General features: G+C 40.4%; 5 protein-coding genes across 10 annotated transcripts; 3 read left to right on the top strand and 2 right to left on the bottom strand.

Moving 5' to 3' along the window:
* Positions 1-2331: 2331 nt before the first annotated feature.
* On the top strand, positions 2332-12408 carry LOC119500333 (desmin-like). Of its 2 annotated transcripts, none has more exons than XM_037790018.1 (10): positions 2332-3032; positions 5129-5189; positions 5380-5475; positions 6448-6609; positions 7320-7445; positions 7591-7701; positions 9497-9606; positions 9705-9751; positions 10373-10467; positions 11194-11298. In XM_037790018.1, the coding sequence occupies exons 1-10, from the start codon at positions 2440-2442 to the stop codon at positions 11281-11283; spliced, it is 1491 nt and encodes a 496-aa protein (XP_037645946.1). In that variant the 5' UTR covers positions 2332-2439; the 3' UTR covers positions 11284-11298. The 2 variants fall into 2 exon arrangements, with proteins under 2 accessions (XP_037645946.1, XP_037645948.1); XM_037790020.1 differs by lacking the exon at positions 11194-11298 and adding an exon at positions 11648-12408 and having other exon boundaries at positions 2440-3032.
* A 1599-nt stretch (positions 12409-14007) lies between these two features.
* tmem198a (transmembrane protein 198a) lies at positions 14008-55147 on the bottom strand. Its single transcript, XM_037790398.1, has 7 exons — positions 54711-55147; positions 34809-35056; positions 27696-27934; positions 26654-26866; positions 25221-25344; positions 19168-19469; positions 14008-17257 (listed from the first exon to the last, which is right to left on the bottom strand). The coding sequence occupies exons 2-7, from the start codon at positions 34948-34950 to the stop codon at positions 17105-17107; spliced, it is 1173 nt and encodes a 390-aa protein (XP_037646326.1). The 5' UTR covers positions 34951-35056; positions 54711-55147; the 3' UTR covers positions 14008-17104.
* A 4593-nt stretch (positions 55148-59740) lies between these two features.
* On the top strand, positions 59741-79546 carry LOC119500574 (myc box-dependent-interacting protein 1). 5 transcript variants are annotated; one of them, XM_037790372.1, is made up of 20 exons: positions 59742-60106; positions 61509-61589; positions 61869-61923; positions 62059-62153; positions 62648-62743; positions 63255-63365; positions 63481-63573; positions 64578-64663; positions 64860-64935; positions 65422-65486; positions 66437-66481; positions 67411-67516; positions 68412-68543; positions 68813-68896; positions 71499-71519; positions 74656-75048; positions 75580-75633; positions 75804-75881; positions 76567-76668; positions 76757-79546. In XM_037790372.1, exons 1-20 carry the CDS (start codon positions 60020-60022, stop codon positions 76856-76858), a joined length of 1962 nt encoding a protein of 653 aa, XP_037646300.1. In that variant the 5' UTR covers positions 59742-60019; the 3' UTR covers positions 76859-79546. The 5 variants fall into 5 exon arrangements, with proteins under 5 accessions (XP_037646301.1, XP_037646300.1, XP_037646302.1 ...); XM_037790373.1 differs by lacking the exon at positions 66437-66481 and having other exon boundaries at positions 59741-60106; XM_037790374.1 differs by lacking the exon at positions 68813-68896 and having other exon boundaries at positions 59750-60106.
* Positions 79547-80749: 1203 nt separating this feature from the next.
* LOC119500918 (indian hedgehog B protein-like) lies at positions 80750-89587 on the bottom strand. Its single transcript, XM_037790950.1, has 4 exons — positions 88729-89587; positions 85375-85532; positions 84983-85086; positions 80750-83059 (listed from the first exon to the last, which is right to left on the bottom strand). The coding sequence occupies exons 1-4, from the start codon at positions 89032-89034 to the stop codon at positions 82338-82340; spliced, it is 1290 nt and encodes a 429-aa protein (XP_037646878.1). The 5' UTR covers positions 89035-89587; the 3' UTR covers positions 80750-82337.
* Positions 89588-115782: 26195 nt separating this feature from the next.
* Positions 115783-126382, top strand: LOC119500616 (sorting nexin-4-like). Its single transcript, XM_037790442.1, has 14 exons — positions 115783-115961; positions 117756-117880; positions 118712-118853; positions 119043-119192; positions 119983-120030; positions 120285-120340; positions 120652-120724; positions 121075-121136; positions 121686-121751; positions 121986-122075; positions 122759-122858; positions 123043-123188; positions 123895-124009; positions 124170-126382. Exons 1-14 carry the CDS (start codon positions 115857-115859, stop codon positions 124215-124217), a joined length of 1326 nt encoding a protein of 441 aa, XP_037646370.1. The 5' UTR covers positions 115783-115856; the 3' UTR covers positions 124218-126382.
* The last annotated feature ends 1788 nt before the right edge of the window (positions 126383-128170 follow it).

Genomic DNA, 128170 nt, shown 5'->3' on the forward strand with positions numbered 1-128170 from the left:
CAAGGAGTCCGCCATGTTGCTCCGCCATGTTTCTACAGTAGCCCAGAACGGACAAACCAAACACTGGCTCTAGAGAGAGCCTTTTATGTTTTTACGTTACTTGAAGGCCACCGTAGTTCACCGACGCGCTTGTGAAACTGCGGTAATGTGAGCCGCAGAGTGTAAAACCGTGGTATCGCCAGCCGCCTTCTGACTTTCGTTGCTCCTAAATTAGTGTTATTATGGTAAGGATGACCTCTGAGCGAGGTGAACGGCGTTACCACGGTTTTGCACTCACCGGCTCACATTACCGCTTGAACCCTTTGCCTAACCTTAATCTAACTAATGCTCAAAAATGTCCAAACATGATTAACATGGAATAAAATATATAATGTGAAAGGGTTGCATGTTGTGACAAACCATCAGAGAATTATCACCCAACTCTGCAACTCCATGGAGCTTTAAAGCCTATTTTAACCAATAGTGCATTGCTGATATGCACAGATTGGTCCACTTACATCGAGGGGTGTGTGAGTCTAGTGGAGAGCACTTATGACAAAATGGAGAGAGTGAGTGACCTTCCCAACAGCAGCTCTAGCAGTCAAACTGCACTGCTCCTTATGTAACCAAGGGTAAACACATAACTCCAGCTCTATTGCTACTGGCACGGTCCTAACTCACAAATTATATAAGATAGATCCTGTTGTGCAGCATTAAGACACTGCTAAAAGTATAACTTTTATGTGATTGAAGGGATTAAATCAATACAGTCATTAACGTGTCATGCATCGATAAAAATGAGGCTGTATATCTCAACAGGAAGAGGTGCTTTTGTGAGCCAGTATCTTTGGCACCGTTTGATCTTGCATACACTGAATTACGGTAAGTAGCTTTGGCTATTTCAAACGTGAAGCTATTTAAACCTGATTTAAAAGTGGATGTGATCTATTTTAGTCTATTGACATATAGACTGTAGCTCTTCTGGATGGGGTATACGGATAGTGATAGCAAGCCCCTACTCTATAACAACTGCAGAGACTGACTTACTCACGCACATACTTACTTAATCACTCAATCATGCATCCATCCAAGAACGCAAGCATACGCACACACACACACACACACACACAAACAGAAGGCCACCGCCCTTTCACAGTTGAAACCAGAACCCTTCGACAGCTGAATCGAGGGCTCGCAACAGGCACATGGGGAGAGAAATGAGAAGAGAAGAGGGGGAGGAGATATGGAGGAAAGGCCTGTAGAATAATGGATGACACATCAAGATACTGAAATGAAGTGATTTACAAAAATAGCAATATGACATTCTTCTTTAAAAGGTAGTCATTTATTATGAAATGTTATTGATACAATTGACCTCAAATTGGCAAAATAAATGACCAAAAAGAAGAAGTCACATCACTAAAAGCAAAAGATGCTCTATAACAAAGATGACGCATTTCAATGGTTTGAAATGGTATACACTTCCTGCCTCCTACGTGGGCGTGGTCTTGACGTGTCCGCCTCTTCCCCCCATCACTCCTCCTCGTGTTGTGAACGTCATGTGATGGATGAAAACAGATTGGGTTATATTTGCATAATGTATTTATATTTAATATTTTTTGCCAACATTAGATATTTACACAGCTAACAGCAATATTTAGCATTACAAAAATGTCTTAACTAGAGCGAAAGGTCTTGAACAAAGTTACTTTTCTCCTGATTTGTCCGTCGGGAAAATGTCATTTTAGTGTCAGAATATTCGGAATATATGTGGCTTGTGAAAAATGGGTCCAATATTTACTTTGGTGACTATGGGGTGAAAGAATCAGTCATGAACTGTGTTCACGTTCACTTCTCCCATTGGAGTTAATAGACTCGGGACCTGCCGCTAGTCTCCTAAAGCGGGGTAATGGTGAAACCCACGTGACACAGATACAGGAATGTCTCTGATAAAAGTCATCCAAGGATTGCAATTGTGATTGGGATGATGAGCACATAATTAAACTATATTTGCTCTTTGACTAAAGCAGCCATTTGATTCTATTTTTAACGGTTACCTCGTTTTTCGAAAGTGACCTCATAGTCTCTACAAAACGGCACCATTCATGTTAATTTACAGATTTAAGATGATTCGATAAAAGTAATCTGGTGTAGGAATGAAATAACTTTCTCTGCTAACATGTGATTGTTTTCCCACTTTTAACGCATGATCAATTAAAGGAAAATGGGAGGCGCAGTGGAGGGGTGGAGTAGGAGGTAGTGAGAGTAGAGATGGGGTGAATGGGGACAGGACGGACGGAGAGGAGGGGTTTGCTGTGGGAGTGGGTGTGGTAAATCTACAAATAGCTGCGCTCAGTGTCTGGCATTTCTTCACTCCGTCTCTCTCCCAGTTGCCCAGTGGGACATTTGGGTCTCAGCACTTCCATCCAAACCAGAAAACAACCAACCAGTCAACCAGCCATGAGCAAGTATTCCAACTCGGCCCAGTCGGCCTCTTCATACCGTCGCACCTTCGGCTCTGGCATCAGCTCAACCCCAATGTCCTCCCACTTCTCCTCTGGAGGAGTAGGAGGTGGACGCAGCTCCTCCGCAAGCCACATGTCCTCCAGAGTCTATGAGGTCAGGAACACCGCCGTCCCCTCCTACTCCGGCTACCGGGTGTCCTCCGGCGTTGGGGGAGCTGGGGGAGCTGGGTACGGCTCCTCTTCGGCCGTGCGCACCTACTCTGGCGAGAAACTTGACTTCAACCTGGCCGATGCCATGAACCAGGACTTCCTCAACACAAGGACCAACGAGAAGGCCGAGCTCCAGCACCTCAACGACCGCTTCGCCAGCTACATCGAGAAGGTGCGTTTCCTGGAGCAGCAGAATGCGGCGCTGACGGTGGAGATCGAGAAGCTGAAGGGCCGCGAGGGGCCCGGCCGCGTGGCTGAGATGTATGAGGATGAAATGAGGGAGCTGAGGAGGCAAATAGAGGCCCTGTCCAACCAGCGCGCCCGCGTGGAGGTGGAGAGAGACAACCTGGCTGATGACTTGCAGAAACTGAGGCTCAGGTAAGTCAGACGATGGCTCAATGCATGCACCTTTAAAAAGTGTCAATGAATGAGGACGCTGGCTTATTGTTTTAACAGTAAGTTCCCAGAAAACTGAGTGAGCAAGAAACCTACGTTAAGTCTTCCAGAAAAATAAACGCCAACTGGTTTTAGACAGGGTCTCAGTCACATCACACTTCTATTATTGGGTAGTACAAATGTCTTCTTCATCAGGGGTTCCTAAACTTGTTGGCTTGTTGTGACCCTTTAAAGCAAAGCAATTTGTACTCGCAAACCCTCGTCACAGGTTTAATATGCAGTTGTGAGCAGTTTAACCAATGAGTGATGTTCCCTTCTCATGAAACTCTCCAGTATTCAACAATAATACATCTAATATTAAAGAAAAGTCCTCAAACAAAACTGAAACCAAACTAAAAAACATTTTTTTCATGTTAATCATCTAATGACCCTAAATTTTTTTTCTTACGACCCCTATAGGGGGTCTTGACCCCCAGGTTGCCAACTGCTTGTCTCCATCAGAAAAACAGGGTGACTCATTGCTGGATGTTTGTAGGAAGAGAAAATGGGAATAAATGGAAAGCAGGAGAAGGGAGAAAGAGATAGTTAATGCAATGAAAGAAGTGAATGCCCATCAGCATGTGGCAGCGAAGACAACTGGCTCATTTCCAGAGGGTGTCTCTTCTCTTCTCTTCTGGAGAAAAGGGAAACAACAAAGTAGAATAGCTACACTTCAATGAGTGTTACGGTCCACCAGCTTTGTTTTCTAATTTGTTCACAAGAGACATAGCAGAGGAAAATGAAGAAAGAGAGACAGAGAGAGAGAGATTAGAGAAGTAGACAGATAAAGTTTCAGTCAGACAGAAAGAGAAGCAAACAGACAAAAATGAACAGATGAACACACAGTCGGTTATGTTTGTGAATTCATAGTGAGCGTAAAACTAAGAAAAAACAGAGCAAACATTTTAAAAAGCCAAAAAACAGCCCTCCTTATACACATTGCTTGTGTGTTTGTGTGCATGTGCATGTGTGACAGAGAGAGAGAGAGCTGTGATGTGGGTGTATCTCTCTGAGAGGTCTATTTGTAGCTACCAGGTCAGCTCTTTGACTTTTTGTATTTCTGTCACTGCAACAGCAAAGCAGCATCACTTAAATTGAAGTTTATATAGAAATACACGCACACACTAACACATGCAGAACTTCCAATTCACACCCACACAGCACAAACGCAACAAACATTCACTTATCACTTTCTTTCCATCAACCATTTTTAAATTGTTGCCTGCAGCATTGAGTGAAGCTCACCAGAGCACCTGCTGCTCTGACTGAGATCAAAATACACACACAGACCCCCTGCCTGCCAACAGTTACAATGCATGCATGCACACATGCACACACCCACTCACAAACACACACACACACACACACACACACACGCACACACACTAAACATGCTGAATTATATAGTGTAAAAACACATTTATCTAAAAAAATATTTCTCCAGCTGCACCTGCAAAAAGCAGGGAGTGAAAAAATAAACAAAATAAATAATAGGTATTTGCCGCACAGACAACAGCAACAAAAACAAGATACTGCATTGAATTAATATTTAACAAACCGGTGACTTTAGATGCATTTAGTGACACCTTTGCAGTTTGTAAATGCATACATTACATGCATGCATTTTCTACATGTTCCAGTTGTTCAGGGGGGCAGAGTGAAATGCTAATTCTGGAAACAGCACCAGTCAAGGGCAGACTGTTCCTTCTCATTGTTACCCTTCTGACTGTGACAGTGTGACAGCAGCTGCACCACAGCTTTAGGACTCAACGAGCGAGTGCATGTGTGTGTGTGTGTGTGTGTGTGTGTGTGTGCGCTTGTACAGCTATCTTTGTGAGGACCAATTTGAGTTTTAGACCTTCAGAGTGAGGACATTTTTGGAAAGTGAGGACCTTTTGAGCAGAGAGCTGCAGGAATGAGAGGTGGAACTAGTTTAGCTGTTTAGTAATTGTCCCAGGGGAAGAAGCTGTGCTTTCCGACACAGTTGTCGTATTTGTATTCACTTATCTTTCAACTTTCCTTGCTCTTGCTCTCCCCAGACTGCAGGAGGAGGTCCACCAGAAGGAAGAGGCTGAGAGCAACCTTTCTGCCTTCAGAGCCGTATGTATTTCCATAAAATCATACCTTTATATCTAATTTTATCCCCAAAAGCCTGAAGTAAAAAATGAAACACCCCATGCTATGACAACTTCACACTTTCTTTATCTCAGTTTCTTGTTCTACCTGCACCTTTTGACCCTTTCTGTTAGTTATATTATAATATTTCTTCTGTTTCTGCGTTCGTATCCAGGATGTTGACAATGCCACTCTGGCCAGGCTGGACCTGGAGAGACGCATTGAGAGCCTGCAAGAGGAGATCGCTTTCCTCAAGAAGATCCATGAAGAGGTCTGTTGATATGTCTATAAATTCTGGCCACCACACCTGCAGTATGTCTATGTACTATGTATGTCAGTAGGATGGTGTGTACTGTATCATATAACAGCTTAGTGCAAGGCTATATTGTAACATTAGACTCTTCAAAGAGATCAAATATTCCACACTTAAACACACCCACTGATGTGCACATTTACACAGTCCCACACACACACTCTTTTCCTGTACGAAAATGACAGTTTGGGCATACACGTCTTAAACAAAGCAAATGCAATAAGTGCCCGTTCGTGCACATTCACCCACAGACATCAAAGGATATGCCGAGCCACACACTCGGACACATGCCAGCCCAGTGGAGATCCCTTCCTGTCATTTTGCCTCAACTTTGACCTCTCAGAAATGCTGAACTGCCGATTGGTAGAAGAGCATGTCAGCTGTTGTGCGTGTCTGTGAGGGAGAGAGAATGTGTGCATGTGAACAGATGCAAAGCTTTTTATATCTTTTGGTTCGACCATAAGACAGCTGAGTGGGACCAAAGCTTACTAGTTTTATAATGTTAAACCAGTCTCGTGCTATTCTTGATTTCTAAAAATATCTTAATAACGTGCCACTGGGCTAATTTGTGGTTTGACATTTTACATTTCCACTATATTAATATGTAAATGTCATAGATGTTGGCCGCCCTACCCTGATTTTATTGATTTATTTATGTTTGAACCCTTCCCTTTCATGAGTTCCAATGTGAACTTAGTAAAAGTAAAAGTGTTTCAACATTAGTGATTAATGCAGACAAGGCTTAAATGAGAATTTGCATCTGATTCGACTGCTATCAGAGAAGTCAAATACGCATTACTGGTCGCTAGAATGATCATAGATGTGGTCAGTAGGGGCCTACTACGCCATAAAAGTGAAGAGAAACTTAAAAAATGATTTCTTCTCTATAACCTTTCTGTCTTTTTTTTTAATCATCCTGTCACCTTGTAGGAGATCCGTGAGCTGCAGAGCCAGATGCAGGACACTCAGGTACAGGTCCAGATGGACATGTCCAAACCCGACCTGACCGCCGCTCTGAGGGACATCCGCGTGCAGTACGAGGGCATCGCCGCCAAGAACATCTCAGAGGCTGAAGAGTGGTACAAGTCTAAGGTACAATTTATTTATTTCGGCATAGAGAGGAACGATACAAGGACACAAAATATTAAAGGTGCTGTTGAATACATTCACAAAATCATGGACCAGTGAGGTCTTAACAATAGAAAACACAGTAGACCTACTCAGTCCTCAGGGATATAAGTAGCAGCGTCCCCACCATATATGGAGCCTGCCAATGATAGCAGAGACAGCACAGTGCTTTGCAAGCCATTTAGTCCTCTTTTTGGATATCCCAAGTTGTTGAATCCCTCTAACGATCAGCCTGTGAGTGTGTCCTTGGCTTCCAAATGTGAAAACAAGTAGAGTGCACCTTTAACCCAGCTCTGAGATGGTATTTAGGAGCAGTCTTTAATGACCTTGGCACAGGAATGCTTGTACATTCTCACTGAAGGTGGAAAATAGTTTGATATGTCCTCTACTATGAAGTCAACTATTCTGTCATGATGTGCATCCCTTTGTAAGAACAACAGCCATTGAAGATGTGAGACATTGTCTCAGTGATTTGTTCTGTACTGTGATGCAAACAATGAGGAACCTGAGTGGTAGGAAACCAGATAGAAAGGTTTAGTTGAGTCTGGTGAAGAGGACTTGTAGTCTGGCTTTTACTGTGAATGTGACAATGTCCTGATTGAGCGCAGCGTGCTTGAGGAATGAATTGCACTGCTAAAACCTCCTCATCCACCTCTCTCTCTCTCTCTCCTTAGGTGACTGATCTGAATGTGGCTGTGAACAAGAACAACGATGCGCTGCGTCAGTCCAAGCAGGAGTCCATGGAGTACAGGCACCAGATCCAGTCCTACACCTGTGAGATCGACTCACTCAAGGGCACTGTGAGTGTTGTCTTCAGCATCTGTTTTATTCAAATCTTTAGTTTCTTAATAAGCATATACTTTCTGTCAAAGACACACAGCCTTTATCTCAATCATTCATGCTGTGTTAGACCACTTCTGACTTCCTGTCTCTGCTCCCCTTTAGAATGAGTCTCTGCTGCGTCAGATGAGAGACATGGAGGACCGCATGTCCCGCGAGGCCTCTGGTTACCAGGATAGTATCTCACGGCTGGAGGAAGAAATCGCTAAGATGAAGGTAATTAGCTTAATGATTATACACAGACTCTTCAGTCCAGGACGCCACCAGATTATAGAAAGTAGTATCAAACTGGTGCAGAATTCAGGATATTTTTTTCACTCTGGTGATAATCATTGACTAGAGATGAGTGGAGCAGGTGGACCCAAACACAGGAGATTACAGGCAACATGAACTTGGAGAAATAATTTTTATTCAAGGTTCGATAAACATCTCACAACAAAATCAAGGATCCAACAAAGACTGAACCAAAAACTTGAATACAAACTAACCTGACGAGAGGATGAAGTGCAGGTGAGAGGAATGAGGTGATTAGATAGGAGTGTGGCGGTACTGAGTTCCCCAGACTTTAGTTGTTCAGTCAGAAGACTGAAAAACAGTTCCCATCCACATAATAATATAAAATAAAATGCCTTCTTAATAATAATAATGAACAAATGCCTCTTCAATAATGAACAAATGCCTCTATATTAACAAACAATTAAGGAAACTGAAATATTGGTTTGTGTTTTTCCTTTTACCCTCCTTTAAAGTTTTCCCAAATAAAATACACTAAAAGAAATGGGTATAAAGGGTTTCATTGAAAATCAACAAATGAATAGAATACAAAAATACAGCCTGCAGGCGTTAGGCTATTGTAAGGCAAGCCAGATCGTTGCACAAATAGCACCTAAACGTCCCAGTGCAGGTAACCCAATTGGTTGGCACTTAACTTGTTTCCCCAACTAGGAGAGTCAACACTCTCAACAAACAAAACACAAAGATCACAGAATCCCAAAAGGGCCCAAAACAGACCAGAGTTTCTGATAAAGCTGATAACACATGTTGCATTGAGTGAAGGAGAGATCAGAATGACACTAGGTGTGCAGTTTCCCTCCTCTTTTAAGCCCTACAGAAAGGGCGTCGTTACACCCTGATTGGCCAAGAGGGGAATGCACCAAGCTGCTCTCAACTATCATTTAAGAGCCAGTCCCCACACCCTGCGCAACAGGTGAACTGAATAACCCTCTAATCACTCAGCAACTCAACCAAAAAAACACCAGGGAAAAGGGAAACAACAGCAAACACCAGAGAATTGGCAGCTGCCACAGGAGAATGGGCAGAAAGCTGATTGGCTGAGGGGAAAACACTGGGAGCAGGAAAGGACCTGATTGGTTGGGAGGAACTAAAGAGGCTGATTCAGAGCAGGTGTGTAGATACAGTACAGGAACGCAGAAAACCCAAAACACATAGTTTGTTCCAATACATAGTATGTCAAATGCAGTGTTACAGAAATACCAGGATGTCCAACTACATCCGGTCTCATTTTGCAGTATGCAAGCCAGCATGCTTTTCTGGCTATTCTGACCCACAATCCTCTGTGCAGCAGCTATATGAGCAAGAGGGTCAAAGTTCAAGGTGCAATGTTATGACAAAGTATGACCAAATTGTATGCATACTGTACGTACTTTGTAAGGGTAGCTGCAGTATGTACTAAAAGTGAAAACATAAAGTATGTGATTTGGAATGTAGCCACAGAAAACCATTCCAGTCTACAAAAAGTCTGAGAGCATCTGGACACAGTGCCAAACTGTGACAAGATCATAGATTTAGCCACTACATTACTGATTATAAAAATGAACTGACAGCAGAGTGCCACTGAAACCTCCAATGGGAACGCTGTGACTTTACAGCTATTACAGGTTTTCTTCACACAGTCTTTGGACCCTTTTATTGCAGTTTCCCCAGGTGAGTTTGTGCTTGGTGTGAAGTGTATTTGAGCAGACAATAAAACTTGTTATGTATTGGTTTAAAGGATGATATGGCTCGTCACCTGAGAGAGTACCAGGACCTCCTCAATGTGAAGATGGCCCTTGATATTGAAATCGCCACCTACCGCAAGCTGTTGGAGGGAGAGGAGAGCAGGTGTGTGTGTGTGCTGCTCATTGAGATATGTCATTTCTATATTGTATTTCCCTCCTATTACCCTCTTGTAATACTGAATATTGTGTCCCCTCCTCCAGGATCACTTTGCCTGTCCAGTCTGCTTATTCCTCTATTGGATTCAGAGGTAGGAGAAACAGCACACATTGTTCCTTAAATTACCCATAAAATCCATTTCACATTCCAGATGAGTCAGAAAGGGGATACAAAAGGGACTAATTATAGCTTGTGACTGTATATGGAAGGTGCTATTCTGAGGCTATTGCATGTTGCACACCTGCAGTGACACATTCTGACCACTGTGTGGCGATACATGACATGTCAAAAACCCTCATTGCGTTTTGATGCACAGAGGCAATCACCAACAAGCCACACATCAATAATCACACATCTTAGCCCACTTGATGTATTAACAGTCCAAATGTGCAATTAATCTTTGCCAATATACCCTTCCCTTGTGTCCACTTTGCGGCTGGTTAAATGAAAACAGTGTGCAGTGATTAAAGGTGATGTATTAGGTGCAGCCACGATTCATTAGCTCAGATTGAATATTACACTTTGACGTGGTAGTCGTACCTGCTGCGCAGATGGTTTCATGGTCGTCCCCTTCATGTGCAAGGCATGTCATCATGTTGTTCAAAGCCAATTCATTTAGTCTTCCAACTGAATGAACTTTGTGTAACTGTAGCAAAGCTTATTGTGTGAGTTTATGAGGCAGTGTAAGAGCTGTATGAATGTATTGTTACAGAGACCAGTCCTGAGTCCCAGCATCAGCAGCGCTCCTCAGAGGTTCACTCCAAGAAGACTGTTCTCATCAAGACCATCGAGACCCGCGATGGAGAGGTGTGACAACAAACACACACACACACACAAAAAACATACTGTATATTTATGTATATATACATACAATGCACTTTCAGCTCCAATACACCCATAGCCCTATTTCACTAACAAAGACCACGCCAATAACAATATGGGTTTGACATATGCGTAGAAGATGGTTGGAGCCATGATGATGTAGGAGGGATGGATTAAGGGTCCAGAAGGAGAATGAAGGGTAAGGGGATGAAGGGATGAGGATCGAGGGATGAAGGGATGAGGGGATGAAGGGTAAGGGATGAGGGCTGAGGGATGAGGGGATGAAGGGTTGTGGGTAGAGGGATGGAGGGATAAGGGGAAGAGGGATGAAGGAAGGAATCAGGGACTGGGCCGGATGGATGGAGGAAAGCGATGTCGGACCGGTGTCGTCTGGAGGCATGAGGGTACCGCGGGGAGTTGAGACTAAGTGGAGGAGCCGTCTCTTTGTGAGCTCTGATGTTTGCAAAGCCCCCAGTGGTTCCTGTATTCAAACAAAAGAAAGGGTTTGTGGAACAGGGATGTAAAAACTGAGTCATAGGGGAAGGGAACGGATCAGGTGTGCTTTAACTTTTGTGCGGGAATGGGATGTATTCGAGGCATGGTCTTTGTTCCCAAAAACTTCATATATGTGATATAATTTTTGCACCTATTTATTTTAGATAACAATAATTCTCAAACTGAATAATTTGTATGTGTTATATTCTTATCCAGATGAAGTTTTCTATGAGCCAGGGTGCTAGTGCCCAGTCTGTAAGTCTGGTCCCAATATCCCACCTACTGTTTTTATCATCTGTTCACTGAAGCAAACTACCAGATTTCAGATCTAAAATAGGCTGAAGTTGCATGTGGCTATGGCAGCATGGATCCTACAGAGAGTATAAAGCAATCTATCTATTGAAATCCTAGCTGCAAAAACATTTCTAACTGTTCCCTGAGATCTTGTAGTTTGCGTCGACCCTTTATTAAAGACACTTTAAGTGAACCTCACCTGCTTCCATGAAGCAGCTTCACTGTCAGGCGGCCTCTGTTCCTCACCTTCACTTCACTCCAAACAATACCTGCTTCACTGCTGATGTTAAAATACTCTCACATATTACCTGCAACACTCTGCAGTCCTTAACATTGATAATTAATATGTTTTTTTTTTTATGTTTCTCCTCCTCAGGTTGTCAGCGAGTCCACACAGCATCAGCAAGACATCATGTAAACCAGAAGAGGGCAACGTTAGAAACACCATATATAATAAATTAATAAAAAAAATAGCACAAAAATGGACATTTTCCTACCATGATTCATAAGCTGAGCCTATTTTTAGAGACGGAGTGCTGATCATTTCAGCTGATTTAAAAGGAAACATGAAATTATATAAGTGAATGCAACCACTGTATACATTATTTTCAGGAGATGTGCAGTATGGAGGCACAACGCACTGCCTTTAGCCTGGTTTTAAATAAAGGTCATTCCAGGAATAATGCTCTATTCGTGTTACTTTCCTTCTCTCAAAAACACACCTGAATTTGTCATAATCTTGTCTGCAGGAATATTTCAATGGCAAGAGTAGAGTTTTAAATGAACAACAAGGCTTTGTGAAGCTGTATTGGCCCAGTATCCACAGGGAGGTTTGCAATGGGCCTGAAACAACATGGTCAAAAAATTATATTTTAACGGTACTTTTCACTGCACATATTCCAAGTCTCTCTGTGCAAATGTACAAGTATGGCTTGATTAAGAAGGGCTTTATATAACTGATTTAAGGAATGTGGGATGTTGTGTCAGAAACACAAACATCTAATAAAGAAAAAGGAACTCAGTCATGTTTGAAGTTTGAGCTCTGTGCTGGCTGTTTGGTTGTATGAGTATGAGTGACCATGATATGCTGCTTCACTGCGGCCAAAAACTCAAATAAAGACATTTGTTATCACCTTGTGTCACTTGAGTGAGCCAATTTCTTAAAATTTTGGGTTTTAAGTCTGTATAGCACATGTATTGTGTAAGACAGTCTCTACTCATTAGCATTCCTCAGATAGCGCTCACGCCTTTGCATTGGTCCCTTTATGAACTACTTCTACCCACTGCATTCATCATCTGATGTGGCCTGTGTTAGCTTCTAAAATGATTCTAGCTCTCCCAGCCAAGCGTAACCGGCTTCTGTTAACATTTAATTCACTTTTTATGAAGAGAATAGAAGTTGCCGCCCTGTTGAAATTATCAGTAACAGGGCTGATCTCGGTGCAGGGGAAAGTGAACAATGGCTTGTTAATGAGCTGGCCTCGGTCGTTCTTTGTTTCCAGAGGAAAGCAGATTAGCACAGCATCAAGAGTTATATAGTGTGTGCGGTTTGTGTCTGAAGTCACTGGACTGAAAATGTCAGCAGAGATAAAAAAAAAAACAGAAAGAAAAGAAAGATGCAGTGAAGGCAGTGAATAAACGAGCGCGCCAAGAAAGAGAGCGAGACCGGGAGGGTGGTACGGGGGAGAAAACAAAGAGAGAGCGTACAAATATAATGAAAAGGTTATTCAGAGACACCGAGAAAAAGGGTTGAGGCAGAACAAAGATAGAAGAAGCACAGAGAGAAAGTAAGTGGGAGACTTTTGTGCAACATTGATCAGAACTTTCTATCTCCATCACTGTTTTTTTCCAATGCCAACAGCTTCCCAATCACTATAAATAGGGGCGGCACTTTGCTCTTTCATTTCCTTCAGATAAAGTCAGTTGACCTCTGTGACCTCTCCTCTATCATCTGGTGAAAGGGCATATTGAGGCATTCAGGCGTATAGAAAATGTCACATGTGGCTCCATTTTGTGCTGCTTAAAGCTTTTTGTGCCTGATTAGATTTGTATTTGACTGAGTCAGTGTACAATGGCTCATACCATGACATACATACCGCGTTCCATAACTGCTGCACTGTAGCTTGTTATGAAGCTGCAATAGCCTGAAACCTACTGTCGAACCAATTCAATGTATTAGTGGAAGAGAGACATCATAAAGATGGACTCAACCAGCCAATCAGATGCTTAGCTTTTGTTATGTTATGTAACTCCCTCATAGTTCTTTATCATGGCCTGCAGAGCAGTAAGAAGTATTGCATAAATAAGGATATACTGTATAGCTCGACCAATACTTATATTTGAAAGTTTAAAACAATCTGACAATGATATATCAGCCAATAGTATATTTGTGTATGTGTGGTGGGTCTGTATTAGTCATGTTCTGGGTACATAAATGTGTTTACACAGTCACATTGTGGGGACTCGCTTTACTTTTGGGGACAAAATGCACGTCCCCATAACGTAAATCATTACATTTTAGGGTGAAGACTTGGTATAAGTTTAGGGTATGGTTGAGTTTAGGTTACGGTTAGGATTAGGCAAGTAGCAGTCATGGTTAGGATAAGTCTCCAGGCAATGAACGTTAGTCAATGCAATGTCCTCTTAAGTGATGGAAACGTGAATATGTGTGTGTGAATGAATGCATTTCTATATACATAAATCACAATGTAGGAACAGTAAAGACAAACAAGACCATTAGATTGTAGAATCACAATGTTTATCATATTTTAGGTCCATATAAATTCATGCTATCAATAATAATAATAATAATAATAATAATAATACACAATTAAACAGGTGGTAGGGAAATTAATTGCCGTCTCTTCTCGTAATGTGGAGCAATTATTGAATTGCTGATGGCTGCTGATAATCAGAGTCAAGGCTCAGTTTGTTGGCTGATTTTCAACAGCAGGATGAGAACGATAGAAGTGCATCAACCACCCAGCCAAACCAAACCAACCGGACGGACAGTACAGTAGTAACGCAATATAAAACTCATCCAATCAGCTGGATGAATGACATAAGCAATCATGGAAATGAAAGAAAACACATTTGTACATTTAAAAAGTATTTACAGTTCAATATCTACAGTGTTTCCCCAACGTATTTTCAGCAGTGATGGGCACAGAAAATAATAGAAACAAAAAATACAACTGACAATTTAATTATAATGATTAATTTCGTACCCACATTACAAACGGGGCTTACCATTTTGTTAACTTTTGCCTTTCTAAAATGTAAAAGACAGTGATGACTACAGTAAAAACACAAAAGAAGACCCAAACTGGACTGAAGTGTAAGCAAAACAGCAAATAACACTTGAACAGCCACTACTGCAAAACATGATTGGCGTAACAATGATACAGCAGAATAAAAGGTGTCTTAGCATAATGCATGTCAAGAGTAGGGAAATTATTCAAATACCTTTTCAAAGCCCTTTAACATGGACAGCGTAGACTAGAGAGGAGAGATGAGAGGAGAGGAGAGAAGAAGAGAAGAGTTGAACCTATTGACTGTGGCAGAAAAGGCTACGATTGGTCCTTTCAAGATTCACTAAAAATCACTATAAATGAGTTTCTTAATTATGTAAACACTGACTGAGGTCACTGAAAACAATGAGATTAGGATGTTCCTTGTCTGTACACTGTTGATTTCAAAACACTTCAGACAGATGTAAATTTTGTTTTGTGCACGCCGGGACCAACAAACTCGAAATGGAAATCGGAGGTTTTCACATGACGACAGTGACACACTGAAACACTGACACATTTGGAAACAGTTACACACGGATTCTCATGCAGTAATGGGTTAGGGTGAGAATGATTGGTCCTACAGTGCCAAGCCCGCCACATCCCAGCAGGTATTTAGTATTTAAGTACAGTACTGTGGAATCGTTTTCTTCATCTAAACCTCATAAAGCAAAATCCTCCCAAAAAAAAATGACATAAAACACAATCCAAGTGGCCATAATGTGTTTACAGTAACATTTAGTCTCAGAGGGAATTGTAACATTGGAGGTGTTGGTGTTTATTGAGTGGAACTACAGCACCTCAGGAGGTTCAAATAAAACAAAAATAGTTCCTTTGTACTGAAAATACTTCCTGTATAAATCCCCCACCTCTCTGGATGAGCAGTACAACATCGATGTTTGGAGCACATTTGAATTCACACGCAAACGCATGTAACACACAGACGTTATGCACATATAAACAGCAAGTCTAGAAAAAGAAAGGTCCAATAGTAAACATTAGAGGGCGCCATTTGCAAATGACTTCATCTTTTCATCATCATTTACAGCATCATTTATCCTCCTCCTCCTTCTTCTTTTCATCATATAACACTTCATCCAAACCATAAGATTCACTTCATCTTTAACCGGAATATTGACAAAAAAAAAAAGAGGAAAAACAATAGAGCATGTTTTACATACATTACAATGAATCCCCCTCTCCTGGGCCAATATGTGGTGCAATCCATCACTTCCCACAGGGCGTCTGTGTCCACTCACACACACACACACACACACACACACACACACACACACACACACACACACACACACACACTATATTTAACATATCACTGCCATGTATTGTCCCCTCAAAACTCTCAAATCCCTGGACCAGTGACCAGTATCAGATAGCAGTTTCTTGTCTTTTTGTATGCATGTTTAGACTTTAGATTTTTTTAGGATAAGAAGAGGAAAAAGGACATAGCACTTGGAAACATGTCAACAAAGATAATTACATACAGTAGCTTACAAAAAAGTGTTTTAAATTCAGTGGATAGAGGAGAAGAAGAGGGGAGGTCCGTGGTTAAAACCGCTGGCGATCGAGGGCAAAAGGAGAGTGCAAACACATTCCCCTTGGAACATGGCATCAATGTAGGTGATGACACATGGGGAGTGTTCGTGGGTGAAATAACATGAAAATCGTCTTCGGTGTTAACTCTTTGATCCTAAAAGCAGTCCCTGTTCTGCATTGTGAAGCAGCAGAAGACATGTCGGGATTCACAGGCTGTCAGTGACGATTACAGGCTGACTTCATGTTCACCTCCCTTCCCACGGTGACCTTTCAGGGGAGAAAACGATGAAGACGAGCTGCCTTTCTGTTTCAGTGTGAGCTGTGTGTGGTTTTTTTTGTCGTTTTCCTCCGAGCGCTCTTAATGGAATCCTTGAAGCAAAGCGTTTCCTCCTTAATTTCCCCTGAACTAAAAGATGCTGAGGAAGGTTTATTGAAGGTTGTGCTACCTTGACTCCATGGAAGCCATGTGATGCATTTTTATCTGAAATGGTGCAGCCCTCCTGTGGAGAAACTAGTGTTTTGATTGTTTACCCCCACTGCGATCCCACTGGGAATGACTTCTTATGACTTAAATCAAATGTTCAACAGAGATATTTCCATCAACTCCCCATCAGACAGGTCCGTTATTTCCTTCAGACCAATACAGCAACATAAGAGGTTTGAAGTCAAATACATTATGTGATGACTCATGTTTGAGATTTGACCAATCAGTTCTTGCTCCATCCAAACAAAAAGGCTCTGCTTTTGTGTCTCGACATTCATAAAAAGAACAAAACAGGACCTAAACTGGCCAAATAAATACAACTTGTAACAGGTCTGAGAGGAGAAAACCAGTGTGGGACTAACCACCTTACTGGGACACATTGAGGTTCTGTTGGGTTGGCACATTAGGGTTAGGTTTTCTATCCCAAACTGTGACAAAGAGGTTTGAAGTAGCCTTGTGTGATTGTGTGTGTGGTTGGGTGTACACGTGTTCATGTCCCCCCGTCTCAGATGCGAGCTGGAGGTCCGCTGGGAGCCGTGAGGGGCACTCGGGAGCCGCAGTCGTAGTCGAGTTCGGCCATGCGGGAGCGGCTCATCATTCGACTTTGGGAGTACGCTCGTCTGTCTGTTTGTCTGTCCCTGAAACTCCTGATGTAGCTCTGTGGACAGACGGAGGATACAGGGTTGGGGTAGGAATTTGTAGTGCACAGGCTGTGATAGATAGAACATAATGACTACACAAAAACAAAAACTTATTTGGAGGAAACCATGAACATGACGCCTTCTTATTTTTAATACACAAATGCTGCTTCGATTTTAATAAAGCTAACTTAAATATACTATTATACGGTTTCCTGGTCTCTCCGCTCACAAGTTTTTCCCCAAATTAAATATTCTCAAAAGGACACAAAAAAAAATGCTGGTGTGCACGAAAAAAAATAAATGAACAAAATAAAGCCTGCAGTTGCTCTGCTAATGTTAGTCAAGCGAGAATGCTTGCACAATATAGCAACAAGCTTTTTCCTCATGGCAGGTAATCTGGCTTTTGGCAACTTCGCAGTGGAGAGCCCAGCAGCAGACAACCCTATTTCTCCTAACCACTGCTGATCTGTAAGAGGTGTGAGTTTGAGGTCTGCACTGGTCACAATTTCCACCCTTTTTATGCCTTCAGGAAGGGCGTTGTCACACCCTGATTGGCCAAAGGGAAAATGCAGCCAGCTGCTCCCAACTATCACTCAGGAGCCAGGCTCCACTCCCTGCACAGCAGGTGATCTGAATCATATGCTAATTGCCTCAGGAGTCAGCCAAAATGAATGTGGGAAAAAATATGTTTTCACAAAAGAAAATGAAGACACAATCCTCAGAAAATGGTTGACTACTACACATTGTTGAAGAAAGTGTTTGCCATTTTGGAAAGTACACTTAGAGGAGGGAAACAGCTAGCCTGGCTCTGTCCAAAGGGTAACAAAATCTGCCTGCCAGCACCCCTACAGCTCAATAAGTCCCATGTTATACCTCGTTTTAATGTGTGCAAAAAACGGTTTAGTGTAAAAACAAAAATGTGAGGTTTTTGTGGTTATTTGTGGGTCTATTTCTTGGCCAGGAGCACCTGAAGTCTCAACTATCTGCAGAGGAACCTCACTGAGACAACAAGACTTTGAGAAGTCACTGCTCCTCGTCCCACACAGAGTCCCCCGGTAAAACCCAGATGGCAAATTTTGTTACCATCGAATAGAGCCAGGCTAGCTGTCTCCAATCGTCATGTTTACTAAGCTAAGCTAATTAGCTGCTGGTTTCAGTTTCATATCGAACGTACTGACATGAGATTGGCATCAATCTTCTCATCAAACTCTTGGCAAAGAAAGTGCGCCAGTGTATTTCCCAAAATGTCAAGCTATTCCTTTAAAAGGTACAGTGTGTAGGATTTAGCAGCATCTAGTAGTGTGGTTGCAGATTGCAACCAACTGAGTACCCCTCCGCTCACTCCTCCCTTTCCGAGACTGCGGTAACGTGAGCCGCTGAGTGCAAAACCGTGGTGAAAGGCTCTCTCTAGAGTCAGTGTTTGGTTTGTCTACTACTACTGTAGAAACATGGCGGAGCAACATGGTGGAGAAAAGGACCCGCTCCCTATGTAGATATGAAGGGCTCATTCTAAGCTAACGAAAACACAACGATTCTTAGTTTCATGTGATTATTCACCAATGAAAACATAGTTATGAATATTAAATTCCATTTCTGCTAATAGATCCCCTGAAATGTTACACACTGTTCCTTTAAAGGTGAAATATGGAATAAGTAAAATATAGATTATGGCTAAAGAAATTGGTTAAAATAAGAAAAACAGACTCTGGTGTCTTTATATACACCCAATATTTCTGTGTAAAGCCCCATATTTTTGTATTTTGTATCTTTGTTTTAAGTAAATTAGCACATGAAATAATATTGAAAATTTTACTAAGGAGCTTATTTCTTATTTCTTGAAATATTTTCGAAAGCATGCCATTTTCCCTATACTGCCAGAATCTCAACTTCATTTCATTATAAGAATAATGAGGCTACGGCATCTTACCGGTGACAGCACGTCTCCATCAAAGCGCCTTTTAGGGTTGACCTTGCGGTGGTAGCCCGGTTCAGTCTGAGGAGGAGGGACTTTAGGAGGCTGGGAGCTCTGGGCTTGGTGATGAGGGTGGGACGCCGCCGGGTGATGGTACTGCTGGTGGTGGTGGTGATGGGTGTGGGCTTTCTGCTTGTGGTTGGTCTTAGTGTTCTCTCGTTTCTTCTTCTTTTTGTTCTCCTTCTCCTTTTTCAGCTTCTCTTCCCGCTGCCGGATGCGCATGAGCTGGACCCTCCGTTGCTGTCGACTCAAAACCACTAGAGACCAAAGAGGAGATAATGTGTGGAGAGATTGAGAGAGAGAGAGAGAGAAGGATAGATAATTATGAGGGAGAGAGAGAGGATGATAAAGACAGAACAATACAGCTTTTATAGAGAAACAAAAGGAAGTGATAAAGAGGAAAGGACACATTCATAATCACTCAGACTGACAAAAAAACAGGAGAAACCTTCAATCGGATGTTTTTGAATATTTAAATTATCTCTGAAATGCTGACGGTGAACCATCCCCTAGGGGGTTATTGTAAGTACAGGCTACAAAAAGAAAAACCCACTGATGTCCGTTTCCTTCAGTCTATTCAGTGCGTTGGCAGACAGATAATTCTCCTCGCTGCATGTACTCGTACCGAGCTGCTCAGTCGCATGACATATTGTGAGTGGGTGAGTGTGTTCGTGTTATTTTCACACCCTCCCCGGCAAAGGATGTCCACAATCCATCCTGTCTCGCTGTCCATTGATTACCCACTTGATTATTTCTGGGTTTGTAAGCATCTTGATTCAGCAGCAGTACTGTTTCATGTTCATTATGTGAGGTCAAAATGTTGCCGCAAGTACAGCGACCCTGCTGAACTTCATGAAGACAAGATGTGCTGCGTGCGTCACAGTTAACGTGTGTGGGCGGGTGTGGACCTGTTATGAGGTCTATTGTTGTTTCTTTGTGCGGGCGGACAGCTAACGAGGCACCATCTGCCAGGGAAACCGCTTAATGACACCCCCCTTTCCTTTTCCTCAGCTCACCCCACCTCAGGCCCCTCTGGCTACATGCTACTGTGTGTGTATGTGTGTGTTGTACATCTGTCTTTGTGATGACCAATATGAGCTTTAGACCTTGCGACACTTTGGCCAGTCCCCGCATCTTTAAAAAGGCTGTTTGAGACTTTATGTTCAAGTTAGGCTAAGTTAAGGTTAAGGAATTAGTTGTGATGATTCAGGAGAGGGGCTTGGGAATGATATGTTTATTTATTACACGGCTTTGATGAATATCCGATTCTGATTGGTCAATCACGGCATTCTACGGTCTGTTATTTCTTTATAGTAGACCGTTGCTATGTATAATAGTCCGTTGCTATGGGTGCAGTCCTGATGTCAGACAGGGTTGTTCGGCTCTGCTCTGATTGGCCACCTTGAGTGTAGCTTGACTCTCCATCATGCAGATCACAATCAACTGAGCGATGAATGTGTCGGTGTCTATATGTTACCTCCTCGGCTTTGTGATGGTGATTTTGATAATGAAGATCTGTGTTAGATGGAAACATTGCACTATTAAACATGCTGGGAGCAATGTAGAGGAAAAAGGAAAGGAAAAGCAAAAATGTGTGATCATGTGCAAGCTAATTCATTCATGCCTGTGTGTCCTGCACGCTATTCAATCAGCTGACAGACAGACGATTTTCCTTACTGCTCCACTTGGGTGCCCTGCTTATCCATTGTGCCCCAGTTTATTACCCTCCACTGCCCTTCCCCCAGTACACCTGCTCCCTCATTTCCCCCTCTCCTTTCCCCCATCCTCCTGATGTAGAGTGAGGAACCCACAGTTTGCTGTTCAGGGGATTGTTTAGGTCACTAATTTGACCTTTTATCTTTTATAATGTGTTTTAATTAGGGCTGTCAAAGTTAACGCGATAATAACATATTAGCGCAAATTTGTTTTAACGCCACTAAATTTTTTTAACACATTAACGCAACTTGTAATTTTTAGGTAGCAGCGGACTCAGTTTGAATGCTAATGTGAGGATACTGGCATCATGAAACTATATAATCATCATCTCATGTGAGCTGGTCGCGAAGGAGGCTAAATAATGCTCCAAAGTTACGCAAAATTTTGGTGAGGAAAAACTGGCGTGGCCATTTTCAAAGGGGTCTCTTGACCCGAGACTCCCCTTTACAGACATGCCCACTTTATGATAATCACATGCAGTTTGGGGCAAGTCATAGTCAAGTCAGCACACTGACACACTGACAGTTGTTGTTGCCGGTTGGGCTTGAGTTTGCCATGTTATGATTTGAGCATATTTTTAATGCTAAATGCAGTACCTGTGAGGGTTTCTGGACAATATTTGTCATTGTTTTGTGTTTTTAATTGATTTTCAATAATAAATATATACATACATTTGCATAAAACAAGCATATTTGTCATCTCCCATGTTGATAAGAGTATTAAATACTTAACAAATCTCTCTATAAAGTACATTTTGAACAGATAAAAAATGTGAAATTTGTGATTAATGGCGATTAACTATGGACAATCATGCGAATAATCGCGATTAAATATTTATCGATTGACAACCCCAAGTTTTAATGTTTTATGTAAAGCACTTTGAATTGCCTTGTTGCTGAAATGTGCTATATAAATAAACTAGCCTTGCCTCCTTCCTCTGTCAATCAAGTGCTTGTCAGCATAAAGGGACAGACAAGCTCTGACAGCTGCAAATAAGACATGCTGTATAGGTAGGTTTAAAGGGGTTTCTACAGTAAGTAACACAAGGATGACCCTTATTGACCTGTCTCTTATCACAAAGCAGCAGTAACTATAGTAACATTCAAATAGTTCTCTCGCTAGAGCCTCCCACTCATTCTTCTTCCCAATCCCAGGCTGTATATATGGCAACAAACACACAACACACATGCAGTGCTTTCTTATTTTCTATTCTTTGTTATGTCAGTATTATTGTTTTCACTTTCGTTCTTTCTTTTTATCCCTCCTTCTGTGGGGTCCTTTACCTGCCAAAATAATCTCACATATTTGATTGAGATCAGTGAGAAAGTGAGAAAGAGAAAGACCGGAGCCTTCTTAATCATATAGCCACCACATGATAAGAAATAAAGGCAATTTTTTGTACTTTAATAAAGCTGTGTTTTCATTTTTTGGAGAATAAATTCCCTCTCTTATAGACAGCCTATATGTCCTTCATGTCTCTACCTCTTTCTAGGTCTCTCCCCCCCACACACAGCTGCACATTTTCTTCAAAATAGCAGTAAAAAGCTTCTTCCATCTCTTGGCCCACACCCTCTGACTGGAAGCCACGGCAGCCTGCTGTTTAATCCCATTATTTGAGGCCATGTGTGACTTCTTCTAAGACACTGTTTAACTCTGCATGTCACACGCCAGCAAAGATCAAATGTAAGAGTTTATGTGTGTGTTTGTGTGTGTATGTGACTGTACGAATGAATGTGTTTCAATGTCTCTGCAGTTAGTGTATGAGTGAGTGAGAGACTATGCATGGACCAGTATATTTCTGTCTCTCTCTGTCTGAGGCTTTATGAGTTGTGTGCATTGTGTCTGTGTGCTGCAGTTACTGTACACTGTGTGTGTGTGTGTGAGTGAGAGAGAGAGAGAGAGAGAGAGAGAGAGAGAGAGAGAGAGAGATCTTGCCATCTGTGTTGTGGCGGCTTTCAGAACAGATTAAAGCTGCCTCCGTCACATTCTGCTGACAACACACGGACGCACACACGCATGCACGCACACGCGCACACACACATATAGCGGTTGGGATTTCTTAAACTGCCAATAAAGCTGCCTATTTAATAAAATTAGGATAGATTTGTCAGTCTTAATAAAATGGCACCAGCCTGTAGTGGCTTTTGTGAGATCGATACTGAAACAAACCTCATCATCATTCTGTGTACTTTGGCACACTTGATTGCACATTTATTGCATGAAACTGGATTGAATGCATGCTTAATTACACATCCCGTGCACAAACTTCAACATATGCACGTACACCGTTCCTACAATTTGGGCATAGCAGCAGCAGCAGTCCTCTTTTTCATTTTTATTTAACATTTATTTAACCAGGGAAGAGCCTCATTGAGATTAAAATCTCCTTTACATGAGTGCCCTGGACAAGACAGGTAGCAGCAGATTAAATAAAGTTTCAGACACACAAGAGATCCAGCTCCCCGAGACCAAAATCAATCTGTAACAAATTCAAGACGCAGGAGCAGCATAAAAGCCCTATTTCCCATTTCAAGACAGACGTTGGGGACAGACAATATCTCACAGAGCAGAAACGCTAGCTTCCAGCATTTTTCAGATGGATACATTTAAATAGATATGAACGAAGCAAATTAAGAAGCCTTATAAATGAAGACATGCCAGTGATTAAGTCTACGGATAGACAATGCAGGCAATGGTGAGTGAGGGCCTTAAGATTAGTAATGAGCCTCAATGCTCCATGATATATACAGTATCTAAAGAGTGAAGGCATTGAGCAGATGCATGCATCTATAAAACATAACCATATTCAATCAGAGACATTAAAGTAGCAGCAACAAGACTCCTTTTTGACTTATTTCTGAAATAAAAAACCCAGCCTCAGCTTCAAATTCTTCACAAGTTGCTGAACGTGAGGTTTAAAAGAGAGAGCATCATTAATTAAGAGCATTATTAATTAAGAATCCTCGGTATTTATATGAAGATACCGACTCAATCACATCGCCCTGAAATGTAAGAATAGATGGGAGGCTAAGTGGCTTTTTCTTTGAGTCCTTTATAGTCGCTGTCATGTGCGATATTGTGAAACATACTGTGAATAAGAATTTAAAGCTGCACTATATACAACATGTATTTCAAGAGGTCTGCAGCAGCCTTGCCTGAAGCTTGTGGCTGTGGCCTACATCGCCATAAAGCTAGAGCGGACACAGTGAAGTGAGCACCACCTCTCTTGAATCAGCCGTTCCTGAGCAGAAGCTGTGTCAGACTGTGGCTTTATTTCAGCAGTAAATCACAAGATGTGTGTGTTTGTGCATTTTCATGAATTCATTATAGCTTTTATGATGCTTTTAATTAAAATTCTTTACGGAAAAGATCAAAGTCTTGGCTACGGTTTTCTGACACGTCATGATGATGACACGTCCCCTCAGCCTCAGATGTTCTCATTTCCCCCGGGTCCCTGAAATTTTTATGGGATTTTCCAAAGCTGCCATTCCCTTTGTCCAGAAAATGTCCCTGGTGTATTCCCGCCTTTCCATATCACCTGACCTCCACACTGCAAGTCTGCTCCCAATTCCCTGAGCAGCTCCTCAGCAGCCCTTTATCCATCTCCCCCTGCATTTGTCTGTAAATGTGCCCGTGATCTGCTGCCTGTGTTTGGACCTGCTGCTATTGACCTCTGTTGGCTTTGTTTGCTTGTTTGGACTGACTTCACATTGCTGAGTAAGCCTGTTTTTGACAAGAAATCCCTTTCTTCAACCTGCTCTGCCTACAAGTGTCCTCAGCCCTGTTTATCAGTATTGTGACAATCATATTTTTTTTACATAATATCCAATTACCAATACAACAGAAGCTATCAAGAGTTGCAAAATAACAGTTTCTTTCTTGTTTAGTATGAAGTCAGTGTTGTTGTTGTTTTGCTACATTATTGTTATTCATAGGTTATAGTGTACTCTAAGAGAAACATCTCATCAGATGGTGCTTTTCCGGCTATAGAAACACTGTTGTACTCTTGCACATGACCCATAAACAGCTCAAATAAATCATGCAATATACCTTAAACAATTTTTTTTTTTTTTTTTCATACTCTCCACCTGTTCGAGCTTCTAAAAAGGTCTTGAAGTGTTGAACATACTGACATCATATGACACGGTTTCCTTCACATGTTCATAAAATCAAAACTATAGTACTCAATTCCACAAATATGGAGGTACAAACGCGACAATATCTGTGTCCTGATTTTGCTTTTGAACCTGGTTAAGGGAGTCTGGTTGTGTGTGTAAAGCAGCATGACTCACCCTCTGTGTGAGAAAATCCCTCCGCGGTGACTTTCCATTGGATCAGCACTCCAAGGAGCGCGAGGACAGGCCACACCCCCATGATGACCCACGTAAACCAGCACACCGGCCTCTTTGGCGCCACCTGTAAACATTACACTCATAATTTTAGATGAATAATTTCATTTGAATAAATCAAACAAAATCATTAATTTGTGCAAAAAGAACTACTTTCTAATTAAATTATGACACTTTTGTCCGTTTCTCAAAAACACTCGAAACTGCCACCAAGCACTGCGCTCAGAGTTCAAATTATTTTAACTTTGACCTCGGTTGTCTCTGACCTTAGTTATTGTTGCCTAGAAACAGTGAATGGTTCCTTGCACACTGTTTGATGACATATTATAGGCTACTTGTGCTGAGCGAACAGCACATTTCTTATCATGTGAAGGCAGCTTTAGAGTTCTCAGAGTTATTCGTGCACAAAAAACACAACATATGAAACACTGAAATATCAATAAGAGTGTTAAACATCAAATAGTTTGGTTGCAAAATATGACTCTTGAAGATGAGACCATCTCAAAATGATTGCTTTATATTTTAATCCTGAATGTTACATCTTACAGGTCTTAAAAAAGGAGCATAAACCACAGTTGCTTCAGCAGTCTGTGGGTTGAGTCAAATAAAACTTAGCAAGCAAATGTGAAAGAGCGCGTTTCTGAAGACGGCTCCTCATCCATTCTCTGTTGAGTAAATAACAAAAGGTCTGAGAGGTAGGGCCTATGTTGCAAATTAGATAATGGTTGAGAATTAGATTAACTTTGGGGCTACAAACCAAATACAGACAGAGACAAATTGAATGAAAGACCTAAATAAATGATTGGAGAAACTGAATAAAATTCAGATGCTTCCATACGGAGAACAAAGGGTCACTGAAATGTGTGAAAATGATGCAAATGATATACTGTGACCATTTTGTTGCGAGATCACAACCCAACTGGACACCTGTGGGAGGTTTTGGACGGATGTGCACTCTTCAGCAACATCAAAACATCAAATGAGGGAATAGATTTTTGGATTAAGCCAGTATGCAGGACTATTTTATGGCAATATTGGATTTACAGTGTTTTTGCATTAGTGTTGTCAGCTATTTAATTCACTGAGCTCAAAAACAGACATTTCCATTTGGATGTTTTATCTACAAATGGGTTTTCAATTGAATTTGTAGGAAGCAGACTGTATACAATGACAACATAAAATTACATACACTCATTGAAGATGTATTATCCATGCTTACATCCACAAACATAACAAATACACAGACCTCCCTGTCACACATGACCACCCTCAGACATACAGATTATTCACACACAGAAAGAAAAACATGCCTCGAGGTAGCATTTCTTTCTCCCCTGCCACTAACAGTTTGCACAGAAACACACAAACAAGCCTACCCTGAGTCTCTCGTAGACGTAGTGCACCAAGGCGAACAGCTCTATAAAGTAGTCCACGGTGACGGTGATGGTGGCCGAGCCAAATGTGGCGGTGGAGAGGGTGACGAAGCAGCGCTGCCACTGGAGAGTGAGGACGGCAAATAGCGTCCCAGAACCCAGGAGGATACCCAGAGGAACCCACACGGTTTTGGGGTGGTAGAACTCCTCCATGACCTTAGAGAAAGACGGGAGGGTTAAGGGTTTTTTATTGTTTTCATCAGCAGAATTAGGGCCTGGTCACAGTTAGTTATGACATTACTTTAGATGTGTTAAATACTGATGTGCTGATTTGTAGTTGGCGAGCTATTTTTTTTTGCGTGCACCTAAAATGACAAGCTAAATAGAAAGCCAGCTAGCTTTTGGTTTCTGCCTATGCAGTAATCTGCTGCTGGCCAATTTATGACTATGGCCCAGAAGAAGGTTTTCGTGCAATAATACAATACAATGCTTTCTTCGTAAAGCTCATTTGCATCAACATAAGGTGCCTATTTTTAAATCAAGTAATTCTTTAAATTGACAGATTAATACTTAAAATGTGCACTTGTCTTTGGTTTTATGTATTTATTGTGTATTTATACATTATTTCTTACTTATTGTACATAAAAAACTGTATTTTAATGGGAAATTACTGTAAATATACTGGGTTGTTTTATAAATTAACTAATAAATGCCGTGAATTTACAGAGACTAACCTGGAAGGTAGTTGTTTTTCATGTATTTTAACACAACATGTCTGTTTTCCCACGGTTTAATAAACATATATCAACCATAATATACTGTAATTCAATTAATTTTGACTATTAAACCTGCTCTATATTTTTACAGTTTACTACATGTAATTTTGTAGTATGGTTATTTACTGTAATTTGGCGGTATCCGTCTGTAAACTTGGCTCCCAATGCTTTTACCATTTTTTTTTTACAGTGTTATTTTCCTTGGCATTCTGTACATAAAATCAACATTAATCTAAATAGTGTAAAATATGTCAAACGCGTCTCCTCACCACCAGTGAAGCCACTCCGACCAGCAGGCCCAGCAGCAGGCCCACCATAAACAGTCCGACACTGCGGACCAACATGGTCACCAGGCCACACAGGGTCCCGATGCCCAGGCCGATGCCCACTGACGCCTCGACGCTCAGCTGAGTGTCCATCACCCTCTCCTTGTAGCACAGCATGAAGATGACCACGGAGCCAAACATGAGGCCTGTGAGGAACAACACGGCCTTGAAGCATCGATAGCCTGGAGGAGAGATGGGAAACAGACCACTGTGAGGTTGTCACAAGCATACAAACGCTGGTACACGCTGTACCCGGGTGTGTGTATATGACTCCGTTTCTGTTTAATCACACACACACGAGCAGTACTTTCTAATGATACATTGGGATCGACATAGCCTGAACAGATGCTTAATCGATCAACATACCGCAATCAGTGTACAGCAACAGTAATAAAGCCAACATATGAATCATCACATAGAGAATATGTATTAGGGAACCTAACTCATTGTTTCATTCATTTTAATAAAACATTTATGTCTTACAGATCTATAATAATCCAGCAAAAGCAACTATTTTGGCTGATGTTTATCATCCTCCATAATAACTTGTTTTTTCTTTCAATTTAGCTTATGAATGTATAATAAGAACTAGATACTGGATCACAAGACGCTTTTTCATTCCAATGAGAATTGCTCGCCCACTGAATATGTGCAGTAGTTTTTCTCCTGCTGACCCCGCCCGCGAGTTCCCGCTCGGCCCGTAGAATTTACATTGTGATGACTTTACAGATTTTTAAATCGCTTTTCTCAGCTCCAGGAAAGTTTTACAAATATAAAACTTCCATGGATCAAAAATTCATAATAGAAAGAGTCATAATCGACCTTGTTTGCAGTTCGAGGTGTCCTGTCAACAGCTGCAATACCGAGAGTGGCCACTGGAAACAATCGGAAGCAAGGCTGAGTGGCGGCGCTGTATCCAGGTCTTATTATAGAATCAGCATTAGAAATACTTTATTGATACTCGGGGGGAAATCCATGAACAATTTTCAGTTCATCTAGCAGGTCACACCAATCAACTCTTTGACCACTTTAACTCCTTCCTGGTCCAATTGTATGTTGGTAGCAACCCTAAAATTGTTCTTACAAATGGTTTATGACTGATATATACCAGATTAATAAAAGATATATTGACCGGTAATTCATCTATTAGTTGCAACAGAAAACCCTTTATAAAGCGGTACATGTATTTGATGTCTTTTTTTCATGCTTACATATTACAGACTTCTTGATAATAAAACGGTGTTATCCTATCTAAACAGAGAAGATCAAATGTGATGCATAATGAAAAGCAAAACATTAAACGTCCAGCCTCCTGTGGTGGGTATAAGGGAGGCATTTCTTCATTATGAGCAGATAAACGGTCTCTATAAACCTTCATGAAACTGCTTTAACATATGATAATCATCGTATTACAAAAGGTCATCCACATTCATTAGTCAACAGCCAGCTGAATAGAACAGCTGCTTTCCTTCTCCTTGTTTTTTTTTCTTTTCCCATCTTATGGTCCCTCCTGTCCTTGGCTTTCTCTCTTTTTATCTCCCACCAGTTTATCTCCATTTTAATGTGCTTTATTGCAACGACGCCAACGCATTAAAAGCTCAAATTATCATCGTTACAATCTCCTTGGCCCTTGCTTCGGCGTTTATTAATGTTTGTGTCTCTCTTTCTATTTGCTCTAAATCTCCTTCTTTCTCCGTCCGTCTCAAGGGGGAACCAACATCAGATTGTTATCTGTGTGTAATCAGGCATTGCACAGCTGAGCCAAACAATACTCTTCCCTTCATCCAACCCACCGTCCATGCTCCTCCCTCGTGGCCATACCTCATATTTGATGCACTTCTTCGAGCTTTCTTTACTTTCCCTCCACTCAATCCTGTTGTATCTTTCAGCCACCAGGCCCTTAAATAAGAAAGCCACTGTATTTTTACAGCTCTTTTCTGTCTTCTGTAACAGAATGTCTCAGTGAATACTCTGACATGGAGTAACTGGAGCATTTCCAAAAGCATCTACAGCCATCCGAACATCCGTTTGGTCAGCAGCCGTCACAAATTGTTCTTCTATATCAGAGAGCCTGCATCAATCGATGAATACATTTTGAAATATCATGACTGCTCCTAATCTTCTGGTCCACTTTCCTCTGACCCATCCTTTGCTCGGTCCTTTATCTCCCCCACCCCTCCTACTCCCTCTTTTGTTCCTCGTTGCTTCCCTTACTTTTCCTCCAGCCATCAAACCCTCCATCCCATCTGTTCACTCTGGCTTATTCAGCTCTCGTCCGTCTCTCTCTTCCTCTCTCTTTTCCTTCGCCTCATCCATCTTGTCCCTATAACATCACTCATCGTTTCTGCTGCAACTTTGTTGCTGTTGTTGTTTTTGGGATCAAATAAATGACAGCTAACCTTTTCTTCTCGAGACCTTGGAACTAAACCAGTTTCTACAGTTGCAAGAGGCATCCATCAGCAGGGAGATTCAATTTTCATACTGCAGAAATGCCATTTTAAATGTGACTGCGGTGCTTCTGAGGAACGTCAACAATATGCATTGGGACTCATTCGCAGAATGGAGACTTTGTTTAGAGCGATATCTGGCTCTGAGGGTGAAAATGCACCTCTTTATCTTCTATTTCTCACAGAGTATGCTGTCAAACAAAGAGAGAAACACATAGACAACAGATGGTGAAGGACTGAAGAGCTATTTGAAGTAAAATGATGCTATCGTATAATACAACACTTTGTTGTTAATGTTTTTGGAAGCATGTATGTGAAACAACCTTTTTAATTAGTGTGATTCTCTAAACTGAAGTTTTTGTCAACTAGAGACTTTCAGAACAGATACAGAAAACATTAACAAGATAAAGTATATTTAAAGAGGTATACAACATGGCCTTTTGTCTGGCACAACCCTGAGGGCACACTTGACATTTTCTGCCCTACTAGTGTGAGGATCTACAAATAGCATCGCTCCCTACATCTTTTATCCATCTGACAATTCCATGTAGGGGGCTGCAAGCCACTACTTTGTAAAATAAAGTTGTTGGGTAGCCTGTTTGTAATGCAGAGACTGACGCTGTTGATGCTTTACCAAGACATGTACAGCGAATGTTAATGTCCTGTGTCTCTCTCTTTTCCATTTGTATGCAACGCATCTGCTTAGAGCTTCAACATACATCAATATTCATCCAAAAACGGCACAGAGGTTGCTTTCCCAAAACTGTAATTCTATATATTTTCTACACAACACAATTCTGTATTTTCATTCTATGAAACATTAACTTTCTTGGATGTTTTTGTCTTGCAGTATTTTGTTACTGGCAGTATAGATTTTAAAATCCCTGTACGGGTCTGAAGGTGAATGATCTGAGCTGTGAAGGATGGGATTTTAGTGGTCAAGTAATGTAACAAAGGATGATTGATCACAAGACAATACATTAGGGCAATTAATCGTTATTAATAGCAAATTAAACGCACATTTATTATCTGTTCAAAATGTACCTTAAAGGGAGATTTGTCAAGTATTTAATACTCTTATCAAAATGGGAGTGGACAAATATGCTTGCTTTATGCAAATGTATGTATATATTTATTATTGGAAATCAATTAATGACACAAAACAATAACAAATATTGTCCAGAAACCCTCACAGGTACTGCATTTAGCATACAAATATGCTCAAATCATAACTTGGCAAACTGCAGCCCAACAGGCAACAACAGCTGTCAGTGTGTCAGTGTGCTGACTTGACTATGACTTGTCCCCCAAACTATATGTGATTATCATAAAGTGGCCATGTCTGTAAAGGGGAGACTCGTGGGTACCCATAGAACACAATTTAATTTACATATCTTGAGGTCAGAGGTCAAGGGACCCCTTTGAAAATGGCCATGAGAGTTTTTTCCTCGCCAACATTTAGCGCAAATTTGGAGCATTATTTAACCTCCTTTGCGACGAGCTAGTAGAACATGGTTGGTCCAATGGATTCCTTAGGTATTCCAGTTTCATATCATGCCAATATCTCTACTCTCGCTTTACAAATGAGCCCGCTACAACCTCCAAAAGATCAATTGAGTGAATGAGTTAAAGAAGAACCAGTGGCGTTAAAACAATTTTGGGTTAATGCATCATTATCTCGTTAACATTGACAGCCCTACAATAAATACAAGTTGAAAATGCAATGCATTGTGTGTAAGGTTTAATTAAACACATTTCCAGCTGCTTCTGGGGGATCATTTATAACTCTCATGGCTCCATGTTGTGTTCTTATTTGGAAATCAAAATGTCAAAAAAGTATAGTGTATATCGACTCTCTAATAGCATTTGTAGCACGTCCTGGTGGTCAAGTGGTTACTGATGCATACCGTGTCACTGGAAGAGAGTTCAAGTCTCTCTACACCGTTTACTGTCCAGTAAATGCAAAAATAACATTAAAAAACTATTTGCTTCTGATCTGTGCCTGCATTCCTACAGTCATTAATTGACACAGCCAAAGCAAAATGAAAATCTCTGCCGACTGCCTCTTTAACTAGAAAATAGCTGCAAGTGAATGATTACACAGGCCCGTAAGCCAACCCAAGGCAATATACTGAAATTAATTGTACCTTTGTACAAAAATGCACAAGTCATTCTGAATGTCATTATTTGAGCAGTTTTATGTGATTTAGCCAGTCCCTATTCAAGTGGAAATACAATTTTTAATCCAACATTTTTTTGTTGCAACAAAAACAACTCTTAATGTAAGACGCCTGTAGCCATTACAGCAGCTCTCTCTCTAATTATTTATTGATTACACATTCCTGTAATGACGTTACATCCAAACTCATTAGGATGAGCCCTTAATACTTATGAAGCAATCCAACGCAGTCACACACTGGGCACAAGAGTAAGCCTCAAGTAAGGACTTTGTAACTTCACATATGAATGGACCCATAAAGTATGAGTCCGGGTGTTTGATGGCACAGGGGAATATAAAATTAAACAACAACAACAGGGGTCCGCTGCCAGTTGGGTCTGGTATTTTTGATTAATTGCAAAGCCGCTTCTTTTTTCTTTCAGCAGTGCCGCTGCAACATTTAGTTGAAAGAAACGGGAACATGCCTTTGAATAAGCAGCAGAAGATGCTTTTTTTCCCCTTTAAAAGACAGCGGGCAGTCCAATCCTTTTTAGTATGTCTGCTTATGACAGCAATTTGGGATAGGATGTAGGGGTATTGGATATTCAAAGACTTGAAAACATATGAACATATAGCAATGCCACAATAGCTTAGTCTGTAGGAATGAGATTTCCATATTGATTCACATAGTCAGAAACAAGACAACCTCCCTGTACTGCTCTTAAATCGATAATATCATACACCAGCAGAGCAGAATGAACTCGATTTCAGGGCTCTTTGGCTACATGTTGTAGCACGTTCCAATTATTTCCTGGCACTTACGCATACAGTATAGGAAGTATATATCAGCTGCATGTCACTCTTCAGTGCTTCCATCATGTCTGTCATTAATGATACTGGCTGATAACCATATATATATATATATATATATATATATATATATATATATATATATATATATATTTTTTTTTTTTTTAATTAATGTCTAGGGGATCCTAGATCTACAGTTTTGTGCTTTTGTAAAAGAGTAGTTTGTGTTTGCAATCATACACTCAGCAGCTTTTAGATGACTGAAAATCACACAGCAAAGCAGATAAAAAGTTTTGATTATACATTTTGACATTCTGTCAAACTAATGTTAAAGGAATAGTTCAAGATGCTGGGTGATACGCTTATTTACTTTCTTGTTGAGAGTTAGATGAGAAGATTGAAACTACAGCCAGAAGACAGCTTATCTTAGCGTAAAGCCTAAAAACAGAGGGAAACAGCTGGTCTGGCTCCGTCCTAACGTAACAAATTCGTCTGACTAGCAACTCTAAAGCTCACTAATTTACATGTTATATCTTGTTTGTTTAATACGTACAAAAACCATAGTGTAAGAGCAAATCATTGTGGTTTTGCGGGGGACTACATGTAGGTTATCTGCACATGATTATTTCTTGGCTGGTTGCAGTAACTTGGACTTGTCCTTTTAAAACTTGTATGGATTAAACAAATTTGCAACGTGTTAATTAATGAGCTTTAGATGTGCTGGTCAGGCTGTTCTTTTACACCGTTAGTAGCTATACCTACATAAAGTAATGCACTGTAATTCATATATATCCCATGAAATTAATTTGTATGTAATCCACATAATCCTGAACCAGAAAGCATAAAGAGCGACAAACGACACACAGGGAGAAGGTCGGGGAGGATGGGTCGGTCAAAAGCCATGGGTCTTTCACCCAGGAGACCGGTGTTCGTATCCAATGTGAAACCAGAAGTCAACTTAGATGTATTGGTCACATAACTTACGTACTTAAGTTATGCCACTTCTGAAGTTATTTTAACCCAAGCCACAAACTTTTCCTAAACCTAACTAAGTAGTTTTGTTGTCTAAACCCAACAAAGTCAATCTTTTCCTAAATGAAAAATTAGGAATACATTTTCGTAAGATATCATACGAACCGTTGTATGTGGATACGTTGGCTGGTTGGGCCGATTTTGTTTCCTTTGCACAGATCCAGGCTAACTGTTTCCCCCTGTTTCCAGTCTTTGTGCTAAGCTAAACTAACTGGCTGCTGATAGTAGCTTTATATTTCAAGTACAGACATGAGAATAAGTGAATTTCCAAAAAATATTCCTTTGATTGTCAACTGAACAGGACACATTAGTTTATGTAGGTATACAAAATGTGACTAGGATGAAAAGACACATACTGTAGACCTCTTATGCCAATAATAGAGCAGCAACAGTACTCTTAACTGATGGCGATTCGCTTTTTTTATCTGACACTGGTGGGCACAAGTGGCTCTGAAATAATACCAGAACATGGTATAAGCTGTTTCAAGCATTTTATGAAATCACATTTTTTCAGCGATCCCATTTAATGCATGAGAACCTTTTAGATATATTTTAGTGAGTACCAGCTCAGACCTTAATGAGCAAAGCTTTGACTACATCATCACTTACCAAAGAAGCAGTAGATGATCCCGAAGAGGCAGCACATGGAGCAGACCACCGAGGGAACGATCTCATATCTCCTCTCGATCTCCTGGTCACACTTCAGCCCCACATCAGCCAAACCCAGCAGCTGATGGGCGGTGGAAGTCATGGTGACTGAAGTGAAGGGGGCGGGGGGAACAGAGGAGGGCAAGGGTGGAGGGGTGAGGGGTGGTGCTGGGACGACTGGATCAGTGGGCCTCACCCATCGAGACTACCTGCAAACGGGAGGCAGAGAAAGAAAGCGATGGAGAGAGAGAGAGTGGGCGGGAGTGAGAATGAATGAGAGACAGACAGAGGAGAAAGTGATTATTGATTGCTCATTTTAAGTACTCAGCTGTGAATGCTGACAGAGCAGTAAGCATACATTACAATTCAGGAAAAAAAAGAAACATCTCAGCCACTCTAACAACTACTGCAGCAGATGGAAATGAGTGCATACTAAAAAAAAATAGCAATTCAGCCACCATCATTCACTTGGATACACAGTAGCAACAAATTGTTGCCAACAAAGTATTTGACCGGCAGCAGAAAATCTGCAGCACACACATGGTGGTTGCCATGGAAAGATCAACATCAACTAATTTGTATAAATTTACACGTGATGGGAAGTTTAGAGTTTTTTGTTTGCACCACAAAGCTTAAAAGCCCTTAAATATTTGCATCTCTACTTAGTCCTGATCTGCCGCTGCTCTAATTACCCACTTGAAAATAATACCTCAGCAAACACTCACTCACTGCTGTTGTATTGTCTCGCTGAAAGACTGCTCTGTCATAACTTTATATGGTACAAAGTAGCGCTGCAGTATTGTACTTGTATCATGTTTCACTATTGTTGTGAAATGCTCATCGGGAATAGAAATACTAGAGCATTACAAGTATTGATTTTTCATGCTGCAAATGCTGAATATAGTGTGTTGGAAGTCTTCCCTGTCTGTCATGGTACTGATGAGCTCTGGGAGGAGCCACCAGCTCACCTGAACCCAGTTGAATCAGTGCTTCTATAACTAGTAGGGAAGAACATTACTATGTTTGCACTGCTACAAGCCCCAGTCTTCATCAAGTGCATCGTCTAGTATCCACCATTTGATGATTGTAAAGGGGAAACCCGTCTAAAATAAAGTATGTATGCTTGAGTGTAAAAACAAGATAAAAACACGAGCAACCAAACAGCTTATTTTGGATTTTAGTAGGAAGTCAGGAACAAAAACTCCAACACGTTTTCATCCCAACTCGTCATATACAGCCGCTTTGTCATGCTCCTAGACGTCACTTTATTTTCAGCATCAAAACCGCTATAGTTACCCTTGGCATCGCTGTAGGATTAGGCAACAAAACCACTATATTTATGTTTAGGATCATCATCATAGGAACATGGTTGGGCTTAGAACTACTACGTGTGTGCAGTGAAAATGACACTGAATGTTGTGAACACGGGACATGAATGAACAGCTGATAGTAACATGACGTATGGGAGACGAACAGCGGTCTCCTGGATGAAAGCCCTGTGTTTGTTGGACCAATCCACCTCCCCTTCCCTGTCACACTTTTTCTCTGGGCGTTTACTGTTGCTGCAGACGGGTTTACAATGTAGTTAATGGAAAGCCCGGTGCGTTTCATACCGGCGCTAAAGGGGTGCCGTGTGCGGCGGTATCGAACGCCGATGGCCGTGACAAAACGTTGGTATTTCATGCCCTGGGAATGAGAACAGGCTGAAAACTCTTGAGCCATAGAGTGCAATCATTTTCTACATTTGGGATAGAAAGGGCAAAACTTATGAGGCAAAAGCGGCTGCGGCAGAAACACATCACATCCAATGAAGAACAAAACAACATCTGGACTGCAGTGTGTTCATTTTACATGAAAACAATTTGATTGATTGTAACCTTTAGTAAAAGCATTCATTGTGTTCATTAACCTAATCCAACGTACAATAATAATGTATAAGCATATTGCACCAGTAATTCAGTGTCATCACCTACTGTATATAATTAGACTCCACGGATTGACTTCAATGTGTAAATGATGCCATAGGGCAGCTTTCTCCATTACATTGTTTGTCGGATAAGTGAGCAATTACTGGTTTCATCATTCATTTTTTGTACCCAGTGTGTAACGTATATTACAACCTATCATCTAATGAGTTGTTATGTACTGTTACATAGTATAGCTCAGTATTGATAACATCATTCTTAATTGATCTCCTTTTGTCCACCAAAAGACACAAGCAGATCAATTAGGAGTGTGGTGTCAGCTACAGACATGCTGCTTAGAAATTACAGTCATTTTCTTTTTGTTGTTGAGGATAAAAAATATGCCTGGGGCTTCCACTTTGGTTGTATCTGTGTCATCAGCCTGATAAAAGTGATCAAAGTCAGCTGTGTTTCACATATTTTGTGTGAAGATAGCCGAGGGTAAATTCAGTCGATCACTGTCACGCTCTACCCGAACATACATGTAACAGCAGAACACCGTTTTGCTAAGAAAAAACTGCATTAAAGTAAACACTAAAAGCACATTTTTAAGTGAAGTGTGCACAAAAACACATCCAGTTGCAGTGTAATAGACTCTCACTGTTAACCACACACTCATTCAGGCACCAAATCCCAGTGATTTCATTTCCAGGTGAGACAAATTAAGACCTACTAAGCGTATAGACTCGCTCAGCAGTGGATACCTTTAAATGGGAGCTTCCTCTAAGTGGCAGTCTTTTACTCTGCATCACCATTATGTCACAAAACAAGCACTATACATCTTTCATGCAGCCAATTGCAGTAATTCCTGCAAAGGGATGTGTGCACACACACTTCCAGTCTTTCCTTTTCCACTGTTTCCATTAGCCATGTGTGATCTGGCCCTGTTCTCATCTCCTTTACTCCCATCTGCACGTACGCTGTCTGTCTGGCAAAGCCCCAGACTTCAGAAGGAACATGAAATCTTGAAAGGGAAGGTTTTACGGATGTACAAATTGTCGTCGGCCTGAGTACAGTAGTGCTACCCCCAAAGCATATCACCTTCTTTTACTGTACTTACAGAAATGCACTCAAAACCTGCTGTTCTCTTACGGCCTCTGTGGGTTACAGGTTGTGTTCTGTTATTCTGGATCCATTACCTTTTTTCTCTTCCAGGTCACTGCACTTGTCATGTCAGAGTACAGATGATACATACTCACATAATCTCTGTCTCCCTCTCCTGCATTTTACTCTTGCACACGCATAAACAAACATACAAACTGTACACATATTCCCCTGCCTGGCTGCACAGGGGAGGTAATCCTTATCGATTTAGTAGAAGCTGATGCAATGTGACACACACACAAACACGAGCAGGCACCTCTGGAGCACTGAACAGACAAACTCAAGATCGATTATCATTTCAGCATGACATGTGGGCTTTGGAGAAAACAAAACGACACAGAAGTGGGATTCAAGAAGAAATCATAATGAAATACTGAGTAATTCTAGACAAGCTTTTGAAAGGAAATTATGTATTTTTGCTAAAAACAAATGTTTTCCAGTGGTCAAGATTAGGGATGCACCGATACTGATACCGAATCAGATATCGGGCTGATACTGACTTAAATAGCTGGATTGGAAATCGGTGAAAATCGGGCAGCTCTATCCAATTCAGTTCTATGTTTATATACTATATACATTATATACTGGGATTTGAATTCCTGTTTAAGTTTTGACTAATTTATTGCTGCATTAAAAAGGTTTACACCTGAATTGTAATCCCTGTTCATTTTGAAGATTATTTACCAAGTTGCTAGAGTATGATTTATTATTTTAATGATAAATAACAATTCCGTATTTATTTAAGGGATAATGTACAGCGAGCCGGTCACTGTTGTGCTTCGCGTCGGGGTCCACTGTGCAGCATCGCCCTGAAGGGGTTTATTTCACAACAATGACAAGCTAGCAGTACAGTATCCCGCTTATTACTCGGCTACTTAGTTAAGAAATCGATAATTTAACCCAAAGACGATCTGCCAGAGTCCGACATCAGGATTGCGGCCATAGCAACGGTCTGTTATACATAGCAACGGTCTGCTATAAAGAAATAACAGACAGTAGAATGTTGTGATTGACCAATCAGAATCAAGTATTCAACAAAGCCGTGTATTTATTTGTTACATTTTGTGTTACAAAGTTTGAAAGCAATTTTTTAAGTCAAGCCCGATGTTTCCTTATACATACTGTAAAATAATGATTCCAGTCACTTCCACACAGTCAGGCATACAGATTGTTAATTAAACACTGGTATCGGATCAGTACTCGGTATCGCCCAATACTCAAAGCCCAGGTATCGCTATCGGGACTGAAAAAGTCAAATCGGTGCATCCCTGGTTAAGATAAGTTAAAAAGCAGTAAAATACTGACCATCATATTGTGGCTATCTAGAGTAGGAAGAACTCAGTGGTTTAACCTGTAGCTTTATTGTTCGTAACAAGCACACCATCAGCACTGCAGAAAAGAAACGTCTCTGCACTCACATCATGGAGAATGTCACCAAAACACACAACATAAATCAGAGTCTAACAGCATTCATCTGCAAAAAACACTTGTATAACAATGATGGAAGTGTGGAGAGGGATGAGCCAAATGAAATGAAAAAGTCTACAGTAGCTCGATAAATAATTGCTCAACATTCCCAGGTGTCATTAAGACGTCTACTAAATGTCAGCTGCTATAATTGCTTCTAAGCCCCTAGCCACGGTACCTTTCATCAGATCCTTCCCTATGTCAGCAACACCCACCTGAGTCTGTGCCTCTGGGTTTCCCTGTCACCACTAATATGGAATTAAAAGCATTAGCATAGATTAAGATGAACTATAAGCTAGTATTAAACATTTTAATGATAGGGTGTAAACGATGCTCCCTGTGGGGGAAGTCAGGAGGACGTGACTCAGAGCTAAGCGAAAGCTGATTAGCATTAACAGGGGGTTTGAATGTCTTCAGTGGCACCATGTTAGCTACAGAACGTGCACTATACAGCCGTGTCAAGTACAACAATAACTGTGAGGATAATGCTGTATTGATTTCTGAAGTTAATTCCGCTCACAGGTGCACAGTAGCACTCCTAGAGCAGGAAACATCAACTGAGTAGGTGCTCATCGACAGGAGAAAGCTGTCCGGTTCATTGAGCGATCCTACGCATCACAGCATCCTGCTGCCTGGCAGACTTGTGATTCCCTGACAGCTGCTTATCATTAGAAGTTGCTGCGGAAATGGTCAAACTTTAACGAAAATACTAAGGTGAGGAAAGATGAGGGAAAGCTTCTGGAAACGACTTCCCTTTTCACAGCATTAGAAACTAGAGACTTTCTTTGCCAAGGCTGCGCATTCCTTTGAATTTAAAAGTATTTTCATTTAAAGGAACATTGTGTAACATTTCGGGGGATCTATCAGCAGAAATGGAATATAATATTCATAACTATGTTTTCATTAGTGTGCAGTATAATCACCTGAAACTGAGAATCATTGTGTTTTCGTTAGCTTAGAATGAGCCCTTCATATCTATATAGAGAGTAGGTCCTCTTCACGGAGTCCGTCATGTTGCTTCGCCATATTTCTATAGTAGCCCCGCCAAACACTGGCTCGGTCGTGTCGAGAAGTTAACCCCCATGTTGCGAAAACGTGCGAAAACACTTGCGAGACTCGCTGCCCGACGACCTATCCTAACCATTCGAGGTCAATGCCAAACCTGAACCATATCGCGAGAGTTTTCGCAACTTGTGGGTTACCTTCTAGACACGACCCACTGGCTCTAGCGAGAGCCTTCCATGTTTTTACGTTACCTGAAGGCCACTGTAGTTCTCCGACTACGTGAGCCGCAGAGTGCAAAACCGTGGTACCGCCAGCCACCGTCTGAATCCCCTTGCTCCTAAAGTTGCCTCACGGTACCGCAGTCTTGAAAAGGAGGAATGAGCGGTAATTGGTTACAATCTACAACCACACCACTCGATGCCACCAAATCCTACACACTGTACCTTTAAGAGAGCACTACCTTTGCCAAGGCTGCACAATCCTCTAAATTTAAAAGTAGTATTATTTAAAATAGGAAATGTTGAGAAATGCTACATCTACTTCTGGATCAATATTAAAATACATAAAGTAATTGACACTCATGGGATATGTGTGGATATGGGATATGTGTTTTTTTCAAGGTTCAAAGAAAAATAGCAAAAAAAAATGCCTTATTTATTATTTTGCAAGTTAAGAAATATTAAAAAAAACAAAACATGATGGACACCTGCATCCAAATCTGTAGTTTCAAACAAAACGCCTGCACTAGTTTGTATTCCATGCAGAGTGGGTCAAAAACCTGAAAAGTAATTGGAGGCATTCCAGTTCATAATTGGCTGTCTTGGAGAGACAGAGACTCCGAGGGTGAAACAGATTGTGAAGACGGCAGCTTAGTTCCACCACAGGCGCCCTGACTCAGGAGGAAGATCGAACCGAGAACGCACGACAAGGGACGCTACCGCACTGCCAAAACGAATCATGAGTGAAAATATGCTCAAATGTTTTGGTCTCTAAAGCTGCCTTTAATCCTTTCTTTTTTATTTTCTTTACAATAAATATTAAGCCGAGACATCTCGAGTCACAAAGGACTTTTTTGCACTTCTCAGGCATTATAATATTTCTAACTTTATGCGACTGTTATCTCCACAGTGATTTAGAAGTTTAGTCTTTAACAGATGTGGAAAAATGTTTATTACTACAATTTCTGTTTCTTCTTTTTCTAATTTTGTACGTCCCTTGCCTCCAAAAATCACACACGCAAACAAAAATGCATTTCTGTATAACATAAAGTCAAATCAGATTCAGATTACTTTATAGTCCATTACATTTGCATAAAATGGAAATTTGTCTTTGGCACTGGCATAGAAGACAATACAAACCATACACAACAATACACAACAGACACACACAACAACAATTATGCATCTTAAGTGGCAGTAATAAAAAAAGTGCTGAGTGGATTGTTCTTGTTCTTGGAGTCCATTGAAACATCACAACAGGGCATGATACCCAGCAGTAAATAAATAAATGTAGATTAAAATGAGTGATGGTGTTGGTTGCAGAATGTCCTGAGAAGCAGCCTTGATGCTTGGGTCAGGGGCTTATAGGGGAAATACGTAAATAACACATAAATTGTTGGAGAAAGTGGTCGGTTGCTTAGTTACACAATGCTCGCTAACAAGTAAGCTACGTGCTACGCTTGCAATCGTTGACACCCCCACAGTCTCAAGGTGACGTGACGGAGATAATGTCACACAATTAGTTTGATTCCAGTGGGTCTTAAAAAACGAGCCCCAATGAGAAAAAAAGTAATATAATAAACTACAGATTGGTGATCATAAATTAAGTATTATAACACAGTATGATGATTTTTAACTATATAAAAAAAAATGTATTATTTGTTTTGTGCAGATTCTGACCTGACACTACCTCTGTTCACTGCTGCTACACCCTGAGAGAAGATGACATTAGAAAACGGCCCACCAATAAGGTCAGAACGAGGTAGAAGGAAAAACAGCATATTATGCAACAATGTCACGTCCTGTCTGTTGCTATAACAACCGGCAGCGCACAAGGACCCTGCAAATGGGAAACGGGGCTCGTCTCCATGGGAATGTGCATGTTAAGAGCCAATCCCTGATGGTTTCTTTGAGTCTCCTGGCAGCAGACGGCCCTAACCTCTGACCCCATTCAGCTAGTGCCTCTTTATAATTCACCAACATATTAGAGGATGCACTGAACTGAGTGCATTAGGAGGAAAAAAAAAAACAGTCCCATCCTTGATGTTTAATTTCCAACGGTAACTAGTTGCCCAAAACCTTAGAGATTTAATGGATCAAAATATAAATTCTACAGTAAGCTTTAGCTTTATAAAACAACCGTAGCCATAGTAGATTTGAATAGCTTTCATACTGAAGAGCAACACTTTTGAAAATGTCTGAAAAAGCTGCAGCTAAGATGAGACTTAGTCTCAGATGTGCTCTGTGCTCATTTTTGCATGTGTGATTGATGCCTTGTACTAATTCAAAAACAGCCAAAATTATCATGGGATTATAGAAAACATGTGGGGAAAGACACACCATAAATTAATATGAACACAGGAAACAGCTCTGTATTACTGTGTGATAATAACACACATTTATGGTTCGGTGCACAAACATTATTTGTTCTATGTTCCCATAGAGACTGAACTATGGATCTAATTATTACATTGCTTTCATAAAATGCACGTTTAAGTTGGCACATGTGATGACACTCCTGTCAATTGACATCGTTTTCCCTGTGAGGTAAATTAAGACGATGCAGGGAAATCTAAATAATCATATTGCAGCGACACAGCTTTGCATAGCAGCACGGCGTTTCTTTTTTTTTCGACTTGAGAGCTCGTATGTAAACTCTGCAGTGAAACCGACATCTAGATGCTGTTTCGCAGGCTTGCTTCTCCGCCCTGCACGCTGACAAACAGGGAGCACTGAATCACATCGCAGCACCTCCGACACAAATCACAGCTCACATGATGATTTGCTCAGCCGTTTCCTCGCCTGCACGCCTCCCATCAGCCCGACAGCCCAATAATGTTAGGTTACATATCAAAACCACTGGCAGCGTAATAACCTTTCTGCGTGCTGATGTGCTCTCTGCTGGAGTTTTTGCTTCTGCTCCTCTTCTCCTGAGATGAGTCGACAGTCTGAGGTCACGGATCAAATCGGAACACTGCTGGCACTGTAATAAGGGTTTTATGATTTCTTCTGCTGCTGTATGCCAGCTTGTAGCTCTGGCATCCAACATGTATTTGCAGTGTGACTTCACCTTCCTCAACTCTATGACTTTTACAGTTCTATTAACTGATATATAAATAGTTGAGGTGAAAAATGCTGCTCTCCCTGAATGACTGTCATCATGTGTAAATACCCGACTCTGTACTTGAACACTAGATTATCATTTCAAATACAAACTGAAGTAAAGATCAAACTGTATTCTGCAGAAATTCAGAGGAATGTGAAGAGGAGTGACTTTACTGTGAAGTGTGTAAAAACTTTTCCCCCCCAAATGTACTGCGACATAAATTATATTTTCTAATCTTCTACTGATATGGGCAAACTGACAGGGAGGGAAAAAAGATGAAGGGTTTGAAAGTGTTTGTGCCTGTGTGTGTCTCTAGGTGTGTGTGTGTCTATGTGTGTCAGCATGAATATTTCAGAGGCCCCACACTGAGTGGTGGCGACAGAGCATCATCAGAACGAGGACACACTGCTCTCCAGGGTGGGGATTGGAAGGGTTGGACAGAAAGAGAGAGAGAGAGAGAGAGAGAGAGAGGGAGAAAGAAGGAAAGAAAGGCACGGAGAAAAGAACGAGAGCCAGATAAGCGGCAATGTTTGGACAACGGAGATGTTTCACAAACAGAAAAAAACAGGAAGATTTCACATGATTAGAAAGTCTCTGCAGGTTAGAGGAACCTCGTCCTCTTTTCAAAAGTGGGTTTGCGGGGAAACAACAAAGTTAAAATGAATGCTTCTTCAAAGACAGCGAGTCTGGCTTGACAAAAAAAAAATCAAAGTATATCTTTTTGTCCTCCCGGCAACTTTATAGGTCGGCTTCCTGCTTTTTCAATGTTTGCAAAGGCAGAGTGTTATCCTCGACAAAACCTAGTCTAGTTCCTGTGCCAAGAAAACATTACAACACAACAGAAGTGATGGAAAGTTAAAGCCCTGGAGACTAACATATATATGGTTCACTCTTTCTTGGGACTGTATACTGGTATTGAGCGAAAATAATCTCCTTGAAAGTGTTCATCACATGATTTGTATCAGCATTACAAAATCAACACGTTTTTTTCTCTAACTTGTTGATTTGTGAAAGTTAAAGAGGACCTATGGTGCTTTTTCCCTTTCCTTTAGTGTGTTATATAGTGCTTTATGCATGTAAAAGGTCTGCAAAGTTACAAAGCCCAAAGTCCACGCCAAAGGGAGTTACTCTCCCCCACAGAAACACTGCTCCTGAAGATCCTGAAACGCCTTGCTTGAAGCCCCGCCTTTTTCTTCCGTAATGTGGTGATGTCACCAAGTAACACATTTACAATAATAATAATATAATATTGAAGAAAAATAATTAATACCTGCCTAGTTTGGTACACCCTCAAACAAAGCTAGTTAGAGCGGAGCTGAGTCCGAAGAGTTTGGTTCGGTTGACCAATCACAACAGAGGGCCGGCTGACCAATCAGAACAGACTGGGTTTTCGGAGGGTGAAAAAAGGTGCTGTAGCACAGCCGGTATGAGAAAATGTTTTGTTTTTTTTAACATTAAAGCATGTAAACATGTTCCAGTAGAAACCCTAAATACAAGTATGCACCTGAAAATGAGCATAATAGGTCCTCTTTAAATATCTGACCACGATTCCTACAAAGCTCCAGTATGTGAAAGCACAGTTTTAGTTTATGGTTTTAGCTCCATTCATCTAGGGTTCGAGACATTTGTCTCAGAGATTTCTGCCTCGACCGCCATACAACAGCTGTGAAGTGAATTTTCAACAACAGCAGCAAGCCTTTCAAGAAACATTGGTGTCATTACTCTGGATAATAAACAGACCTTGCTCTGAACAGTTTTCACTGGAACAACATTCTACTGAAGAAATGAACCCCAGAAAACTGACAGCGTATTCTGTGAAATGTCCAGAGTAATAGAAACGGCTTGTTCCTGAGAAAATGATGTTATTGAATTTTTTGTTGTGTGGTTTTCCGATGCTACGAGTAACACAAACAAAAATTCAATCAATGCTATTATATTGGATATCTATCTATCTATCTATCTCCTACATACTCTATGGGGGTTTAACTCTGGTATGAAGCGGTGATATTGATTTTTAAATGCACCTAAGTGTACTTAGCTCAGCACATTAGACCAAATATGAGATCACGGCTGTAACTAATGTCAGTTACTTTTGTATCCGATAACCTGTGTGAGGATAAATCACAATACAACCTCCCGTATGGAGAATGGAGTTCAGTGGGTTATAGTTCAGTAGGCTAAAGCAGGATGGAGATTTAGCCTGGGTTACTCTAAGGTGAAATGTAGAGGTGAACCTGTTAATACCACTAAAGCTATTACTGAGATATCAAGCCTTTTTTCCCTGGCGATACTACAAACATGATCGCTGGATTGTAGAGAGAGCAACCTTTTCTCCTATGCGTTGTGTTCACATTGTAATATTTTACAGGAAACACATGACCACATAAATTGGACAGGAATGTGTCACTGCTTCTGGGTAGTTGATGTGTCATCCATGGACTGGAATTATCTGACATTTACAGTCTTTGTGTTGTCTGACCATCCATGTGCTCATTCTTCTCTGCAGGGCGAAGACTCACACCCCAATACGACTTAGGATCTTGATTCTGAACAGAGAGACAGTGAAAGTCATGTCATGGGTATTATCTTAAGAGCTTTCCATGAGCGCCGACTGCCGTCCAAACAGCCGACTACTCATTTAAGTCCCACCGGCTACTTTATTATATACATTTTTATATTTTAATTTGATTAACAAGTTGTGATTTGTTATGCTTTACGACCACTAGCCTCCGCTTAAAAACAATGCAAGCATGATGATAGAGAAACGTGCCTATCTGTCTGTATCAGTCCCGCCCCTACATGCTGTGCATGAATGTGTGTGTGTGCACGCTCAGCTGAGAGGTTGTGTCCTGCCAAGTAGAGAGCGGAGAGTCGTCTTCAGCGTTTGACAAATATTAGCAAAAACATTTGATGACAAAACACATCAAGGGGACATCCTCATTAGACGGGGCAACTTCGGAAAACACCGGTGACAGCAACTTCAGAAAATTGCGCAGTCAGCATTAAAAAGTACTTTGCTGCCGCTTTTAATGTCTGATAAAAAACTAATGCCAGATGTCCAAAATCATGTTTTAAAAATAAAATATAATGTAACGGAATTTCCTGCAGTAATCTATATCATCGAGGATATATGTTTTTTCCATATCATAAATTTTATCTGTGGTTTACATTTTTGGATATCCTGCCATTGTGTAATTTTCTCATGCTTTGTGTGTAACAAAGTGAATGTTCATTCTTAATTTATACCTGCTTACTGCCCTAGAGATGTGGAGTATATCAGTAGAGAAGAAAAGGGAGTGAAGGTGTCACTAGATAAATAAAAAAATATATATATGAAGAGCTTTTTACAGACTGTGGGATAAAACTAATTCTCCTTTACAATAATGCATGCCCCCCGGAACCCCCTTAGCTGGCTACTTGGTCCCACTGGCTGGCTACTCCATATCCTAGAGGAAAGTCCATCCAATTTGGAGAAAGAGAGAGGGAGAGCATTCATGTGCATGTGACAGTGAGTGTTGCTGATGTCATGGTTACTAACAGGATGACTGTGTATCCATCTAGCCCATCTGTCACTGGGGAGACTACTACAGTGTGTGTGTGTGTGTGTGTGTGTTGTGAGAGGAGGGTGTTGTCGGGAAAGCAGAAAGAGACTCGCAGAGTTCCAATCTGCTTAAGATTCAAGACAGATCTGACATGAGTGAAATATAACAAAACAGTGCTATCTATCTATCAGTGCTGTTCTCACGCTCATCTGCTGCAGAATAAAGACAGCGAGGGATTAATTCACAGAGTAATTACTGTTATTCCACAGACCACTGAGATGTAACATAATATTATCTCACTTCTATCATTCAATCAAATGCCCTTTATTTCAATAATGACTATGTGATGTGTATAGCTCTATAAGTGCAGTACATGTGTACCGGTGACCTTTGTTATACAGGAGGATGTTCCTTACTGTGATAATAGGTATAATAGGCAGCATTCATACCACTTACCACCGTTTCCTACAATGGTTTACTACACAAAGCTTTGAGATGCTTTATTTATGTCGGCAAGCGCTTGGAAACAAGAGAAAACTATTAAGTTAATCCTTCAAGTTGTTTATGAAGGAAAACATTTGAACACTTATTCTGTTTATTCACTCACTTATCTGTTTTCTATTCGATTTATGTCATTGCTAATTGCATATTTGGGGGTTTTGAATTATTTGTTGGACAAAACTAGCAATTTCAAGTGCTTGGGCTTTGGGAACTTGTAATTAGGCACTACTAGTTTCTGACACTTCATAGAGTAAACGATGAATTCATTGATCCAAAAATTTTGAAGGTAATTGTTTGTTGCAGGCCTACAGTATTTCTTAGCGAGCCAAACTGTGCCGTTACACTGCTTCCTGGTCAGTTGACATAGCAACGAGAAAGGCACAGATAGCCTTGTTTTATTGGAAATGCCTCCACTGTTGCATCTTTGATTAACTGGACTGCTTAGCCGAGAGACTACGGTATTAAAAGCCGCATCCTTATCTTACTGTAATTTAGTTTTACAAGTCTTAGTTGAGATTGGCCTCGCCTCTCTTCATAGCCTCTCTACTCTCTACTTCCAAATCAATTTCCTCTCTGCGCATCTCCTTCTTTTTGAATTTTAATCATGTCTTGATCACATCTAACGGTCTATGGTTGCTTGGTTTACAAAAATAAATATGTTGCATAAGCACAGACAAAAATGTGAACACCAGTAAAAAACATCACTTCCTAAAGGCAATATAAAACGGAACAATCTTAACAAAACGCACGTCTTTTGATAAATAAAGCGCCGACATTGGTGGATAAATAGATGCGAGAAATGTTATAGCGCTATTATCCACACCTGTGGTATCAAGAGCCATTCGAGTCCATTTCACTGCCAAATTGAGGGGAATTAAGTCAGTGGGAAGCAATTAACAAAAACAAATTTGGTCACAATTTAAACAGTTTGAATTCCTTTCACCGCTAACAGTCTTTCACTTCATCACTTCCTTATCAGCATCCAGATAAGCTCTTTGAGTTCTCAGCCCCCTCAATCATGCATACATGCATTTCATTTGCCTTTTTTTTTGTATCCGTGAAATAAAACTAAACTAGAGGACACTCGCAGTGAAACAGCCTCGGCCCGGGTCATTTGGCTGCGCGGGTCATTAGTTTTAAATGCAGGAGGGTGATTTGTATTGGAGCTGTTAATTTTCTCCTCACACTCTCCCTCTCTCCCTTTGAGCTGCGGGCCTATTGAAATGTCGGAGTGACCTGTAGACCCCTCATGCACCCGCACACCCACATATAGAAACACAGAGAGAGAAAAGTATGTCCACTATTCAACACATAATGTCCTCATCTCTAGCTGATCGTTCTCTCAAACAAATCCTTTAGCAAACTATCTCATAAAGTGCAACACAACAAGCATGAACAGAAACTGCTTTGCCGTGCAGTGTTCTCAGGTGTATCCTCAGATGTTGCATGTGTACCGTGGGCAGCCTCGGAGCACTTAAAGTGAAGTGATCTGCAGTGAGTGTGTGTGTGTGGGTGTGTTTCCGCCTGCATGTTGGTGGCCTCAGCATTGATCCCCCTCTAAGCCGTGGTCATTGCTTGTGGCCTGAAGGTGAGGTGACAGGGGAGTAAAGAGGCTTTAATCAGATTACAGCTCATTCTCTGTCTTTCACCGCCTCTCTTCCCAGCATCATTTATCTCACTGCTGCTGCTTTCAACCACTTCTCTCTCTCTTTCTCTCTTTCTTTCTTTCTTTCTCTTTGCTTGAACACTAGACCTACTTTAAGCCACAGCGTTAAATTTGTCTTCAATCCCACTTGGATCCATTTGTCTCTTTTCCAAATGTCCCCCATGAGCTGATGGTGGCTGTTCAGAGTTCTGTGACTGCACATCAAAATAACACCCCAAATGCATGAAATGAACAGCTTTCAGAGCAATATCTTTTTACAGGTATTCAGGTCAATCTATTTGACGCACAGCTGAATACATAATGTTTCTAGCAGCGTAAACACATTTGCCATTTCTTTCAAAAACCATTATGCCTCCATTTCTTACATAATCATATTCATGCTGCTTGACTATGCCGTTTCTACTTTCAGCGAGCGGTAAAAGAAAAACATTTTGCTCTTACTTTTTTCCTCTGAAGGTGCGACTGCCTTGTATGCTCAAACACTGGGGATCTACAGTACAGCTGCTGCTTTTTGGCAGTCGCCATGTTGGTATTTTGCAACCAGAAGTGACACGAGAGCGTGAAGCAAGCAAACGCTGAGTCAGACATTTTCTAGGTGATCAAAATGTTTCAATTAACTTTCATGAACTGAAAACGCAAATGTGAAAGGGTTAAAGTTGTAAGACGAAAAACACAGACAACTCCCAGACCGGATCGATCACAAGGTAGCCACGCCCTAAAGCGTCCCCTGCTTTATGGTCTATTTGACTCTAAATAGGACCATAATTTACTAAATGAACATCATGCTGTATTGAAGAAGACTTGAAACTAGCGATTGAGACCATAAACTCATGTTTACAATGTTTACTGAGGTAATAATTCAAGAGAGAAGTAGGCTCATTATCTCATACTTCTATACAATCAGACTTCTTTTTGCAACCAGAGGAGTCACCCCCTGCTGGCTATTAGAAAAAAATGCAAGTTTAAGGCACTTCAGCATTGGCTTCACTTTTCTAAACCAGAGGTTGCTCACAGAGAAATTGAGTTGAGTAGTTTTATGTACTGTATGAAAAATCCATTTAGGTTTTTAAAATCACAATCTGCAAAGTAGCTAGTAACCATAGCTCTTAATATACAGTATGTATTGGAACAAGTACGTTAGAATCGTAAATGAAGTGCAAGAGGACTTGAGCAAATATACTTGGTTCCTGTCCTCCAGTGGCAAAACACAAAGTACATTTTGTCTGTGATGGTGTGAAAACAGGACAAGAGGCTCTGTTGCACATACGGGAACACAGTTTCTCTGTATAAATCCTTCTATCTGTCGCTGTTTCTATCAGCCGTGCTGCTCTCAGCTCTGTCTCCCTGTAGACCCGTCCTGAGTTACTGCATTCAATTGCAGTTCTGATGGCTTAATTTGCTCCATTTATTAGTTGATATTTGCCTGCACACAGATCCACACATACATAGAGTATTATAATGTATTACAAATGAAGAATATCCAATGACCTCACCAATTCCTTAACCAGACTTAAGTTAAACATCTGCCTCATGAAGATGAACCAGTATTTCCTGTTCCAAAAATGAATAATCCTGAGTCTTTGCAGTCAACACATAAAGTTCATGTACACACAACACACACACACAACATCCTGCATCTGCACACACACACATATTTTTCAGATATTGTATAATAATGCGTCTACAACATAAACGTTGGCAGATGCAGCAGATGTGTCTGGACGGTATGGAGAGACTCTTTTAGCTGCAAACCAACATGACAGCCAGGCACACACTCACACACACACACACACACGTCACATTGCCAGAGGGCTCTTACACGCTGTGAGTCAGATCTGGTTGGAACCAGTTGCTCCCAACCTGACGCTGTCCTCATTACACTGACCCCGTCCAGACTAGTGCATGCACATTTAGAGTATATAGTGCCCGAATCATTAAATGGACATCCAGACAGCATACTGTGGGAGCTGCACAACAAACAGCAACATATGACCTGTGTGTGTGTGGAGTGTGCATGTGAATACGCCAGTGGGAAGGACAGCACTGTGGTGTGTATTAATGGGATTAGGATCGACTTTACCCTTTCTCTTCCCCTCATCCTTTCCCTTCTAACTCCTCTCCCCCATCTCTTCCTCCACCCTGCCCATTCTTCTTCTTCAAGTCCATTTTCCCCATTGTATGGTAATTCTATTTGTTTGTATTCATCTCAGTCCCCACTTTTCATAAGTAATAACCCAACCCCTTCTACCTTTTTTCCTCCTCCCTTCTCTCTTTTCACTTCACTGTTAGTATCTATTGCTCTAATAACGCTCACAGTCCTTCCTCTCTCTTTCTCTTTAACCTTCCATCTGTCTCTCTCTTTAATATCTAACAAAAACACTGAGGCCTGTTGCAGACGAGCTCTGTCAGACAGAGAAGCCCCTGTAGACGTTTTGTGCTCGGTCTTGAGTCTGACTCTTTTTGGCTCATGTTCACTGTACTTACATAACCTGTCATCAAGGCACGGCGCAGTACGCAGCAACACAGGCAATCCATGAATTGTATGAATGAAAATCTCTCTGGTAGCATACCTCAACACCTCAACACTGAGATCTAGTAAGGATTTTAGATCTATCTTAATACTGATTGGTGACGGGGCAATTTTATTTACAGTTACTTGAAACAATATTTGTGAGGTTGAATGCTTTCCTCTCCAAAAAATAGGGATGCACCGATTTATCGGCCAAACATCGGTATCCGATTTTCACCTCGTTGACTACAATCGGCCTATCGGCAAATAAGATTGCATTCACTGATGGCAGTGGCCGATGTTTATGTGTTGTGTTGCATTCAAAACTAAATTCCTCACACTGAGTAGGTAGTTGTATAGCTAAAGAGGCTTTTGAAGCAGTTATTTATCATGTGAAAGAAGGCTATATTAAAGCTTGTTTCATAAATTTGTACGATTTAATTTGTTCTCATTTAAGATATGAATGAAGGGCTGAATGACTTAAAAGAGTGAATTAAGGAGAATAAATAACAGAATAAACAACAACAAAATATCGGTATCGGATAGATTTCTATTTTAAACATCGGTATCGGCCCATCATTTTGCAATCGGTGCATCCCTAGTAAAAATGAAGATGTTGTTCTTCTGGCTGTTCGAATCCTTAGGGACTCTAACCATCACCAGATTGGTCTGACTTGTGTCAGCTGTGGAGAAAGGTAAAATGCTATAAAAAGAGACAGAATTTGTGACTTCTGTCTGGCCAGACTTTTCATCAGCTCAGAGTCTGTCACTTTGGCCGAAGTCCTAAGTCTGAGGACTGCTTGGCTCTCGGTTATGGTGACATAACTATCAGCAAGGCGCCATATGGGGGGCCTCATTCAAACTATTTTTTAATTGGCTTTATCCCAGTGTGTTACTTTTCACGTTTCTATCCCCTCACTATCTCCTCATTATCTTATCTAAAACAAACCAATCATTAAATGACACTGAGATTTAATGCAATATCAAGAGCTGTCATTAGTCAAACCTGAAGGAATCAGTGTAGGAAGAGCACAGTGCAAGAAAATAACACCTGGCAACCAGAGTACCAACATTGGGTACCTTAGGTGAATGGGTTCTGGCTGGAAAATTGCCAGCAGGACCATTTGGACATCATCGGAAATGAAAGGTAAATGTTAAACACTTTCATTTTGCTCAATACCTCCTGTAAACAGCGCCCTGTTTGGTGACCCCCCAACTGCTCCAGTGAAGCAACACAGAAAGCTTGGTGCACACACTGAGGTGAATGTAAATATATGTTCCTGAAAATACACGCTCAGCTACGTTTTATCTGATAAATGGTGGTAAAAAAAAATGAGATAAAGATCTACAGGTTCAATGAGCTATTCATTTCCCCAAAAACCAAGACCACAGCTTCAAAGTTCAGCCCAGGAAATGAGCCACAAACTGAAGGAGAGCCTTATTAAAAGATTTAACAGCGCTACAAAGTAAGAAACTCTGTGGGTTGACATCAGTGCACTCTCTTGATGCATCGCTCGGTCGAACAAAAGCACACAGTCAGTCAGTAACTGGCTGCACAGTGGTTTCCTATCACTATTATACACTCCGTCTTATTCATGGCATCTTCTTCCTCCGCATCCTCTATTCAAACACTGCACAACCTTCTGATCCATCATTATATCTCAAGAGATCTCCAGCTCAGGGATTCCTTTTTCTAATAGGCTGCGCCTAGAGAAGGCCAAACTGGCCCCTTATAATCTGGAAATATAAAGACACCTAAATAATAGTATAATCAAACTCTCCATGTTATGCTCTTTACATCTCTTGTATTTCTCACTCCTTTTGCTGCAATATCAAAAAGTACAGTATGTAACAAGTCGTTTCTTTTGTTGGGTTTGTGCGTCTCCTCCTTGCACCACATTGGACAGCTCTGCACAAATACAATACCAAACATAGATTATTATTAGCACCACAAAATATGGTTTATTTATGTCAAATGGTTTAGTTTTATGAATAATGTTATCTTGAACTGCAGAAGTGGGAGAGAGAGAGAGAGAGAGAACACATAAGTTCAAGCTGTGCCTTTTCCAGCACAGTACGTGGTGCAAAGACAAACATTTGCATTTTTAACAAAGGAAATAAAAAGGAAAAAAAAAAAAAGCCTGCACACTTAGCTCAGCAGGCTGGCTGCCTATAATTACTTCTTCTTCTTTGCTACAGCAAGCTGCTAATTATGAAGATGTTTCATTTGCTATTGCTGTAACACGAAGAAGAAGAGGAGGAGGAGGTGGAGAGAGGGATCCAGTGAGGAAAGAACATGTTTTTTTCCTGTCTCTGTTTTGTTTATGGATAAACTCCTAGATAGATGGATAGATAGATGTGAGGGATGTGACTTTTCTGCTAGTGCAAAATCAATTTGGCTCCCACTGTTTACACCCTGTCCAACCCAATTATGCACACGGGTATCAAATTCAGAGTTTAGTCGTTTCAATTATTAATTCCTATACACATCATGAAGGATTCATCTGGCTGCCACTGATAGAGGGAAACCAGCGAGAGGTCTGGAGGTGCTCGTGGTGTTGGAGCATTGAAAACAACAGAAGGGAAACAATAGGAGGAGAGGAGGAGACAGACAGTCCTGCGTGGTGTGTCCAATGTTCAAAGGCAATTACAGTGATGGGCATGATGAGGATCAATTATAACCAACAGGATGAAATGTGCTTCTTCTTTGAGGATGCTGGGTAACAGATAACAGGACACAACACATGACAGTTAATTAGACGTGAACAAAGAAAAACTCACCTCAGAAATGCAACATATTATTTCCTTTGTCACTATCCCAGACTCTTAAAAGAGGAGAAACAGCTTTTTTTAAAAAAAGAAGAAAATAACATCCAGTTGTCTGCTTGTCAACATTATGGTCTCAGTGACCCAAAAAAAAGCAACTCCATTTAAAGCCTGAAGCTGAAGATGAAACAATGCTCAACTCCTCCACTTGCTGCCTCTCTGCCTCTCTCTCGGTGTCCAGACAGACGCACCGCTGTTGTTTAGCCGGTTTACCCTCATGTAATATTGAACACTATAATAATGGAGCCACGGTGCAATGGGGAAATGGAAACGCTGCCTTGCGGATTTTTTATTCCGTGTTTACATCACGCCGTTTCCTATTCTATCCCTCCTTAAACCGAGCAGCAGTGTGTGTCTATGCGCTGCTGCTTCCTTTGTGCTCTCTGTGTCTCCTAGTGATGTGTCGGTGCCGAACGAGTTGGCTCTTTGAGCCGGCTCTTTTAAGTGAACGATAATGGTACGTGTCCACAGCCTCCGTGCGTTCCACGCTTCCCATTCATTGTCCATGTAAGCAGCCGCGCTATGCATTCCGGTAGCGTGGCGTCGCGATTCGAGAAACGGAGCGTCACAACGCTCGCTCCTCATTTGCATAAAGTTGAGGGCTAGTCTATTTTATGCAAATCAGGGGGCGTCCAACGCGACTTGCCGCCTCTCAAAACTTCCGAGAATCTTTTAAACTAAACGTTGTCGATCCAAAATAAAGACAGATTCAGCAACTGCGTGGTTTATTTCTCGCCTCAAATGTTTTCAAAAACACATTTCGGAGAATTGTTTTCATGAAATAAGAGTAGAAAGTTTCCAAACGAGCCTCCATACTGGTTTCAGTTTGAAAGCTGGGAGCAGCAGCCAACGGCGGGAAAGCGTTCATCCAATCAGGTGGGGAGAGCCTGCCTAGCGACACGCCTACCAAGCGTCCAATGTTGGGAAGCGTCGCGTCCCCTAGCGATAAAAAACGCCCCTGTGGACACGTACCATAAGAGCAGTTTTTTTTTTTTTTTTTTTATTAATTCAAGGCAGAATGATAGGACAATTTTCTCCGCGCCACGGGCACTCCATGCACTGACTGTGACTGAATGTTGTGTTAATGACGTCCGTGCGACCAATCAGGTGATGACAGACAAGGATCATACCATCAAGCAAGGAGGGGCGGGGCTGAGCAGCGCGCCGACGGTCTACAGGTACAGAGCAGGAGGAAAAGGAGGAGAGAAAGTGAGTGCGGTGCGCGAATAGCAGACAAGATGAGTGACAGTCGGAAACGAAGCAGCATGAAAAATTACGGTATTCTGGAAATTATAAGGTTTAGTATAATTATATTGAATAATTTAAGTGATATATGTGCACACATACTAATTATATGTCAAAACAGCTAAAGCTAAATTTGGCTGAACTATAAAAGGCAGAAGTGGTAAAATGAAGAGCCGTTTGGGAGCCGAAAGAGCCGGCTCTTCTTGGTGAGCTGAGCCAAATGATCTGGCTCACTAAAAAGAGCCGGAATTCCCATCACTAGTGTCTCTGTGCTCGCTGTGGGTTAAACCATTCCCGCGGCTCCAGAGGGGGGTGCAGAGGAGAGGAGAGCTATTCATGGGGACGTATGTATGGGAACGAATGGGCTTGGTGACTCGTGGCCAAATGTTGTTATTGTCGGGGATAAAGAGACTGGGGGGAGGAAGAGATGAGGGGGGGAAAGGGAAGGAGGGAGAAAGAAAGAAGAGAGAGGGGGAGTTAGGATGCAGAGGCTTTACTGTAATCACAATCTAATGCAAATGCAATGAAAAACCAAGTGGTATGTGCAAAAACAGAATTTCACATTTCTCTCCAGTTTCTTGGCAGATTATGACCAAACTGTGTAATCACACCCTCCAACACACTAAACCTCTCACATGCAAGTCTGGTAAAGCACGCCTCTCACGCTACTAGATTATGCAACAAAGATATAATTACATCCAGTGTAATGTTAGGGGGGAGAAAAAAAACAAAAACATAAGTACAGCCTATATAGTCTTTTAGAGAGCCTTTTGTTCTGCTGCCCATTGCTTCCCTCAGCAGCAGCAGCACAGTGTTGGTTCAGGACCCTGGAGAGCTCCCAGCCTGCAAACCAGCCACCTTCAGGGTCAATACAGAGCTGTGGTTTATTTCTCATCATAAAATATGATTTATTTTAAAGGTCCCATATTGTAAAAAGTGATATTTTCATGTCTTTTATATTATAAAGCAGGTTTAAGTGCTATATAAATACTGTCAAACTACCAAAACGCTCAATAGACGGAGAAAAACACACAGCTCGTATTCAGAAATTGCACGTTTGAAACAACCTGTTAGGATTTCTATCCATTTGTGATGTCACAAATACAAAATATATAGATCATTATACGGTTTTAAACATAAACATTCTAAATGCGTCTCAGAAACATGGACCCAAACTGTTGACTAGCAACGCAATTCCATTGCAATTCCGTTGAAATGCACTAAAACGGAGCGTTTCAGACAGAGGGGTAAATACAGGCATAATCAGGCAGACAGTATGACGAAAATAAAGTTTTTTTTTAACATTACAGCATGTAAACATGTTCTAGTAGAAACACAAAATACAAGTATGAACCTGAAAATGAGCACGATATGGGACCTTTAAGAATATTTTGTGGGGTTGATGTTCACCAAGAGAAGGGGATTTAACAAATTTAGCCTAAACTTGTAGAGTAAAGACTATGAATTAAGTCATAATATTACTGGGAACAGCCTGATCTGTGTGCTGATGGCTGATGAGTCTGCAGAGCCTCTGTCAGACTTCTGCAGCCAAAAAACAGCCAGATTTTTTAAAAGTTGAATAACTCACTCAAAGCTCTGAACATGCTGTTTGTATGTGGATGTGATATGGGTCAATGACGCCATCTCCTGGAGAGCTCCTTGTGGTGATGTGTGGAAGCTAAACACTTTTGTTTGCACAACATAAAACCTATTTGTAGTCTATAGTGGTAGAAATAGTTCAGTATATCCTGAGAGCTATTGATTTTCCAGGACAAGATCAGGGTTTCAGAGCTGGTGCTTGTCCTAGGGCTCAATCGATTTTGACTAATCAGTTGTTTTGGTCTCATTCGACTAAGATGTCTTTAGTCGACTAAGTCATTTTTTATGCTGAGTGACTAATTTCCAAGAAATTATGAGCACATCTCTGGCAAACACAGGATTTTAAAGTGGTGCTTTTGTGTGATTCTTTGTGGAGAAACTACAGATTTGTCGACAAAATTGTATGAGTGTTAGTCGACTGAGAATTTCTTTGGCCGTGCTTGACAAGTACTCCATCTTATACAATTGATGGCTCGTTTTAATAATTTACTGTCACATAACACTGATTTGGGATATTTTGCTCCATCATATATCCTCTGCACCACTGCACGGCATGTCATTTTTAAAACTTAAAGGTGCTATTGATAAGACTGATAACATTCAGCCACTAGATGTCACATTCTCCCTCCCCTGCTCCATTGCATTTACTTCACAACATGTCATTGCCAGCCACTTACCCTCAATCTCAGACATTTATCCGTTTTTTTCCACAATAACTGACGACCCAGAGATAGCACGTGATACCAACGTCGTTTTACTATTGGCTCACAAGCCTTGTTAGAAGTGGGAACCAAACGTCAGATATCTTCCACAGAGATAAACAAAACATTCATTTTGGACCCGCCAACATTTTTAAAATGATTAATTCACAGTCATAATATTTTTTTTCAGGAAAAGCCATACTTTTATTACCTTTCTAAAAGCTCTGTGGATGTTTTTTTTATATATATCATATATATAAAAAAATAATATATATATTATAAAAATATATATATAAAAACATTAAATAAATGAATATATATATATATAAGCCATACTTTTATTCCCTTTCTAAAAGCTCTGTGGATGTTTTTTTTATATATAATATATATAAAAAATAAAATATATATTATAAAAATATATAAAATATATATATATATATATATATTATGTGATATATGTCTACATAAAAATGTTATCAATATGACCTTTAAGAGTGTCCTCAGTAGTGTCTAGAAAGTGTTTATTCCTTGAGTCACTTGACTGCTGGGCTGCTCTTCAGTGACACTATAAAGTCACTTCACATGTTACATAACGATATAATATCAGATTAAGACAGATGGCTCTTTGAAGCTTTTAACAGACGAATGCTTGGAAACAGGCCTGGGCTGGTTCTCACCAGTGTTTCCTGTGCGTTTTTTGGTTAATTGTGAATGTGCAATAAGATATTTATTAACCATGGATTTGAGGCATTAATCATTTTAACATTTGAGTACATGATAGTATAAGGTCTGAGGGCAATTTTAAGGTCAAATTGAGATTACAAAGATCAACAATGAGCACTTTTACGCATCATAAGTACCTAATTTTATTACAAAAACAGCACACTATGTTCATAGCATTTAGCAGTTGATTTTTTTTTTTTTTTTTTTATACTTTATTTTTTCCTTTTTTTCAAGGCTGTTTTCATATCCACTGTTTGTAATTACAGCAGTCTATAAACCAACTTTTAAGTAGACGAGTTTACAGACAAACCCATCAAGTACACTATAGAGAAAAAACCTCAACATTCAAAACCAAAACAATAAAAAATAATAATATAATAAATAATAATAATAAATAATAATACAAATAATAATAATAATAATAATAATAATAATAATAATAATAATAATAATAATAATAAATAAAAATATAAAAAATAATAAAATAAATAATAATAAAATTTAAAAAACAACAAAAGAAATAACAATAATAATAATAATGACAAAAAGAAAGAGTAGAGTTAAAATAAACAACAACAACAAAGCAAACAAAAAAAACATAAAAAAACCCAATACAAAAATAGCAGTTGATTTTTTAGTCTCATAGATGTGCATGTATAATCCTGTGTGGAAGCAGCAGCAGCAGCAGCATCTGCGCCTTTAAGAGCATCTCTGACAGCATCCTCCTCCTCTGTCACGGACACACACACACACACACACACACACACACACAGCAGCTCAACATTTGAGAATACAGTTCACACACACATCTTCCTGAAGATCCACCATAACATCTCACACTTTAACATCGTTATTTCTCCAGTGGACATTGATGCCTTTGCCTCACAGATCACCGTAGCGGTCCATCAGATCGTTATTGCTCTTTCATTTTATTTCTCTTCCTTCCTTTGCGCATCATCCAGAGAGACTGATCCTGATCTCTCTACACGCTACAAGATGGCTGAGTTGAATTTGGGGAAGGGGCTGACCGCGGGGAAAGTGGCCAGCAACGTCCAGAAAAAGCTCACGAGAGCCCAGGAGAAGGTAAGAGCTGCTCACTGACGTGTTAATGCATGGAGGGGGGTATTATTATTCAGGCCTATACGAGCTGCAGTGGCGCATCCATCCTCCTCCAACCGAGGCGCAGTGTCGCATCACGACATCATCATAATAATATGGGCATATGTGTTTTTGGAGATGGGGATGTCCACTTCACACACATCCTTACTGTAGGCAATGTCACACAGCGGGCATGTGCATATTGCAGTGAGATATACTGTAAGCCTATACTCATGATTTAACCCATGGGCTGGTGTGTTTCTGGCATTTTTAAATAATCACTCTTAATGAGTGTTTGGTGACTGCAGAAATACTCTCTTTACATTGCTATAGCACTGTGATGATAATTACGACCCATACTGCAATATGCATAGGTGGTAGATAACGAGGCCTAGGCTATATGCGTTCATGCACCTGCATATGTTGTGCTCTGGATAAAACACAGGGGGCGCTATTTGCCTGTCATAATGCATCAAGTACTGGAGGGTTAAAGGAGGAGAGAACAGATGATGGTGCCCCTGTAAACCCAGTGTGCGTAATATATGAGTGAATGCCACTGTATTGACACCAGTATATGAATGTATAATGTATATATTGCATACATGCATTTATGTGACTTATCTCTGTAATTTATTTACTCATCATTAGATGAGTATTTGTTTAACACCATGTGTGCCCTAAAGACTATATTTAGTATGATAAGGAAAAGTGCCACATCATTTGTTCTTATTGGTTAAAAAGTCTTGAATTTGTTATAGACATATTTTGGGCAACAGATCAACTTTGACATTTTTAGATCACATGGAAAGTCAAAATCAGGATTTTCTTTTTTAAAAATGAGGAAAAACGGTAACGTGTTTATTAAATGTTTAAGTTTTTACACTGCATATGAGTGCATATCTTTAATATTCAACTTGTTATGACTTCATAGACACCAAACTTGATTGTGCTCCTTGTAGTTTCTGAGATACAGCTATTTTCTTATCATACTACATCTAGTATTTGGGCACATGTGACTATTTTTTTTTTCCTAAAATATAATTGTGTTTTTAGTGCTCAAAGACTAGATATACTTTGATAAGCAAAACTCACTTTTTAACCAAACGGCCAAATGATTTTGAAAATTCCTTCACATTTGTGCATATGGCAAAGCCAGAGAACATTTCCACCACAGGAAATCATACATTTTAGCTGCGAGAAAATATGGATTAATGTGTTACTCTTTTTAGAAATGCTTATATACATTGAGTCATATATTGCTTTTGCAACCCATTCGTTTTACCCATGCATGAATGCAAAGAAATCTTCTGTCTTTTAGGGAACATGTCCCATTTGCTAACCTCACCCTTGGTGTTGTAACTGATACTATTATGTGTTTGACTGACAGGTTCTCCAGAAGCTTGGCAAAGCCGACGAGACCAAAGATGTTGCTTTTGAGGAGGGAGTGATCAACTTCAACAAACAATATGTGAGAACAGTGAATGAATGGCACAGTATTGCATGACGTGATGAGTCGTATTTCTAATTTGGCCAGAAATCAATAATGCTACGTGACTAATTATTGCAGACTTAAAATAAGCTGTAGCTTGCCAGACTTTTTAGTCTCATCTGTGCCCTCTGCTGAAGCTGAATTTTTACATTAATAGCTCTAAAAGGTTTGCACCTGCTAGGGCTGGAATATGTACTGGCTCAACAGGCTGTGAACGTGTCTCTTCACACTGGTTTGTTTTGTGTTTTCACCCCCCAGACTGAAGGCAGCAAACTGCAAAGGGACCTGAGGGCGTACCTGGAGGCAGTGAAAGGTGACACACACACAAGCCTGTACAGATTCACACTTGCATGTACCAAGCTGTACACACAATCAGGGATGTACAAATACACACCACAAGTATCCACCGGTGTTCCCCTAATGTCGAATAATGTGTGTTTGTTCTCAGCCATGCACGAGTCCTCCAAGAACGTACAATCGTGTTTGGCTGACATGTACGAGCCGGACTGGTACGGCAAGAACGAAGTGGACTCCATTGTGGAGGTCAGAAACACTTTTTTATCAATGTGTTTAAAATACAGAGATGACCTGCTTGTGTGAGAGAGTGAGAGCAATCTGGTTCCCATATAGAGGTCACAACCACTTTATTGTATAGTATATTGATTGAGTGTGTGTGCGCTTGGCTCCTGGTTAGCTTATGCATCACAACTTCTTCCTTGGGTCCGCACAGCTGTGTGTGATTCTTGGCAGAATTGGCCAAATGATACATTAACATATCTTATGAGGGATGTTGAGCAGTTGAATTTCCTCCAACTCCATTAAGTACATTACTCTTGAAATTACTCTTAGATTAATGGTTCCTATGTGACAAAACTACTACAAGAAAATACTGCAATCAGGTCAAAGGGTTTCAGTTTATTCACAATTTAGATACAAGATCATGAGCCAATACATAGCAACAGAACGACTGGAATTAACTCAAAAGCATACTATTGCAATAAAACAATGGTATAGTGTTGTGTTCATCCGTGCTGCAGGACTGCGATGTGCTGTGGACCGACTACCACCAAAAGTTGGTTGACCATGCTCTCATTTCCATGGATACTTACCTGGGCCAGTTCCCTGATATCAAGGTAAGCTGTGTGGTCATAGAGGCCCGTACTGTAGCAACTACGACCAAAAACTGTCCTCCTCCATCTAGTACTGTATATTGTGATCTTACCGAAGTGTTAAAGGGGAACACCACCTAAATTATGAATTACAATATGTTATTTCCATGGCATAGTACAGTTCAATCAATATTTGTGAACATGAACTACTCTCTCTCTCAAAGCCAGAAACCAGAGAAGTAAGTCTCAAATGTATGATGTCATCGGGTATAAGGTCTGTATACTTGATGACATCACAAATTTGAATTTTAGCACTCTTGTTTTTGGATTTGGGAGAGAGTTGTTCATGTTTTTCTAACATTTTTTGCACTGTCTTAGACCAAAGGAATAACGTGTATGGATTTTGAAAATGGGCGTAGTTCCCCTTTTAATAATCATACACTATACCGAACAACAAGTTTATGTTTGGAAGATGAAAACGGAGTTCTTCCTTGCAGGTGGAAACACTGAATAACACAATTACTTATTTTGTCAGGCACGTATAGCTAAGAGAGACAGAAAGCTGGTGGATTACGACAGCGCCAGGCACAACTATGCCACCACACACAAGACCAAGAAAAAGGACGGGGGCATTAAAATTACCAAGGTAAACCACATTAAATATATTTTGATTCAAAAGCTAGTGGCACACCGATAATGACGTAATTTACATAAAAATAAATATTGTGTTTTATTTGATGTATTCTCGCTCTCTCCTCCAGCCCTCCTCTTTGTTGGAGAGGGCTACTCCAGGTTGGGCTCAGGGAATCTTGTCTGCACACAATGTTGCCCAGAGCAGTCTGTCAAGGAGCCAGGTACGCTATAATATTACTGCTCTTCCTACAAAGTCTGGTGACTATGAAACAATGATAAGGGGAGTCCTGGTAACCATGCAGTAAAAGACACACAGGCTTTAAACAAGATTATAATAGTTTTGAATTTTCAATTGGTTTTTATTTTATTTTAGTTTTGACTTTTCAATTTCATTTTAGTTTACTTTCAGTTAGTTTTCAGAGTGTGTTTGCTAGATTTAGTTTAGTTTCAGCTTTTCAGGAAGGTTTAGTTTTTATATTTTCAGTTTGATTTTGTCAGGACGGGGACTGGGTATAATGTCTCAGAGGTATGTAGCTTCATATACATAGAATATACATGGTTGTAGAACTGTGTAGGAATGGCCATAATATTTAATGTTTAATCTTCACGTTACTCTCGTTAAGTGTCTGATGTGAAGCAATTGCGTCACAGCGCCGTCTCCTGGAATGTTTGTTCAATTTCTGTGGTTCAATGTCACAAGACTTGACGGAAATTCATGCTGTCTCCTTTTTTCGGTAGTGATATATTATAGTTAAAAAACTGAAATGAATTTACGTTAATTTTTATTCGTTTTTAACCAGGAAATATAATTTTGGTTTAGTTTTGGTTTTTCTGAACGGATTTAATTTTTATTTAGTTTCAGTTTACTAAAAATATCTTTCACTGCTTATTTTCATTTTAGTTTCAGTTTTAGTCTACTATAATAACCCTGGCTCTAACAAGGAGGTCCTCAGTTTAAACTTGTTGCATTTCATCGCTCTCTTTTTTCCTGCCCACGTTCCCTGTCACTTGCTATACTGTCGAACATCTAACGAGGGCAAATTGAAAACGACAACAACAGAACAACTGTAGACAGACCATTTTGAAGCCTAATCATAAGAGTCAGGGGATGTTATGCACACATACATACAGCACGTCATTTATTAACAAACGCCCCCAATGCAATGTGCCAACACATTGTGTGTGTGTGTGTGTGTGTGTGTGTGTGTGTGTGTGTCTATTTCAGGCTGAGGAAGAGTTGGAGAGAGCCCAGAAGGTGTTTGAGGAGATTAATATTGACTTGCAAGAGGAATTACCTTCACTGTGGAACAGGTGTGTAATGTGTGTGTGTGAGCGTCTGTGGAAACTGATTTTCCTGTTGACGGATGGACGCTGTAATTACGTTTCACTTACATCTGTGCTGCTACATCGCTTGCCCCAACAGGATGTTAAATTAAGTCAAGCCAGTAATGCAGTCAATACTCTCTCTCTCTCTCTCTCTCACTCTCTCTTCTGTGTCCTTTTCTAGTCGTGTTGGGTTTTACGTCAGCACCTTCCAGAGTTTGTCTGGTTTTGAGGAGAAGTTCCACAAGGAAATTGGCCGGGTGAGTCTCGTGTATAGACCTCCATTAATGCTGAATTTAAATACAGACCAGATAACACAAACTGACATGATGTGTCAGATAACATTTGATATGAAATGTCCACAGTGGCAGTTTTGACAACATCAGAAATTGAATCTAAAAAAACATCTTTGCTCATTAATTTCCCCTGCAAAACAACTGTAGGACATTTGGGGTTTAAGTGACTGCAGAGAGATTATCCTCTGTATTACTGCCTCAGCTTTAGAGTTGTAAACACTATCTAGCTGAATTTGGACATGATGATGCAAACAAGCTGCAGCAGACGAACACACTCTGCAGCACTTGGATGGTATTACAGAGCAGGAGGAACACAAAATAACAGCGTACTGATTTCTGTCATAGAATGTGCATCGATTGTACCACGACAGTGTAGGATGGTGATGGTGATGGTGTAATGCAGTTGGTGTTAGGTATGATATCTAACACCCCGTCTCTCCCCCTCTGCAGTTGGATCAGGATTTGTATGACACCTTGGAGAAATTGGAGGGAACAGACACGCAGGAATCAAGCAGGTTAGTTTCACTGCATATTCTTTTTAATGTCAAGGATTTTGATTCTGAAGAGATTCACAGAATTAAGTGTCAAGATATCGTTTCAGCATATAGGCATCTATTGAAATCTGTTAATATAAGCAATATAGATAAACACCAACAGGAGACAGTGATGCTATTCAGTACTCGAGGTTATCCTCTAGTCTACCTGAACCTCATCAATCAATCACTGCGGTTTGTCATTTAAACCAACAAAGAAAATACTTGCTATGTTGTATATCTATGGAACCTTTTGCAAATGTTTGAACCTCCTGAGAGCACATAATTAATTGTGCTTGATGAATGTAGTGTGCTGCATAAGAAGTTAAAATGGCAGTACATTAAGTGGCGAGGTTCTTTTCAACAAAATTATTTCTTTTCCCTATGAGTTTGCTGTAAGCCAAGAGGAAAAAACTCGCAAATATATGAAACTCATGGATTAAAGAGGACCTATTATGCTTATTTTCAGGTGTATATTTGTATTTTGGGTTTCTACTAGAGCATGTTTACATGCTTTAATGTTCATACTGGACCAAACTCTTTGGACTCCGATCCAGCTCCGCTCTAACTAGCTTTGTTTGAGGAGGTATTATGAGGTATTATGCAAAATGTGCTACTTGGTGACATCACCACATTACAGAAGAAAGGCGGGACTTCAATCAAAGCGTTTCAGGCAGTTCAGGAGCAGTGTTTCTGTGGGGGAGAGTAATTCCCTTTGGTGTGGACTTTGAGCTTTGTAACTTTGCAGACTTTTTTTATTTGCACAAAAAAACTATATAACACCCTAAAGGAAAGGGAAAAAGCACAAAAGCATAATAGGTCCTCTTTAAAACACTATTCATTGAAACATGTTAAGCTACAGGAACAGAAAAACAAAATGGCATTAAATGCATTAACCTGGAGCCACTCCTGAACCCCCCCCCCCCTTTCAGAAAGACAGGTACCAGCGGCGCCTCATCGTCAGGAGCAAATAGGAGGTAACCGGCAGCGACTGTGGTAACCATGGTGACACAATTCTTGTCTGTCTGTCCAGCTGACCTGTCTGTCCAGCTGTCTGTCTGTCAGTCAGTCTGCAGGCTTGGAAGGTTTAAGGGAGAACTAGAGCTGTGCACCCAGAGATGCAGATATAAATTATAAGAGTTGCGCAGAACTGCATGTTTAACGCGCCACCAGGCAACACTGTTACGCTACAATAGAGCCCAAAATGCAAGTTACGCAGTGGGGTAATGTACATGGCAGGATGAGTTCACTACGGGAGGCTGGGCAACTATTAACCCCCTGCTACTCCCCTACTCTGTGTACAGTTTCTCTACCTTAGGGCCTTTATCAAGTCAGTTGGTTGCTTTAGTGTAACACAGTATATTAACAAAAACCTGCTGACACACTAGAAGCCGGGAGCTTTCGGCCCCCTCCAACTTTCAGTCTTTGCTTGAGTTTTCAACCTCTTTCTGCCATTTAAAGCCACTAATGTGCAACATTTCCTGGTCCAGCAATAAACTGCAGGTTTCCCAACCCTTAAAATATCTACAGATCTGGTGCTGCATCTGTCAGCTTTAGAATATCTTCACTATGACAGCAAATGCCTCCATATCACTGCTCGCTTGGGAGGATTTACTGTACTGGAGGCACAGACAGAGCCTGCTTGCATGGGATGGAGGGAGGAAGAGGAGAGGAGAGGAATGGAGGGAAGGAAGTTAGGGGAGACTCACTTTTATTGCATGACAGCTCTTGGACTCTTGTAGAGCATGCCTTGTAACACCTCACATTGTGTTAGCTTTTAGATGCACCTTTTAACCCTTGCTTGGCCTTTCTCTCACATCGTTTGAGCATCTTGTTACTTTCTCTGTAATCTGTCTGTATTCTCCGTTTTGCCCTCCATCTGTCTGTCTCTCTCTCATTCACTCAGTGTGAGTGCTGTAAGTGCTGTAAGTGGAAAAGAAAAAGAAAAAGAAGCATCTAACCACACTCTCAGGCCAGGAGGACCACCGCCGATCCCCAAATCTCCATCCAAGGTAAACACACACACTCAAGTCTGAATTGTGTCTCCAGGTGTGACTAATAACAATGATGCTGGTTAGCCGTCATTAGTGTAATCAATTACACCTGTGAAGAGCCAGCCCTGACCAATTTGGTGCCCAAGGCAAGATTTAAGCTGGTGCGCCTCCACACTTTTGTTTTGTGTGTTATTTTTGTGCAGACAGGATTGACATAAGCCTCTTAACCTGCTTATAATACGGCTACCATATTGACATTGATTATGAGACACACAAAAAAGAATGAAGTCTGACCAGAATGCACCAGTTACAGTAACATATTGAAAAAAAAAAAACAAGGTGAGCTGATATATGTCTTTTAAATGAAATTGTCCTGTTTGAATAGGCCAAAAATGAAAGCCTACTGGTAGGCCTATTTCAAACATAATTTAACCATCTAAAAGTGAAAAATAGAACCATAGGTTATCTTCAATTAGACTCACTCTGCCTGTCTCATTGATCACCATGATCTTAAAATTGGAATTATTCCCCTCCTCAGTTCTTGGTTTACTTGGCCTATACTTTTAACCCTCTGACAATGATGGTGGATCATCTGACTGGCATTAACATTACTGTCATTTGCAGGCCGCTGCAGGTTTCAGTTTTTAAAACAGGCAACATATAGTGGTATCATATTCATTTTGAGATTGTGATGAATCCATTGATACCAAACTTGTCATGTTAGCTTACTGAGAAAGGGGGTAAATATCTTTACCACGAGGTCCGCAACACCTCAGTGGCAAATGGCAGTGTTATGGTTCGGCTGTTTGTGCCCCCTCTGGCACTTGGTGCACGTGTTTGAGCCTTGAATTTATATTTTACTTGACTTTGTGGCACAACTTCATGTGTCACCGTGTTTCTTTCTCTGTCCCAGCTACGGCCTGCAGTGCCTCCTCCACCCAAGGTGACCCCGTCTAAGGAGCTGAAAACAGAGAACATCATCGGCCTGTTTGATGAAGCTGCGGCTGCGGCTACTCCTGATATCAACATCACCTCCCCTTCAGAGGTTAGTGAGCAGCTGCTGTCCACAAACAGACATATAGACCTTTAACGTTCCCCTCTCCTGCGCAGGTCAGAGCCTTGAAGTATTCCTTCATCTGGCCTGTCCCTCCTCCTCCTCCTCCTCGTCCTCCTCCTCCTCCTCTTCCTCCTCCTCCTCCCTTTATTCTATCCTATTCTATTCTAGTCCATCCTGCTGTCTCCTCTGTCCTGTTCCTTGACCCTCTATAATGCACCCAGTCAGCCAATGAGCCCTCCTGTTCCTGTTGTTATCAGTTTGACAGTCCTGCAGTGAGCAGCCTGTTGGACATGGACCTGGACTGTTTCAGTGCAACAACCAAAGCCTCCTCGGTCACACAGGTGGATGATTCACGGCATGAACATATAGATCGTAGAGAGACCCTCCGCTGCTAGAAATGTCAAGCTTCACAAGAGATTTTAGATTTTATTCAGAAATGTTTTTAAATTAATTTCATATTATTTAAGTTCAAGAGCACTTGTAATGCTGGGCAACAACATCACCAACAACAACATTTCGTTGTTTGACGTTAAATATATTGAAACAAACTTGATAAGTCTTGATAGAAGATGAAATCACTTGGTAAGCTTGGCATAGTTTGAGGTGTTACCTGCTCTGCTTCTTTTCCAATGTACAGTACCAAACGAGAGGTGGATGATGGCATGATGATCTGTAGAAACCTGCTTCTAGTGACCACTTCCTTCTGCTTCAGCACTATCCACAGATCAGTCATGGCATGGATAGACTGTAGACTAAAGCTCTGCTCTGCTCTTACTTCTTTCTCTTCTGAACTGTACAGTTGTATGTAGTTTTAGATACTAGTGTGATGAGTTGTACTTACTTTATCTGAGCGTACACCTGGGTAACCTAAAAGTTGCTCACGTCATTTGGAAGGTGAGATAAAATAAGAACAACTCATGTTTTTTTTTCACTCATTCAAAATATATTCAGCTGTTGTTTGATCCAGGTCTGCTACTCGGTACAGCATCCGTGACAGATGAACTGTATACAGTACCATGACTCATTTAGTAGGTACCGGAGCCAGGCAAACTGGCCTCAATCATGACAGAAAATGTACGGAAAAGATGGCATAGTTTAGTGATTTTTCAGTCAGCATCGAAGTGAATCATTGTAGTTACCACACAATCTGCAGCATTACAACACTACCATAAAACACACACCGGTTTATCAGTCAAAATGTAGCTGTTATGCTTCAAGTGTTCTTAGAGGCAGTTAGGACGCCTGGGGGATTAGTGATATCAAAATCCCAAAACTCTACACCTCAAAACTCCTTAAAGGACCAATATGTAATATATATATTGTAATAAATCATAAATTGACCATGATATGTCATCAGGGATTAAGAAAATTTCAACACCCCGCTGCTACATATGAAACAAATTGACACACAAACAGCCTTCTGCAGCCGTGGAAGCAAGCAAATGAACTGGATCAACAGAGATAACGTTAAAGTTAGATTCTACTTCGGCACATCTCTCTATGGTCCGTGTGCAGCTGTGTTATCAAGGCAGCGAGTATTTGAGACACACAAAGTGATTCTGACTACTGTTGGCCAGAGGCTAAAGCGGTCTAGAAGGTAAACAAAAAGGTGTGCTAACTGCCATCAGTTATACCAGAGGAGCAGACGGGCCACGGCTCTAATGTTTTGAATCTGGACTGCTGTTACTCATTTTAAACGCTAGCTGTCAGTGCTACTCCTTTAATGAAGTTCAGATCATAAAGTGATTATAAATGTCAAGCTTTCGTGGTCATAGGGCTTGAAAATGACAACAGTAATGTCAGTAATACTAATGATTTCTATTATCAGAATTATACGAGTAGCTACGTAGAGTTCAATTAGTACCCACTAAAATGTGTGATAACTCACTGCAGCCCTGTTACAGATTATGTTATCTGGAGCTCTGGGATGACTTCGTTAGTACAGGTCCATTGAAAACTTTAAAAATCAAATTAATCATTAATCATCTGCCAATAAACCTTTTTCACAGCAGACATTTTGACATGTTATAGTAGGAAAAGCACAGGTGTATTTAATCCACGTATTGTGCACGCTGGCTCACTTTAATAGCTTACTGGGACACCTAATGGAACTGAGCCATCGTCAATGTTATCAATTTCACCTGTGCTTTTCCCACTATGACTCCTTTGTATCTGGATCCTCTGTTGTGTCTGCGTTCTCTCTCTGAGTGTAATCAGCAGCATGAGACACACCTGGACCTGGTGTGCTCTTTGCTTAAGAGCCTGAGCACGCAGCACTCTGTGGTCAGCATAGCTCCTCTCACATTATACCTCTGTTCCTTGGGATTTTTTTGTTTTCTTGTACCCATGCAGCACATTTTCACATATCCACTCCCTACATCACTGACTCTACAGATTCCTCCCAAACAATCTTTTTTGTACGTAGTTTTTGGTTAATAAATCACTTTATTTGTTCAGTATACCCATCTGTCTTCTGTTTTTGTCACAGTTATAGAGTCAGGCTGTGAAGTCAAATTGTCTGCTGTGAAAAAGGTCTATATTTCTCACTTGCCTCATCAAAAGGATTTTCACTACATCACTCTGATGCAAGTAACATTTTGCATTGTTAGGGAGGATTGCAGGGATGGTTGAGAGTGATTGCAAGATGAATTCTTTTTAGTAGAATAAACATTTGTGTTTTGCTGTGCACACTTTCTCCTACATCCCGTTCTCTTTGTGGGTGACCCAATAAACATCTGACAGTAGCCACCTCTTCAGTCTTACATCACTTAGTACTTGAGACTTGTTGCCTGTCCTCTTTTTCTGCTGGAGATCTTCTGCTATGGGCTTTTAGGTTTAAGAGCATGAGGGGACCTGCACTGGAAAGTTTTTACTGAATGCAACGGGCAAAAGCAAGAGTTTAATTCTGTCTTCTCATTCTGTTGCTTCCTCTGTTTTCCACAGCCTACAAACTGGGACTCATGGGTAAGCACATCGTCCTCACTTTTAATGTGCACAAATATATAATTATCATTATGATCATCATCCTCATCAGCATATTCTTATTTGTGTTCATATTAACCATCAATTCATCCTTTACTACTTCTGTAACCATTATATAAGCCCCACTCTCATCATGCTGGGTAGGGACTTCTATAATGGCCATTACTGCATTTAAACAAGCTTTTCCATAAATCTTTCATTCGTCTGTCCCAAATCTGTTTGTGCGTTGTCTTTGTGTCTGCAGTGCTTGATGTGATAACACTAAACACTGAAGATTAATGTTGTACAGCACAAATAGAAGTTGGGAATGAGCGCGGGTCAATTCAGTTTCAAATCGGCATTTTACACTTTTATATATATTGAATCAATATAAATGGTGTCTGATGTGCAATCAATAGTCTCTCTTCTACAGTATAGGTGCAGAATGCACAATATATTGATTATACTGTAGACCTAAAACCTATAAAGCAGTGGTTCCCAACCTATTGTCCTTGAAGCCCCCTCTACTTGTATCTAAGTACCATATTTTCTGACGTCACCCCCCTTAAGAAATTACAAATTCTCAAAAAAAAATCCTCAATTTGAATTAGGTGATTTTGTGTATTAAATTACTCTTTCTTTTTTTTTTCAACAAAATCAACTTTCTTTAATGAATATATCTCATCAGATTCGTCAACATAAGTCAACAACTTGATTAATTTACTTTAATAGTGCTAGAGCCAAAATGTTTTTTTTTGTTATTGTGGTTAAATAAATGTAATTTATGTTACAGTTAAATTGATGCTAAACCGCCCCGTTGATACAGGTGAGGGCCTCCTTTTGTCTGCATCAAGCGGGAGAGCAAATCGTTTTTTGACCGCATTGAAAATGTTGTTTTTGAAAGGCTAAACGCCAACAAATATGTATTGAAGCAGAATATTTCGTTAGATAAAAACATGTTTTGAATTTTTTTAACAATTACATCTATCTACCTGGAGTTATTGGAAATGTTTGGATCACACAAGTCGGAAACAATCCTATACAGCCACCACTGGAATCTAATACTAAAAATAGTATAATACTAATAATATAAGTGTAGCGTAATCTGCAACTGTGCAGACTAAGTAGCAAAAAAATATATCTTTTTAAATAGTTTTATATACAGACCTTTGTATAAATTATCCAGTAAATGCGTTATTATGATTTTAGTTATACATATAAATCTAATTTTGACAGCCTCAGAGCAGACAAATCCTGACGCACCCCTCTGTGATCTTTGGCGTCTCTCTAAAGGGAACACCCCAGGTTGGAAATCACTGCTATAAAGGATTGATTGTAGAACACCACTGGCATCCATAAAAGATAACAAACTTACACTCTTTTAGCATGAATTTGATTGTAAACGTAAATAATAAATCTTTGTGAAATGATTTGTAACTGAATCGACCTCCTTTCTTTCTGTTTCCCCTCTCGTCCCTGTATGTTCACATGTTGCACTGATGTAGCGTCTACATGTTCGCTCCATGTGACACACAGGGAACCGTTTTGTCCTGAAAGTTGAGTGAAGTTGCTCATGTTTTCAGTGGATTGTCTCATGGGAATGAGACAGGTGAACAAATAAGAGCTAGTGGGTAACTTCACAAAGCCTTGCTTGCAACTTGGCATTTCTGACCATCAACTAACCTTTTTGTTCATCTCTATCACTGTAAGAGAGATGTGTCTCAACAAGAGCTTGAGGCAAAACAGTGATAGCTCAGAAAGGAAGGACACTTCTACTCTTACAAAGCCTCCCTCCTCTTTCTCCATCTGAACATAGCCGTGGGAATATAAACCATGTACACGCAGAAGATCCAACATCTATTTTCTGATGGGAAAAGGCTGACAGTTTTTGCGTTTCTGCCTTCTGCTGCCACCCTTCCTTATCTTCATCTGTCTTTTAATTTACTCTGAACCTTCCCTGTAAAGGTTTATGCTTCTACATCAATCTTCTTGGGTCTTATGATGATGATGATGATGATGATGGTGATGATGATGACTTGCTGCTGAACTCCTCCCATCGATGCTCATGGCATCTCTCATGGCCCTTTTTCTGCTCATATGTTGCAAAACTGTTCCATTTCCCCTTAAATATTACCAATATGTTGAATCTAAATAATGCTTGATGCCAACTCCCCAAACCCTCATCCATGTTCAAATCCCTTAAAAACCCATCCTTGTGGTTTGGCAGGTTTTAGCCCTTTTACTAATCAACCATTGTCAAATGGCTACAGTGGTGCTTTGAGTGAAATGCTAACACCATGCTAAAATGCTCAAATGCTAACATGCTGATGATTTGCAGGTTTAATGTTTACGGTGTTCCCGGTCTTGGTTTAGCACATTGGCATGCTAACATTTGCTAATTAGCACAAAACACAAACCACAGTTGAGGCTGATGTCATTTTGCACGTATTCAGTCATAAACCAAAATAAGATTTTGACCTGATGATGGCGCTAGAGGAAAAGTCAGATGATCACCAACGTTATTATAATGTCTTTACCAAACTGCATGGCAATCCATCCATCCAATAGTTCTTAGGATATTTTAGTCTGGACCAAAGTAGTCGACCGACCGACCGTCATTGCCATTCCTATAGAGTCATGCCGGTTGCGTAGCTAAAAAAGTGGTATGATGGAATATGGTTAGCATAAGATAAAGCGAATACATGTTTTAGTTAATGGGCTAAAGCATACAAAATCACCTGTATGGTCCTTTAAAGTTTGAACTCCCTTAATTTTTGAATACCTGATAATACAACCCTTATGCACCCCATTAGTGCCCCTTTAATATCTCTATCAATTTCTTAATCCCTTGTCCATCAAAAATATTTTACTTTGTTCCTTAGCCCACTTCTTTGTTCATACTTTGGCCATACCTCCAAACTAAAATTATTTATTCTCCTTATACTGCTAATTTCCAAACCCTTTCCCCCCCACTGAAATACTGAAACCTTGAATCTAGCCTTAAATATCCCTTACATCCCTTATATTCTGTTCCTTAAACTTCCCCCAACCATTTGATTTATGAACCCCTTATAGTACATATAAGGTAAAATATCTCTTTTGACCTCTGACCCCTTGAAACCTGACCCTTGCCCCTCAGCATGAGGACAGTGGTGCCCAGGAAGAGGACACCCAGCAGCACTATGACCCTCTGGCTACTGCTGCAGATGCCTGGGGGGATGATGGTACGCAGCCCGTGCGCTATGACCCCATAGCGGCGGCCTCAGAGGGCTGGGGGGATGACGGGACCCTACCAGTTCGCTATGACCCTGTGGCTCCGGCTCAGGAGGGAGGAGGGGGGGATGATGAGCAGGTTCATGACGATCCTGTGGCTGAAGCCCAGGAGGACTGGGGCGATGACGGGGACCAGCCGGTCACAGAGGTGCCCGCCCCGGAGGTGTCCCCAGAGGATGAAACACCTGCAGCCGAGGCTCCAGCTGTTGAGGAAGAGGCCACACCAGCTGCCGCTACGCTGGATGATGAGGAGGGTCAGGTAACCGAGGAGAGAAAAAAAAGTGGGGAGATGCATCTGGACGAAAATGGTGGATGCATCGATTTTTGAGGAGGAGGTTTGAGCAGTGGATGCTGGAAAGAAACAGATGATACAGAGATATGAAAGGTGGAAAGACGGAGAAATCTTGAGATGGAAAGATTTAGGATGCATCTGGACCAGCACCGTGGATGCATCAACTGTGACACAGAGGGCAAGTGAAGGGAAAGAGAAGAGTATAGACATCTGCTTCCTAATACACACAACTAATCCCAGTCACTGCTAATCACGAATGCACGCACATAGTATGCTGTGCAAAAGCTTTACCTACTGTATATGACAACTGTGCCTTAGTATCCAAGCTTACTGTCTATTTAACCTACTTGCTTGTAATGTTGCTGTTTAGGCTGTGCGGCTTGTTTGTCTTTGTCTTGTCTGTCTGTTTCTTCTTTCTTTCATTCTCTCTCCCTCCTTACTTCAGTCTTTCATCCGTCTCATTTTCTGACCTCTCTGTTCTTCTTCTATTGCTCCCAGGGTGAGTCTGCAGCAGCTGCTGCAGCACCGGAGGCAGAAGCACCGACAGAGGAGGTACGTGACAGAGGAACTGTTATAATGTGCTTTTTATTTAAAATTTGCAGAAATCATTACAATGATGTAATATTGTGTATACAGTATTTATAATACACCACCCTTACATGTTTTCATGATAATGTTTGATTATGAATGTGTGAGTAAATGGAACTTCTTGTTTTTTCTAGACGCCTGAAGTAGCGGCAGAATCAACAGAAGCCGCATCAGAGAAATCCGCGGAAATGCCACCTGGCTTCTTGTTCAAGGTAAAACAGGATACAGGATAAAAACATCTCAGTGGAGCTGAGCATCTATTTCTGCACCCAATTCAACTGTTCATCAGGCCATTAAATAAGCGTTATCGGTCGCTATTAAGCACCTTAGATGTGGGTCATTAGGGGCCTACTACACCTACTATGTTGTAAAAGTGAAAGCAACACGTTGTAAAACTGAATGTAACGCTACGTTTCGAACACACAAAAAAAAGGCTTCTTTAGGTTTAGGCAACAAAAACACTTAGTTAAGTTTAGGGAAAAACATTGTGTTTTGGCTTAAAATAACTAGTCTACTTTTCAAAAATGAAAGCAAAACTTAACGCTTGTGAAGACAAAGACAACAACACGTTGTCGGTTTCACATGGGTTGCGAATTCCAACCTTCTGGGTAAAAGTCCTGTGTCTATACTACAGTGCCTGACTTCCCCTTATGCTCCTGTCATAATTACTAAGATCACTAGAGGTCGATGTTGTGTTCTTTTATACCTTGTTTCGGTGAACCTACTAGTGGGTTTAGTAGGCCCCTATTGACCCACATCTATGGTGCTTTTAGCAACCGATAATGCCTATTTAATAGCCTTACAACAGTCTAATCGGCCAACTTCTTAACCCAAATATATCTCGTACTGTATACAGTATATGGAGATCTTTCATGTTGATATTTATGTGATGTGTAGCTCCAGGTGATGCACGACTATGCTGCCAATGACACAGACGAACTGGAGATGAAGACTGGCGATGTGGTGCTGGTAATCACCTTTGACAACCCTGACGAACAGGTACACACACACACAAACAGTTACGTACCGGGGCGTCACAGTGACAGTGAGGTGAATATTTATTTATGGCATGTCTGTGTGTTTTTAGGACGATGGCTGGCTGATGGGAATGAAGCAGGACGACTGGCTGCAGAACAAAGAAAATGCCGCTAAAGGAGTATTCCCTGAAAACTTCACCCAGAGGCTGTGAAAGAGGAGGACGGGACGTCATTCCAGCTCCCTTCTTCATGTCTCTCTTCCTCTTGCCTCGGCCCTTCCTTCCTTCTTTCCCTCTCTTGCCCTGATACTGTATCTTTACTAGGACTTTGGCCATAGAAGCAGAGCTGTCACAGCCCTGGCTGAAATCATGCATTTCTAAGGTCTGCTACACTGTGCTAAAAGCGGATCTTGGCATTTCTGTGGATTTCTGCCGACATTTACAGTTACAGCTGTAGCCATTTCACAGGTCCCACTCTTTGGTTGCACTAGTGTTGCTGCTCCATACAGGAGGAATTTATTAGAAAATCCTGATCATACAGGATAGATGTGGGGATGGGTGCCTCTGCAAATGGCTACTGCTGCAACTGCATTTTTTCCTTAGCCATTTCTCATCACAAACTTTGCCAAGGCATATTCCACCACCATAACAGAGAGCATGTCTTTTGAGACGTGCTTTTGTTCATCTGATACTGAGAAATATTGCAAACAGTGTAAAATTATTAGGACAAAGTATAATAGAGCATCCCTTCCACACATACAGGCCGAGGTCATAAAATCTGTTTTTATAAAGGATGGGGTGTATTTACTAAAGCCAGGCAAACTGAGTAGAGTCCTCTCTATCATCAGACACATTCACCCAGTAACACACTGAAAAAGTAGATCCAAGTAGATCCGACTCCTAGCTGGCATCTTCCCCTTCAGTCAAAAAAGACCTTTGAACACATGAGATGCAGAATCAGCACCTAACCAGCCACTCACTTGTGTTGCTGGGGCACATCTCCGTCTTCTCTTGCTGAAGCGGGTTGTTGAAACAAATCTCTATTTTTGGCAATAGTCTGTTTTAGCCACATGTGTAGCCATCGAGTGTCATTTTGTTCTCGGGCATGCAGGTTTCCTCACCTGTGGCCATTTGCTTATTTTTGGTGTTTGGCTGGCTGGAGTGTGTCATTTATCAATTGCAATTTCGGCCCCAGTATTTGCTATTTACTGATCCACAATCACTCAAATTAGTCCTGTTGGATACATCCAGACCATCTTTTATTCCTACTTTAATTACTTGTGAGATATTGAAACATGGGCCCCTGGTTGTTGTAATAGTTTAGATCCAATAGTGGTTTCAATAGTATGAACCTGTTGTTAAAATCCAAATTTCATCTGACTCCAACCGAGTTAAAGACAGCAGGAGTTCAATGCAAATATATTTAAAAATCAAAACAGAAATACTGATGATCTATAGAGTAGAAAAACAAGACTATTTTCATCTTTGACGGTCCTGTTTTTTATTCCTTGTTGTTTAAATTTGTGTGAAGTTGTGTGGAGTGGGCATGTGAAAAATCTTTTCATGGATTTTTATTTATTTATTTTTCACAAGGGATTCCAAATATGCATTAGCCGGGCTCGCTAAACTACAACAATGAGACGCTGCTACTGGTAGTATAATAGTTAGGCAGATATGGTCAATGCTAATCAAACATATAATAACTGAGCCAGCCTCATTCGTTTTTTGAAAAAAAAATGTGCCGAAAACAATTCCTTCCGTTTGCATAGAGACGAGGACGACTTAACTCGAATGCAGATGACTCAGAATATGCACCAGAGCAACTTCTTTTATTTTTGTATGCTGCCAAGCAATGATTACATAATATAGCCTAATGTAACTATGTCGACATGATTGCCAACTTACTGTAGGATGTTACGGAGTGTTTTGTACTTCTGTCAGGTTCACTGCTCTCAACATAGCCGCTTACTGTAGGTCATCATTCATTCAGACTCAGAAGAGACTTCTCATGATGTTATTAACATGTAATAAGTGTGTGAGAAAACGGTCGTGTGCGGTTGTATGTGTGTGTGTGTTTGGAAACATAAATTCTTTATCTATAGGCTATTGTTATTGGACGATATCACCGCCACCTACCAGAGGAAGAGGTCGTTTGTTTTACAGGAAGTTTTTTCTGACTGGAAAACTCAAAGGTATATCTGGGTCTTTTTTTTCCACTGGCTGGTATTATGGTTCCAGGTGTTATTGTGCATTTGTTGTGTATAAGTGTAATTTTGCCAAGCTGTGATGACAGATACATATTCTATAAAGACATTCATATCTGTATGTGAGTTAACTGTGAGCATGCTGACTTCCCATGTGTTGTTGTGTGAACACCCTTAATTTAAAGGCGATGATACTTGGGTCACTTTTGAGGCAGCTGATACAGGCAATTTTTTTTTATTTTGTATTATTTATTTTGTTCATCTTAGTAAGAGGGATGGTGGGCAGTTGTATAATAAATAAAGTCCTGATTATAATTGCTCCGTCAGAGTTGCCTCAAATGTTGCCGGGGTATCGTGGTCCAAACAGACTTAAACATGATTACATGGAGACGGGACGCATACAGAAACCACCAGACTCAGGTGGACAAATCTTTTGTAATGGTTTTCAGTATTTTATCCACTTGAGATGTGCATGATTTTTTCATATGTATTTAAAAAAGCCTCACATGTGAGAACATCACCTGCACATTAAGGTAAACCGGTCATATTTTTTTATTTTTAAACATATGTAACTTGGTGAGTGTTTTCACCTGGGTCTGGTTCTCTATGCTGTCTCCTGTAATGAGCTATGGGATACGACAAAAAGGTTTTTCCTGTACCTAACTGACCAATAATAATAAAGATTACGTAGAATCTCCTTTTGTTTATTGATTAGCGTCTTTTTATATGCGCTCCGGTGTTCCTAATGGTATCTGCAAGATTTCACAGACCGGAGGAAAACAACCAATCAGAGCCGAGCTGGAGCCTTGCCGTCTATGAGCAGCTGTCAATCACTCGCAAACTCCGATCAAACATTCAAACTAGGCAGCGCTGATCAAATATGACTCAATATTCTGTTACTGTAATGCCTATTTCTCGTCTCAAATGTTTTCAGAAACATCTCGTAGTGTACTGTTTAGTTGTAAAATGAGAAAGTTTGTGACCCGGCAGCCATGTTGAGATCAGTTGAGGAAATACCAAGCACCAGCCAGAGCAAACTTTCTCATTTTATAGCTAAACAGTACACTACAAGATGTTTCTGAAAACATTTGAGGCGAGAAATGTGCATTACAGTAACAGAATATTGATTCATATTTGATCAGTGCTGCCTAGTTTGACCGTTTGATCGGAGTTTGAGTGATTGACAGCTGCCTCCGTTGAATGAACAGCCAATAGGAACGCTCTCTCTGAAATGACTTGTGATTGGCCAAAGTCTCCTCTCACGGGATAGATTTTTTAAAGCCTGAAAACATCGCCATGAGGAGGTGCAGAAGTCTCGTTATCTCTCAGAACACTTGAATTACAATATGCTGAAAGGTTATTATGGTATTTTTGCCCAATGATGCCAAAAACATTCTGCCTAGTGCAGGTTTAATCTGCACATTTTGCTCTCTTGACGTCTTCTCTGCAAATACTGAAGCATCCAGCAGGGTGTGCTGCCTTCAAGGACTAACTCTCCATCCTGGACAAAAAAAAAAGAAAAGAAGCATTCAGGCATCATGAGGAGGACAGAAGAGCCTGTTGCTGTGTGCTGCTGTCCGTGGTACTGAAACCAACCAGCAGCCCACCCTGTAACCACAGCCATTCATGTGCTGCACTCACATTGTGATGCATCACCATTTACAGCAATCACTCGCTTTTACGGCTGTTTACATGTAACAGATGATTATCGGCACACGTTCGAATCTCATCTGCTAGCCCTCGTTGGTGTTTCTGAATCCAAAAATCCAGGGCCTCTCTATCAGAATAATCATGATTTCAATAGAAAAGCAACTTTATTACAAGGAGTAAACAGTATATAATAGAGATTAGTACTATGATCTATTCTAAATTTGTTGCTACCAAATAAAACACAGAGTAGTTTGGGTTTAAAAACAACAACTTTATGTTTCAAATACAAACTGTATGCACAGAGTTGCCGAAAAATAATAATAGTTTACATTATTTTCTAAAAATAGATCTTTAAATAGTCTCTCCAACAATAGCTTAATATACAAATGTGACACATCTTTTAGAAGGCATATAGAATAATGCCTTGAAGTTCCTAGATAGCAAAGTTTGAGTCTTCATACTCAATACATGACGACCGGTATAGAACACTTTGGGGATAATGAACGACACGTTTATCACATCTGCTTCCCAAAGTGTGTGTACCTCTGCCAATCTAGGTCTTAAGGGTGATAGATGGAATGCAAAAAGAAGACCATGCAAAGTAAGTTACTGTTCAAGATTAAAGAGATTCTGTTGTTTAATATGATGCATAGCTGTTGCTTAATACAGTAGTTGAATACAGCCTGAGTGTTGTGTATACCTTAACTAGATACTACTGACCTGAAAACTGGAAAACCCGAAACAATTAGAAAACATGTCACAAAAAAAAACATCTTTTAAATAAAATAACATGAAGATGTATATATGAACCATATGAATCAGTTTGTGACAATCAAGACTGAAAGCAGATGACATACTTGGAAAAACGGATTGACAGCATGGCTGTTATAACCCCATGCACCTCAGTACTTACGCATACACACAGTGTCCATCATCATTCAATAGTTTTCCAACAAAGCCCTTTTTACGATGTGAAGCTATAATGCAACACAACCATATTGCATTCAGTAAATACACAGAACGTCATCCCCGTCATTGTCCAGTTAAATAATATTAAGTAAATTAATTCTAATATACAGTATAGGCTCTATAAAGAATGAGTGATGATTCTGACAGTAAAGTTAATTTGTTGCCTTTCTTTCCTTTTTAACATAAATACCTATGTACATATAGAGCTTCAAATCACACCTTGTTCAGTTTGCTCCATGCTATTTTGTCTTTTCTTCCTCAAATGTTTCCTTCATGTGTTCACCTTAACCTTTCCTCTGAATTCTGACGCTCCCAAAATGTGTCACAAAAGGCGTCCTTAATTTCCTCTAACTTTATCAGTAAGCCCCAGCGTGATGTCAAGCTGCACAAAAAGTTGACACATTACAGTAAATACAGTACAAAGGAACGATGATTGTCTTCACGTCCCACTGTTCCTGAAAGCTGTTGTTTCGAATCACAGTCCCTGTTTTTGATCTCTGAGGTGCTCTGAGCGGAACTTAAACACATCGACATGGACGTTCACCTCTTAAATTGAACACGGGAGATATTTATGTCAGTATATCTGTTGGTATTCAAGTTTAATATTCTATAAAACTTTTACAAACCTGTCTTTGATTGTCTTTCCAGTCCTCTAAATCTATAAAACTAATCCTCCCAGTCTCTTCTCTTTGTATTTTGCACAATTTTACTATAAAAAAAGGAGTTTGTTGAAGTACAGCAAATACAGGCAAGTAGGATAAAAACATATTTTCACTATAAAATTGTCTTTGGTGATTCCCTCAATCTGTGCTTTGGTGCTCCTGAATACAGGTAAGTGAATGTCAGTGTGAAACATGTCTCTGTGGCTCCTATCCACGTGCTTGCTCGACCCCCAAGGGGTGGAAGTGTCCAGCGTCCAACAGCGTTAGCCCCAGCTTGTGTAGAAACCGAGGGTACCAGTGCAGGCCGTCGGTCTGCGCTTCTGAGGGTCCCATCAGGCTGTAGAAGAACCTCAGCGGGGCCAGGACCCAGTGGGCCAAACGGTGATTGTCCAGGGCAGCGTAGCAGGACGCCAGCACACCATTCACCACTATGGAGCCATGCTGGGTTAGCGGGGCATACAACCCGGTGCTCCTCTGTTCTTCTACAGAGGTCACGACTGAAAGTGACCCCACTTTCCCTTGTGACGTCAGTACGCACTGTCCTGGCTGGACCTCACTGGCAAAAACTGTCCTCAGACCTGCTTCCCAGCTAGGCCCGCCCTCCCGTATGGAGCCCGAAAGCGGCTCTTCCTCCCACTTTGGCTCCCTCGGCCCAACGGTGCAGTCTGTGACGAAGATCAGGTGAGCGGCCGTGAGAGTAATATTAAGTCCCGCGTTGGTGCCAATGATGTAGAAGATCTTTGTGACGTTGGGTTGGCGGTCCAGGAAGGACAAGACCGGGCTGTAGAGAAGAGCGCCGTCTGTCGTTGAGGAGGTCAAGACGCGATCGCCAGGGTGAAGCTCACTCATCTGTTTTGTAGCCCCGCCCTCGAGGATAACCTGAGCATCGCCAGGGAAACAGCCGCCGGTTTTGGCCGCCACAGAATGTTCTGGAGAGATGAAAGAAAGGGAAATAAGATTGATTGGATTTTTTTGTTTTATGATGCAAGGACAAGAAGAGAGAAGAACACAGTTTGAATTTCTCTCAGGAGCGACAGTGCATGTTGCATCTGCAGATTGTTCCAGGTCACTGAGTGATCCATAAAACAGGCGAGACTTTGACACTGACTCAAGGACGACTTTATCTCAGTGGATCAGCGGGAGATTGTTAACATATGCATATAATGTGACTCATGTTCGAGCTTTGTCTTTTCTGTCTGCATCTGGCTCTCAGGACTCATTCACACACACAGAGAAACACTGTTTTTATCAGCAAGTGAGGATTTCTAACCCCATCCACAGTCGATCATTTGATTTTCTAAACTTCATTAGTGATTTATTTGTCTTTAAACAGGTTTGTGTGGCCCTCTAAGCATTCTGCAATTCCAAAGCCTGTGAATGTGACCTGAAATCCCTTATGTAGTTTCTAAAATCACTAGCCTACTGTTTTATTTCTGAGGTACATCAAATACTTGGTGGGGTTAAAGGAATGTGTTGAAAAATGTGTCTTTCCTGCTATACAATGTTACTGTAATATCTGCCCCCTTACTTTGCTGCTCTACTTAATTTGTAAAAACCCAATGTGGCATGGTGACATCAGTATCACATGAGTAATACAACATTCTTAGAAAAGCAGGAATGCATCTGTTCTGTCGGGATATTGTAATTCATTTAGGCTGCCCAAGATGCCACAGCATGTAGGCCTCTTGTTGGAGTATTTCTGAATAAGGTGGCCCTTTAAGACGCAGTGAGACGAGGTGGCAAGAAGAGGTAGTCAGCGAGAGCTAATGGATAACCAGCTGATTGTATCACCACAGTCAGAGCACGGCCCGGGGTCAGAGAAACAGGAAAGTACACAGACTCAGACCTGGGTCGAGATATTGTTTGGATTACAGCACAGTTTGTGTTTTAAACTCAAACGCTCAATGATTCCACGCAAAGAAAGAAGCACTGGCACATTTTAATGAGCTTGATTCCCTAACAATGAACTCTGCTAATGAGTTATGACTTAACGAAACTGGGAATAAATGGAAAGGAAATCAGTTTGAAATAAGAAATTCATCAGTATGTGTGTGTGTGTGTGTGTGTGTGTGTGTGTGTGTGGGAGGGTTGTGTTAAAGCAGTCTTAAGGCAGCCAAATATTTGCCCAAGGTGTGTGTGTCTAGTAAGCCAGAGGTTCTACAGAAAGAGGAGGGAGGGCTGTGACCGGGAGGAGGTGATAAGACTGTGATAAGAGATCTGAGAGAAACCTACTGAAGGAGAAGCAACAGCAAAACAAAGGGAGAGTTAATCATCTCACAGCTTACTAACCTCAGTGGACTGCTAGAATGCAGTTTGGCATCGAATAACTGGTGGTACCAGACATGGGTAAATGGGTTTCTAAAATGTCTGGAAAAGTTAGAACGGCTCGAGTTGGAATGCGGTCAAGTATTGTTTGCATAAGGACTGTATCTGATTTGCGATAAAATTGGAGAAAAAAAATTAAACCCTTTATCGTAGGAATGCAGGAAGGAGAGTCAGATGTCGTATCGGCTATTACACTGTCCCACCACTAAACATAGTGTAGTCTACGTGTCAAAAATGGTAGTTTTAGGGCTAAATATTATACGATCATAAAGAATGATCAGTGACACTGAATACAGCAAAGAGCTCAGGTGCTCCACCCTGCTTTGATTGGCTCCCAATAGGCCAAACATACACACACACAAACTGATGATAGCGGCACTGAAAGGCAAGGTGAAGCATTAGTGAATCACCAACAAAGACATCAACCTCATTAGTGGTAATGACAGCTGGCCACAAACACACAAACATACAGATAATGCACACACACACACACACACATACACACACAGCTCATATCCATCTCTTACCTGACTTGACGCTACAATGAATGTGGGCTTTGGACTCATAGTAGACCCAGTCAAATCCAGCTTCTACGGCCAGCCGGGCCAACATGGCGTACTTATTTCTGTCCCTTTAAAAAAATAATAGAAATATACATGTGATTGCATACATTACCAAACATGCACATTTATTTGTAGAATTTAATACACGTAAAGTATTGTAATTGCAAGAGGAATTTGGCCACACACTGAAACTTGGATTTGAACATTTTGCATCCAAATTTGAGTCAGCAAAAACATCGCTGACTAATTGGTTGACTCATCACATTACTGATAAGTTGACTGACTTGTGAGTGACTTATGGACCGTCTTAAGTCTGGCCTATTTACACCACATGATGTGTTGTATTGCATGAGTACCTGTCTGAGGTGGTGATGTCGACACTTCTTCCCTCATAGTGCAGCGAGTCCTCTGAGTGATGACCGTCCTCGTCCCAGCCCTCCGTCACTCTCAGCTTAACGCCCGGCCACATGTTCATCACCGAGATGGCCAGAGAGTTTAACTTGTCTTTACAACGCTATAAGAGAGAGGTAAAGGAAGGGGGAAAAGGAAGGCAGGAGTTAGACAGAAACACTACAAATACACTGTTGTCCTAATAATGCTGAAGGAGCAGTTATTAACTGATGAGTAGAAGAGAGGGATGTTGTGAGAAAAGTTGGGTGTGATGATGGATACCCAAGTTCAGAGAAAAAAAGTCACATATGTGGACAGTGTGGGTTTGTATGGTGGAGCAGATAGTCAGAGACATCAGTGTCATCACATTAAGGCGGAGACAGGGAAGAGCGTAGACCAGAGAAGGAGAGCAAGAGAGTGACTAAAAAAGCAAACAGCATGCCCATCAGAAGTGATGACCGCTTAACTAACACACACTCCAGACACGTACAAAGAAATGTAACTCTATTACAGTTGCGGCAGGTGAATTGTGTCAGGTGAATGATCAAAGTACACACAGCTATCCATGTGTGCTTGCTTGGGATGATTTAGCAGTTTCCCAGCTGCTTACATAAAAGGCTGGAGGTCAAGATGCCTCTCAGCAGGTCTATGTTCTCATATGTAATGAATCTGATTTGAAGCCATGAATTGTCAATTATTAATGTTGATGACCATCATTGGATTAGTTGGTGAATGAATGAATTAATGCTAGATTAAGATATTTGTCTGGGCAGAGATTTGGCGCACTGTGCGTAAAGTAGCCCCAGCTCCAGTTACAATTATTTATGGGTGAGAGGTTCCTTCTTTGAGGGTAAAAATTAACATTAAGACTATGATATGAAACTTAGATTAACATGGCTGTATGTGTTGGCTGTATTGTTGTAACCAAAGTCTATGCAGGCTACATGTTGTGACATGTACCCTGCTTACACTTTGGTTGAGCCCTAAAATTGAGGGGTTTTACGCAATTACGCATGTCCACATGTCTATAACCCGATGGAAAGATTGACGATGATTGAACAAAATAATGGCTTAGTTTGGGAGTGGAAGTAATGGTCTACTTCAAGGCAATATCAGCAGCTAAGAATGTCAGGTAGCAAAATCCAGAGGAGAGTCAATGAAATCAATCCATTTGGTTTAAACATTTAACTGACAGCAAACATTCAGGAGACAATTGGATGCAACAGTGTGGATAATCTAAGGTCTCAACTACATGGAATAAGTCTGCTGCAGTCAGCTCAGGATTATTAATAATAATAATAATAATAATAATAATAATAATAAATTAGATTTATATAGCGCCTTTCAAAAACCCAAGGACGCTTTACAAAGGGGGCACACAAAACCATACTAATAAATAACACAGAGGAGAAACTATAGCTAAGTAATTAAAAGAGTGATGTGTAGGAAGAGTCAGCTGAGATCATAGGCCTTGATGAACAGGTGGTGCTTGAGGTGTTTTTTGAAAATGTCCAGGGATGAAGCATTTCTTATTTCAGATCAAATCAAATAAAATATCTTAAATTCTGTTTTTTTTTTTATATTACAGCCAATGAACAGTACAATGGCAGGTATCAGGCAGTGGCACTATAGGAACAATGGTCCATATTTACGCATCTGTGCCAGATGTTTTGCATCTACACTGTAAACAATTGCTGTTAATTTACAGCAGGATTTTAACAGAATTAACCTGTTATTGCTAAAAACAGTGCTTTACTGTTAATACAAAAGAAAACCTGTTAAATTACGCTCATAGGCCATTTTTTAACTGAACTATAATGCATTCTTAAAAAACAGCACTTTACTGCTGATCAACTGTCTAAAGTATCATCAGTAACAGTTTCATGCAGTATTTTTTTAATTCTGGGACCTGATCTGCTCATGTGAGGCTTGTACATTGTACATGATTGGAAAATCAGTGAATCAGCTCTGTTCTTTACTCACATGTTGTTATGGTTTGCATTCTGTGCTTGTAGCCAGATATAGACAGACATTTTGGGAAAAGTGTCAACAAGTCTATTATAGCCTTTTTCCTAACAAGTGCCTTTAATTGTATTTAGTGTGACTATTCCTATGTCTGTAACCTGCTAAGTCTATTCATTTAGGCAAAAAATAATGTTTATTAAAATGTATGTACAAAATACAACCTAAATAGTGCATTAAAACAAATCAGTAAGATAAAAGAAAGGTGAAAAACAGCTATATAATGTATCTTTAAACAATAAATTAACTGTAAAATACCGTGAAATGAATAAAAAAAAAACAAAGCTGTAAATTTCAGCGACAGTATGATAATGTTAATTTAAAGGCAACCCTGCTGCCAGTTCTTTACTGTTATTTTACTGGGACATTCTTAACAGTGTAGGAAGAGTCAGCTGAGATCATAGGCCTTGATGAACAGGTGGTGTTTGAGGTGTTTCTTTGAAAATGTCCAGGGATGAAGCCTTTTTTATTTCAGATAAAGTCAAATCTTAAATTCTGTTTTTTATATTACAGCCAATGGACAGTACAATGGCAGGTATCAGGCAGTGGCACTTAGGAACAATGGTCCATATTTGAACATCTGTGCCAGATGTTTTGCATCTAAGAGTCAGCTGAGCTCATAAGCCTTGATGAACAGGTGGTGTTTGAGGTGTTTTTTGAAAATATCAGGGATGAAGCATTTCTTATTTCAGATAAAATCAAATCTTAAATTTCCGTAGAATAGCAAGTATGAGGCAGTGGCACTTATAGGAACAATGGTCCATATTTGCACATCTGTGCCAGATGTTTTGCATATATGTCCTCCTTACCTGCGTCATGAGCCAGGGATGAAGCATTTCTTATTTCAGATAAAATCAAATCTTAAATTCTGTTTTTTATATTACAGCCAATGGACAGTACAATGGCAGGTATAAGGCAGTGGCACTTATAGGAACAATGGTCCATATTTGCGCATCTGTCTTCCTTACCTGCATTTCTTATTTCAGATAAAATAAAAAAAAAATATCTTAAATTCTGTTTTTTATATTACAGTCAATGGACAGTACAATAGCAGGTATCAGGCAGTGGCACTAAAAGGAACAATGGTCCATTTTGCGCATCTGTGCCAGATGTTTTGCATCTGTCTTCCTTACCTGCATTTCTTATTTCAGATAAAATAAAATAAAATATCTTAAATTATGTCTTTTATATTACAGTCAATGGACAGTACAATAGCAGGTATCAGGCAGTGGCACTATAGGAACAATGGTCCATTTTGCGCATCTGTGCCAGATGTTTTGCATATATCCCCTCCTTACCTGCGTCATGAGCCTGTCTGCTCCCGTGTCCTCCTCATCCTTGAAGATGATATCTGTGTTGTAATTGGGCGTCAGTTCTTTGAAGCGCTCGGAGTTGCGCGTTATTTTGCCCTCAGGTCTCCCGCTGGCTCCCAGGGTCTTCTCGGCCACGTTGGGGCTGAACTGCTTGTAGGCCAGCGGGATGAGCTTCTTGGGGAGCCTCCTCTTGCCGTACCCCCTCCCCGGTCCGCAGCCCTCCGAGGCAGGTGCGAGGAGGAGGACCAAGGCACACAGAGAGGCGGTGAGAAGGAGGAAGGAGATCCGCATCGTCCTCAGTACCTCCCCGGCTCACTTCCCGACTCCATCGTCCATCGTGACAGTCGCGATACTCGACTACTACAGTCGCAGCTCACCTCGGCGGCTCCAGGCACCATCAGGACACCAACACAAGTTGTTTTTTTTTAGCAAAGCTCCAACAAAAAACCAAAAAAAAGGACTCCAAAATTGAGAAACTTTCGCTCCCTCCGCCTTCACAGAATCAACAGTAAAGTGTGCAAGGCTGTAAAGTCCGTGTATTTAAACAAACAGGTTCAAAGTCGATTTGGTGGGTGAGAGAGTTAAAGAGAGAGAGAGAGAGAGTGGTTACTAACTGATATCCAAGTTGCAGTGTTGTGGTTTCTCTCTCCCTCTCTCTTTTCTTTTTGCTCTGGGAAAACTGTCACACACACCATCAGACACTCTCTGCTTGGTTGGTGCCCTCTCTCTCTCTCTCTGTGGATTGAAAGCTTCTCCTCTCTCTCCAACAAGCTGCAGCTTTCCAGTTGAATTGAAGAGATTTGAGTGATCCAAAACGATCTGTTGCCACTTCAGACCGCACCCTGCCAGTCCTGCCCTCCTTCTCTCTGCTCTCTCCCTCTCTCCCTCTTGTCCCTACTCTGCCCCTCCTGGGCACACACTTGAGAGAGTCCTGTCCACACACACTCTGCTGGCAGGCAGCACAAACACAAGCTTTGCCCTTTATTGCTGCCACTTCACATTTCCAGTCTTTTGTCTGTCTGTCAGTCTGTGCCCTTGACAGCTCTACATGCTTTTTTTTTGTTTTTTTTTGTTTTAGTCTGTAAACAACAGGCAATCATAATCAATTAAACCAATCAATTTCCTGGACTATAATGTTTTTTCTCCCCAGGCTGCATTCCAATATCAAATAAGGTCAAGGGTCACTGGTTAACTGGCTGGCTAAAGCGTTTGGTTGACTGACTATTAATGAGGTAATTTACGAGAAAGACTGATTTCCTGGATGTTTGGCAGGTGGACTAGCTGAAGCATTGACTGACTGACTGACTGACTGACTGACTGACTGACTCAATCTATGATTGGCTGGCTGCCTGACTTACACTAGTGTCAATTAGTCTAGACAATTGTCCTACAACAATTGTTTACAGGCGGCTGTGGCTCAGAGGGTAGAGCAGGTTGTCCGCCAGTTGGAAGGTCGGCTGCTCCGGGTCACATGTCGATGTCTCCTTGAGCAAGACACTTAACCCCAAATTGCAAAGGCATAGCCATCGGTGTGTGATTGAGTATTCAGATTCGATCCTGAGGGGCAAAGTTGGCACCTTAGTAGCCTCTGCCATCGGTGTGTGTGAATACTGACATGTAGTGTAAAGTGCTTTGAGTGGTCGGAAGACTAGAAAAGCGCTATATAAATGCAGTCAAGTCCATTCCTAATTAATCAACAATATTAATAACTTCCTAAAATGGGCGAATTACATCTTTAATTTAATAACTTTTGGCTGTCTGGCTCCCTACAGGCTGCGTGTGGCTGACACACACACATGCACACCAGCAAACCAGTGCCCCTCCAAATTAGCTCTTCAAATATTTGCCTGCAGAAAATCAGTGGTCTCACCCCTGTTTCCCAGGGCAGGCTCCTTTGAATGAACTGAACTGTACAAGGCCGAGGGCTTTCCACAATTTGTGTTTTATTATTTGTGAGTGTAAACACCATAAAGTATTTCTGCTGCACGACCGCGTTTCATGTCTCTTGATGGAACAGAGCAAAGCAAAGAGAGGGATTCACACAGTAAACAGCCATCTATAGCCATGTTTACCCTTCAGCTGAAATAGAACATCAACTGAGACTTGTGTAAATTCATTAGCACTCATTCCTGGTGTGGAACATACGAGCCAGTGAAAAGAAATCAAAATGTGTCATATAGAGGTGTCAGTGTTTTACTGAATTTTGTCTAGCTTTGTAAGGTGGAAATGCTCTGATAAGGAAGTATTACTTCATTATAGAATATCTCCCCTTCTGTTTTCAGTGTTTTTTTACTTATACTTGTAAATTCAGAAGTGTTACAGAAGTCCCAATCCATTATTGGAAGAGTCATCAACCACCTTCTGTGAAATCTTACTGCTAAAATGTTGCCTTGCAGATCAATGGGTGCCAGTGCATCAGGTGGTAGAGCCTGGCGTCCATTAAACTCTGACTTTTTAGGAAGCATGCTAATTTGCTTTCTTACCGAGAGTTAGATGAGAAGATCAATATGTCTCTCATGTCAGTCCAGTGAGTATAAGGCTATAGCCAGCAGCTGGTTAGCTTAGCTTAGCACAAAGACTGGAAGCAGGGGGAAACAGCTAGCCTCGCTCTGTCTAAAGCTAACAAAATCCGCAAACCAGCAACTCTGTTGTTGTTCGTCTTTCGGATCTCGTTTTATGATCCGTGTATTTGATTTGGCGTAGGTTTTATGCCGGATGCCCTTCCTGATGCAACCCCGCCCGGGAGGGGGGGCGCTGTGATACCTATTTTGGTGGTGGAAGGAAACCGGAGAACCCGCAGGAAACCCACATGAACACTGGGAGAACATGCAAACTCCACATAGAAATGCCCTGCCCAGACCGGGGATCGAACCAGGGATCTTCTTGCAACAGTGCACCGCCTACCAGCACCTAATAATTAACGCATAGTATCTTGGTTGTTTAATCTGTACAAACACTGATTTGCATTAAGGACGAGTTGCTGTTTTTCAGGGGGCTACTGTAACCTCTTGGAGTTTCCGTTGTTTGCCTGCCTACCTAACGGACCTTACTTTAGGAAGTCACTGCTCCTTGCCAAGAAATAGTCCAGCACATGACCCCTGTAAAATATGATTGTGACTAAAAGGTAACACGCAAATTGTGAAACTCTTGCGAGATGGTTATGGTTGGGCATTGAACTTGAATAGTTAAGGTTAGGCTTTGATCTTTATTAGTTAAGGTTCGGCATTGATCTCGATTAGTTAAGGTTAGGCTTTGACCTTGAATAGTTAAGGTTAGGCATTGATCTCGATTAGTTAAGGTAAGGCTTTGACCTTTAATGGTTAAGGCTAAGGTCATCAGGCAGCGAGTCTCGCAATAGTTTTTTTGCAAGTTTGCACAGCAGCTCTGCCACAGTTGGCACGTGGACGTTGGTGTACGTAAGGCATTTTCTCATTAACTCTCCGGTAAAGGGGCTGCGTATGTGCAGGTCATTTTCCATTTACACTATTTAACCGCTATGCAGATGACATTTCAGTTTAGAGAGCCAACTGCAGAGCTGTTGTGACCCATCACAGTATATGTGATACTTCTACATGTGTACAAAAGTTCTTGTTTTTGTGTCTGCGTGCATGCGTGAGCAGATAATCTATATGCAAATTTGTGTGTACCCACGTTCGCGCCAAGCATATGTTTTCCTGTAACTATCAACATTTCGTGGCTATGCGTGAGTGTGTGTGTGTGTGTGTCATCCTTCCTTTGAAGATCATAAATACGGGCGTGGCTCCAGGCCGGCCCGCTGCCTATTCAGCGTGGCTGTCGACAATGCTTCAGAAGTGGTCACATTCTCCCATCCATCCATCCATCCATCCCTCCCTTCATCCGTCCGTCTTTCAGTTCCTCTTTGCCTCAAGAAAGAACACCATGGCCTTTTCAAGCAGAGAGGAGCCTGACACCCCCCCAAAAAAATCTTCTTTCATCAAACCTGTCAAGTTCTTACACTATTTCTCTCAGCCTATTTCTGCATTACTGCAATGGTTTCACATAATTTAAGGTATGAGCTCAAACACACACACACACACACGTGCAGGCCCACAAACACATATCCGGGCTTGTGTGCGCAGTACACACATACACCAGGCCAGCCGACAAGCCAACCGAGCATCAGGCCCTCGCTCATTGATGTTTGTTAAAGTTATTAATTTTCTCTGTGAAATAAGAGGCCACGGTGGCAGGACAGAGGGAGATGGGTGCCAGCCCCAGAATCTCCCTCCGCTTTCATCTACTGGCACTGGGGCTCCATGAGTCCACAGCTAAGGGCCTTTACATTGGGCATCGGGGTTACCCACGCATACCCGGAGCCCTAACCAACAAAGGCTCTGAGTGGGGCAAAAAGGAGGAAGACACAGATGAAAGGAAATGCTAAGAAGGAGATGAAGAGAAAGAAATGAAGAGCATGTGAAAAAGGATGATACAGACAGACAGAGAGATAATGAGAGAGGGTGAGAAAGTTGTACAAAGGGGTTTGAGGAGAACATGTCGGGAAATGAGGGCGCAAGATGTTGATAAAAGAAAGAGAAATATGGGCGAGGGGGTTGAATGAGTAAGAGAGAGTTGATACATGGCACATTGGCTGGTAAACAAGTGAGTTTTGGTTGTTTTGCACTCAGTGGAAGCTAGCGTGTTTGTGGCTTGTGGTGATTCGCTGTAATGGGGGTTAAAGGACGTTATGCTCAAGGTAACAACAGCTGGCGGCTGAAACCGCCATCCCTCTTCCTCCTTCTCCTCCTCCTTCTGTCCCTCCACACACTCCAGCGTCCAACCCCAGACCACAATAAACACCTAACGCTGCGTCTCCATAGGCTTCTGAGCATCAGAGTGGTTCTTTCTGAAACCTTGTAAGCCTTAATCTTCCAAGACAAGGAGATAAAACTTCCTGGATGTGAAGCACTTAACTGTAGCCTTGACACATTTCAACATACATTTTTGGCAGGGAGTGCCACTTGGCCGGTGCGAGCAGTTTAGGAGCAAAGCCGGAGCTAACACGGCAGCCAGTGAAAACCACAATGACCAAAACTGCCTATCAATGGTTGAGAGTGGCACTGATACTAGTCTTGCTAAAAGGCCAGCTCGGTGCAGCGTGTTTGGTCAGAGAGCAGACAGAAGGAAAATAAAACGCAGGGTGATATAAAAGTGGAGCACGGGCTAAATGTGTCTTGGAGTTAGCGGGCTAGGCTAGCCACCGCACGGCTAAAGCAAACAAAGAGCTGCCCAGGGACTGAAGTACGCTGTGCTCTGACACTAAACACATATCACGGACGGAGAGACGGAAGCACACACGCACGTAAGAATATACAGGCACGCAGGTAGCCACAGCCATGGGTTGTCACACATGCAACATTCAGTTGTAAAATTGCATTATTACAAACAGTCTTATACAACCACATAGACACACTGCTTCTTCAAATATTTCTGTCCATCATAGAAAAGAAAAGAATAGGACAGAATACATTATAATTAAATAGTTTTCATTAGTTGTCTTCAAGGTATGGTCATTGTGGAACTATTTGGGCCTTTAGCTATGACGAAACAACGTTTTGATTTTTAAAAGAAAAGAAGAGAAATTCATTTTGATTTTGACCATGATTGAATACTGACCCTATATGCAGCTCATAGACTGTATATAAGAAGTGGACTTAGTCACCGTGACGTCACCAATTGGTTTGTGGCCATCTTGGTTTTTTTGCAACCAGAAGTGACACGAGAGGGTGGAGCTAAGTACAACCGAACTCTGAATAAGACATTTTTAGGCAACCAAAAAGGTTATAATTAACTTTCATGAACTGAAAACACATTGTGAAAGGGTTCAAGTTGTAAGACAAAAACACGGACAACTCCCAGACCGGACAACGCCGTGGTAGCGGCCTGTCAATCACAAAGTAGCCACGCCCTAAAGCATACCCTGCTTTATGGTCTATTTGACTCTAAATGGGACCATAATTTACTAAATGAACATCATGCTGTATTGAAGAAGACTTGAAACTAGCGATTGAGACCATAAACTCATGTTTACAATGTTAACTGAGGGAATAAATCTAGTGAGAAGTAGACTTCTATACAATCAGACCAGAGGAGTCGCACCCTGCTGGCTGTGGGAAAGAATGCAAGTTTAAGGCACTTCCGCATTGGCTTCACTTTTCACACTGGGTTGATGCAGCTGCAGCTGACAAATCTAATTTCTATGAGTCATTGAAGTCCCTCATAATTGCACTTTTTGGCACATTTATTAATTACATGTGGATAGTTTTTCAAACGGTTCTTCAAAAGACTAGTCTCAAAATAAGCTCAAAAGATTGGAGACTTGCTTGAAGGTTGTTGACAAAATTGACTCAAATTTGTATGAAGTGTCCTAATAACAAGTCTGTTCGCTAGGTAATGCCAACAATAATGCAGTCAGTGCTCCTGCTGTACTCTCTCCATGTCAAATGAGGGATCTTTTCTCCTCCCTCTCTCCATCCCTCTCTCTCTCTCCTGAGTGTGTGCCACATCTGTGGGCTCTGTGGTGATGTTTCTCTGCTCAGAATGGATTCACCAGCTCAAAAACGTCCTTATTATATTTATATTTTACTACACCACTAGAAAACCATGCCAGCTGGGCTGCAGAACTTTGGGCAGAAAGAGGGAGAGAAGGCGAAAGGGGAGGAGGGCAAGTGAGAAAGAGAGAGAGAGAGAGAGAGAGAGAGAGAGAGAGAGGAATGAAAGATGGAGAGAAATGGAGAGAGGCAAACAACAGGCGGAACAGAAAAGACGATAAAGAAAGACGAACAGGTAAATTAAGAAAAGGGAGGACAAATTTAAGTGGAGTAAAGAGCAAAAGAGAGGGTGGAAAAGCACAAGTGAGGCGGTGAAGTGGACAGAGAGGTTGAGCGGGCTCCCTGAAATAGGCTGTGACAATATGATTACCCTGGGTGCTCAAAGGTAAACACAGAAATGGGCTAACGAAGAGGGATATGAAAACAGTGTTTGAGTCAATTTGCTCTTACACAGATACACACTCAACGTGCACACACATACACATGCATACATACAGACACGCTAACCGGAATCAGAAAAAAACAACAGTGACCTCTGATGAGGGGAGCTGGAGGACGGACAGAGGGACGTGGCTTTGAAAGAACGCAGGGAGGGACATAGGGAGGGACAGTTGATGAGAGATGAGGAAGGGAGAAAGTCCACGGATGAGGAGGCAGGGGGTCAGGGGAGGGTAAGTGGGATGACAGGAAGATTTGGTTGAGTGGAGGGAGAGGATGTAAACACAACCAGGAAGGTGTGACAAAAGTGAGAGAGAATACAGAGAGAAGCATAAAGGCCCAAATAATTGTATGGAGAGATGCGTAAGTAATCAGAAAATGTCCTCACCTTTTCTCCCCTACCCCTTTTTTCATTACACAGTCTATAAGCAAAATCTCTAAGCTCCATTCATATGTTTTCATTACATTGCATTATATTAATTCGGCAGATACTTTTGTCCAAAGGAACTTACAACAATTGTATTCAGCCTCCATTGGACCAAGAGCCAAGACTGTGTTCAGTGCTACAGTAAAAGTGCTTAAAGTTTTATTGTATTTTATTAGAAATGAGGCAGTATCTCTGCTGTCCTGACTGCAGTTGGGAGTTTATTTCAATACTATGGGGCCTGTACAAAGAAAAACCTTGATCAAGATGAGCACTATAGGGTCTTTGCTAATCCTGGAGACCTGGCGGTGATTGTATGGTGACAGTGACAGGTCTCCGCATTCCCTTCCCTTGAAGAAACATGTTTACAAGGCAAGCAGTAATGAATGCCTCCACCTGATTGATAGATGGTGAAATGATAAGAATAGCTCGGTGTCATCAGCATAGCAGTGGCAGGAGACAGGCCGTTCTCAATACGTCAAATACCGATGCTTTGTCATGCCCCACGGTGTGTGATACCGATTCAGAAGGCACCCTTTAGTGCCTGTATGGGATGCACTGGGCTTTCAAGTAAAGTAAATCCATCCACGTCAATATTAAAAGCTAGGAGAAGGTGGTCAGGGAGTGTGGTGACGCAGTTTAAAGAGCAAAAAGACAAACTACGGGCGGGTGGGAGGTGTGGTGGATGGATCCAACAAACACAAGGCTTTCATCCAGGGTCCATGAACAACAACGTGTTGTTTGTCCTTGTGTTCACAACGTTAAGCTTCACTTTCACTTTATAAATGTAACATTTTTAAGCCAAACCATAATGCTTTTTTTCCTGAACCTTTCTAAGTGGTTTTGTTGCCTAAACCTAAGCAAGTGTTCTTTGTTTGAATTAACCACATGTGTACTGGGATGTAGCGGAGGGTCATAGTGTGACGCGTTGGGATACCCAGTGCGTTAGGAAGTGACACCAAGCGTCAGTATGTTGGGATGTTGCAGGAGAAGCCATGCAAGTGTATATACCAAGTGTCCTTGTGTAGAGGGAGCAGATGAGAGGCCCCAGGCTGCATGTTTCAGACATCGATGCTTTTTATGTCAACTGGTAGGAGCGACTCATGAGAGCCTGAGACAACCAACCCTTCAGGAGGGGAGAGGAGGATCAGGTGGTTAACCATGTCATTAACGCAGCAGACAGACCCAGGAGTTGGAGGACGGAGGAGAATGAGTTTGCTCTTGTAGTGTGCAGCACCACTGTCACCACAGAGAGCGTTATCGCGGGTAGGTGGCCTGCCTTCAATCCAGATGGTTGAGGGTCTAGAAGGTTTTCCACTTCCCTAAATTATTCTATCAGCAATCGGATCCAAATAAAACAATAGTTTTAGCTGTTAGCTACCACACCTCTCGTCTACCCACATAGGAAGCATGAAAATAATCAGCAACCCTATTAGTCTCCAGCTGTTGATGCTAATGCCAACATCAACTGCATCAAGAACCCAGAATGATGATGGTCAAGAGAACCATGTTGCTAATATGTTTAAATCCATTCTATATGCAATCTAAGGTTTATCAGTGACACTTTATATCTGTAAATGTATCTTTGCTGATTCAAAGACGATCCAATGGAGAACAATCTCAAAAAGCCTCGGGATAGAATATTTTAACATCTGTTGCCATCAACTTGTTATTCTGGGGAGAAAACACATCTGCCGTGGTTTCCTTTGAAGAAACATTAAAGTTGTGTTCTGTTTGCAACTCTTGATGCCCTGTCTGCAACTGAAAAAGATCTAGCAAAAATAAAGGTTTATGCATAAATAGTGGAACAGGACTTTAAATTCAGCACATTAACAACTTGCTAATTTAGCAATAGAAGTAAAACTAAAACTTTCCACAGCACTTGTTGCACAGAAAGGTATTTATAGAGATCGGATTCACTTTCCCATGAGGCAAATGGTTACCAGAGTGGAACAGCTACTGAGGAAGGAAATTGGGACATTGGAACAATTTTATTGAACAAACAGCAGAGTTAATCGAGATTGTTATCGGAAGGAAGTGATACTGGCGACTCCCAATAAAACTAAGACCACAATAGCCACAGTGTCTCGTGTGAGAGCAGGTTTTGTTACTTCTTTTGTACCTCAGACTTTTTTGCATCTATATATGCACAATAGAAAATATGGCTATGTGCTCCGTCATTGTAATTTAGAGATTAATAACATAATAACTGAACAGTTTCTATTATTTCTATCACAGTCAGGTAAGATAACATTTCTTATGCAACTATGAAAATAGTGTAGGTATTAATTAAACAGCATAGGAATCCATCACTTGATGTCCATACAGACTAACATCTTGAGTCACTTGTTGCTTGCTTACCAGACAATCTGTCTGGGTGGAGCTGTGGGGTAAAATCTGCTATTCTCAGACAATTTTCTCTCATTTTGCACAAATTTTCACATCCTCATTCATAAATCAGACACATACTTGCAGAGCTTGTGTGCAACTATCAATTACAAAATTCCAGCATGAGGAAGTGTGAAGTAAAAAGACTGATTGAGGGGTAAAGACAGAGAGGCTGTCAAAGAAAGACAAAATAAGTGACAAAGACGTGCAGAAGCACAACAAAAAGAGCGTTTGGCAGAATGGAGTAGGAGAAAGGGAAGACAATAAAGGATGAAAATAAAAGACACAGGAAGAATCAGAGTTGATACCAATAAGAGAGCAAGAAAGAAAGGAGATAAAGAAAGCAAGAAAGTGAAAAAATAAAGAGCAAAAGAGAGAGATGGATGGCTCTGAAGACTGGTACTGATCAGTAGCTCTCTCTGTGATGCGGCTTCCAGCTTCCAGCCCACTGATTGGTCAGCTGCCTAACTCGGAACATGCGTTCCCACAATCCCTCAGCACCACTTCAATCCCACCACACTGGTTCACCACTCTGCGGCTCAAAACAGTGCCTGCTGGCATGGGCAACATATCAATAAATTCATTACACATTTATACTTAAATATTTATACTGCAGCAGCAGTGTGTTTTGCACAGAGATGGTATTTATAGTGTGTGTGTGAGTGTGTTTGTGTGTGTCTATGTGTACTCATATTTATAGCACGGTGTCACATCGTAGCTCTGTGCTGCGGTGAGACAGCTGTCTGGGGTGGGGGTGGGGGGGCGTTGGCCACTGGGCAGGGTGGAGGGGGGGTATGCAGGGTAACAGAGAACAAGTGGAAAGATTGAGGGACAGGCGTTTAACAGAGACGTATAGTAGATGAAGGAAGAGGAAACCCAGTCAGTGCACTGAGAGGAAGATGAGAAACAAATGGGAAAGAAAGAATTAGTGACAGATTTCAATGAAAAATTAAACAAAAAATTAAAAATAGCTGATAACGTTCCATATTGCTGCCATATTACCAGTGGAAACAGGGAAAATAATAAATAAATACTATTTTATTGGCACCACCACTCCCTCCCAAAGACTCACTTGTGTAAAGACAGAGAAATATTTATTCTGTGGAAAACAGAAGCTAGGGGAATTACATGGTGTTTTATTGTTCAGCTGTTTATTGAATGAAGACATTCCCATTCAGAGGCCCCTTTAGATACTTCACTATTGTTCTTACGGTTACAATGGTTTTCATGAAGTCCATTCAAAACAGCAGCAAGAGACTACGTGCCATCTAGAACATGGCAACCAGGGTGAAAAGGCCACAGAGGCATTAGCAAGGCCTCTTAACATGGAGCTGATATAATAAGTTAATGAAGGCCCACTGAGCTGGTGTTGGGCATTTGTTGGCGTATTATGTTATTACAGGGGAATTTTTCTAACAGTACACTTTATGTATGCAGAAAACCCCTTCCGGCTTTTATCCGCAGTTCAAGTTCTTCAAAGTTGTCACTGTTAGTTGATGCCACATGAAAGTCTGGTTATCAAATCTTAGTACTTTTTTAGCACCGACTGAACTGTGTCAGCAGCACAGAGGAGCAATAAGTACCAAAATTTGGAAATGAATTCCTGGTCACGTGTCACCTGCCATGTCTCAAGAGTTTTTAACCAATCAGAAATCATAACATTAAGTCCTACCGCTTAAAAAAAAGCCTTAATCCACTCAGGGATGGGACAGTTATTGTGTCATAGACGTAATACTCTTTCTTTCAAGGTTTTATATCACAGATGAAGGAGTTCTTATTTCAGCTAAGCTTGAAAAGTCCCTTGTGCTTTTGTTTAAAGTGTGTAACAATTAGGAGGATCTGTTGGCAGAAATGGAATATTATATTATGTAGTATGTTTGTTTTCTTTAGTGTATAATCACCTGAAAATAAGAGTGTTTTCATTACCTTAGAATGAGCTGTTTATATCTACATAAGGAGCGCGATCTGTCTTTACGGAGCCGGCCCTGTTTCTGCAGTAGCCGAGAACGGACAAACCGCTGTTGATATATAGTCGCTACTCGCTCTGGAGTAAACTCCCGTCACTCCACTCAGCCGCTGGGAAACAAGACACGGGAAACCTCTGTTGGTCTTGAGGAGCTGCAGCATTTATTTCTGCACAAACTGCAACTCCCACTGTACATTCACCTGATATTCTCAAAGCTAAACTAACTCTGTCTTCTGCTCCGCTGGCTCACTTGTTGGCTCACACACATTTGCCTTCACTCTCTCTCTCTCTTGCTTCACCACTCACTTCCCATGTACACACACAGTCTGGCTCTACTATTCTCCAAATGACCTACGTCTTACAACAGCTGGCTTTAGATAGGGCCATTCGCGTTAATGCGTCGATCACCGTATAGTTTTCATGCTTGGCACGGGAGAGCTTTCAATCTGCAACCTCACTGCTAGATGTCGCTAAATCCTGCACACTGTTCCTTTAATTTACGTATCAATAAATTCCATCACACTTCACACAACTTCAAGTTGACAACAATGCATTGTGACGACTATGCATTTTCTACACGTAACATATTAGTTTTATAATTACGATCAGACTGAATGCATTTTAATACAAGGAGGTAAATGAAGTTAGAAGGATACAACTTGAGTGTGAAATTTGCCCGATCTAAGCAAAGCTCATTATGCAGACTTGGCATATAGACTTGTTGTTTCTCTAGTAACCTTTGGCACTTTCTTAAAGGATGTCCCTACTAAAAGTGCCACTTTAACCAAACTCTTCCTCTGTGTTACAGAGGAAGCTGTAGCTACCTTATGAATGCATTTACTGATGGGAGATTGTCGGGGTCAGTTGGATGTGTTGACTTGTTAACTGTGCGTATGCTGCATGTTTATACAGTCAGCCAGCAGTAAAGAAGTGGAACATACGTGACCTGTGTGTGTGTGTGTGTGTGTGTGTGTGTGTGTGTGCGTGTGTTTGTAGAGGTCCTGAAAACATCTGATGGATTTCCCTCGTTTTTCCATGCGTATGTGTAGAATACAGAAGACAGTCTGATTTCCCTATTTGGGCTTTAGCAAGGACACCTCATGAACTTGAAATATTTCACCCAGGTCACTCATCATCTTCTGTCTCAGTGTGCATTCATAAACAAAAGTGTCAAATCTGCGGGTTCCTGTCGGTGTAGCGTAAATGTACCACTCCCCCTGCGTCTGAGTCGCACACATACAGAGGCCTCACTGAAAATAACACCCCAGTCAACCACGTCTTCATTTGACTTCATTCACCATCAACTGCCTCATTTTACCTTCCCATAATTATACCTCAACCAGCCTCCATTCCCTGACAACAACATCTGCACTTCATTTCCATCAAGCAGCTCAGCATTAAGATTACACCGTCAATGAACAAAACATCCATCTTTGAATTGATGAACACATCTATATCAGATTTGATTTTTATCATGCCGACACCTGGAAATGATAGATTTCCTCCTCGTGTTTCAGTGTTACTTTAAATAGTGAGTTTATTGCAGCATAAATATAGCACAGTTCTAAGAAACCTTGGGAACCCTACATTTGCTCCAATTTTTGTCTGATCAGACAAAGTACAGTCACAGCAGTGTAACGTGCGCCGCCAAAGCGTGTTTGGCCCAAAAGGGAGAAATAATTAGTATAGCTGCTGCAGTGAACCGAAAAGCCTCCTAGTTCATGGTCAGTAACGGGAACTTTTAACATTTCAATGCAAAAAGAAGCCTTCTCCTGATGTAGCCTGCAGAAATAATAATTCAGATTCATTTTGTCATGTTTTGAATTCAGATTTTATCATTAAAACTCACAAGTGCAACCATCCAAGGTTGTAAATCAATCATGGATACACCTTGACTGAGAAGAAGAGTGAATAATTGCTCATTTGCAAAGTTCATTTTCAATCTCATGAGATGAAAGAAAAATGAATAACTGAAAACCGAAAGTTGCCCCTTGCTACTGATGGAAATTGAGCCTGCAGTAGACACAAATCACGCTATAATGTACATAATGCATATCATTTAGCGTTCATGTTAAGATTTGTGAATGCATACACTTTTGGCTCAGGTCAGCACAGTGACCTGGATGAGAGGGCAGCAGTTTTTAGATGTGTGAGAGAGAGAACAGAGTGAGATGATGTGAGAGGTTAAAAGAGAGAGACAGGAACAGGGAGACAGCGACGGACAGACCGAGAAATTAGGGGCTCTACTGACCAGAAACTGCTCTGACTCAGACAAAGTCAACATCTTTGCTGACATCACTGACCATCAGCTCCATCATTTCAACTTTAAATGCTTTGATGGCCCAAACAACCTTCATTTGTCTGAACCCACAAGGGTTTTACTACTGCCAGTGAGACAGGGGTAGCCCTGTAGCCCTGTGAAAAAAAGGTTTATGCAACATCAAAACACATTAAAGGTTATTAAGCCAAATTATTTCACTGCACTGCAAAAAATCTCAAGATGTAAATATTGACCAACTTAAATGATGAGTTTGGTATCTCTAAAAGATTAAAAATGGCCAAATGTGTCTATTTTTTGCACTGACTGCCTACATGGAAAGCGGTGTGTTGTGAATAAGAGGACTGTAGTGTGAGATGAGAGAGGTAGACAACTGACCACAGGCGTCCTGCAGGCACCAGTCAAATATACACTGACTTAATTAACACTTGTGGAAACCCTTAACAAGGCTAACAATGTGATCCGTGATAGATTTCATATATAATGTAATGATATATGTGGAGATGTAAGGATGCACGGCTCTGTGCAGATACATGTTTATGAAAAACATGGAGGGTTATGGTGGTAAGTTAGGTAATACTACAGTCATTTTGATTGATAAATGCTTAAAATTTGGTGTTGATGAGTCACAAAAAGTCAATATAGAGTAGACTGAAATCAAAGGGAGATGCTGTAGTAAAATATGTTAATAAGAGTAGTAGTGAAGTAGTGAACTATCTGTACCTATTGGTTAAAATTCAGCATTTATTAGACTTTAATTCCCTCTTTAATCCAAATGCATACAGATAATGAAGAGAGGTAAGAAGGAGTTTCGGGTTTAAGGTTGTGGTTGTCTGCATGGGGGGTTAGGGTGGCGGGGCAAGCAGGCGAGGGGGTCGGGGTTTCCAACCAGCAGCTTCTAATCCTGACACGCGGCCTCTGCCAATTATAAGGGCTTTAAACACAACCGGTGGGAGGAAAAAACATGACCAGGGAGACCAGACTAGCGCCGGGGCGTATTTAGCAACATACAGGCAGACTGTAATTACATATATGGCCAACAGAGAGATTTAATGACTTTTTCCTCCTTCTACTGATTGACAAGGCAGAAGGGTGGAGGGGGGTGGTGGTGGTGGGATGGGACGTGGATAAGGCAATAACAGAGAGAGCGTCAGGGTTTTTTCATTTTAGCCGAAAGGGAATATTTCTGGATTTTTGTTAAATGGGGTTCATGAACTTTGACATAAATGCATTTACTGTATGTGACGGATCAATCTGCCAGAGAGGATTAAAACGTTTTTCTTATCAATTGGTGTAGTGAATTATTTTTTCAAATTCCACAGCCACATATTAAAATATAAAGAAAGGTATGTACTGTAGGTATTTATTATTTTTGTGGTGTCTCTGTCTTCTAGCATACTAGACTTGAAATATTAATGAACTTTTCATCTGACATCATTTGCCCCAAACTAATACTAAGTTCCTTCCCTCTCTATCTTTGAAGGCGTTGATGATGATGATGGCGAAGCGGTATTGAGTTTGTTGATACATGGAAATATCTCGGCATTTGGTTGGACAAAAATCACTTTGGAACTCTAACTCAGAAACTCATGTTCACACTGGGTTCCTTTAAAAAGTATTGCTTCTCTCATTTCTCACGTAAACTTCTGGTTACAGGCCTATTCCTGTCTCAGCTACACTATAGTGATACTATTTATAGATTTGCTTGTCCCACTACTTTTGCCTTACCCGACCCACTTAATCATCCTGCTTTTAAATATATTTCAAACTCAGGCTACAGGACTAATCACTACACATTGTACAATCTGGTCACTTGGTCTTCACTTGCTATGGATGCAGCATTGATATATTTTAATGCATAAGGCCATTCTAGACCCGTCCACTCCACCAGGTGTCCCGGTGTCTTTTGCTGGTTCTTCTTTATGTTGCAGGACGGAGTGACGTCAGGCTGATGAGCCATACCTGGGCTCGGTGTGCTGGTGATATAAAAGCTCCCTACTTTCCCTCATATGGCTCTCATCCTTGGCTGACACACCTGTTTTAGTTTTGTCTGCTGACATTTTCACACACCCACACATGCCTACATTACTGATGACTGACTTTCAGTTCAGATTTGTGTAGTGCAGTTGGTTCTGCTGGTTGTAAATGGCTTGAGATGAGATCAGCTGTAGCCTAGTAGGCAGGTGTACCTCATTTTGAGTTGTGCAATCTGTTTGTTTAAGTTCTGTAAGTTTGTTCTGTTCTGTAAGTAGGCTGTTTTTTGGTGAAAAAACAGCTGTGTTGGATAACAATTGCTGATTTGTTCTGGTATATTTGTGATGCTGAGCTGAGAATGCTAGTGATTTTTGTGGCACGGAGTTCTGTTGGTCCTGCACAGTCGTAGTAAATTGCCGTCGTTCTGTCTCTGTTAGGCTTAACAGCGGATTCCTTTTGGAGAATTATAAAGAGAACTGGATACAGCGTTGGAGGCCGGCTCCCGTTCATTCCTATGAGAGTTGCTCGGTGGCGCATGAAGCCAAAATGGCTCGACTGGCGAGTGATAAAGTGCCCGGATCATCTGCCGATCTTCCAGATCCATTGGGCCCATAGAGCAGGCGCAGAAGCGTTTCCTGTAACCCCGCCTCCCACCCCTCGGTCCAGCCTTTGTCTGGGGTTCATTCACATGAACGGAGGAAGGGAAATAACTCTGTATTCAGCTATTAGTGCATTTTACAACTTTTAGGACCTGATGTTTTAAATAAGGGTTATTCAAGTGTTCGTCCTGGATTTACCTAAAAAAAAATTGTCCGCTGAGTTGGACGTCTCTTTCCCAATGTAAGTCTATGGGAAAAAGTGTTTTTGGGCCCAATGGCATCACGTGACGGACACGGAAGTTGTAATACCGCTGTTAGGCCACTACAAAAATTTGAATCAAAGCCCGTCGCACATCCTGGGGGTTTACTTTGGAGTTCGTTAGAGGGTTTTGATAGTGTTGTGATGAAAGTGGTTAGAGCGGTTGTCTCGAGAGCACATCTAAAGTTGCAGGTAGGTCACCAGTTTATGGTTACTTCACCCGGCTACAGTGTGTTAAGTACCCACCGCACGTAACACCTGAAGACTAAGGGGGGAGTTTAGTTAGTTTGTGGTTTTGCAGGTAGAGGGACCGGGCTGCGGTGATGGTTTGGCTGTGTATGGGCTGTTTGAGCTCTGAGTGTTAGTGTGTTGAAATTTGTTTTCCTCAGATATAGCATCTGTGGGGGAATTTTTGCGGCATATTTTGTGGACTGTTTGGCTTCGATGTTATTGTGGTTCATATGGTAGGCAAGTAAATAGTTACAGGAGGATGTGGTGTCATTGGTTGTGTTGGTGCCGTGCAAGTTGGTAGCTTGGCCTGTTAGCTTTGGGAACATAAGCGCTACAATGCATAACTTGGTTGGTGAGAGCTTTGTTGTTGTTTGGTTGTCTTTCTGTGCTCTATGTCTTCGGACGACTTGATTTGCTAGTGAGCCTTCGTTGTAGAGGAGCTACTTTTTGTTAGTGGTTATGGTATGTCCAGTTCTGCATACTTCATTTAATTTCATTTTTTAAAAAACGAAAAAACTGCAACAGATTTGTACACTTTACGAATGTATATAGTACGTTATCCTATATTTATATTTTATATGTTAGTTGTAGTAGTTTGGTGTATTCAAATATATTCTTTATATTGCGTATTCTATAGATATTCTATATAACTCTATAGTGTTGATGTACATTTACTGAGTTTTTACTGTTTGTGTGCAATGCCTGATAACCTGTTGCTGTAACACATCATTTCCCAATTAAGACCAATAAATTACATCTATGTTATCTATCTTTCTAAGAAAAAATAATTATCCATCAATCTTTGAAAAATCTGGATGGTTGTTTAACAACACGTACTGCTTTTCCGAAGGTATTTTCAGAATCCTAAAAGGCTCTTGTAACTATTTAGACGAAAAACTATTCCAACCACTGCACAATAAAAAATATTTTTGACTCTGTTGTTTCCTATCTAGGTAACCAACCAGCTGCCATGTTTGTTTGGACAAAGAAACCGAGGAAACAGAGTTGCAATTTGGGAAACTGGTTAAAAAACTTTTTTTTTTAAATGTCTACCGCAATCAACTGTATTTGTAAAAACAGATTTATAATTGTACTTGGTTTAATACAATAATTAATTCCCCTAAATACCTAAAATCCCAAAAGTAAATTGAATGTATCCTTATTTGTTCTGGTACAAAAGGGGTCGGAAATCTCCATATTGTCATCATCTATTTGAGACCCACAGAAACATGTTTTCATATGTTGTTTGTAGATAGCGTGCTGCTCTTGTTTACGCCCTTGCGAGCATCTTACATCATTACAACCGCAGCAACATAATAATAGCGTGCACTGCAGACACACACACAACAGACATCCACACACACACCTCATCCCATCCTTTCATCACAGACCACATTCACACTTCCCGTCAAACCCTGGCTTCTTAAACGATGGGACAGAGCCCAAGATGGGTCGCAGCCCTGCTTCCGGTGGGTTGCCACATGATAAAGAGCCCTCATATTGTTTAATGAGGTTGGCTATATTTCTCCTTTTGGCTTTAAAGGCAGAGGATGTGAAAGAAACTGCCATAAACATCCTTTTTTTCTTGGTGATAGATCTCTCCAACCCCTCCGTCCTTCCTCTATCCATCAAAAAGCTCTAGTCTCCAGCTTTAATTTCTTCTCTGTAATCTGTCTCTCCCAAGATATAACCACAACCCGTTACCATGGAGATGACTGCATCTTTGTTCATTACACCTGGTAGGGTGTTACTGTACTAGACACAGCATCATTACTATACACGGCACTCCACAGTTTCTCAGTTGTTCGGGATTTAGTTTGTCATCAGACGTTTTTTTTGGTGAACCATCAGCTGGTAGCATTTTCAATCAAAGAGGATCTGTTTCTGAATCACTGTAGTGGAAGTTGACTCAGGCCATGACAAACGCCACTTGATGAGTAGATGAAACAGACCTCGAGACAGCAGTAGACTAAACATATTCAAATGTGTGACTGTTAAAGCTTTTTATTGTGTAATTTGTAAATATATTCGCTAGTCTGTAAACATGGAAATAAATGATCTTAATATAGTTTACAGCGAAGGGAAGTTTTAAGGAAACAGTATACATCTGCGGTAAAACAAGGAAACTGTCTGATCTGTTATTAAATGTGCAGATTTGCTTTGACCAGCTGAACCTCAGAATGATTCATTTTAAATTTCTTACTACATCATTTTCTCACAGAGTTATACACTTAAAGATAATGATCAGGAAAAGGGAACGAAACACATTTCTACATGGCAATACATTTCAGCGTAAATAATTCTTACTGCACCCGTCCGCACACAGTTGAGTCTGAAGTCCCATTATATTTTACGAAAATATGCTTTTATGCATACAAATCTGTCAAAATTTACTTAACATGAATTATGCCCAGGCCAGAAAACAAGAACATGACATGGAGGTGTTTGTTTCGGATTTGGAGCAACTCAGTAATTTCATATTGATAAAGTCAAAGGCGTCTTGAAGGGCAAGTAAAATATAATGTGTTTGTGATGAATTAGACTGAAGTCATATTACTCAACAAAATAATATATATGTTTATTTTTTTTTTTTTAAAAGAATGCTAAAATAGAAAAAACTTTAATAATAACTAATAATGAATAAGTATTCTTTGGTGTGTAAAGGTTGCTTGGGCATTCTATGTTGAATGAAGATATTTATCTGTGAGATCATGGTATATTCAGTCGGAGCTGGTCTATTTCCTTTGTGTTGATGTTATTTTAATTGTGTCAATTGTTACATTTACAGTAGACGTGCATCAAGATGTGTTATGTTATTGTGTGATGAGTAGTGTGAATGTGTATTTCTGTATTGTCACCATGTGAACTGTTTTGACCCCAGAAACAATAGCTATTGCGATGTAAAAGCTAATCCGGATCTTAATAAACAAACAAACAAATCACATCCTTTGTTTTAATGTATAATATCCTGTCACAATTTACCAATACATTATTCAGAGTTATTGGCAGGGGGATAACCTCAACTGAACACAAGGGTAGTCATTGAAGATGTGAACATTTCCCATACAATTTTGTAATGTTGGGTAGATGTTTGGTTGACAGTAAACATAGCGGTCTCAGGGATATTCCTTAAATCCTGGGTTTAAACTGAAAACAGTAGGTGAAAACTCTAAAATATATTTTTAAAAGTCCGAAGTCTTGATTAAAGAATCAAACTTTACATGACATCTTTAAAATTGTCTTTCAAAACTACAAAACAATGCTCGTATTGAACTTTTTTTCTCAATATCTCCTACTATTTTGCTATCACTCAAACACATCTGTAAACTTATGCCAGGGCAGTGTCCCTATATGCACACACTCACACACACACACTTACATACATCTTGCTCCCAGCAGATGTTTCGTCCACCGCTGCCTTCCCAGAAACCCACAAGTGAGCGTATTTTCCCGCCGCAGGGTCGGGGAGCAAAACCACTGAAGAAGACCGCTGCACCCCAACATAAAACAAAACACCAGAAGGAGAAAAAAATGTACAGAAAACCTTTTCAAAAAGGAAAGGAAGGGAAAAAAGCAAAGGATTTTCTAATCCATCCTTTATTGAGGTGGCTGGTTTTCGGCAGCGCAACCTTTTTTATGTGTGAGAAGCCTGGCCTGTAATTTGGGTAGCCACGGCGACCAGAGGGACTTGTAATAAAACGAGACTCTATTCTGGGATGCTCTGTAATAATGGATGCCACCATCCACTCCTCTTGTTAGAGATGGAAGGATGGATGGAGGGATGGAGGGATGGAGATGGATGGATGGATGGACAGATGGATGGCAGCATCACATATGGACGGACTGGAAGACAGATGGACAGTGGACGGACATTGTGAGGAATGAAGTTGGACCAACTGGTCAAACGATAAGCAAAAACCTGAATTAATAGATCGTCTTGATAGACAAATAAAAAGATTGAATGGATGACAACTGGACGGACAACTGGATCCATTCATTGGCTCAGTGGATAAACTAAAACAAACTCATTCACTCTCAATCTCCGTCTCAAACACGCTACCTGTTGCGATCAACACCTGGCTGGACTTCTGAGTGACCATCACTGCTACAAGTCTCATGTGGTTGCATCTCTGCATCCAGACACCTCTCTATAATCTCCACGCCATGTTAACAGTCACCCATTATGCCAAGGCCATAGTTAGGAAATCACATTGGCATATACATCCTGTCATTAGAAGTGTCTATTGCTATTGCATTGTAATTACATTTTAGTAGGTTGTTATTACACCATTTAGAAGCTGTCCGTCTTACCTCAATCTCCTCCTTAATTGGTCGTGTTGGTCTGTCCCGCCCCCCGGGTCCGCCCACCTCTTTGACGGAACATTCCTGTGGTCTAAGCATTTTGAGCTGGAGAGTATTACAACTGAGTCTAATATGCCACAGAATGAAAGAAATGAAGAAAAAAAAGTGGGCAGAGACAGAGAATTTGTTGAAAGACAGAACTTGGGAAGAGGGGTAAAGGAGAAAAAAAAGGGATGGAGGAGAAATGAAAGAGGGAGAAAAGGGTGAAAAACACAGTTTTCTTGTTGCATGACAGATTCCCTCCCAGCCAACCAAGGCTTGTCCTTTAATACCCAGAAGCCTTCATGTGGCTTCTCAACGATTGCACATGGGGCAAAGCTGACCACATCGCTGCCACGCTGCTTATTATACTGCATGGCTCACACTCTGCATGTGTGTTTGCATGTGTGTGTGTGTGTGTGTGTGTGAGAAGTGCCCATATGCAGTAAATGCGTACAAGTGTGCATGTGTGAGCTTGTTGGACAGCAGCGTCAGTCATGCAGAGAAGCGTTCAATGAGACTTGCATGTCTTAATTTGTCAACACTCTGGTGATGGATGGGAGAGAAAGCCAGAGGAAAAATTTTAAAATGAGTAGGAGAAATGGGAAATAAGAGACATAAGTAAAGGAAATAACTTTCAAAGCAATGTTGATTTGGCAATTATTTTTTTATACAGAAGTAAATCTGGTAAAAAGATATATGATCTTATCTTATGTCTCCGTTTGAAGTGGGTAAATATGAGCTGTTTACATATCACGAATGTGCAATGCTGCTATAAGGGTAGAAATATGAAAAGATATCAAATACTAATTTGAAATATAAGTTGTAAGTTGTTAATTGATCTGGATGTTGGTGGCAGTTAGAATGAAGTTTGTGTAAATCTAAATTAAAATTCTTAAACGTAATAAGGATCACTTACATAATAAAAACATTAAAAAACGTTAAAAAAAGAGGTTATTTGAACATAATTTGAAAAAGATACAAATGTTTTTTTTAATTGAAGGTAATCCCATGTGTAGAAGGTCAAGTCCGGGTAAAGGTATAAATATACAACATAATACCAACGAGGCTTCACTTCATTATGGCATTTCATACATGTGCATATACTATACAGTCTCACCCACACAAACACAGGCCCACTGCTGGACACACTGCCTGAGTTTTCCACCACGGTCCAAGGCAAGAATAGATGGATGAAGGAGAGGAAAATGAAGGACGCAGACTATGACATGAAGCAAAACATGTGTTCCTTTCTACTGACCGCAAGGACTTCCTCTTTATGACCTTCGTGACCAGCCTTGTGTACAGCACGCACACACAAACACTCACGTAAAGTGCAACTTTGTAAGACTTCCCTATAAACTAAATATCTGATTAAAAAAAAACATATATTTGTATTTTGAATGTATCCAAAACAAAGGTGAAATGATTTAAAATGATACGAAACATTCAGATCTAAAAAAAAAACCTGAGAACAAAACAAAAGAACTTGACATGGCAGGAGGAAGAGAAGGCATGAATAAAGTTGTCTAGCTTTGATATTGGCCCTTGAAAAGTGAAAACCCTCTGAGACAGAAAGGTGCCAATCAACAGTAATGAGCAGAGGTGTGACTCGAGTCAGCCTCAAGTCACAAATCTGATGACTTTAGACTCAACTTGACAAAATCTCAATTCGACTTGGACTTCAATGACTCATGACTTCACTTGAACTTGAGCCTTTTTACTTGAAAATACTTGATACCTTCCCCCAGGCCCAAAGATTAAAAAAGTATGTTATTTAAAATGTGTACCACAAATCAGTTAATTAACATATACTGTATATGCTATGATAGTGCAATGTCAGCATTCATTTTTGTATGATTAAATTCAGTCACACTTGTTTTAACAAACTTGTTTTAAAAAGCATTCATGATTTTTGTAAATTTAATATATTATTACTCTGTTGTTAAAATGGCATTACATTTCTGAACTTGACTTGGGACTTGTCAGGCTTGACTCAGGACGTGAGTGCAAAGACTTGAGATTTATACTTGTGACTTGCAAAACAATGACTTGATCCCACCACTGGTAATGAGACTTGAACCCCGACTAAATCAAGATAAATATTTCATACATTTTGTCTTTTAAAAAATTGTATTGTAAGAGAAAACAAACACACACCCTAATAAACACACTACAGTATACTCATGTGTAAAATGGTAGTAATACTCAGTAATACTCACTAATACTGCAATGTCCACTACTCTAGAATAGCATATGAACAGTGAACCCAGCCATGGGATGCAAATGTGGAATATATGTATACACTATATTCTACACAGTAATGTTAATTTTACACATTGATACTCATGTTAAACATGAATGTTAATAGCGCAATAGTTTGACAACCTATTACAAAAGCTCCCATTGAATTGTGTCAAGCATATAATAATATGTAATAAGAAATTATAGTAACAGGCCTTTTTCATGGAAGACATTTTGACATGTTACATAAGGAAAAGCACAAGGATGCCTTAATCCTGGTGTTGTGCCTGCTGGTTTAGTGTCACACTGTAATGGCTTACTGAGAGACTATAGTGGAGCCATTGTTAATGCTATTAGTAACACCTGTGTGTTTCCTGTTGTACTTATTCAAACTCATATTACAGTACACCCAACCTCATAGTGCAGTGCTGCTGTGCATATACTGATTCTGATTGATCCAACGCAGGTTGTTGTTCATCAACATTATTGGATTTTTGCTGCCCTCTGCTGCTCAACAGTCAAACTTCAACAGGCAGATTAACGGAAATTATATTCTCTAACCATTAAGTGTACAAAGGAAAGAAGAGATTCACTTGAGCAACAGATAAAAGTCAAACAAACCAGTGAACTGAGAGATCTTTCTAGTCAACGTACCTGGAAAAAATGTTTGAAAATCATTTGTAATTTCAATTTATTTGCTATTTTTAAAATTGCCTTTTGGCATGTGCAATGTCCAGTTGATCAATATTATCAACTATAGTTATTATTGTTGTTTGTCTCCAGTCAGTTTGACATGAATATTATGACTCAGTGTATAAGACACACATACCCATCTGAATTATAGTCACTCAGCAGCTTTGGACCAGAGCTTCCAAATATAGACAAGACAGGAAGAAACACACACACACACACACACACACCCTAGCACACTACATAGCTTATTGTAGCTCAGTGTTCAACGTTGGTCAGACGGTTCTAAAAAGTTGTCAAATGGCCGATTATAGTCATCCAAATAGGGCCAGAGGTGTGTGTGGGTGTGTGTGTGTATAAGTGTGTTTGCGTGCCCGTGTGTGCGGACAGGAAGTGGTGGTGCCTGGTTTGAGGTCAGTGGCAGGAAAGAATGGTAACTATGCTGTTGCTGTGACTACGGCTGGTCAAAGCGCAGAGCTTTCCTGACACGCTGTCAGTCTGAAACCGCATCCATCACTCCATCCATCCTCCCTACAGTACCTGTATCACTGATGATTTTACAATGAATCATTATGTTAATTAATCTCACCTTCAGACCTTCATACCTCCCTCTTTGTATCTCTTTTTCATCCACCCCACATCCCAAAACACCCCAACACCCCACTCCATGCCCAGTGGCATCTATATAAAATGCTTCCTTACAAAACGCTGCTCCACCCTTCTCTTTAAACATTAAACGCTGCACAACAGCGTGACCACAGGAACTAAAAGGCCGTGTTTCTGTGCTGTTTACTAGCCTGAGGCATACCGCATCCCTCTCATGCACATCTGGCAGAGAGAGACCAATTGATATCACAACAGGGAGGAAATTCATCACTTATGGCACCTTTTTTCAGAATATTATTTTCAAACATCATGAAAGCAAGGATAAAAGGTCAGAACAATTTGAATTTGTGTTATTTCTTAAATTTATGGTGCAATATCCAATAGTTTTTGATATGACAAAACCCTCATAATCTTCATGTCGAACGGTATCTGACAGCATGTTTAAGCCTTGATTTAGGATCACAGTTTAGGATGGGTAGCTGTCAACACACAAGCATCTTATTATTTCCTGTTGTAACTACTTGGTAATCTTTAAGTGCAGGAAAACATTTAATTTACACTTGAGATTCTGAAATATTTAGGCTAAGGGTCATTATTTTTTTTTCCAAAGTTGCCAAAAATAAGAAATCAAACTATATGAACAAGAGCACAGGCTCTGGGGACAAAATGGAAATAAACAAATCCCAAACCAAAATCCCACCAGTAGATGTCAGCCTTACCCAAAGGAAGGCGTCAAATGAAAGATGCAAATAATGCCACAGGAGGGTATTGGGTTCACCAAGTCAGCACAGCTGCCTGGAAACTTTAAGAAGCTATCAATTTATCTGCTTCAAATGTGCACCAGTTTCAACCATAATCATGTTGGCTAATCCCATGCATTTTGCAATACCTGCAAATTAACACAGGGGAATTACAGATCTGTTGCTGAATTGAAGCTAAAGTAAGACTTTATGTGGTCACTTGCAATGCTGGAGCAATTTCAGTACAAAGTCAAGGTCTGATTACTTGCACTCAGTTTATCTTTACCTCTATCTCAGGGGTCTGCAACCTGCGGCTCTGGAGCCACATACGGCTCTTCAGCTCCTCTCCAGTGGCTCCCTGTGGATTTATAAAAATGGAAATGAATAACTGTTTATTGTTTACATTTTCATTTTCATTTATCATTGTTGTAGGTCTATGGTACGACGGAGTATTAGGGCCACATTGAGGAAAAATAAATCTGAGATTTCAAGAATAAAGTCATAATATTATAAAGTAGTAATTTTACGTGTTATTTTCTTTTTTTCTCATAAAGTTATGACTTTATTCTCGTAATATTACGACTTTTTTTCCCTCAATGTGGCCCTAATACTCAGTAATACTAGCTACTTAGCTCTTTGGCCCTCACTGCAGTAGACTTATATACTATATACTTAGACTATAAACTGTGTTTCCTTCATCACAATGCTCAAATGTTTTGAGGCTCCAGACAGATTTTTTTTTTTTTTTTGGCTGAAATGGCTCTTTTGATAGTAAAGGTTGCTGACCCCTGGCCTAACTGAATTGTTGCATTTGAGATATAATAATGTTTTAAATCAAACCTCAAAACGCACTTTTATTCCTTGGCTTTTGGCTTGGCTCGGCATGAGAGTTGACTATTTTAATCCTTTTTCCTTTCCCATTGGTCTTAACGCTTTTATTATTTTAATGTCCTGTTGGTTTTTAAGTTGGTCTTAGTGTTTTATTGTGTTGTTTTTATGTTTTTTAATGTATGATTGGTCAACTTTTGTTGTTTTTAAATATGCTTTATAAATAAATTTGGATTGGATTGGATTTTACTCTGGATAATAACATTTATTCAATAATTTATAAATGTATTTATTATTTGTATTATTATTATTATTATTATTATTATTAATAATAATAATAATAATAATATTAATAATATTGGTATTATATTATTATTAATTATTAATTATTAATATTAATAATATATATATATTTTTTATTTGGATCAAAAATCCTAGGCTAGTAGTCACTGTCCTAAGTGTGAACCGCGCATGCGCAGAGCAGAGGCAGCAGCCTGCCAGCTCAGCTGACAACAAGCAGCAGCTCGTCTACAACCAGATGATGATGGCAGACTCTGCAAGTATCCAAGAAGAAGAAGTAGTAGCAGTGATTGGAAACACCGACATCACCTCAACAGAATCCGAGAACAACCTCATAAACACGGTCGTGCTTTTTGTTCTTCTCTCTCAAACATTTTGTAGGAGTTTAAAGTAGTGTTTACTTCTGAGTGAAAACTTTCCCACAACAGGCCTAACCTAGTTTCAGTTAGCTAGGTTGCTAGGTTGCTAGGTTGCTAGGTAGCAAGTCTGCATGCTAAACCTTAAAGTTGAGCTTAGTTTAAATTAGCCATGTTTGTGTCCTGCAAGTCCTGTCTTTAATTGCTTTTGTTTCTAGTGAGAAAGGACAATTTCCAAGCACATAAGCAACCACTTGTTTAGTGCTTAATGGTGCTAGTATTGCCCTGTGTTGTCTTGTGACACGTCTGTCATAACTGTGTTGACGTTACAGTAAGTCCCATCACTCTGTGTCCATCTGGTTTCATGCCTGTCAGTCTTTTTTTTATAATACAATACAACTTTGTTGTTCACAGGAGTGGAAATGTGTCTTTTTTGTAGTCCCTGAGAACTTTTCATCTATTATTCGGATCTCCATTAGTTGTGTCTGAAGCCCAGCTGTTCTTCCTGGAGTCCACTTAAATCACTTTGAACTGTTTTAGGCTACATTTCAGTTCACAATCACACTACAATCTTTACCAACAATGACCACAACATCAAAAGCGACAGCAACAAAAACACAACAATATATAAGACACAACACAGGACCTATAGGTTCAAGTTAATAGAGGTAGATATGATTCATTAGTGGTTGGACCATAGCATATTATGTCAAAATACAAAAACAGAACAAGCAACTTCTTTTACCATAAGTATTAACAGGATTTTGTATTTATCCAACATTAAACTTTTTATGATTTGATGTTAGCTAAGTATCAGCAGACACAGAGAGCTGTTCAGCTAGGAGATGTTTTTTCAATAATATTTTAAATAGATTTTTGCTATTTTCTTGAATGACATGATCTTGAACTACACTTACCCTGCACACACCTGTATGTTCAGCTGATATATATACAGTATATTTTTTGATGCTCTCCCTCCTATATTTGTCACATAGCTTTAATGTCTAATGTCTAATAATGTGGGATATATAGGGAACACACAAACACACTGTTTTTAAAGTCACATGCCTTGAAATTCATGGATTTGGTCAAATTTAAAACCGCAATAATTATGTTCAAAGCAAGACATAATTCACTTCTGGGCAATATTCAAAAAAATGTTTTGTTACAGGGAGGTAGGGGTTATTATTTAAGAGGAAAATTGAATTTTAAAAAGCATTGTGTTCGTACAACAAAGAAGAGTATGTGTATTTCAGTCTGTGGTGTGGATTTGCGGAATGGGTTAGGTGATGGGTTGAAGCGGAGCACAAATATAAATCAATTTAAAAAGCTATACAAAAAATATATTTTTTGGAGGTATATGGTTGTGGAAGAGTTGTGATAAGGGTTAGGTTAAGGGTTGATTTATATCTACTTTTTAACTCTGGATGGATATGTGGGTTGTAAATAAACTTGGGATGCTGTTCATATATTTAATTTGGGATGTAAATAAATCTGGGATAGTTTATATATTATATTATATTATATATTATATTATCATTCCATAATATATGAGTTAATGGAGGAGAAGTGAGAAAGGGGTATAGGAAAATATAAGTTTTACTGCTACTTACTCCTTTTCAGACACTATTACTCTTGTTTTGTTTATTATTTTGTATCTGTTTTTATTTATTTTTATGTTCGAAATAAAGTCATTCATTCATTCATTCAATGTTATACTTTCCCTTTCATCGACTGCCTTTTTTCTCATGCTCACACATTATTTGTTCTTGTCTGTGTAGATGGTGGAAAGAGGGACAGCTCTGTTGAGAAAAATGGAGATAAATGTGTCGGAGGCAGAGAAGAGAACCGGAAAGAACACGGTTAACATGCAGGAAACCTACACAGTCTACCTCATAGAAACACGGTAGGTCGTAACTTAGATTGTCTGGTTGTCTGCTGCCATTTAACGGCCTTTTCTACTTTGTGCAATACATGAACAACTTTCAGTTTCTTCACCCTGGTTGTGACATTAGTGTTACAGCATACGCAAAACAACTTGGTGAAGCAGAGAAAAAAAAACAGCAGTTACAAGATGAGTAGAGTGGGACTGCTTACTCCAACATTTCATCAATATTTAAAGCACACAGGGCATATTTGCTTTATCTTGCACAATGTTATTTCATAGTGTCCTTAGAGTAATTAAGTCAAATACTTCCTCGAAGGGGATGCACTTTGGCAACCTCTAACAGGGCTGTGAATCTCTGGGTATCTTATTATTTGATTGGACTTTAATGCTCTTGGGGCTTTGATTTGATTACTAAAAGAGAAATTAGCCTTTTGTGCTTATTTAAGCCGGTTAAACGAAACAAGATCAAGGAGCAGAATTGCTTGCACTGATTACTTCATTACTTTGTCAGACCCCCTACTCTTCCAAAATAATTTGTCCTCATTACTTGACTATTTAGCTGGCACTTAGGGAGCTCTCAGGATTCCAATTAAGAAACTTTGTCCATAGGTGCTGAATCGTTTAATCGCTATGCCTCCGACATGATTATTTCCCCTCACCCCCTACTCAAGAAAAGGCCGCTGGCAAAGTCAAAGTTAGATGTGAAATGTTGCTCATTCTGTGTCTCAAGTTGCTTTGATCAAGAACAGTCGCTGAAATGTCCTACCACTCCTATCACTATCTATCTTCTACCACTTCTATGATGACACCTCATAACAATACTATTTATTCCCATTCCTTTGTCTGCAGACCAGCTGAAACTGTTCCAGAGGGAGGTACGCCTGCCACACCTGACACTTTGTGGAGACGCTACAGCGAGTTTGAATTGCTCAGAACATTCCTCCTGGTCACCTACCCTTACATCATCATCCCTCCACTACCGGAGAAAAGGGTGAGTGACACATACTGTAGGTGGAAGGAGACTTTTGTTTTAATTACTTCATCTGTAGTTAGTTAATGACATTTATTTAGTCTTTGTTTCATAGTCTCTGTTTCTTCCTGGTAGTAGATGGTATACACCATTGTCTTTTGAGTTGGTATTCACACTTCTATTTTAATCCCTGGATTGTGCCTCTTGCAGGCAGAGTTTGTGTGGCACAAGCTGTCAGCAGACAACCTCGACCCAGACTTTGTTGAGCGACGGAGAGTCGGTCTGGAAAACTTCCTGCTGCGCGTTGCATCGCATCCTGTCCTTTCTAACGACAAGATCTTCTTCCTCTTTCTGACAGAGGTTAGCACTTACTCATTATGTTCCACGTAATGTTCCATTGAATTTTTCTGCCTTACATATGCAAACATGCACACGCTCAAACTGATTTCAAATTGACAATAGCATTGTGGCAAAACAATGCACGAGGCTGCGCTGGTGGGAGGATACAGACAAAGAAGAAGAAGAAGTATGAAAGGGCAGTTCCAGTCAGAAGAGATGTCGCGCTGCAGTGGAAAAGATGGAGGCTGAACTTTGTTATTGTAGGAGCCCTCTGCAATGACACCTCCTGCAGCACCCACACAGTGATCTCACTGACATGAATAAGAAAGCCTTATGTACGCATTTACAGATTTGTCGACACATCTACAAATCTCGATACATTTGCAAATCTGAAAACAGATTTGGAGATATTTTTTTTTATACATTTACAAATGTGATAACGCACATAGATCCTAAATACACATTTGCAGATTCCTGTACAAATTCACAAATCTCAGTACGCATTTAGAGATTCTTTTACACATTTACAAATCTGATAAGGCACACCCGGGTTGAGATACAGTTACACAACTCTCCACACACATTTGCAAATAGATTTGATACGTTAATGGCCCCATATACCTTTAACTGAACTTCTGGTTTTGTGTTTCATGTTCTTCCTGTAGCCTGTAGCAATGTGCTCAATCCAGCGCAACCCGTTGTGATGTTTTGTTATAGTGCAATTGTCTGCTGGAAAGCCCCATTTTCACACAGTGTGGTTGATAATCCTGTCTATCATGTGTCCCGTCATCTGTCAATCATCTGTCCTCAGGAGAAAGGATGGAGGGAGGCGGTTTTGGAGACCGGTTTCCAAGACAAGGTATACAGTTAGTCGATCTTTATCTCCTTCACACCACACTAGTTGGATAGTGCACGTCTAACTGTTTTACAAACATCCATGAAGTTCCTCTGTTGCTGAATTGCTTGACTGAGAATTTTGTTGTGAAATTGTCAGTGTTTCAGTCACTTGATGAGCAAACTGGATCATATCAGAAGCACCTCCTCATGAATTCTCCTGTTTACCAAAATATAACACTGTTAACATACTGTATGTGTAATTCTGTTTCCCACCAGGTTGACTCCAAACTAAAGTCTGTGAGTGCCATGTTAAGAGTCAAGAACCCTGACAAGTAAGTATAAAACAGACAGAACAAAAGTGTACTTTTCATTGGTTTGCCTATGAAACATTTTACCAAGATTTATACAAAGCAGGAGATTCAGTCAGATTACTGAATTATTGTAAAATAGCCTCTTAAGAGTTGTTAATGAGTAGACAGACTTCATTAAAAATGAATGATCCCAGTAGCAAAACAGGTAGTAAGAGGTATGATAATTAGAGTTTTCTCATTAGAAAACCATCTCACGTTAGAGCAACACAAAGAAATGCTTAGATACGGTTAAACACTGTTTGAGTTCTGATCCATGTTGTTGTGTTCTCCAGGCGATTCACAGCACTGAAACAGTACAGTGATGAACTGAACACTGTCATCTCTCAGTTACTGAGGGTGCGGGCGGTGAGTTTTGGCATTTGCAAAACACACACACTCCCCTATACCTATATTTAACTGTGTGCTTATGTTTGACCTGTGGTTTACATTTTTTTTTGCATACTGTTGTTTAACATGGGTATCCATATTTCACTGACATTTAGTCTGCCAACTCCTGAGACAAATATCTGGGTCTTTAGCTCGCTAGATTTTTTATTTTCATCATGCATTTTGGCTTGGCCAAGTAGCACACAGTCAGCTTGTGTGGGCTCCCGTTCTTTGAGCGCTGCCTACATTTATTTATGAACTAGCATTATTCTGGATATATGTTTCTGACTATCCATAATGTAATAATGATTGATTTGTCTTTATTCTAGAAAGTAGCAGACCGGCTGTATGGAGTTTACAAAGTCCACGGTAACTACGGCAGAGTCTTTAGGTGAGAAAGACCTGTTCTGTTGTTAGTGCATTTCTACATAAATAAAATCATAGTTTTGGCCTAAAAGAGGGCATTTATTTAAACGAAATAAAGCAACAACAAGCCCTATGTTCAAATTAAAACACAGTTGGTGCATATACTGTACCCAGATACCTTTGATCTACACAGTTGCTTATAGAAACATGTAAGCCACATCATATTTTACATCAGATTGAATTTCATAATTTCATTTTCCCTCGTGTCTGTAAGGATTTAGTATTTTTTGGCATAAAGAAACAGAGGTACACTTCTTCTACATGTAGTATACATACTGATGAATTCAGTATTAAAAGGGGGCCGCAGGGTAATTCCTTCATTCATGGAGATGCCATATTTTGTCTTCACCATTTTCTTTTGTTTCTGTATTATTTTGACCTGAAATAGTATATGTGAGATGCTCAGCTAAAGATTTTTGAAGCTTCGAGAGGAATTTTGTAAATAAAAAAATAAATAATGACATATACATTCATGAGCAGACTTTAAGTACGCCTGAATTTGTTGTGTCTCCAGTGAGTGGAGTGCTATTGAAAAAGAGATGGGAGACGGACTACAGAGTGCCGGCCACCACATGGACACGTAAGTAGACTATAGATGCACTTTCAGCTAGTGTACACGCTCATAGACTCAAACTGTTGCTCACACTTAAATGTGTTTAATAAAGCAGTAATAGACTTAAACACATTTTCAGCCATACTGCTTTTCTTTTGCATTGGTTCTCTTCAATTCATGAGCATGCATTGTTATGCGACAGTGGCAAGGAAAAACTCCCCTTGAGTGTGTAGACACCTTATGAATGTGACTTGTGTACAGGTACGCTGCATCAATAGATGACATTCTGGAGGAAGAAGAGCACTATGCAGACCAACTGAAAGAATACCTTTTCTACACTGACGCTGTCAGGTAAGTGTTTAGAGAGACATATCTATACCGGGCCCGACAAGAAGCTGTCACGTATTATCAGTTAATTTATGCTCTCATCGGTATTAACAAACGATCAGAATAGATCAGCACACTTCATTACCATTTGGTTTGAAGAAATAGCACCATATGTGTTGAAGTGGAATTGACGTTAAAGCATCACATGTCTCCAGATGGACTACACAGTCCTGAACATTGTAAAAACCAGACTCCAATGAGCGGAGTTGAACAGAGTCACAGTAAACAAAAGTGAAATAATGTTTCATGCATGCGTACTTTCACTCTTTTCTGAGGCGGGTTTTAGAGCTGCCTGTTACAAAAGTACAACACTCGCTTGTTGTGCTTCCGTCTCATGCTGCCATTCTTCTATATCTTTCTATTCAAAACAAGGCGGCATGCAGCAGCGCCAATGCAAATGCTTTATAGCATATGTAAACCATCTTTCAACAGAGCACACAATGCAGACCTGCAGTTGTCAACAAGCACTGATGTTTCCTTGCTATGATGATATCTCTAGTATTTGTGGAAATGGAAGCATCATTTCTCTTTGATTGTTTGTAATATTAGTATCAGGGTGCAACAATACAATAGGACTACATATTTTTCAACTTTTAAAAAAATGTTTCAATTTCTGTGTGTGTGTGTGTGTGTGTTTGTGAATTAAGGTCAGTGTGTAGGAAACATGATTTGATCCAGTATGAGCTGGAGATGGTAGCTCAGGACCTCGTCACAAAGAAACAACAGAAAGAAGAGCTGGTTACCGGGGTAACGCACTAACACTCACACACTCGCTTTATTATCTTTCACTTTCTCCAAGTCAATTGTCTAAATTGTGCATGAATATGCATATAAATTAACAGAAATAGGTGTGTATTTATAAACATTTTTGTGATCTGATTTGATAAAAACATCAGTGAATCAATTAATTTGTTTGTGTCTGTGTGTGCAGACAGTACGCGTCTTTTCTCTGAAGGGGATGACCAGTAAACTGTTCGGCCAAGAGAGCCAGGAGCAGAGGGACAGCAGGTTGGCAGTGCTGGAGCAGAGCATCCAGGACGGAGATAGAACACTCAAGGAGAAGAACACAGAGTGCCAGTAAGCTCAACACCAATGAATCAATCCTCCACCGTCTTCTAATTTGTCTGTCTTTTAAATGTATTCCACTCTTTGTCTGGAAATACAGTATATCCTCTGTCTGATTACTTTTTCCAAGCACAAAGCGGTGGATGGAGTTACTCTCTTAAAGTCTGAATCATAGGTCAGGTAGCCAACAGTCAAAATCAAATATTATATATGAATAAAAAGACATCAGGCTACAGTAATCTCAGAGTAGCTATTTTTTTTATTTTTTTTACGATTATTAATATTTTTATTTTATTTATTTTTTTGTTTTATCTTTTTCAGTTTTTCTATTTCCTTTCTTTTTCTATTACTATTCAGGTATATTATAGATATTTTCTCTGTATTGTTGTCTATTATTTTAAATGACTATCTTCTGTTGTCAGCTGTGGTTTTCTGTTTGTTTGTTTTTTGTGTGAGCAGATGGATGTGTTGTGACACGGGTGGGCGTTGTTGAGAAAAACAATAATCCTTTCCCAGTAACTGTTTTATTCATCATTTACAATCAATAAAAACACATTTGAATTTAAATAAATATTACTATAGTCATTTTGAAAACAGAAAACTACCACATTGTTTGTTCTTCCTCCTTTACCATGACTTCTATTTCTCCCCCACCTCTACTCTTCCACTCTAAATGACTGACAACAGCATGTGTCTTTGTTTGTGATTGTGTCTTCAGAGAGTTTGTGCGAACAGCCTGGGAAGACATCGAACGCTTTAAGGAACAGAAGGACAGAGATTTGCGCGAAGCACTAATCAGCTATGCCATTATGCAGATCAGCATGTGTAAGAAGGTATGGGGTCTCTTTCCTACAGTGTGTTTGTTCTTTGTATACTTGCCTGCTTAAAAAATGTCAGGCGTTCAGTGGTTCTGCTCTCCATCTGTTTTTCTTAAAGATTGTCTTGTTTTTGCTCTCTTTCCACTCTTGTTCTGTCACTCCATCACTGTCTCAGGGAATCCAGGTGTGGTCCAACGCCAAGGACTGTTTCAACAAAATGTGAGCCACTTTCCAGCCAATCACTCTCTTGCACCAAAACAATAGTCAGAGTGGGACCATCAGACAGTTGTTGAACTGCAGTCTTATGGAGATGGACCATGGGAGCCCAAATACTGCCCTCACTTTGTTTGCTATGCTGAATGATTCTCTGTCTCTTTCTCTATCTCTCTCTCTCTCTCTCTCTCGCTCTCTCTCTCACATTTATTTTGAACAAGCTTCCAAGTCAGAGTCATTTAGTGGATCCCAGCCTTTTAAATCAAAGTGTCTTAACAGAACCATTCTCATGGCATTCTGCTGATGTAACTTTCATTCTGCAGATGATCCACATTTTCAGTACTTTGTTGCACGGCTGACAGCATGTCCAAGAGAAAAATCCTGCACTAATAATGCCTGATAGTTGCACTTTGGGAACGGCTGTGCAGTGTATTTCGGTTGTTACACTTCTCTCGACTTATCTCTCACCCTGAAAATAAGGAATATTTAGTCATGAGAAGCTGCACAGGTTCATTTGACTCTTTTTAGAGTTACCTGCCTTAGAGAAGTTGAAACAAACTGTATTTTGTGCCTTTCCATGTTTTACTTTTAGAGACTATGCTCTCTCTCTGATGACTATATTTTAAAAGGAAACAGAGTGGAAAAAAATAGTACAGCATCGAGCTTGTTTGGTTTAATTTTGACACATGAATGATCACTTCACTATAGGATTTAACTTTTACTTTGATATTTCAATCCAATATCATAGTGTGTAATGGATCTGCCTGTCTCCCAGAGGATAGCATGTCAGTGTCACGTTTTGCCACGCCGAGGCGTGAATATTACATGCATGTATGAAGGTGCTGTACCAGCAGGGGGCAACAAAACCACTTAGTTAGGTTTAGGAAAAAAACTCATGGTTGGGTTTAATATAAGTATGTAAAACACACATCACAAACGTCACTAACGTAGCTTACAAAATAAAAAACACCGCACTCCTGGTTGAAAGTCCTGCGTTTGTGAAGAACGGCATTCTTATTACACGCTTTTGCCTCGCACATTACCGTGTCATTCACACGCCTTTTTCTGCAAAAATTCCAATTGTCTTTCTGCAAGAGCATCTATAAAACTAGTCCCAGGCTTCCTAAATGTAGCAGAACTGTGCAGGGAAATAAAAGGGGAGACATTAGGGAAATCAATCTGTGAATTGTTGCCAGGAATTATTTCCAGAAGAATACTTCTACCACTACTTCTTCTCAGCCTCAAATAGTAGAACCTTTTGAAAGTCTAGTTGATAAAAATCTGATTGTAAAGGCAAGGGAACATGGACCACGCTTTAGGAAGTCACTACACATTCACTTCCTTTTCTTCTTCTTCTTCCTGAAATAATTTCATACACTTCACGCTGAAGTCAATCTTTATGCTGTTATTGATCGATAGCCGACCAAAGTGCTTATGACCAAGTAGTCTGTATAGTGCAGATCACAGGAGAGGGGTTGAGGAACTTGGGGTAGTTTTGGTAATTGATGGATTGTTTTTCGTTTTGTGCCAAAAGCAAAGAGCCATGAGTAACATACAGTCAAGAAGGCCTCATGGCGTTTTGGTTACAGTACAGCTCCTTGAACTCCTTAGTGGAGGCTGTTTTTTTGACACCCCTACAAACTACCTTATCTACCAAGTGCAACCATAAGTGTTATTAAAATCAGCAAAACTTTTCTTTGCTGTCAAGCTTTATAGCCTTAATACGAACATTGGTTTTGTACAATAGGGTAGTTTGACCCTCTCTGCACACTGTCAATGTGCCTCACCCCTTTTTCTGATGTTAAGTTACTGCACCAAATAATAGACATGAGCTCCAAGCGTGCCTCAGGTCAATGTTTATGGAAAATACTGACCAAATAGTTTGAAAACGTTAACTACAGATATGTTGAATTCTCAAATTCTGATCTCAATACATATGCTTTACATGCACAATACATGTGGCTTCCTTAATGATGTCCTTCTGAGGAGGAAAGATTGTTGTAAAAGTTGTGCAGAGATTACTTTCCTTTCAGAATAAACAATCAGTTTACTGAAATAATTCCAAATTGAGGCTTTATGTATGTTTTTATAATAAACGTGTTCAATGAGAGATTGTTTTTATGTGGATGTAATCATTGTGCTAAGACACTAATAAACATATTTCTTTTTTTAAACCATTTTCTTTGCATTTTTATAACAAATAATATACAAATGAGTCAAAGGTGATGCTGAAAGCTATAAGACAATATGTGATGCGTCTGGTTTCACACCATGTTTACAGATTACTGAGCCAGGATATTTGAACTTGGTCACATGGCATTTCATTCGTCCTTGTGGCTAAAAGATAAAATAAACTGTCTTTTAATGAGCACAATCTAAAGGTCAGACTTGTAGGTCATGTGTCAAAATAACACACAGCCTCGCCCCTATGCAGGGCTTTTTTTTATTTGTTTCCATGACCCCTGTTGTGATGGTACATGAGTCAGATGGACGTGTGTTTACACTTGTGACGTTGCATTGATGCCTGTCTCGTCCCACCATGCATGAATTATCAAATCACACAGGAATAGTTATTTGTTTAGAAAACAAAAAAACAGTAGTAATATACTGCTTCCATAGTAGATACATGCATCAACTGTTTAATATCTATACTTTTCTTAAACTACATGCATAATTCTTAAGTATAAATAATGAGGTAATGGGGAAAAACACATTTTTTTTTTAATTTATGGTGTTATTGGGGAGGAAAAATGAGTCCTTTTAATTTACAGTTTGGCCTTCGCCAAGGTATTTTATTATCAGCCACTGGAGAGAAAAAATTATTAAAAACTCTTGAATGAGGAATTCAATACAACTTAGTTAAATATGTGCTTTGTTTGTTATTAAAGGATTTAACAGATGCACCCCTCCCTTCAACATGTACAATATGAAAAACAGCTGAGATATAGGCCTAAAGATAATGAGGAAAACTAAGGAAATTCGCCCTATGGTGTTTTAAATGCAATTATCTCAACTTGTCAAAAGTTCCTTTTATATATTTGCACACTGCAGTTCTGCAGGACTACACAAAGCCAGGACCTTCTAATGCCTACTGGGATTTGAACGCCTCATATGGAAACTATTGGTTGGAGGAGTGAACTATAGGAAATGATGAATGAATGTCGCCACCTGCTGATCAATACCAGTAGTAGGATTTCAATTTGGCACAGAGGAGATTTAATGAAGTGGTAATGACAAGGAGAGGAGAGGAGCCTGAGGAAACGAAAGCAACATGCTCTCTCTTTTAGTTTTCAGATCCACCTACTGGCTGAGCTGCTTTGCAATGAGCTCATGTGTGGTTGTCTCAAATGGAAACCTAACATTAATTCAACATTAAAAACAGACCAAAAACCTTAACATTTAGAAAAACCTGTAATTCAGTGTTCTCTTCAGAAACCTGATATTTTAATAAATCCAAGTAAATGATAGGACTTATGAGACTGTAAGAAAAGTAACAGAGACTAAATCATATGGAAATGTTTTATTTATAAGCCTAGAAATGCTGATAGGGGAGATCATTTCTAAAAGAAAAAAGTGTCTTAACTGATAGCATGGATGAGTTTAAAAAACAGAGATGGATTTGTCAGTACTGGACCTGTTATTAAAATGAAAGGGACATAATTATACCTCGTAATTAAAAAGTAATTGCTTTATCTTCCACTGTAGGGAAACAGCTTTTGTTGCTCTCAGTATATCTAAAGGACGACTTGAATGGAATAATACACTGTAAACAATTGCTGTTAATTTACAGCAGGATTTCAACAGTATTAACCTGTTATTGCTAAAAACAGTGCTTTACTGTTAATACAAAAGAATAAAAAACATCACTTTACTGCTGATCAACTGTCTAAAGTATCATCAGTAACAGTTTCATGCAGTATTTTTTTAATTCTGGGACCTGATCTGCACATGTGAGGCTTGTAC

Source organism: Sebastes umbrosus, chromosome 13 (assembly GCF_015220745.1).
Source record: "Sebastes umbrosus isolate fSebUmb1 chromosome 13, fSebUmb1.pri, whole genome shotgun sequence".
Taxonomy (NCBI): domain Eukaryota; kingdom Metazoa; phylum Chordata; class Actinopteri; order Perciformes; family Sebastidae; genus Sebastes; species Sebastes umbrosus.

Bases quoted from the DNA above. Each gene is read 5' to 3' on its own strand.
- LOC119500333 (XM_037790018.1), top strand. From the start codon at position 2,440: ATGAGCAAGTATTCCAACTCGGCCCAGTCGGCCTCTTCATACCGTCGC. The intron at 5,476-6,447 runs GTCTGTTGATAT...GTCACCTTGTAG, and splicing joins TCAAGAAGATCCATGAAGAG to GAGATCCGTGAGCTGCAGAG. The intron at 9,752-10,372 runs GTAGGAGAAACA...GTATTGTTACAG, and splicing joins TTCCTCTATTGGATTCAGAG to AGACCAGTCCTGAGTCCCAG.
- tmem198a (XM_037790398.1), bottom strand. From the start codon at position 34,950: ATGACTTCCACCGCCCATCAGCTGCTGGGTTTGGCTGATGTGGGGCTG. The intron at 27,935-34,808 runs GTAAGTGATGAT...TCTCTCCTCCAG, and splicing joins GATCATCTACTGCTTCTTTG to GCTATCGATGCTTCAAGGCC. The intron at 17,258-19,167 runs GTAAGATGCCGT...GTCTGTCCACAG, and splicing joins ATGGAGACGTGCTGTCACCG to AGCTACATCAGGAGTTTCAG.
- LOC119500574 (XM_037790372.1), top strand. From the start codon at position 60,020: ATGGCTGAGTTGAATTTGGGGAAGGGGCTGACCGCGGGGAAAGTGGCC. The intron at 61,924-62,058 runs GTGACACACACA...GTTTGTTCTCAG, and splicing joins GTACCTGGAGGCAGTGAAAG to CCATGCACGAGTCCTCCAAG. The intron at 75,882-76,566 runs GTAAAACAGGAT...TGTGATGTGTAG, and splicing joins CACCTGGCTTCTTGTTCAAG to CTCCAGGTGATGCACGACTA.
- LOC119500918 (XM_037790950.1), bottom strand. From the start codon at position 89,034: ATGCGGATCTCCTTCCTCCTTCTCACCGCCTCTCTGTGTGCCTTGGTC. The intron at 85,087-85,374 runs GTACTCATGCAA...ATTTTTTTAAAG, and splicing joins GACATCACCACCTCAGACAG to GGACAGAAATAAGTACGCCA. The intron at 83,060-84,982 runs GTAAGAGATGGA...TCATCTCTCCAG, and splicing joins TCATTGTAGCGTCAAGTCAG to AACATTCTGTGGCGGCCAAA.
- LOC119500616 (XM_037790442.1), top strand. From the start codon at position 115,857: ATGATGATGGCAGACTCTGCAAGTATCCAAGAAGAAGAAGTAGTAGCA. The intron at 117,881-118,711 runs GTAGGTCGTAAC...CTTTGTCTGCAG, and splicing joins GTCTACCTCATAGAAACACG to ACCAGCTGAAACTGTTCCAG. The intron at 122,859-123,042 runs GTAACGCACTAA...CTGTGTGTGCAG, and splicing joins AAGAAGAGCTGGTTACCGGG to ACAGTACGCGTCTTTTCTCT.